We start from the raw sequence: 118,362 nt of genomic DNA on the forward strand, positions 1-118,362 counted from the left end.
AGATGACTTATATATTTATAAATATATAAATAGTTAATATATTATTACAAATTTTACACATACCTACATATGCACACATACTCCTTTGTTCAGTGCCCAAGACAAAGTAATTGTTCAATAAATAGTTGCTCTTGTTAAAAAAAAAAAAAGGATTTTTTTTTTTTTTTTCCTCTGACTTTGAAGATTTTAGCAAGGTGCAAAATAGTTTTAAAATATCAAATTTTCTCCTGTGGGTTGGAAATCTCAATATAAAAACAAACAAACAAACTGAAATAACTTGGAGAATGAATAACCTCCTTAGCCTCAGTTTCCAATATAATTAACCCACAGAATTAAAAAGTTTTCCTTTAAATTGTCTGAAAAATTTGGCCAGAAAAGAAAGTGGCTCTCTTATTATGTATCTGAAACCCTGGTGGTCAATTTTTTTTTTTTAATAAACAATCTAGAGCCTGAAGTCCTATCAGTTAAACTAAAAACATGCCATAAAACTATAAAGTTACTGCCTCAAAATAACTTAAACAAGGATAATTGTGGCTATTAAAAATGTATGCCCATTCAGTTGGGAACGTTTAAAAGCAAACCCCACAAGCAACGTATGCCAACAGCTTTGATAAAAAACAGCAAGGCTATAAATGCTGAGGAAGTCTCAAGGTCATCCAATCTAGATGCCTATAGGACGTGACCGTTCCCTTACATTCACTGTTGTAACACAGCATCTGCCTGTCCCACAAGTCTGATCCTAAGGTGTGGCCAACCAGAGACAGTTTTGGAGGGCTCAGACTTTCCAAGTTCTTGTTACTCAGATGCTGAAGCTTGTAATTAACCTGAAGAAACAGAAGTTGGCCCCCAAGTATCCCTGTTACAGTCCAGGAAGGTGAAGTCCCCTGAGACTTCAGGTGAGAATTTTGTGTTCCCTTAGAAATGAGCGTTTGTGAGAGACCAGTGAGGTACTTTAGATTTATGGACCACTAAAACTAAATCTGGATTGTAAATGTGGGTAGAGGAGGTAGCATATGTCATTGGGTGAAAACATTATTATACAGAATTTAAAAAAAGGAGTCATGGTCTGAAAAGTGGCTTAATCTTTCAAAGCCATAAGGGTGGCAAGTCATTACTGAACCGACATTATGTGGGGTTTAAGTGTGTAGCTGAGAACAGAGAGGTCAGGAAGAGGCAGCAAAACAAGTCTTTATAGGGGTCCACACTTGGTAACAGTGAGCTAATCCTTATGAAGCGAGGTGAGAGCCAGAAGACTGCAGACAAGCTTTTGCCACACCCTAACCTTTTTGCCAAGGCCCTGGACATAAACTGGCTATGCTTTCTTTCAGCCAGACTTGATGGACAGGGTGGATATATGGGCTGAAAGTTTGAATGCTTCCATGCAGCTACCGTGGGATTTTCTGAAGCAGCATTTACATGGTGACTTCTGAAGAAAGAGGATTGAGGCCTGCCAGAGTCAGCCTCTGTTTTGTTAAAGAAGGAATCGAGTCATGCTGGGCAGTGAAATCCTCTCCAGGAGAAAGAACAGGAGCTTGCTGTCTCCCCATTTTTCCCCTAAAATCTCTTCAATACTGGCTGGATCTGTTCTCATTCTTACCTATCTCTGGGCCCCACTGGAAACCTAGCTAAGTGCTGCTAGAGCTGAAACAGCCTGGGCTTCGGAGTTAGACAGCTTGGATCCAAATCCTGGCATTTCCTTCTCTGATTACTTTCAAGTCTTTCTTATTCACCCCTCCCCCCAACTTTCCTCTGACCTTGTGTTCTCCTCCAGTTGCATCATATCATGTATTTTCTTCCAAACTACACTGTGTACAAGTGTTCAATCTGCCATCTTATCAGAAATATGTTTTTGTGTTGGACTTGAACCTCTTGGAGTGCTCTTGGCATGTTTTTGTTCCTCTATCAGTTCAATGACATTAGGACACTTGTTTTCCTGGGTTCTGTTTGCTCTTCTGTCTAGCTGCTGGTGCCCTTCTGGCAGCCACTATCCTAAGAGTGGGGCAGGCTCTGTGTGGATTAGGGTGTGAGACACTGGCCAGTTGAGAATCCTTTAATAGGCCCTGAGTTGCAAAGGCTAGTAAAATCTGGAGCATCTCCTGCTGAGGACCAGAAATACCCCCACCCCCAGCCCCACCCCCCAGCTCTTCCAGCAACTCTGACACGGAAGCCACAGTCCTGCCCCTGTGTGGCCACGGAATCAGCCAACCTGACTCTTGAGCTACCTGTGTTCCTTCTCTTTCCTGCCCCAAGACTCTGATGCTTGTGGCCGGATCTCCTTGCACAGAGGAGTAAAATTCCTGCACCAGGTCCATGTTTTAGGGCCCTAACTGAGCCATGGCATTGCCCATGCCCTTGGAGCCTCAGCAGCTGATTGTTTTAGGAGAATACAGTAGCTGGATGGGGGCTGGGTCGTGAAGCATCATGGATTCTACAGAATAAACTGCCGTGTTTTTCAGAAGCTTCCTCACCTTTCCCTCCCATCTAGAACTTTTAAGATTTTATGTTTTAATATTTTAATATTTGATTCCTCTGGAATTTATCTTGATGTTTAGGGGAAAGCCTTATGGAACTGAGACCCAGAATAATGAGCCTAATTCTGAGAATGTGGAAAGAGGCAGGACATTGGAACTAACTGATGTAAGAAACATTTAAGTATTGTGGATACTTAACTTTATTTTTAGGTATTTCCTCCCTAATTCATTGCTAATATAGATGAGTTCTTCCCCCCCATTATATTTTCTCCTGGTTACTGTTTGTATGAATTGATTTTTGTATGTTAATTTCATAACAAACTTCTTTGTTGAATTCTTCTTTTTTTTTAAAAAAAAAAATTGCTTTTCAATTGATTTTCCTGTTTTGTCCAGGTATAAAATTACTAGTATTCCATACTTTCTTCTATTTTCATTTCATATTTCTTTTTGTTCTTTAATTCAATGGTTGGTATTTCCAAAACAATTTTGATTTACTGATTCAAAACAATTTTGATTTACTGATTCATCGTTAGGCATGATGCAGACTCTTTTTAATTAGAGACATAGAGTTAATTTTGTTGAAAAAGGACACACCCATTCCTATTTTATTAGAAGTTTTCTAAAACTCAGAAATTGATTTTGAGCTTTTTCAAATAATTTTGGGAAATCTATTGAAATGATCACTTTTTTCCTCCCTTGACCTATGAATGTGGTGAATTATTCCAGTAGCTATCCTTAAATTGTTCCACCTTTACGTTTTTGAAGTAAACCCATTTGCATATGGTATATTATTCTTTTAATGTGTTGCTGAATTCCATTATATGTGTACACACATACATACATTCATATATAAGTGAAATGAGTCTCTGGTTTTCTTCTTTGTACTTCCTTTGTCATGTTTTTCACGTTTTGGCCTCAATGTTATGCTAGTTTGGTTAAAGGAATTTGGAAGATATCTTTCTCACTGTATGCTCTGCAATAATTTAAACAGAATTAAAATCTTTTATCCCCTGAATATTTAATAATATTCATCTGTGAATCTATCTGGGCCTGTAACATCTTAAAGTGATAACTCTGACAATTTCTCAACTTCTTTTTAGGTGATTAGTGTTTTGGGGTTGTCTTTTTTATGGTTAATCAGGTAATTTATTTTTTTCTTAGAATATATTTTTTCCCTGAGATTCTCAAATTTATTTCTGAGAGTGGAGCAAAAATATTCTTATAAAATTTCTGATTTTCTTGGCACCAGTGGTATGGATCCTACTTGAGTTGGATGGTGCCTCTGAATTGGGGACCCCCTGGGGGATGGAGGTGAAGGTCAGTCTGAGCAGGTAGAACCCTACTTCTTCCACCATCTCCTGCCACCATTCTGCCCCCACCCCTGCCCTGCTTCCAGCAGAGCAGATCCACTTTGTCTTTGGAGTTTCAGCTTAAAGATTTCATTGGGGATTTGGTCATTAGAATAAAACCCCAAAAAATCACTGAACCAGAACTGTGAAGTTGAAATAATACATTTGTTTGAATAAGTGTAAAAACATGACCGTATTCCTGCCCCCCCCCCCAAAGAGTTTATCCATTCTGATCATGTTCATTTGGGGGATTTTAGGAATGGGTTCTCATATTGTATGGATAGCAATAGTTTTCCAGAAAGACTGATGACCTAGGTCAATGAAAAATTTCCTCAGACTTGCCTCTTCTTGTTCCTTTCAGTGTAGCTTGTTCTTGTTGAAAGCATAAGCCAGGAGAAACGTGACTGACTTTGAAGGGGAAGGAATGTGAAGTTTGGCAGGTGGGAGTGGAGGTAGCTATTGTTTCTAGAGAAAACAATTTATGTAATTTTTAATTTAACAATTAAATTAGGATCATGTAATTTGTAATATAAAAGGATGTGGCTGCCATTACTCAGAGGGAAAAAACGTGAGCAGAGGACAGCCTATCAAGGAGGTGGGCTTGTTCAGAGGCGTTTCTCTATACCAGTCTGATCTTAGTTACTTGGGGAAATAGAGTTAGCTTAGCAATCTCGTTGTTCTTCCTAAGGTATTTTTAGAAACAACACATTCTTCCTATTGCTGAAATAAACTAGATAATGCTCTAGACACAGTTCAGTACCTGCCAGTTGGATAATGTTGGGTGATTTTAGCTCAGGGGGAAGGACTGGGTCTGTTTAGGCTGGAGGGGAATAGACTCAAGCGACCAGAAGAACTATCTTCATATATCAGAAAGAAGGAGAAGAGGTGCATTTTATGTAGAGGGACAAAGCTGACTTAGAACTGGGAGGTAAAGTTATGGCAGGGTATATTTTAGCATAATTCAAGGAAGAATTTGCTAATTGGGTTGAATGAAACAGCTAGAATCTGGAAGTATTGAATTCTTTGTCATTGGAGGTGTCCAAGCAGATGCTGAATGACTATGGTCAGGGATACTGGAGAGGAACTCTTGTGTCCTGCAGATAGGGTTGAAGGAGACCTGGGAAGCCTCTTCTAAGGTAACAACGATATGCGTGGTTCTGTAAGTGTGTGAAGTTTGCTTGAATGCCCGCTAGATGTCACTCTTGTGTGTTTGCGATAGCAAAATTGTTTCTTTACTGGTGCAAAGTAGAAATCAGGAACGTGACTAACACAAGAAGGTGAAATTTTATTAACAAAATGTACATCCTTATCTTATGTAATTCACTTTTAATAAATATAAGAAAATCTAAATATCACTTGAAGCAAAAATTTTCAAGATCTATTCTCAAAATTGGATTCACTTTCTAAATTCCGTTTTTAAACAAGTCTTCCAATAGTCTCAGAATATAACTTGCCATAAAACTGCTTCTGTCCAACCACTGCCATCTCTGAATCGCTCATCTGTCTTCCGTGTCTATTGTTCTAGACAGGAACTATGTCTCGTTTTTTCGACGTGGCACATTGCGCTGTGCAGCACTCCTACTACTGCTACTACGAATAGCTTGCATTTCTATTGTCCTTACCATTTAAAAACACTTATTTATAGTATCTTACCTAATGTAAAATCAAGTGGTTAGGTTTTAAAATGTGAAGAAATAGACTGAGAGAGCTTAAGCCACTTGCTCAGGGTCATAGGTAAGAAAATGCTTCCCAATTTTTATTGGGGTGATCTATGGAGGTTCAGGAAATGCTACAGACTTTGTAGCTCTTGAACATTCACAGTGCACTTTAGCATGTTAAGGGCTCTGAGAATTCCTGGAGCAAGAAACCTGTCAAACTTCAGCTCCCAAAGTCTTCAAACAGACATAGCCGTCTTCTCTTCCCTTCTCTTCTCATCTGTCCTCTCCCCTCCCCTCCCCTCCCCTCCCCCCCTCCCCTCCCCTCCCCTTCTCTTATCCATCCTCCTCCCCCTCCTTCTTCTCTCTCTCTCTTTCTCTCACACTCTCTCTCTGTTTCTCTCTCTCTCTACCCCATCTTTCCCCTCTCCCTCTCTCTCTCCTTCCCTCTCTTCCTCCGTCCCTCCCTCCCTCCCTCCCTCCCTCCTTCCTTCCTTCCTACCTCCTTCCCTCCCTTCCTTCTTTCCTTCCTTTCATCTTTCCTATCATCTGTTTTTTTCTTTTCAGAATGTAAGTTATTAGCTAACAGAATACCAGCTTTTCTATTGGGAGCCGCTATAAGTGATGAATATCAATTTCAAACTATACCCCTTCTTGAATTTAATTTACTAGCAGTGTTTCATAATATGCAATGCATTAAGAAAAAGTAACTTCAATTTTCTCATAGCTAAAAAGAAATTCAGTTTATCAAAATAGATTCTTCTCACCCAAAACTCTCTACGTGGAGAACTTGTCCTTGTTTCTTCTTAGCACTCTGGGCAAACTGAATTAAATAAACAAAAGCCCAAAATGAAAGTTTCTTTTGTGTTCCTCAGACTCTCCTGGAGAGTCCAATAGAGGTGGCAAAGTTAGTGTGAGAGCTGTCTCACTTCCCTGAGCTTAGACACAATACGGGATGTTTAACTTTCTCTAATGGTTCCTGTCGCCTTGATTTTGGCATGTGTTCAGAATGTCTTCATACATTCAATTAGGGTATTATTGTCTGGTATCTGTTGAAGCTGTCAGACATATGGCCAAAGTTCAGTATATACACTCTGAAAAGTTAAACATTCCCTGAAAACAGACTTAGGGGTGACAGACCATTCCAGTTAACTTGGCTTGGCTATTGAATGGAAGCTATAATGATTGAAAGTCATTTTTTCCATCGGGGTGAGAACAACAGAGGACCCTTCCTACATCACTGGTTGAAGTGTATCTGAGCCACAAGTTTCCTCACAGCAGCTTTTGCATCCTTGTTCCTCAGGCTATAGATGATGGGGTTGAGCATGAGGGTTACCACCCCACAGAAGAGGAGGATGAGCTTCCCTGAAAAGTCCTGTTTGTCTGTCTCCATGGGGTCCTTAGGCTTGGGCTTCCCATACATGAAAAATAAAGTTCCGTAGAAGATGACAACACCTGTAAGGTGGGCAGAGCAGGTGAAAAAGGCCTTTTCCCTCCCCTCAGCTGAGCAATGATGAACACATAGGAGAAAGAGATGAACAGAACTGGGATGCCCAGGAAGATCACATTGGCCACCGCCATACTGATCACATTGATGGAGATGTCAGCACAGGCCAACTTCAGGACAGCCAGGATCTCACAGGTGAAGTGGTTGATGACGTTGTCACCACAGAAGGGCAGCTGAATTGTCATGGATGTGTATACCACAGAAGCAGCACCACCAATAGCCCAGGAGCTGGCAGCCATGGGCACATAGGCAGCCTTTGACCACAGGGTACCTAATGGGATTGCAAATGGCCACATAGCGATCAAATGCCCTCACACTCAGGAGCACACACTCTATCCTTGCCATGGGAAAAGAGGAACATTTGTTTTCTCAGGCTGAGAAGGAGATGGTTTTCCTGGGGGTCAGGAAGCTCTCAAGAACGAGGGGGACTGAGGAGGTTGTGTAGCAGATGAAGGAGAGGTTCCCCAGGAAGAAGTACATGGGCGTGTGCAGGCGGGAGTCAAGGATGGTCACCAGGATGAGGACCCCGTTTCCCAGCAGGATCACCAGGTACTTCAGCAGGATGAGCACAAAGAAGGTTTTCTCCAGCTTCAGTTGGGCAGAGAGACCCAGGAGAATGAACCCCACTCTGGGGAGGTCTGATTGGCTTTTTCCATATGATCTCCCCTCTGTCACCAACAAAGTACAAATGAGCACATCAGCCTTTCTTGAGAAACGTGCCAGGCCTTTGGTTTACAGTCAAGTCCCTGCTACATAGTAAGAGAGCATATGTGTCTGTAAGAGAAAAATAACTGAAAAAGACAGTAGAGGTGTCATTAAGTCTTAGAGCAGAGATGGTCGGAGCTGGAACAGAGCTTACAAAGATAGGCCTTGAACACAGCAGAGCTCATCCGCTGTCAGGGAGGGCATTTCCTCTGCATTATGATGAACACCTGGAAAATGCTATGAATTATTTCTCTTTAATGCAATTGTATAGACATTTTATTTAATTTGAGCTTTCTTAGAGAGGTAAATCCCCAAGCCAATTCAACTCTTTAGAGCTAGCAAATTTTCAAGCCTCTTTAAATTTTGATTACATTTGGAAGGAATTTGTATAAAAGTGTTAATCCACATCCAGACAGAAATAAGCCTTGAAAAATGTTCAGTCATGAAGAGGATTACTTCTTCAGTCTGCCTGCCATCAGACACGCAGACTCGACCATCGTCAGAACTGGAATCTGCCTCTTTTAGATATGGATTGATAGCAATATATGGGGAGGTCCCCATGTGGGGATGAACTTTATGAAATCAATACAAGGATTAATTGGAGTGACTGAACCCACTGTGATGACAACTATGCAGCTTACTGACCAGTTAACTCAATTATTAATAACCACACTAACCACAATTATAAAATAGTAGGGTATATGGCATTAACTTTTAATTCATCTCATTAAGATATTGGTGAAACTCTTAGCCAAGGGTGACTAAGGAATGTTTTTTTCTTTGTCCTTTTATATTTATATTTTATTCTTGTGTAGTGTTCTGGCTCTCTGACCCCATTCTTGTGTTCCACACAAGTGGCTAGATTAGAGGAAGATCTATATGCCTTTGTGTAGAGGATTTCTAGTCTCTTACCTGCAATTGCTCAGACTCTAAATTCTGAGTCCTCATTGATAATATTTCTATAGCTCCTTCTTAACTGTGGTGGTGCTGGTGGTGCTGGTGTGTGTGTGTGTGTGTGTGTGTGTGTGTGTGTGTGTAGGAGTGGGTGGATGATGTAAGATGAGGGGTTGATATTAATGAGCATCTACTCTGTGCCATAATTTTTGAAACACCCCATGGAAAAGTTACTCTTGTTCAAGTTTTATAGATGAAGTAACCAAAACTCAGAGGAGCTAATGATTTTGCTATGTGGGATTGAATGGTAAAGCTGGGGTTGGATTGCAAGCCCCCATTTGGACTTTTTTCCATTAAATAACTGCCTATTGTGGTGCACAAGTCTTTAAAAGATTTTGTCTCTCCATATCAGCTCAATGTGTGTGTATTCTCTGACTTGTCTCATTGTCTGTCCAGTACACGCTGACTTCACTCATTTATGTCAGATGTGTTGTCAGGCACTGTAGCTCCTGCCCTCAATTGAATTCAAGGTTTCTCAACCTTGGCACTGTTAACGTTTTGGGCTGCAGAATTCTTTGTTGTGTGGGGCTGTCCTCTGCATTGTAGGATATTTAGCAGCATCCCTGGCCTTTGCCCACCAGCTGCCACGAGCACCTTCTCCCTGAGTTGTAACAAAAAAAAATGTCTCCACACACTGCTAAATGTTTCTAGGAAGAAAAGGGAGGTGCAAAATTGTGCCCAGCAGAGAACGATTGATCTAACCCAGGAGAGGTCTCCCCATTATGCAGTCAGGGGTTCATTGTATCACCCTCATGTACTGTGTCCCTCAATACAGCACATGGGGGTGTTCCTGTCTGCTCAGTGCAGGCCCACTCTGGGTGCTCCCCTGTGAACTTCTGCCCCAGCTTATCTCACATTCCTCCCAGTGGCTTTCCCAGCTTCTCCAGAAAATGAAAAGAAAACATTACAGTCAATATCACAAAAAAGACTCAATAGTGACTGTTAGAGAAGCCATCCTGTCCACTCCTATCAGATAAATCCGTGTACAAAGAAGCTTCTGCCCATGAACAGTGTGGTGTATGAGTATGTGCATTGGATTTGACCCACATGAGAGGTGCATCCATGGAAGTCTCACTGCCGACAGTGTAAAAGTTACTGAATAAAAAAGTTGGTTCAATTAGAATGAACTGAACAGCCAGGAAGACGGTGCAGCGTCCAGGCCTGTGAGACAGGCCCCAGCCTGTGACATGTCTATTCTGTGTAACTTGAGCAAGTCCCTTCTCCTCCCTAGGTCTCAGTTTCCCCGCATGCATCACAAGAAGGCTGAATCAGGTGCTTCCCAGGGCATCCCAACTCTGTCACGGATGCCATGGTGCTGTCCCAGCAGTCACGGAGCAGACCTTGGTGAAGGTGGCAGCCCACTCGTTTGGGGGGGGGGTGTGTTGGAGAGATCTGAATTCTTGGTTTCCCATCAAGGAATGGTCAGCAGGAAAGAGGCTGTGTCTCTAGAGAGGACTCAGCATGGGCGAAAACAAAGAGCCAGGGAAAACAAAAGGAGGAAGGGACGCCAGGTACGTCACCTTGGCTTGTCACAAGGGCCAGGCCTTGCTTGTGGTCTCATCCCTACCTTCTAGAGCCAGCAGGCAACTGATAAATGGAACACAGTGTAGTCAAAAGAGCCCCACACACTCTAAAACAGCCTTTCTGGAGAGCAGCTTACCTAGAAAAAGGAAAACCCCAAAAACCTGCATAACCATTGACTCACAAGTTTCAACTCTGGGAAAAAATTCTAAAGAATCAAGGAGAGTAGAGGGCCAATAATTCTTTGTGAAGGCATTCATCACAGCAATATTTGTGGGTGAAAATAGGAAACAAAATAACTGTCTAATAATTGTCTAAATAAATGATGCCATTTCATATAATGGGATATTAGGCAGACATTAAAGTTACATTTATAATTTCTGCACTATATTAATATACTACTATGATAAATGAAAAAGAATACAAAACTGTACACACAGTTATGATCTCAGTTAGGTAAATGATATACTATATGTGGATAAAAGTGACTGGGAAGATATAGCAAAATCAATAGGGGAGGGATTCTTTTCTGTACTTCTTTAGTAGTATCAAACTTTCTCATACAATGGGCACAAATTACTTTGTATTCAGGGGGGGAAAGCTTAACCTTTATGGAAGGAAAGTAAGAAAAACTTCCACAGACTAGGAATTAGACGGACAGGGCTTGAGTCTGCTCACCCCCTGACTCTGACCCTAAGGAAGGCCCATTCTTATGAGAATGTTCTGCAGGATGGGGTGGAAATCCTGCCTAGGCTCTGGAATGTGTGTTTCGTGAGAGGATGGAGCAGCAAGGTCAGGGCAGGGCCTTGGTGGATGGCGAGCCCTGGAGCTTACTGTCAGCTGCTCCTCCCTGCTCCAGGACCAGCTGCAGGAGCACAGGTGGGGTAAGGAGGAAAGCCCATCTTCAGGAATTGCTCTGCAGAAGGCATGGCCACAGCCCAGCTCTCCCCACCCACATTCTGCTTGTGGCCACTTCTCTGAGACCCTTGATCCCAGACATGATTCTCAACGTCTCACTGAGCCCCAAACCAGAATCTGGATGCCAGAGGAAGGCCCGGACACTCCCCTGCCTGACTTCTTTTTACCTTGGGGACCCTCTTCTTTTTCCTCCTAAATCCTTATGGGAAGAGCCTCTTGTAGGCCTTTCTCTCATGTCCCTCCTTCCGGCTGTGTCAGCTGAGCCCTGGGTATCTCAGCTACAGACTCTTCATGTAGGGAACCTGTCATCATGGTCTGAGGCCCAGAAGTCCCAAGGGTACATTTTTCCCCAGCAGTGAAGGGAGTCCTCAAGCAGCAGCGACAGATGCCAACAGAGACTCTGCCAATCCCAGAAGAAATGTAATGTCTGGAATGTGAAGTGTGCACGGGATGCAGGCCCTCGGTATAGCTGGCGGCTCCAGGGATCACATTGCTTCCTCCCAACGACAGGCAGTGACTGGGACTTGGCTGAATGGAGGAGAGGAGGAGTGCACAGCAGATGTCGGTTTCCTCCTGAGCTTTCCTTGGGGTCTCGGAGAAGCCAGTGCTCACTTCAGGGGCAGAGCAATTGTCCTAAGTTGAAGTCCTAGATTTCCAGAGTTGGGAGGCAGGACAGATGTCTATGACAGTAGCAGAATTAGCTGCGTTCACTGAGCTGCCCCCATGTGCCAGTCACTGCAACAAACACTGACACAAGTTCAATGAAATCCCGCAATGCATGTGTATTGACTAGCTACTGGGTGATTGTATTGTTTTCTCTCTATTTTTGTATTTGAGGTAACCGACTTTCAAAACTTAAGCAATTTACCAAAAACCACTTGTTTTGTGAATGGCAGAGCTGGGATTTCAGTCTCAACACATCTGACTCTCTCTGTCATCATCATCACTATTATAATCATCATCATCATTAGTAGCAGGTATTACACTTGGATCAAAATTTAAAAGGTATAGATGAGAATATAATAAAAATTAAGTCTCTATTTCCAGTCACTCAGTAATTCTCCCTTGAGGCAAACAATGTTAGCAATTTCTTGTCTGCTATTTTTTTCCCCCAGAGATGTTCTATGCGTATACTAGCAAGTATTTTGGAGACAAATTTAACACAAATACACGCTGTTTCAATATCTCGCCTTCGTCACTTAATGTACCTTAGAAAGTTTTTTTGGAAAAAAATATAGTGCTGCCTGATTCTTTTAAATGGCTGCATATACATATTCCATTGTAAGGATGTACCATCATTTAATTAACTGATCTGATATTGATGGACATTTACATTTTACAATCCTATGCTATCACAATCAATGCTACAACAAATACCCTTGCATACTTATGATTTAGCGCATGTGGTAAAATGTATGTGTTTTATGTACATTTGTAATTTTGATTGATACTGACAAATTTACACATTCCTGTTATTACTGTTTGAGAAGGTCTGTTTTCCCACACTCTGCCAACACAGTATGTTGGTCCAAAGACTTTTTGGTCTTTGCCAATCTGATAGGTAGAAAGTGACATTGCATTGTTGTATTTAAAACTTGATACTGAAAGTCATTTAAAATGTGAAATATAGTATGCATACATATAAATGCATATCAAAGTATATAAAACACATATTAATATTTTGAATTTAAAGAATAATAAAGTAATTATCACCTAATTTCAGAAACAGAACAATCCAAGTATGTTTGAGGCTTCCTGGGTATTCATTCCTACTTCTAGTCCCCTCTCTCTCCTCCCAGAGATTATCGCACTCCTGATTTAAGTTATAATTATTTCCTTGCTTTTCTTGAATTTTATCACCTATGAAACATTTTTGCATCCTTAAACAGTATAGTTTAGGTTTCCCTCTTTGGAAACTCTGTAAATCACGTCATTTGTAAATGTTTTTTTTTGACTTGTTTCTTCATTCAACATCGTGTTGGTGACATTTATTCATGTTTATGAGTGTAGCTAAATTCATTAATTTGTATTGCTAAATTCCGTTATATGATGTAGCACAGTTTATTTACACATTCTGTTTTGATGAATAATTAGGTTGCTTTCCAGCTCAGTGCTGCTATAAATATTTTTATACATTCCTCCTGCTACACACATACGTATTCCCGATTGTCCTACGGTAGTTGTGTTTTCAACCTATCCTTTTTCCGCCGATCTGCTATTCCATCTCTGTCATATGTCAAGTCTCTAAACATGAATGGGTCTATTTCTGAGATCTCCATTCTTTTCTATTATTTTTTCTTTTTTGTCTATTCCTGTGTCAATGCTATACCGCCCTAATTAATGTTGCTTTATATTATGTTTTGGTTCCTTATAGGGTAAATCTGTTTATCCCTGTCCAATACTTCTTCAAATATGTCATGGCTGTTCTTGATCTTTTGTTCTTTCACATGAATTATTAAACCAGCTTCTTAAATTCTACAATAATTCTTTTTGGGATTTAACAGTTGGGATTACATTGAATCTATAGATCAATTCGGGACTTCCCAAGAACTTTTATATCTCTGTAATATTGAGTTCTCCAACCCATGAATGGGAAATATTTTTCTCTTTATTATTCATTTTTTAATTTATAATTTTATGCATAAAGATCTTGGAGTTCTTTTTGCGAGATTTAACCCTGTATGGTGGTATTTATATTGTATATAAATACATATTTATATTTCTCAGTATCTTTAAAAATATCTCATAATCTGTTGCTGGGATATAAAAATACAATAGTTTTTTTGTATATTGATTTAGTGTCTAGGGAACTTGCTAAACTCCTTTTAATACTTATATTTCTAAATTATTTTAGATTTTCTACATAGTAGACAATAATAACATCTGTGAATAATGACAGTTTTCTTCTTCTTTCAAAAATATTAGACTTGCTGTCTCTTTTTCTTGCCCTACTGCACGGCTGGGACCTCCAATTCAATGCTGAAAATTTTTATCATGAATGGATGCTTTTCCTGCTTCACTTGATGTGAAGTCTATTAATAAACTTCCCTTGATGCCTATTAATATAGTAGATTGCATTGACTGATCCTTGAATATTGAACCAGCTTTAAGGCATTCAACCTCCCAGTTTGATGAAGTCATCTACAATTGTAACTGGAGTTATACCATTGCTTTGTTGTCACTGTGTACCTCTATGAGTTTTCTAATAATTCCTCTATGAATTAATCGTTGCAAATTTGGTATCCAGAATTATTATAATTAGAATGTATTGGTCTTAGATGCATTTCATTATTCTCTACTGCCTCTTACATACCATGTGTATCACATTCTTTCAATTATTTACTTGTGCAGAGAACTTTCTAAATAAAATTTCTTTTCCAGAAAGAGATTATAGGGGTGTGTGATTTCTCTGCTTTCACATGACAGTGAGTGTTTTTTTAACCCTCATGTCTGTGCAATAGTCAGCTGTGTGTAGAATTCCGGATTCACAAGCCATTTGTCAGCACTCTGTAAACCTTGTTCCAATGACTTCTACATTTAGGGCTGCAAAGAAGCAGGACAATGGCAGTCAGGTTCTCATTCCCTGTCAGGTGATCTGCTTTTCTTCTGTGGAAAAGTCTATAGAATTGTTTTAGCATATATCAAAACTCATCCTTGGATCTCCATAGGTAGGTCTTCTGCCACAGTTCTTACCAGGTGATTGATGAAACTTTTATGAACAAAATATCTAAAACACATGTTCAGTGAAATGAATGTTTTTTCCTGTTTATTATTTTTCTTTCATATGCTCTGTTCCCCCCACCCCATGATTTCCATAATGGATCTCCCTGCTGTATCTTCTATGACTCTCATCTTTTCTAAATGACTTAAATCTTGTTGTGTTTTTTTCTCTGAAGTCTAGGAGAGCAATTTAAGCTATTTTCAATTTTAAAATTCAATTTTAGGATTTGCCTTACCTACTTTTAAATATTTTTACCGAAATTTATCTGATTAATAATACAGTTTTTTTCCCTAAGAAAATGTTATCGTCTAGTCATCTTTTCTCCTAACCGCTTTTTGTAGAGAATGTCCTTGTTTTACTGATTCAATAGCCTCTTGAATTTCATTGAGACAATTACTGAGAATTTTCTTTAACATTTTTACCATCTTCCTGCAATAACTCTTTTCCAGCAAAGGCTGTTTATTTTTGTTGGTAGTTTGTTTTCTCTCTATTGGATTAAAAGTTCATATCAAATATCAGAGATTTTTCATCCTGCTCATTCTTTTCCCTGAACTTTTAGATTGATTACTATTGAGAGCTGGCTTGGAATTCCTCACCAGTCATGTGAGTGATTCTTAGATGTCTCCTGGTGAATATTACCTCCTCCTTCTGATCTCTGTGTGGCTTTGGGGATTCTTAGGTAGAAAGCAAGTGATAGTCAGTCGCCACTTGGTGGCATGCTTGGTCAAAAAAAGTCAGGTGGTTAATAGAATTTATTTGATCTTTGTTGAAACATATCAGTTTTCACATTACTTTGATGACCCACAGGAGGCCAGTGTACCTAGGGACAGAATCCAGAGATGAATAATGTTTCAAAATGGAAAAGACAAGAAGCTGAGCCTTTGACCCTTTAAGCAGTTTTGCCACATCTTACTCACTTCTTTCTATGCTCCAATAGTGTGAATAATGTTCTGGTGGGGACCTTGATTAAGAAAGGAAAGGGATTAAGATATAGGGAGAGAACGATTCAGGGAACAGTTTTAAGAATTAATGTGACAATATGGAGAAAGAAACAATGAGGATAAAGATATAAATATTACTATTATTTAACATGGAGAAGGAAGAGTTGAAAGGTAACATAAAAGTAAAGATCCATTCAAATATATTCAAAGGAAGAAGCCAAGGAGAAATTGAATTACAGATCTACAGACTAGAGCTTTTCATATTAAAAAATAAAACTTGAACAGTTACTTCTCCTTGACATCAGTTTGTTTCATATGCATCACAGAGATAGAAAACTATAAGGCTTTACCAACAGAAATATGCTTTTGTAGAACTGCTTGTAGACTGAGATGAAAAAATCCCATTAAATGTTTCCTGTTCACACAGAGCCTTTCTCTGTAATCAGATTTACCTACGTAAATTTTGATGAAGTTGGCCCTTCATCTTATCCTCTAAGATTCTCAGGTGAGAGCAACCAGGGAGCAGAGAACCATCAGGACTCTTCCACCATCACTGGGTGAAGTGTTTCTGACTCACCAGGTTCCTCACAGCGGCCTGCACGTCCTTGTTCCTCAGGCTGTAGATGATGGGGTTGAGCATGGGGGTCACCACCCCATAGAAAAGGGAAATGAGCTGGTCTGAAAGGTCCTCTTTGTCTGCCCCTTGTGGGTCCTTGGATTTGGGTTTCCCATACATGAAGAGGATGGTCCCATAGAAGACGACCACGACCGTGAGGTGGGCAGAGCAGGTAGAGAAGGCCTTTTTCCTCCCCTCAGCTGAGGGGATCCTCAGGATGGTAGCAATGATGAACACATAGGAGAAAGAGATGAACAGAACTGGGATGCCCAGGAAGATCACATTGGCCGCCGCCATACTGATCACATTGATGGAGATGTCAGCACAGGCCAACTTCAGGACAGCCAGGATCTCACAGGTGAAGTGGTTGATGACGTTGTCCCCACAGAAGGGCAGCCTCATGGCCTGGGATGTCTGAACTACAGAGTTGGTGATGCCAGCTGCCCAGGAGCTGGCAGCCATGGGCACATAGGCAGCCTTGCTCATGACCACAGGGTACCTAAGGGGATTGCAGATGGCCACATAGCGATCAAATGCCATCATGCTCAGGAGCACACACTCTGTGGCTCCCATGGCAAAGGAGAGAAACATCTGCACAGCACAGGCTGAGAAGGAGATGGTTTTCCTGGGGGTCAGGAAGCTGTCAAGAATGAGGGGGACTGAGGAGGTTGTGTAGCAGATGTCCAGGAAGGAGAGGTTCCCCAGGAAGAAGTACATGGGCTTGTGCAGGCGGGAGTCAAGGATGGTCACCAGGAGGAGGACCCCGTTTCCCAGCAGGATCACCAGGTACATCAGCAGGATGAGCACAAAGAAGGTTTTCTCCAGCTTCGGTTGGGCAGAGAGACCCAGGAGAATGAACCCCATCATAGGGGTGGTCCGATTGGACCTGTCCATGGTGTATATGTTCTGTCACCTGCGGAACTCAGGAAGCCAGCTGCATGCTTCTCTGATGCCTGATGTGACCAGAAAGCCAGTGAGAAAATTCATCTCACTGGACAACTAGAGAATAGTTTTGGAAATGTGTGTGATTCTCTGTGTTGTTCTAAGTAAAACACAGAGAATTTGATCAAAATCTACTTGTGATAGTTGGCCACCCCATAGAGATATTTAAAATGTCACCCGATTGGATTTAGTATTCTTAATCACATTCAAGATGGGCATCACACATTTAATTCAGGTTATACCATGTGTGACTGATTCATTTTAATCAGTTTTGTGAGAACTGTTATACTCCATTTGTACGTTTGTTTTTTTCCCTTTGGGGCATAGGTCTGGTGGAAGTAACTGGTTTTCTTCATCATCAATTCCCAACCATTCCCCTCTCCATGCACTTTTGTATATGACTTTCTTCCTCTTTCATAGTTTTGTCTGACATTCTACAGGCCCCTGAGCCATTCATTCATTCGTTCCCTTACTTGCCTGCTGGACTCCTTCAGAGCACTTACTACCGGAAGAACGGGCCTTTGCCCATCACTCAATGTGTGGGAATTGTTAAGTCCCATTTCCTCTCTGGGCCTCATTTCCCTAATACTCACTTCGGAATAGATTCTTTTTAGAGGCATTCCATGCTAGGGACTAAATGATCTCATGAACTTCTCATTCTTGGACTTTCTGTCATACCATTGAAATGTCCTTTTCTGGTTCCTTCACGTTCCCCCCATGCCATTTACTCACAAGAGATGAAGCCATCAACGGGGCTGGGACCACAAGAGTGTACACATTCTTTTAAAAGTGTTCTCTTACCTTTTTGGTAAACAAGTTGATAAAGAAAATCACTTCTCTGTGGTCTGGGAATAGTCCAGAGGCTGAAAATAGCCAATCTAGTGTGAAGTAGCAGCCAGAGAAGTTACAGCCTGAAAGCTAAGTTTTCTTGTCTTTGTTCTGTGTTTGGGTACAATCCACAAAGGACCATCCATTGCATATATGAAGCCATTTAAATCCCACCCAGCTATTGGGATTATACTAGTCCCGGAAGCAATTTAAAGTTTATAAATTGAAGTGACAAAGTTTAGATACGTTATACATCTGGGAGTATGTCCCCAAGATCCAATTATTCTAAAGTCCCTCCAGAAATAATTCCTTCCCCCTCCATCCCTTTGTACCCATTCTGCTGAGTAATTGAAAGCACCAGTGAAGAAGGGTCATTCTGTTCTTGCCAGAATTCACATCAACTCCCAATCAATGAGATCTCTCACCCAGAGCCCATGGTAGACCTACTAGATTGTGAAACCCACTACACTGCGCAAATCCTTGTAGCTCATTACCCTCGGCCATTTCCAAATTCAGGATCTTAGGGTTGGAAAGAAGCAAGTGACCTAGATGGTCCCCCCTTGTCTGGATCCCACCAAATAGATTCTGAGCTCCTACCACAGGCCAACCCATACAAGGGCATTGGGAGGGCATGAGTCTGGTCTGGGCTCCTGCCAGGAAAGTTTCAATGCAGCATTGGACTTGAAAAAGGCCTGTTGATCACAGAATCGATGTCCTATTAGAAGTCTTCCGTGTGTGTGTGTGTGTGTGTGTGTGTGTGTGTGTGTGTGTGTATGAATATCTTTTATCTGTGCTTCTGTGAAAGCATGGCTGGTTTACCATTGGCATCTGGTAACCTCCACTTCCAGGATCCAAACTGAGAGCTGTGACCACCCAGGCAGCACGGAAACATCTTAACCCAGGACCACTGTTTTCTGAATGCTATAGTTTCTTAACCACATTCTAGTTTCCCCTTCTCATTACTAAGCCTAGGGTTGACGGGTGGCACATATGTTGATATCTTATTCCACAGATGTTCTTGGTGTCCAAGAGGAGCCTGCCTAGTGTCAGGAAAATAAGACTTGGGTGATTCCTCCCACTCCCTTCAGACATGTCTACCATGTGCATTGGCTTCTAAAAATCTTAGAATCAAATATATGCCACATTCGTGGTCGTAAGTCATTATGCCTTGCATTGATTCTTTTCTTTCTGTGATATATACATATAGAAATATGTAAAAAGTATGTGTGTAATATTTAAGGGAAAGTAATACATATACACCATGTACCACAACGGGTTAAGAATTAGAATGTTCCAGTACCTTAGAATCTCCTTTATTTCTCACCTCAATTATAGTCCCTTCTTCCCTCTCTTCCAGAAGTGACCACTATTCTGACTTTCATGGAAGTCATTTTATTCTAGGAAGAACTTAGCGATCCCCATCTCACCCCATGTCCCTGTGCTCAGGTGATTCAGTCAAACACTAACCTAGGTGCTGCCATGAAGGGATTTTATCAATATAATTAAAGTCCCAAGTCAGTTGGGCCAGACCCAATCAGGTTAGCTGTTTAAAAGCAGAGTGTTTTCCCTGACTAGTAGCAAAAGAAGTCAGATTCAAAAATGGGAAGTATTCCACATGTCATTTCTGAAATTAAGGATGGAGGGAACCACAGCAAGGACCAGAAAACTGCCACAAGAAGCTGAGAATGACCCCTGCCAATAGCCAGCAAGGAAACCAGAACCTTAGTCTGCCAACAACTCCCCCCCAACCAAAAACAAACAAACAAACAAACAAACAAACAAACAAACTGAATCATGCTAACAATCTAAATAAGCTCAGAAGTGGATTTTTTCTCCGAGCCCACCCAGACTTCTCACTTACAGAACTGTTAGGTAATAATCAGATGTTATTTAAAGCTAATTTTGTGGTAGTTTGTTATGCAGCAATAGAAAGCAAATATACATTCTCTTGATTTCCCTCATAGTTTTACCATTTACAAATGTATCAGTGTACAATGCATGTTCTGTTTTGTAAAATTGAATAACAATTACAAATCTAGCTTTTTTATTTTTATTTTTATTTATTTATTTATTTTTTAAGATTTTATTGGGGAAGGGGAACAGGACTTTATTGGGGAACAGTGTGTACTTCCAGGCCTTTTTTTTTTCCAAGTCAAGTTGTTGTCCTTTCAATCTTAGTTGTGGAGGGTGCCGTTCAGCTTCAAGTTGTTGTCCTTTCAGTCTTAGTTGTGGAGGGCGCAGCTCAGCTCCAGGTCCAGTTCCCGTTTTCTAGTTGCAGGGGGCACAGCCCACCATTCCTTGTGGGAGTCGAACGGGCAACCTTGTGGTTGAGAGGACAGGCTCCAACCAACTGAGCCATCCGGGAGCTCAGCGGCAGCTCAGCTCAAGGTGCCTTGTTCAATCTTAGATGCAGGGGGCAGAGCCCACAATCCCTTGCAGGACTTGAGGAGTTGAACAGGCAACCTTGTGGTTGAGAGCCCACTGGCCCATGTGGGAATCGAACCAGCAGCCTTCGGAGTTAGGAGCATGGAGCTCTAACCGCCTGAGCCACCCGGCCGGCCCCAAAATCTAGCTTTTTTTATGTAAAGGGAAAAATGGCCACTCTCTGGTGGAAGACTCACTTGAGAATGTAAGCAGACAGTTTTAGCCCTTCTGGAGAAGCCAGGTGCAGCTGTACTGTGGCCAGGAACCAGGTATCTGGCACAAATACCACCAGAGGAAATGGGTTGCTTTATGTTTTCTGCTAAGCTCTCACTATGGCCCATTTCCCACGCTTAGGAACAGGTCAGAGTAGAATATTAATGTGAGGTGAAATGAGTGTCCTCAGCTAACCCAAACAGCAAGGCATGGAGAGAGAAGAGGGAATTTTATCAGTGTATGGTCAAGATAAGGCAAGTACAGGGAAGAATGTCAGGGAGAAAACCAATGTCCCAGCTCAAAGGTAGGCAGGAGAAAGGAGTTCTTTTTTTAGGCCTTCAGCTGATTGGATAAGGTCCACCCACATTGGGGAGGGCAATCTGTTTTACTCAATCGACCAGTTTATGTGTTCATCTCATCGGGAAACACCCTCACAGACACACCCTGAATAGCGTCCTGAGCAAATATCTGGCCATCCTATGGCCCAGTCAAGTTGACACATAAAATTAACCTTCACAGTGTGGTAGGTACTTATTGGAAATCATCTTCCTTCAGAATTTGTGCTGCTGACTCAAAGCTGCTGGCTCTCTAATTCTCGATCCTTTGTAATGATAGTTGTTTTCCTCCCTGGAAGCATACAATGCCCATGCTCTCAACTGTGCCTGTTGTTCCTCAGTCCAGGGAGCCATTATTTTATCCTCTGCAGAGAATAAACCTCTTGTTGGGGTAGGTAAGGGACAGTTGACCAACATCATGAGGGATGCGGTGTAGGGATTGCGTTTTTTAATATACTTTCACCTAATCCTCCTTCTTGTAGCAGCATCCCTCTCTACCCTGGTCTCAGAGGGACCGAATACAGTGAGTTCTTCTGTGCTGGAAATCTGGTGTTGCTCAGCTTTCCTAGTTTCTGCCTTAGGATTTGTTACTATCAGATCTGCTATGGAAATGACCACTAGTCCAGCCTTCAAAACATTATCACTCTGATGTCTCCCTTCTTCTCCTTAACCCCTTGGATTTTCACATGGGTATAGTTCTCTTTAGGCATTTGATTTGTCATCTCTCTGTGGACAACTTTTCTCTGTCTTACAAGGCACATGGCCACATTAGTCCTGGATTTATGTGGCCTCTCTGTTTAAGAGCCCTATGCCAACTAACAAGGGTCTCTACATCCAGATTTCAAATTCCTTGGAGAGAAAATAAGATGAATACAGTTTTTGTCAAGAGTCTAATCATCTGTGGCCAGGAGAAGAGGTATCACTGTCCTCTCAGCAGGTGCTAAGGGACGAGACACTCTTTCTAGCTAGTATGCTACAGGCTCCAGATATGCCAAGCTCAGAGTCCCTCAGGGATCACTAAGGAGGACAGGCAGTGAACTAAGCCCCCAGGTGAATGACTTCATCCATTAGTGGACTCATTCAGGGTGCCATACAAATCCCATTATTTTCTATGAGTTTCATGGTAAGAAAAAGATTGATAAACATTGAACTAGGGAGGTGGGCTGGGTGGGGTTGATAGGCAGATTTCAGAGAAATTCTCTAGAGTGTAAAACAAACTAAGTTTACAACCATGATAAATAGGGGAGCTGGAATCTAACCAAGGTCTGGTTCCAAAGCTTCTGATGCTAACACAACACGATAGTGCCTCACTCAGCTATTCTGCATGACTTTTGCTAAGTATAGCCATAGTCCACAGTTTATGAAAATAGAACACATGTGTTACTTGAGCATTGGCGTTTGCATGGTGTCACAGTTTGAGTATGCTGAGAAGCAGCCTCTGAGATGGAGATTGGGGTGCAGGAGGGCTCTTAGGGAGGGCTCTTGAGATCAACACTGGGAGATCAATACTGGGATCAATACTGGAAGGGAGGATAGGAAGCAGGATTGAGCAGAGGGAGATGTTGGGCTGTGATGCAATCTCAACAAAGGTGTCAGTCAACCCCACGGGGAACTCTGGCACTAGGATAGCCCTTCAGAATTGTCTGTAGTGGGGGCAAGATGTTTATATCTCTTCACCAATCAGTTATTGGATATGGGCTGCCCTGAGGAAGGGGGTGTGATGTTGGGTCAGTCAGCTCTCTTTAGCTAATAGCCCTCTTTAGCTAATTCCTGAAGATGACTGACAGCTGAAGGCTGTCTGCCGGCAGTACTTTCAGCAACTGGAGGAACACCTCCTTCAGTCCTGTAGAAAGATCTGAGTGGGAACGAGGTACAGTTCTCCAAGTCAAAACTAGTGAAATGAAGTATGTCCAAAACGAATTTTTCTCTGCGGGTGTGTTTCATTTTTAAGTCAATTCTTGACTTGTAAAGGTTAGAATTTATTCCTGAGTTAATGTCATACTCTCTATAGTGAGCTAAACAGGGCATAGGTGGGCTCCATGCTCAAAAGAGAAAGGTAAATTGACATCAGGGTGGGACAGATACGACTGTCTTCGAGATGTTGAACATACCCCATGTGCTCGCTTGTATAGCCTGAGACAACTTAAGGGTTACACAGGCAGTGACCAGTATCATTTCTGCTCGGTATGGGCAGGGGCGTGCTGTGGGGCCAAAGAGAGTTGCTGACCATGTCTCAGGCAGGAGGAACCCAGGACACTCAACAAGGCATGCAGAGAGCATTTGTTTTCATTGGAAAGTTTTGATTCTCAGGAAAAAATGGACATCTAATTGCCTCAAGGGAAAAGAGACATTCAAAGTTCTCTCCCTGACAATATCTTTGCCCTTTTTTGTGTCTCTACTGACAGAGATCCTCACACGTTTTACCTCTGGACCTCTTGTTAGGTACGTGGTGAACTGGCTCCGCCTTTCAGTTTTCTCAGTCCACTTCTCCTCAGTCAGCCACCTCGCTCCACCTTCTGCTGGTCTCGTCTCCCCATTCTGACTTGGGCTTCTTTCAGGCTGCGGTAGCACCCTGTTCTGCTCTCCCCCAGTAGGTCCACCCTTCAACTTTTGAGACTATAGGGCCAGACTGTGTCTTTAAAGAATACTTACTGAGGGCAGGAAAATGAAACTTAAAACCAGATGGAATTAATGAATTCCAGATATGAATGCTCCCAGGCTAAGATCCTCTACACATGTGGTACAGGATCCAGCTTAATTGCCCTCAAATGAAATGCCCTACATGGAATCTACATCATCCCAAATCCTCTGAGTTTCAGGGAAAGGATAAAAGCCAACTTCATTCTCATCTCCAGTCTCGGCCCTGCCTCCAAGAAAAATAAAATCTGACGATGTGCCATTTAATCTACAACAAACGTAATTATCTATAATGTTCGGTCATAAAGTGTTGCCCCACACTGTCTTCAGTGTCTCCTTTTCAGAGTAGGATTTTGGATCTTTCTGTAACACAAAGGTATACTAAGCTGTTTTTCCCAAAACAAAGAAGCAACCTGCTCACAAAGGTGAATTCAGGCTTGCCCGATAGAGAATCACAAAAATCATGAATTGTGTTTTCAGCAGCATTCCACTTCCATCCCCTCAAGTCATGCTCCCATCAGGTTTTACACTTTATTGTTTTGTTTGTTTGTTTTAAATAGGTCCAGTAACAGGTAAATTCTCTATTACATGTATATTTCGATTTTCTGGTCATCATTCTTCACATGTATCTTTGGAGGACACATTCTTCTGAGATTTGTGAGTGAAAGCAGCCAAGAAGCACAGAACTCTAGGGACATCTATCTTCCAAACATCACTGGGTGAAGTGTTCGTGACTCACCAGGTTCCTCACAGCGGCCTGCACGTCCTTGTTCCTCAGGCTGTAGAGGATGGGGTTGAGCATGGGGGTCACCACCCCATAGAAAAGGGAAATGAGCTTGTCTGAAAGGTCCTCTTTGTCTGCCCCTCGTGGGTCCTTGGATTTGGGTTTCCCATACATGAAGAGGATGGTCCCATAGAAGACGACCACGACCGTGAGGTGGGCAGAGCAGGTAGAGAAGGCCTTTTTCCTCCCCTCAGCTGAGGGGATCCTCAGGATGGTAGCAATGATGAACACATAGGAGAAAGAGATGAACAGAACCGGGATGCCCAGGTAGATCACATTGGCCGCCTCCATACTGATCACATTGATGGAGATGTCAGCACAGGCCAACTTCAGGACAGCCAGGATCTCACAGGTGAAGTGGTTGATGACGTTGTCCCCACAGAAGGGCAGCCTCATGGCCAGGGATGTCTGAACTACAGAGTTGGTGATGCCAGCTGCCCAGGAGCTGGCAGCCATGGGCACATAGGCAGCCTTGCTCATGACCACAGGGTACCTAAGGGGATTGCAGATGGCCACATAGCGATCAAACGCCATCATGCTCAGGAGCACACACTCCCATGGCAAAGGAGAGAAACATCTGCACAGCACAGGCTGAGAAGGAGATGGTTTTCCTGGGGGTCAGGAAGCTGTCAAGAATAAGGGGGACTGAGGAGGTTGTGTAGCAGATGTCCAGGAAGGAGAGGTTCCCCAGGAAGAAGTACATGGGCTTGTGCAGGTGGGAGTCAAGGATGGTCACCAGGATGAGGACCCCGTTTCCCAGCAGGATCACCAGGTACATTGACACATTGACACCAGGTACATCAGCACAAAGAACGTTTCCTCTAGTTTTGAATGGGCAGAGAGGCCCAGTAGGCAAATTCTATCACAGTAGTTTGGTTGAATTCTTCCATTTCAAACTCTCTCTTTCTTCTGTAGGAATACTGAAGGCAGAAAATACATCTTTGTTTGTATTTTAATACAACGGGATCATAGTATGATATCCCTAAAATTGTAAATAAACTCACCCTATGGGATTCAACTATAAAAACAAATTATCTAAAGCCAGGCTGTGTATCAGTCAAAACCATGAAGAAGAGACTCTGGAAACCTACTGAAACTTAAAGAAATGAAGGACATTTATGTCTAATTAATAATATTAATATACCTGAAGCAAAATTGTATGTCTCTATATGCTGTGTGTCTCCAGCACTTCCCAGGGAAGCAGGGGTCTCTGAGTAACTCTGTCATATAATTGGGAACCTCAGACTATCACAGCTCAGTGACCCTGGCCGTGAAGATCATGTGGCCCATTGCTCTGGATCTAGTTCCTCCTTGTCTAGCAAGTTTCTATTATAACTTTGGCTTCCCTTGCAGACAGTATTAGAGAGGGAGAATGTGCTGGCTTGAAAACATGAACTTTCTCATCTCTTTAATAATTTTATTTCTTATACAGCATCTGGTTTCCACTTCAGTGTTTTGTGAGTTTAGTTAATGTGGATCAGATCATTGGATTTTGACCCTTTTCTCTAAATTACCTGAACAAACTGAATTTCTGGAGCCTGTAACACGGAGTGCCCAACAAAATCTCCAGAAATCTGTTCTGCAGAGCAGGGCTTGTGTGTTGCTTCCTGTAACCTCCCCTGACCTGTCTGCATCTCTGCCACTTTGGGATTTGGCCCAGGGAATAAAATATGACCTGATAGTCAGAGTCCACTCATAATTCACATCCCCAGCTTGGGTTGAGTGGCACCTTGAATCATATGCCATCCACTGTCATTTAGATGCTTTGCAGACATCATCACATGTAAATCTACTCAGCCTCCCAGAATACCCAAAGCTACACTCTAGATCCTCATAGTTTTCCTGCCAAAGAGATAGGAACACCAGATGTCACCGGACCCTGAAGGGAGCCCAAAACATCAGGGAGCTGGCTATCTATTATAATGCAATGTTAGGATGCTGCAAAAGTAACAGCAGTTTAAAAGGTTAAAAATAATTGCAAAAACCACAATTACTTTTGTATCAACCTAGCTATCCGAGTTCTGGTTAAAAATACAGATTTCTGGGTCCTTCTTTGTAGATGGTTTGGATAATCAGTTTTTTTGCTTTGTTTTTTAAATAAGTGCTCCCCATGTACTTCCAATGTACCCCAGTCTTTGAAATCAAACTGAGGTCAGGAGAGAGGTTTGTGAATTTCACATGGCACTGAAGAAGGGGTGATTTTTACTAATTGGTAATGATACAATGTCCAAAAGAGGTTATCTCGTAATATCACAATTAAGGGATAGGTAGTAATTTTTAGAGAAAGTCTCCTTTGTTATCAAGGAGCACATAATTTGAGGCTTGGCAGAATCTTTAGGTATTAAAGCCAGCCCCCTTCTCTAACCCACCTGTTACAGGGATCCTCTCTTCACGAAATTATTTCTTGGCCTCTGCTTGAACATTTTGAACAATGTGGGGGCTCATGGCCTCTCATGTTGTTGACAGGAAGCCTGGGCTGTTAGAGTTCTTCAGGGACCTGATATCCGCCTTTTCTAATGTCTCCCTTCCTCCTGGGCTCATGTAAAATAGGCCTGAAATGGCACAGATTGCAAAGGCGATGGTTTTCCTAAGGGTCAGGAAGCTGTCAAGAATGAGAGGAACGAAATCTTTTGACCAGGGTTGACAGACCTTGTGAATTCCCAGTGGTGTCATGTTCACCTTTGTCCTCGGGAAGCCATAGTAAACACATGCCACCCAGGAAATTCTAGTGTTGTTGGGGTTCAGACTACCTCTTTGGTCAGTCCCACTCATCTGCGACAAACTCACATGTACACACAAAGTCACACACATGGAATAAGGAGATTTCTGATACACAAGCTCCGTCTTGGCCAATTAAAACCCAGATATCCCCTGGCTGGTCTGTCTGATGCGTTGGTAGGCAGTGAGGAGAAATAAGGAGAAACATTTTCAGAAACATTTGAAATCTCAATGACCTGAGACCCCACGCACTAAGTTAATAAGACATCTAGCCCAATGCTATTCAAGTGTGACCGACAGAGAGGCAGAATTGACATCACCTGGGAAAGTGTTAATAATGCAGATTCCTGGGCTCCTCCCTGGACCTACTGAATCAGATCTGTGTGTGTGTGTGTGTGTGTGTGTGTGTGTGTGTGTGTGTTCAATTTGTGTTTTAATAAGCCCTCCAGATGATTCTGATGCAGAAGCATCAAGTCTATCTAGACTTTTCCTAGGATTGGGGTGCCAGTTATTCCTTTTAAGGAATCTAAGAGGAAGGAGGGTGTTTTCTATGCTCAGAGCAGCTGCCTATAATTCCCCTGCTTTGGAGTGGGCTACTCGTTCAGTCCTTGCTTGCGCTAACCCCTGATCCTTGACCCTTGGCTGTCCACACCCCTACTGACATCCCCTGGGTCACCGGTGTCTGGGGGCTTTCTCTCCTGCCAGCAGTAAACCTCCTCGCTGTCCTCAGGACCCACTTTCTCAGAGGATTATCCTAACAGAGCAGATGAGCCCCTAGAGACCCAGACCTCAAGGAAACCCTGTAGATATTACGAATTTGCATTGCGGGGGGTCTCCAGCAATCTCCCCGGGTAGTACAGTTAGAGTTGTGTCTAGAGAGAGCAGAGCAGTGCCAGCGTCTCCAGGGCTCCAGCCACTCTCCCTCAGCGATGGACAAGTCGATGAGTCTCCTGCTAAGACATCTCCCGTCGTTACCTGGATGTTCCTCACACACACTCTGCCCCAAACAGAATTCACCTTCTCCCCTCAAACCAACAACTTGGTCAGTGTTCTCTCCTTTGGTGGTGTCGCCATCATCCACCCGTCATCTGAGCTACAAATACTGATTTAACTCTCTTTCCTGGCTGCCATATCCAACCAAATGCTCATAGTTGTATTTTGTGTCTGCCAAATGCTTCTTGAATCTCCCTGTCTTCACCACCCCTCCATCACTTCCCCAGTTAATGTCCTTATCTTCACTTGTGGGCAATGTTTCCCTATCTCTTTAGTTCTTATCTTCGTGTCCCCAATCTTCCCTCTACATTGTGCCGAGAAGGATGAAAATTTGATTTTGTCAGACCTTTACTTAAAACCCCAACGAGCCTCCTTATCCCCTGTAGGAGAAAGTCCTAACTCCTCAGGATGCCTAGAAAGACCAACCACAGGTCTGACCCCTGCCTACCTCCACATCAGCAGCAGCTGTCCCTTTATGCTCCAGCAACTGCTCCGCTGGTCATCCCTCACCCCTGGAATCTTTCTCATTTCTGTGCCTTTGCCCCCTTCTGCCTGGGGTACTTCCCCACTCCCCTTCATCAGGCATATTGCCACTCATCCGTGCCAGTGGTACGCTGGTAAATGTTTAACAATTGGATCTCCAGGTCAAACACAGCTCTGATCTGGAGCATTTACCAATATCTATGATATAAACACTCCCACAATGTCCAATTTAAAGCTACAAATGAAGTCACTGAATGGGAGCTGGAAGGAGATGTACCCAATTGTGGAGCCTGCTCCAGCTCACCACTGACCTTGGATCACCTCCTCCAGGAAGTCTGGCCTCTGCCTCTCTCTGGGCTTTCACAGCAGGTGGGCATTCTCCTTGTTCTGCGCTTCCTACCTTGTTTGGTAATTTTCTTTGCTTGTGCCCCTCTCTTGTCACTAGAGGGTGCATTCCAGAAGCCAGAGACTTGTTACTGTGCACATTTCTGCCTTCTACATAATACACAATAATCATTTGCCGAATAAAGGAATGTACCCATTCTCTGGACCCATTCCTGTTCTGAGTCACATTCTGTCAGTGACTCCCATGAGGTCTCGGAGTGAATGCAAGATGACAGGACGCTGAAAAGACGATGCCAAGTAAAGACTAAGGAAGAACACAAGGGGCCTAATTCAACAAGTTGAACATTTCGAGGGAGAGCAAAAACCACTGGATAAGCACAGATTTAGTGGGATGGGGCTTGGCCACAACACAAGAGAAAAGACTTGGAGATTGGAATGAGTCATGTAATCAGTGACCAGAAGGCTGCTGGACTCTGTTAATGGGGTATGGTGTTCAGAAAGAAATAAGGGAGGGAGAAAAAGAAGGAAGAAAAGGAGGCAGGGTGAAGGGGAGGAGGGAAGGAAGGAAGAAGTAGGCAGCAAACTTCCTCCTGTGGCTTCAGCATAATTGGATCTTGGGGATGTTATCCCAGAAGAATATAAAGTTTCTAAACTGCGTACAACTCATTTTCCAAACTTTAAATGACTTCAGGGACTAAAATGGTCCCGAAGAACAAAGTGGAATATAAGTTATCTTCTAAGGGCGATGGCCAGTCCTTTGGAGACTATGCCCTGAGCACACAAGGGAAGTGGAGGGGAGAAGACTGGCTGGACCCTTCACCTGTCACATTCTGAATCCTCCCTCTGGCACTTTAGACCCAGTGTCACTACTTCTGACATGTGGCCTCTTCCCAACCCTTAGGAAACAGATCACTGTTGCTCATCATTTTTCTGGTTAAGAGTAAGTACAGATTTTGATCAACCAAAGTTATCATTAGCACACAGCTGCATTTGTGCCATCAGGCTTGATTGTCATGGAATAGGGGCTTGAGAAGGGGAGACAGGATGCCCTTTCATTGGTTTGATGTTATTTTCACGGAGTCAAATAGACCCATCAAACTACAAGAGTCTCTAAGATCATCTGGCCTCACCTCACGTTGTGCAGAGGGGAAAGTGCTTGCCCAGCACAAAGCTTCTTGCCTCCTTCTCACAGTTGTCCCTTCTTGATTAAAACTAAGGGCTCTTTCTCCTTTCCTACTTAAGAATCCAAAGTCCAGCAGTTATAATCAGCCATGTTGCTGGATCCGGTGGTGATGATGCGGGGGGAATATTTTTCTTACATGATCCAGGTTCTTGGGAGAGGCTGGATAGTTGGCAGACATGGAGTGAAAACCCAGCCTGGGTCTGATTTACTATCTCAGCACACACACCGCAGAAAGCAGTGTGTCCTGGGCACCTAAGCCATACTCAAGCTAGAGGCCTTTCTCAATACTGACTAGCTTTTGTAGTCAATTCCTGGATGGTACATTTGCCTCTAAGAGATAGATTGATTTTTTTTCTTAAGGCCCTGGGAGAAAAAAGGGAGACTGACTCCTGTTTATGCTGAAGCTGAGCTATTTCTGAACATTTAGAGTGCTGTCTGTGGAAGAGGGATCGAAGTGGCACAGGAGCAGATTTTAGCTCAGTATCAAAGGGGAACTCCTTCAAAGTGAAATGAACCTCTCCAGGAGGTTCCTGGTAGCACCCCACATTACTCAGGGCATCAGGCCAGGCTGGAGGACTGTGAGGAACGCAGTGAGGGGCTTTCGACATTGAAAAGAGAGCAGATTGCTAAATAGACCCTATGGCCTATTGTCTGTAGCTTTAGAGTAACTATTATAGTCGATGATGCTGCTGCTGATGTAATTACTTATATAATCAATTATGGTAATCACCACGCCCCACCCCTGCTGGATTTGGAGCTCTTTGAGGTCAGGGGCTATGCCTTTCATTGCTGTGATCCTGGCACCTAGAATTACACCTGGCCCAGAGCAGATGCTCAATAAATATCTGTCGGCCTGATGAAATTATTATGGCACTGACTTGGTAACAGTTATAACGCGAAACACCTACAGAGAGGTGTCTCACAGTTCTACAGGCAGGAATCACCCCGTAGACTGAGCAAGGAGCTGGGTTACTGACAGTATGGAGAGAGAGATATCTGGGAAGTTCACGAGTATTTTAGATATAGAGCAAATATAACCGAATGCCCAACATGCTCAATGTTGCCTACAAGATTTTCACTGGTTCAGAATAAATCCCGGTTTAGGGAGCACTTAGAAGTACGATGGGAGAGTCCAGCTTTCCAGAAGGAAGAGCCGACAGAACAGGACTCAGGGCTCTGTGAACAGTCTCAGGCAGAAGCCAGTGCCTCTGGTGCCGGCAGATGGAGAATGACAAGAAGTCCTGTTCAGTCAGAACTCTCCTTCAACTTGGCCACGGTGCTCACGAGGCCCCCCGGAGGCCCCAAATGTATTATACGAAAGGATCGACAGGATATTCAGACCTTGGCACTGCGGTCTGGGCTAGTTCTCTCAGCAGGTGACACGAGAGCCGGGGAACTCTTGGCTCCCACTGGCCCCAAGGAAAGGGACACTGGACTTTCTGTTTTTTCCTGTTGGTTTTCATTTATGTTGTCTTGTCTCCTGTATGCCTTATTCTCTTTTTCAAAGGTGTGCCAGATGTTGTATTGGCAAAATTATTTGTGGAAATAATTTGGAGACTGCAGTGATGTTACCTTCCGTCAGAGTGGATTTGTTGGCTTCTGTTACATATTTGGAAACACTGAAAATCTGGGAGCACCTCAGTCCCATTACAAGGCTTGACAAGATTTGAAGTTAAGCTACAGCCCCTGTAAATATGTGTTTTCTTCTGATTCACTCTTATTCCTATGGTGCCGCCCTTTGGGGTCTCCTCCCAACAGGAGGAAATTTAGTTAGGAACAACTTCATCGTGGGCCTTGCACTTCCAAACCTGTTCCCCGTCAGTACCGCTCTGGCCTCGCAGTAGCCACCTCCAGAAGCTGCAATCGCCCCAGTTGAAACATAGCCTCAAATGCTCGTCTTCTCTGAGTTCCTATTTTATCCCAGAATTATGAGCCTATGATTTCTTGTGTTATTAGCTTGCCAATGCTTTACACAGATGTTTTAGACAGTTTGTCCAGTTTTTCTAATTGCCATACGCAGGAGAGTTAGTCCAAATGAACTCATTCGTTCTTACTGGAAGCAGAAGTTAAATGTTGATCTCTACTACATTTTCCTTAGAATCTTGTAGAGATGACTGAATTGTCAGAGTTATTCTCCAGTTGCTCAGCAGGGTGGGGATTTTTGCCTGGCTGCCCAGGCACCTTTGGAGTCAGAGAGTGCTGAAGTTGACCTTCTGAGTTCCTGCAGGTGACAGAGTGGATGCAACATGGATAGTTCCAATGGAAACTCCACTGTGGTGGGCTTCATTCTCCTGGGTCTCTCAGCCCAACCGAAGCTGGAGAAAACCTTCTTTGTGCTCATCCTGCTGATGTACCTGGTGATCCTGCTGGGAAACGGGGTCCTCATCCTGGTGACCATCCTTGACTCCCGCCTGCACAAGCCCATGTACTTCTTCCTGGGGAACCTCTCCTTCCTGGACATCTGCTACACAACCTCCTCAGTCCCCCTCGTTCTTGACAATTTCCTGACCCCCAGGAAAACCATCTCTTTCTCAGCCTGTGCTGTGCAGATGTTTCTCTCCTTTGCCATGGGAGCCACAGAGTGTGTGCTCCTGAGCATGATGGCGTTTGATCGCTATGTGGCCATCTGCAATCCCCTTAGGTACCCTGTGGTCATGAGCAAGGCTGCCTATGTGCCCATGGCTGCCAGCTCCTGGGCAGCTGGCATCACCAACTCTGTAGTTCAGACATCCCAGGCCATGAGGCTGCCCTTCTGTGGGGACAACGTCATCAACCACTTCACCTGTGAGATCCTGGCTGTCCTGAAGTTGGCCTGTGCTGACATCTCCATCAATGTGATCAGTATGGCGGCAGCCAATGTGATCTTCCTGGGCATCCCGGTTCTGTTCATCTCTTTCTCCTATGTGTTCATCATTGCTACCATCCTGAGGATCCCCTCAGCTGAGGGGAGGAAAAAGGCCTTCTCTACCTGCTCTGCCCACCTCACGGTCGTGGTCGTCTTCTATGGGACCATCCTCTTTATGTATGGGAAACCCAAATCCAAGGACCCACGAGGGGCAGACAAAGAGGACCTTTCAGACAAGCTCATTTCCCTTTTCTACGGGGTAGTGACCCCCATGCTCAACCCCATCATCTACAGCCTGAGGAACAAGGACGTGAAGGCCGCTGTGAAGAGCCTGGTACATCAGAAATACCTAACTGAATGACTGTCACAGATTCCCAGACTACCAGATGCAAGACCTCTAAACTCCTCACTGTGCTTATGGGAAAATGGTAACCCCGGGAGGTCCTTGGGCTATCAGTGGGAAGAGCCTTTTCATTTCTGGCACTACTGATGAGTTTATTGGCTTCACACAAGCCGTACTGTATTATATCATAGCTATATTTTGCTGCCCAAGTCTTAAATCTTCCGATAGCAGAATTTGATGAATATCTATACAAAGTTATAAATGTGGTCAAAAGAGACAGACAAAAATTTTAGTGGTACTGCGACCTCAGAGTGTATTGTATGTCCCTGTGTAGAACTGCTGCTTACTCTGTTCTGCTTTGGTCTCATCCTAGAGACTTTTGCTCTATCTGATATAGGGATCAATTGGAAAATGTCATCTGCCTCAACATGTAATAGTGATCATTAGCACCATGGTAGGAATTCCACTCACACGTTAGCATTGGAAATAGCAGGATTTATCTTGAGCAGCTGCTTTGTTTTGATCTAATGGACACTGAGCATCTTGTCATTCACCATGTTCTCCACTTTATTGTCACTGCAGGGAAACTCAGAGGCCAACATGCCACCCCACTGCAGTAGTAGTAGAATGCTGCATGATTGGGTGCTAGCAGCTCCCGAACTTTTGTCCATGCAACTGACATGGCACATGAATGGCTGTTACACCCAGCACACACTCCATGAATATCCACATTCTGATGAAACTTCAGAAAGATTGTGGGGAAGCAAATGTAAAAATCGTCCTCAATTCCACAACTAAGAGGCCAGCAGTAACAGGTACTCCCCTCCATCGGCACACAGGTAGGATTGGCCATAGGACCCGTGTGGCTCCCAGAGCTCCAAGTCCACGACTTTCTCCTACGCTCAAGGAACATATGGAAATAGGAGTGAAATGTACTGTATTACAGCAATTATTTTTAATCCACTTAAATTTATATTTGTAAAAGTCAGTAATTACCAAACTTGTCTGTTAACGATTATTAGTAAATAGCAGGTTGTTTTCTCAGTTTCTTTCCTCCCTCTTTCTTCTTTATTCCCATGTTAAATCAGCTCCCTTCCCTTACTGGTTGATAGTTGCCTCCAAAGTTGAATTCATTTTCTATTGCTGTATAAAATGTATATATTCAGAACTTATTTGAATTGGAATAAAATAGAAGTTTGGAATCCATATGTAATTGCATTATGTACAATATCAGAAAAAATCTTCATACCTGAAAATGACACCTCTTTTAAGAATGGTGTATATACCGGGGGTGCCAAAAAAATTGCATACACATTTTAACTTAAAATGTGCAGTTGGCACCCTATGTATGTATGTGCACGTATGCGTGTCTGTGTGTGTTTTAATAATTGATGGGAAAAGATTAATAACAATGCATTGATTGATGGCTGTCCGATTTAAGCTTTCTCCTACACTTTACTAACATAACTAATTTATTTCCTGTACACAGACCTTTATTCTAGTCAGTCATTTCCCACAATTTTTTACTTCCCACTTGAAAAAGAATACACAAATAAAGCAAAAGCTCTAGCAACCATGTTTGATAGACTAGTGTCCAAAAATGTGTTCAAATATTTCCTCTTTACAAAAAGAGCCCAGTGGCACCACACTGCATATTAACCACTATTATAACTAAGAAAAAGATTTTGAATTGCCCCCATTTTTTACCCCAATACATTTGTGTAACCCTTCACTAAGTAATCTGAGGAAGTGTTTTTTTGTTTTTGTTTTGTTTTTTGTTTTTGTTTTTTAGGAAATCTTCCTATTTTTATTTTATTTTATTTTTTATTATTAGTTTCAGGTATACAAAAACAATGTAATAGACATTTTACCCCTCACAAAATGATAACCCCCCTCTCGCAATCTGTTGCCCCTCTGACATCGTATATATCTATTACAGTTCCATTGACTCTATTCCTTTTGCTGTACTCCTTAACCCGTGACTACATATACATTAAATTATAGTTGACTAATCTGAGGAAGTTTTAATCCGGTTTTGATTAGTCAAAGATTACAATTAGACCATTAGCATCAGCATTATCAGTTATAGCTGTCAGAATCAGAAGTCGCTGATGTGAGGCCATTGTCTTTATCCCTTGTTCTTCACCCAGCCAACTCCAACCTCCTTCTTCCACTGGCATAAACATTGTTAGAGAAAGGCCAATAGTCATACTCCATCTTTCATTCTGTACGTGTTACCAGTCTTGTTTGTTACTCGCATCCCACATATACCTTTTCTTTGACACTATACTTAATGCAGAATCTACATAGTTCACATCACAGTCATAGGTTCATCCAGCTTTTCCTTTGGTTGTCCACACTCAGAAAGTTCTCCTCTTGTACTACTTTGTATACATTTATCACTTATACCATGACGTTTTGGAAACATGCGCTTGAAAGAGCATTCAAGTTCCCTATACTTTTCTTGAGTTAATCAAAATACTGTTTCTAGTATCACCGGAGATCGTCTGTTGCCCAATACAGCCAATATCCTCCCACACACCTTTTCGTACTGCTTTTGCTGCATCCCATAAATTCTGGTATATTGTGTTTTGTTATTGTTTGTCTTAAGGTATTTTCTAATTTCCTTTTGATTTCTTCTTTGATCCAATGGTTGTTCATGAGTGTGTTGTTTAATTTCCACATATTTGTGGCTTTTCCAGTTTTCCTACTGCTATTGATTTCTAGTTTCACTCCACTGTGGTCAGAAAAGATACTTGGTATGATTTCATTCATACTTAAATTTGTTAAGACTTGTTTTGTGACCTAACATGTGACCTATCCTGGAGAAAGTTCCATGTGTGCTTGAAAGAATGTATATTCTGCTGCTTTTGGGTGGAATGCTCTATATTGCACAAAAGTTATGGAGGTCCTGACTCTGGGAAATCCCTAGGAGGGTAGAATGACCCTTAGTGATTGAGACAGAATATTACCATTATCCAGGTCAGATGGAGGCTTCATGTCAGACTTAATTTGATTAAAGAATAAATACATGAATATTTCTTGAGTTTTCCTACTAGACTCAAACCAGCTCTGGATGTGTTGTATCACATCGTAACTCTGCAGCTGAGATTGTCTGCATTTTGAGGTGAATCTTACTCCTCTCTGGCTTTGTCATTTTGCAATTTTTCTACTTTTAATTTCCCTTTGCCCCATTTCCTCACCTAATTTTAATTTATTGACCTCGGATGTATTTTTGGGTTATCTCAAATCTTTTGTGGGATGATGCCAGGCATAAATTAAAAAATCAAACAAGCAAACAAACAAATGAACTAATGACAAAACATGGTAGTAGGAGGCCAGGGGGCTGGCTGTTGGTGGCTGCGGCCCCGCACAGCTCCTTTCTCTGGGGCCTTGCCGTCTCTCTCCCGTTATAAGTTATTTTAGGACTGAATGGCTTTGAGGTTCTTTGAAGACCGAACTTCCAAGGCCTCAAGCTTGGTATGAAACCAGGAAGGAGAAATGGAACTATGTAAAAGTCACCTTCCAGTATCATGGTCTCTTGGGCATCCTTGCTCTGTGCTGCCCTCTCAACAGCCAGTCCCCTGGATTTATTACATGTGTTACGTGACATGTACAGGAGACAGTGATTATACTTATTCCCACATACATACTTAGATTTACCTAAATACAAACCTCTGTGAGCAGATCTCAGGTCCTTAATCATGGTCACCCCCAAAGGTATGTCTGTACTGTCTGGCATTTGCAGACATGAGGAGGAGTCTCCTCATTCCCAGATTCTGGATGGTGGCAGAGGTTCCTTTTCACATAGGATTGCTTATAAAATACCAAACTACATGCAAAGATGAGGACTGCTGTGGAATTTCTAGGAGGAGAGGGGAAAGAGAAAACCAAACTTTCCTGAATTTTTCTTTGGGCTTGGGGATGGTGAGAGGGGATCTGATGGAGCTTTCTCCCTGAAAATCTCTAAAATGAGGCTCCTGTTCCTATTGAATTGACCACAGCCCTAACCTCCTTACTACCCAGAGGTGGGTGGGGCCTCTGCTGAGAAGAAGAAAGTGGTTGTACCCTAGGAGGAGATGAGCAAGGGGACATAGGGAGGGTCTGAGGTTCTTTGTTGGGGTCTCTGTTTCTCTCATTCTCTGTGCTGTCTCTGTGTTTACCTTTGTTTTGTGGTCTCCACGTCATCTGACTTGCTGTGTAAATAATGTGGTTAGAACAAGTCTTATGAATGGTTAATAACAGGGGTGGAAATGAGAATTACTATTGCCCTTTGCTTCCCTCAAAATATTTTAAAACTTTCCTTACAGTCTGGGAAAATATAGTTCAGGCTCAATTAACCTCAATTCTATGAAGACTTCAGTTCTTGAATTCAATGTGATTTTCCTAATCAATGCAAATGAATTCTTACTTAGGGAAAAAATAAGAAAAATTCTACTTGAGCTTACCCAAGTGAACTCTTCATTCTTATAATGAAAAGAGCAAAACTAAATAGGTTGGGATGAAAATTGATGGAAGAGTCAGTGGCTCACAGCTGGTACTGGCCATGGACTCAGGGACTATTAAGATTTCCAGGGGAATCTTCTGGGGACCACAGCTGGTCCTGTTTGATCCCAGTTACACCTGATGCTTTGTTCCCTCAGGGGTTAAGTCTAGGACCCTGAGTGTTGTGGAAAGCCCATTAACATTCCAAATTGAATTATTACAGCAGCTGCTTCTAGCACTCTCAAAGAAAATAAGGTAGCTGTTCAAAGAGCAACCGGGTGGGGGAGGGTCGGGAGCGGGGTAGGCAGGCCTCTCAGGTCAGCAGAGACCGGTGCTGAACCACCCTGCCCTGTCCCTCTAGAGGTGCTCTCAGCCCAGGCCTGGCAACCAGAGACCTGCCTTCCAATTTTGCCACCAACACCATCTTCAACTGCTGAGTACTTGGCTAGGTTTCTTTCTCTCTCTGGGCCTCAATTTCCTTGTCTGGAAAATGAGAGCGTATTGCCCCATCCCTCTCACTGGACAATGCATGTGAAAATACCTGGGGAAAACCCAGAGAGGGAGAATTCACGGCTCACGTGCCATATCCTGCCACTCATCGATGAGGGGGTCTCCTCTGGGCTCGCTTTCCTATTCACTCCTTCCACAGTGTGTGGGCAATGGCCCCAAACTTCTAACACCACTTAGGGCACAGTTTGAAGGAGCCTTGGGTGGTTGACTGTGGCTCTGGCTACTGAGGCGTGCTGCAAACCCGCCATCTGGTGGACGTTTCTGCAAGCTCCTGAGATCAGAGCTTCTTGAACTTGAATGTGTTCATGAGTCACCTGGGGATGTTGTGAAAATGCAGATTCTATGACTCTGAGGTAGGGTCCAATCTAGTCTCTGACAAGTTCTGCAGGCCCCACTTGGAACAGCAGGCCCTAGAAGATTTGGTACCAGGGCTAAGGGGCAGGAGAAAGAAGCAGGGAAGCAACTCCTGGGTGGAAGAATCCTGCCTTAAGCCAAGTCTTCTGGTATCAGGCTGGTCTCTCCAAGGTGGGAGCAGCAGTTTGCCCTGTGACCTCACTTCCCTATGGATCTAAGAAGAATTGTTGATTTATCGGCGTGTTCACCTTTTTACCTGCTAACACAATGTTGACTTTCAAGATTCTTATGTGCCAGACCAGAAATCGTGCATTCTTATATCAAATAGCTCTACAATGCACAAGTGCAAATAGATATAAAAATGTGGTCAAGTGCAAAATAAGAGGCATAAATATAAGAGAGGAAGAAATACATGTCAAATTTTGCAGAAAACACAATTCTTGTAGTTCTAAAAATTAACCAGTAGTAATAAGAGTTCAGAAAAGGAGACAGAAATAACTTCTCAAAAAACAATTGTATTTCTATGCACCATCAATATAAAGAAAAAAACAGGAATAATAGCCTTACAGTAGTAACAAGTATCAAACAACTGGGAACAAATATAATTCAAGACATGACATACCGAGTCAAGAAAAAAGTTAAAAGTGTTATGGGAGTATAAAAAAAGTCAGAGTGATTGATCAGGGGATTGGGAGAAGAAATATTATTATAAAAATGATCTCAATTTCTAAGGTGGAAGAGCACTCAAACTGTAACAAACAGAAGAACTTCTTTAATATGCATACTCCTGGGCTTTACCCCCAAAGATTTGAATTTCACTATTTCTGAAGTAAGGCCAATAGGAAACCTGGGCTTAAAAACATAATTATTTAGGGTTTTAAATTCCCCCAAAGACTGCTGAACTACACAAATTGCTGGTAAAGAACAATTGAACAATACAAGGAACTTTTGAAGGTAACAGTGTTAGATTCTTCCTACCAGATTTGAACTTATTATGAAATAACAATTACTGAACTATATGCCACCGATTTTTTAAAGTTTTGTAAAATCAATGGTATCAGAGATACCAGAAAATTAATTCCAACTATAAGAATTTAATACATATATGTCAGATCAAAATGAATAGCACGAAGAACAAACCACCTTTTAATAAATAGTGTGACAGCAACAACATTCAAATGAATGAAAGTTTGCCTTTGATCCATGCACCACACCATACACTAGCATACACTTCAGATGGATTAGAATTAAACATAAAATACCATCATAATTACAAAAAGCCAAAAAAAAGAATAGAGTGACATCTTTATTCCAGCTGTGGAAGACAGTGTGATTCATTATTTTGGAAAAGAAAGAGGGTATCTATCAGAATTCAAACAGACGTGTTCAAACATACATTGTACAAAACTCTTGAATACTACAATCTGATTGAACAAGAATCAAACTGCTCCCAAATGGAGGTTTCTCAGGTTCTGCAAGTATTTGAGTTTCTTGACTATACATATTGTAAATAACGTTTAATATGTAGTTAGACAACAGACATATGCAAACTTGTGTCTTGACTTTTGACACTCTGGAGGCCATTACCACATTGCCATGTGTGCTGTTGAATCGACTGCCTTTTGAATAGATCTTGGAATAAATCTTTCCTGCCATCTCCGTGCATTTATTTTATCTTCTTTAAATGTATCCTTGATTAGAAAAAGTGTAGTTCTGCGCTGCTTTTTTCTTTAATCCAAGCCTATGCGCATCTGCTTATGTATAATTATACCAGGAAGTACGCAGGTGCACTGTTCTCATTAAGTGTCGGGCAAGGCTCAGAATCATCGGCTTGGTCCATGTCTCATCATGGTGTCATAACCAACTGCACAATTAACAAGTGAACACGTAACTAGGCACACAGTAATAATGTCACATTATCAATGGTGTTGGGATTAACCAGAAATATGGGGTGCTGGTTCTCTAACTTCACATTTAGGATAAGGAATTTGAGCAGTTAAGCAACCTTATTATTGAGTAAAGATTTTTTCTGATTTTTAATGTCTCACTGGCATTTTTAAATTAATAAACTTAGTTTTTTTAAGAGCAGTTTTAAATTGACAGCAAAGTTGAGCAGAAAGTACAGAGATGTTCCATATACCCCTGTCCTCACGCCCCCACGCACACGCACAACCTCTCCCACGATCAGTATCCCACACCAGAGTGTTACCTTTGTTACAATTAGTGAACCTACATTGACACATCACAGAGTTCATAGTTTATATTAAGGTTCACTCTTGGTGTTGTACATTCTATGGGTTTGGAAAAATGTATAATGACATGTGTCCACCATTATAGTATACAATTCATGGCCCTAAAAATCCTCTGTGCTCGGCCTCTTCATCCCTCCCTTCCCCCAGCTCCTGGCAACCACTGATCTTTTTATTGTCGCCACAATTTTGCCTTTTCCAGAAATGTCATACAATTGAAGTTATACAGTATGTAACCTTTTCAGATTGGCTTCTTTCACTTAGTAATATGCTTTTTAAGTTTCTTCCGTGTCTTTTCATGGCTTGATAGCTCATTTCTTTTTAGCGCTGAGTAATATTCCGTAGTCTGGATGTACCACAGTTTATCCACTTACCTACTGAAGGACACCTTGGTGGCTTCCATGTTTTGGCAGATTATGAATAAAGCTGCTATGAACAGTCATGTAGAGGTTTCAGTATGGACATAAGTATTCATAAGTTAATATTGACAAAAAATTTCTCATTATTTCTTTTTAAAGGTACCATCTTAATTTAAACAAAGAGTAGTCTGAGATTTTCAAGGTGAGCTATTTAAAAAACCACGATCCTGCAACCTACTCATTTGCATGAAGCAGGATTTTCTCTACAGCAGGCAACCACATCAAAATACTGAAATAAATTGGAAGTGACCACAATTATCATCCATAATTCCAGATTTCAAGTTTTTGTGTTCATCAAAATCTCATTATTATCTATGAACCAAGTAATTGTTATAAATTTGAACTTAAGTCAATGTAGCAGTAAAACACGGCTTCCTTCTATTTTATATATTGGGACTCTGTAAGATTTTGTTGGAAAATAATTCCACTGCTGAAAAATAAACTTACTTTTTTTAAGTTTGAAAATTACAGAAATAAACAGGCAAGGAGAGTAGAGAATGGGGACAATGTCATACTCATAGGCTTGTGTCTTTAGAGGGCTCCTTGGAGGCTGGCGGGATATTGTACCAGCATCTCAGGTTGAGGGTCATATGCTAAATTTTATAATCCGTTGGTGTTGGTTGCCTTGGTGGGGCTTCTTGTCCTCCTGTAAGATCTAAATATAGAGGCCAATGGGGATGTCAAATGCATCCATTCTGCTCCAAGGCACACTAATACTTTGCTCTCCAAGGCCGTATTCGAGTCATTGAATTAACAGTGAACATGACAGCAGTTAGAGAGTGTTTTCTCTGGCAGGGCAGCTGCTTCCAAGCAACAAGTTCTAAAAGGGTTACACAAAGCTTTGATAGACAGCTAGTGGTCTCTACAAGTGCCCTTCTTCCTGAATGACTAAAATGTAATCTCAGTCAATTCAGGGGGCTCTCAGCTGAGTAAAGGCCTCTTCCCAAATACCTCCCTAGTTTTAAGAGGAATATATAGAGCCAAACACACCAACTGAGACTGGGGAAGAAGGCAGGACATCTGGTCCTCAGTTGTCATCATTATTCCCTATTGGCACCTGCATTTTCATCTGGTATCCAGTTGTATAGACCATGCAAATAACAGCTACAGCCTCCTCATTCTGCTCTTGAGACCTCTTCAGGCACTCAGTTCTAGCTCAGCTCTTGCCTTGCACCTCTTGAATGGCATAGAAAACACTCAGCTATTCTTCTGTGGCACTCTAGGAGGGAAGCAAGGAATGGGACATATTCACAGCCATTTCTACTCTGCACTTACATCATGCTGAGAACAGGGGAATTTTATGAGATGTGTCACTTCCCTGAGCTCTATGGGAAAAGAGGCTCAGATTCCCTCTTATCTCATATTTCTGGGGTTCTATGTCTCACCCCACTGCATCCCCACACAAGGGACCCCTTCTCCAGTGGCTCTCCTCCTTCCCCATTAGAACGAGTCGTTGTCAGGAACTGATGGGGTTAAGAGGGAGTGTATCTGAGTGATTACAGTATTCTTCCAAGTATATTGTTCATACAAGTATTTTATGCCCTGAGCCTTTCAGGTTAGGTTCTGATATCTCAAAAACTTTTACTCTTAAAACCACTGCCTGGAATTTCAAATGTCTATTTTTAAAACCAAGAAGCTAGAAGTTTTCCTCTTTGTCTACTTTTCTACTCTAATAATCATCCCTGAAGAAATGCACGCCTTACCCTCATGTTTTAGTTCTAGTGAAGGAATTACTGGGAATAAAAAATATATTAATATTTCAAAAAATTGGCCCACTGTATACATAGGAGGCCAAATATCATAAAATTTTAATTACAGAATTAAGAATGGAAAAGAATTTAATACTAGTTAATTGAAATAAACAAAACCTGCCATGTTCTTATTCAAAGTTTCTCTTCCTTTGGATACCAGAAAGAAGTTTGGATCTACATAAAGGAATGAAGAGCCTCAGAAATGCTTAAGATGTGGAGAAATACAAACGACATTATTTCTCATTCTGTAACCTCTTATTTAAATAATTGACTATTTAAAGCAAAATAATAACTGTGTGAAAGCAAAATGTATGAGAACATTAGCACATAGATGGGAGGGGGGAAAATGGTATACTGTTGTCATGTTCTTACATTTTACATGAAGTGGTAATTATTATCTGAAGATAGATTGTAATAAGTTAAAATGTATACTATAAACCCTAGAGCACCTACTGAAAAATAAAGCAAAGAGGAAGAGCTAAGAAGCCCATAGAGGAAATAAATGAAATCATGCAAACAACACTTTTATTCCAGAAGATAGAAAAAGAAAGAAAAGTGAAAAAATGGAAAAAAAGAACAAATGGAACAAATAGAAAACAAGTAGCAAGATAACAGATTTAACTCAACCATAGCAATAATTATATTAAATCTGACCTAAACACTCCAATTAAAAGGTAGATAGTATCAGATTAAATTTTTAAAAAGCAACCAAGTATATGATTTCCACAAGAAACCTATTTTAAATATAAAAAAAGATAGGTTAAAAGTAAAACGATAGGGAAACTATACCACAAAAACAGAAATCAAAAGGTTTGATGGGTTTTATTTATCTAAAATACAGAAAGATGTTTTGAGCTCAGGACAAAAACACTGATGAGTACATTTTTAAAGTGCCATACTGGTCTCTAAGCATTAACCTTTGTTTAGAATGAAAGATAATTGTTAATAGAACTATGTAAGCCCCAAACTGGACCACGTATGTAATTTAAAATTTTCTAATAGCTATATTTCACAAAAGTAAAAAGAATAATGGTGGATACATGTCATCGTAATTTGTCAAAACCTGTAGAATGGAAATAAAGTCATTTCTGATTCTATACCTAAGAGATCTCCAAGTATTCAAAGCAGTCTCTTTGTGCATAAGACCTCACGTATCACCTCTGTGAGTCAACAGCGGTGAGCTCAACCACTCCTGTTATTGTGGGACTTAGAATCTTAGAACTACAACTGGCCAGTCCTTTATCCTTTTCCTCCTTCTTCAGCCTCTCTTTCAGAGTCAACGATTTCTGAGGGGGTGGGTGGGTGGTCTTTCCTTTAGGGACTGCTATGGATTGAATTGCGTGGTCCCCGACACTCCCCTGCCCCCAACCAATTCATATGTTGAAGTCCTAACCCCCAGTACCTCAGAATGTAACCCTATTTAGAAATAGGGATTATTGCAGATGTAATTAATTAAGATGAGGTCATACTGGAGTAGGGTGGGCCCCTAAATCCATATGACGAGTGTCCTTAAAGAATGGGAAAATTTGGGGACACACACAAGGAGAATTCTGTATGAAGATAAAGGCAGAGATCAAGATGATGTGTCTACACACCAAGGAGTGCCAAAGATAGCCAGCAAGCCAGCAGAAGCTAAGAGAGAGGCATGAATCAGATTCTCCCTCGCAGCTCTCAAAAGGAACCAACACTGCCAACACTTTGATCTCAGACTTCTGGCTTCAAGAACTCTGAGACAATAAATTCCTGTTGTTTAAACCACTCAATTTGTGGTTCTTTGTTACAGAATCCTAGGAAACTAATACATGGAGCCCGATCCATGTCCATGGCTTATAACAATCAGTCCACGTATTGAATTACCTTGGGAGTGTTATCTATTACCTGTATGACCCAATTTTTCCATGTGGAAACCCCCTTACAGGCCTCTCTCATGACATTTGCTGAATTGCATTGAGCTAAGGAGACCAACTGTCCCATTTTGTTTGGGATTAATGATGTTCCTGAGACACGGGGCTTTCAATTTTAAAACCAGGACAGTCCCAGGTAAAGCAAGATGTGTTGGTCACCTTACATAGAGCCCTCTTTCTGGTCAGGTCCTTCCAGGGCACACTTGGGCAGCCATCTTAGTTCTCTCAGGGGAGCGGGCTTACCACAAGAATTGGTGAATTATGGGCAGAGGAGCTACATGTTGTGACAGAAGGGTGACAGCAACTGAGGTCTAGAACATGGTAAGAGGTTCTGAAAGGATGGTGGCAGGTGTGCAGGGAGGGTATGGAGGGGAAGCTGGAAAAGGTGACTGGGTCCAATTGCTAAGAACTTCTGACACCATGTTAAGTACAAGTAAGTGGACGGCATCATTCTATCCTGTGAGAAAAGAGGTGGCCTCTCAGAGTACGAAGCAAGGGAGCTATTGTCAGAGCAGATGTTTTAGAAGGATTAGCATAACTGATTCATGTTTTCCTTTTGTACACTTAACAGAGAGAAAAGAGACCTCAAAGACATACAAACCAACTTTGAAACTTGAAAAACTGTAAAAATAAATTATGAGACAATAAGAGAAATGTAAACACTTACTGCACTGCATATATAGTGATACTAAGGAGTTTAAAAATGTTAAGTGTAGTTGTGATTTTTTTAAAAGGGAGGGAGAGGAAAAACATTAATTCAGTAACAGAGGGATGGGGAGGGGAAAGAAAGAAAGGGAGAGAGAGGGAGGTGGGATAGAGAGAGAGAGAATATGAATGAGAACACACAAGAGCATAAGAGCGCTTTAGTAACCAAACCTTCCCCTTAAAACATTCCCCCACAGTAGTTGCGGTGTGGGGGGTGTAGTGGGGGACAGGGAGGGGGGAAACCCACCTTCAAATTGTCCCTTAAAGTCTAAACTCAACCTGACATTCAAGGCGCTCCATATGTAAATACACAAGCATTCCCCCACCCTTTTCCTGATGGGAGATTAGGTCCTTAATAGTACATCAAAAACACGTTGAGGCTACAAGTGTCAAAGAGCTTTGGGGGCTAATCCGTGCCTCCGGCCGTTGTCAGGGGACGCTGTCTGAGGCAGAGCCCCTCAGATTGTAGGGGAGGCCAAGTCGTCCCGGGTGACAAGCCTTCTTTGGTCATCGAGGGTACGCGAAAGGGAAAAGTTCCTTTGGTTCAGCCTTGGACTTTGTCCTAGGTCTCAGACGAACTTGTGGTGTGATCTTGGGCAGGTCAGTCCCCTCAGGGACCCCCTGTGCAAACCTCGGGAGGTGGTAGAGGTGTTCTAAGGGCCCTTCAGCTCGGGTATCCTCTGACTTCCCTCTTGGAGAATGCAGGCTGAGGGGTCTCGGCTGCAGAAGCGGACAAACAGCTGGGCCTTAACAAAGAGCCAGGGTCGCGGGCACGTTCCCGCCCCCAGCAGGTTTTGGAAACGCCTCGCGGTCGAGGGGCGGGGCTTGAGCGCGCCGCAGCCAACCACTAAAGGTCCAGGGCGCCGGGGCGGGGCCTCGGCGAGCAGCGGCGGCGGCCAGGCTGGGTCCGAGCATCCCACGGCTCCGGACCGCCCGGCCCGGACATGGCGACTGTCCGGGCCTCCCCGCGAGTTGTGCTGCTGCTTCTCCTGGCCGTGGCGCGAGTCGCGGAGGTGGCAGGGGTCTTGGCCCCGGGCAGTGCGGGTGAGTAACTGCTGGAGCAGCGGTTCGGGGCGGTCCAGAGCGGCCGTCTCGGCGCTCCAAGATGGCGCGGAGCAGGGGGCGGGGGTGCGCAAGACCCCCCAGACCCGGCCCACGTCCGGTGACCCAAGGACCGGAGGTCCCAGCAGGCGGGAGGAGGTGCCGTGGCGGGACGAGCGAGAACCCATCTCCGCCCTTGCTCTCCCTGCACCGAAGATCTGCTGAACTGGGAGCGGTGACCCGGGTTCGAGGCCTTGCTCTGTCATCCGCGGGACAGGAGACCCCAGCTCTGTCCTTACCGCCTCACCAGGCTTGGGTATCTGTCAGAAAAGGGTGTTATGCCTTCGCCCTGGATCGTCGCGAGTTTTGGATGGGATTTCGGAAGTGCAGCCACCCCACCGCCGCCCTGACCAGTTATTGTTATTTGACCCTCAACTGGGTTCAGAAAGGCCGACCTCGGGCGGCGAGCATTGATGGGCCCCACCGCCTGCCAGGTTCAAGTCTCAGAAGAGAATGGGCCCAAGCCTTCTAAATCCGATTCTGCTGCCGTTCGCTGTGGGTGCACTGTGTGTCCGAGACAGCGCTGGGCTCTGGCGAGAGACAGATTAAAAATCAGTGAACCCCGCTCTCTGGGGGCTGGTAGGCTTGAGGAGTTTTGTTCTTGCTCTGGAGGAATTAAACCAAGAGTGGATAGGAAAGTGTTCAGTGCTCGTTGTCATCGCTGTGCTGGGCTTTAGCAGTTGATGCGAGCTCCTGCCCTCCAGAGCTCTCTGGCTAGGAGGTCGGGTACCTACCGCAGGATACAAGCAGCTGGAATCCAAGGCAGAAGTGTGGAGAGGAGATGAAGGGCTGAGGGGACGGGTGGGAGGAAAACTTGAGTGATTCCCCCAACTGCACTAGACATTAAAAGATAGCTAAGGTTTATACATGCAAAAGTGGTGGAGCAGTGCATTGCTTACAGAACGAGCTTCCACCTAGAAATGGAAAAATCAGCCTCAGCAAGGTTCTAAGGCAGTTTACAATGTTAATTTTTTTTTTTTTTTTTTTTTTTTTAACGCAAGAAAGTACTTAAAGGGAGAGAATTGTGTCAGGAACCTGGGGTTAGTTAATTGCAGTTGGGTTCCAAATTTAGCTGTCCATTAGATGGACATCAAAGGACAGGGAGAGAATGGTGTGTATTCCTGGCTAACTCAGCTTATTACCTTTCTGGGTCCCGTTTGTGCCATTAAGTTAAAGGGATTGAACTAAAGCATTTCCAGAGCTACGGTCCATAGAATACTAGTTGTCTATTCTCATCTCACAACTAGTAGATTCTGTGGACGATAGTAGAGTGGAGTAGTTAAGAATACTTGGACAAGTTACTTAGTCTTTTTGTGCTTTACTATCCACATTTATTATATATAGTACCTTCTCATAGATTTTTATTGTGAGAATTGAGGTAATACACGTATAGTATTTAGAATATTGTCTACCGGTAGTAAGTACTGAACTGTTAACTATTAAATAAGTTTGGGAAACACTGCACATTGTACCCCTTTCTTATAAATTCACAAAACATGTGAGATTCCCAGTAAAAAGTCCAAGGATTCCTGTGGTAAAGAAACTCGTTTGGTGGGGGAACCGGGAAATGTCTGCTAATGGGTGTGGGGTTTCTTTTTAGGGTGATGAAAATGTTCTTAAGTTAGATAGTGGTGATGGTTGCACAACTTCATGAATATACCAAAAACAACTGAATTGTACATTTTAAAAGGATGAATTTTATAGTATGTGATTGTTAGTCTATAAACTGCGGCATATTAAAAAAATTAAGAGTTTATTTGAGCAAAAATCGATTCAAATGGGAAGTGACAGGAGCTAGGGGAAAGACTTGCATAGAGAAGAGGTGGAAGCAAAGCAAAGAAGTTATTTGATTGGCTATAGCTTAAATGGCTGTCTTATTTAAGAAAGACTAGGTGGCTGTTTGTGATTGGTTGTTCTTCAGTTTTGATTTCTTTGCCTTAAGGTATTATAGGCTTAGGTTTTGGTTTGCTTAAGTAGGCAATTAAGGCAGTAAAGCCACCTGAGTCTAATGGCCTCCTTGTTTAATTAATTTAACATGATTTATATCAATAAAATTATTATTGAAAGATAGAAACTTGTTTGCCTATAGAACTCTTTTTCTTCATAACACCTAAAGCACACTTTAGAAAACGCTGCGCTAGATGATTTCTAAAGGCTCTTCCACTTCTAAAAGTCCATGGCAGCATTGATTAAAAAAAAAATTTCAAGTTTGACCTAAAAGTGAGATTTGTCCCTTGTACTAAATTCAGCGAGGCACTGTTTCTTTACATAAAGGACAGTAAGTAATACAATGGACAAAAGCTTCCACTGTGAATTTGTAGAAAGTATGGAAAATGTTCCTCAAGCCTAAACAAAAATTGGGAACACAGTATTAAATTGTATTTCATTAAAGGCTTAGCTTGTATTCATGCTGAGACAGTCTTTTCCCCCCCTCTCCTTACCCCATCCAAGGTTGGGTACTCCTGTCTCCTCTGGTATAAGGCTTTACAAGTCTTATCTGTTCCCACTTAGAGATTATCATTCCCAGTCCTCGCAGGTGGAGGTGAGGGAGTGATGTTACTTGCTCAGTGATGATCATCTCTTGAGAAGTTTGGCCACACCCTCTGCATTGGAGCAATGCCACACTTCTATTTCAGTGTGCTTTCCAAGCCCACCCTGTCTGTGCCACCCCCCCCCCCCCCAAACACACACACTTCTAGTGTTCCCTTTGAAGGATAGGGTGGGACCTTGTGCTGTAGTCTCAGGATCTGTGTGTCATGGCACCTGACAGTAGCTCTGTTTCTGTTTAAGATGTTTTGTAATAGTACAAAAGAGGGAAAGATGTAACATTAAAGGCTAGGTTTCAATAAGTTGACATTTAAGAAATTATGTAATAGTCAGCTTAGAATCCTGAAAAAGAATGTAATAAATTTTAAATTAGAAAAAGCAAATGCCTATCTGGATGAAAGTAATCAGAAGCAGATTTTTCTTTTCAAAGAAATATCTTGGCCCACAAACTGTAGAAAGAGCTAGGATTGGTGATAGACCAGATATGACAGTTCATTCTGGTATGCTGCTAAAAGTTCCAGTCTTAAATTCATAGATTTAAGCAACCTTTCATTAATCATACTTTTCACTCTGTGCCACTTCTAGAAGAAAGTGGGGTGATGTCAAGAGGTGGCTTTTATATATTAAAAATGTGAGATTTAGAAGAGCAATACTACAGATGTTTATTCAAAAAATATTTATTGAATGCTTGTTATCTGTCAGGCACTGTTCTAGGTGTAGGACTGATGCTGTCCCGGAGCTTACATTCTAGTGGAGGAGAGATGGACAATAAACAGATAAATAAAATGAAGGAAACTAGATGATAACAGAGAATTGTGCGAGTAGAGGAGGGGTAAGTGGTTCTTTACATAGTGATGTCATGAGAGGCCTCTTTTAGAAAGTCAAATTCAGAGCCAAGATCTGAAGATACGAAGGTGCTGTCCTTAGAAAATATGGGTAGGGACCAGAAAGTGCAGAGGCCCTAAGCCAAGAAGGAGCAGAAGGTCAATATGGTGGCAACAAAATGAGCAAGAGAGCAGTCTAGGGCGGAGTGGTGTTGAGCCTTGCAAAAAGCCACATAAGGATGGTGGATTTTATTCCACGTACAGATAGAAACCAGTAGACTTTTAAGTAAGAGATGTGTACTTTGATTTATATTTTAGATCACGCTGCTGAATTAAAAAAAACACACACACACCAAAACCATTGTAGTGTGGTAGGAGTAAAAGTAGGGTGACTAGAGAAGCCCATTGCAGTAGTCGGATCAGGAGAGAATGGTGACTTAAGTGGTTGTGGAGATAAAAGAAGAGAAATTCAAGATACATTGCTGATGGATTGGACGTGCGAAGTGAGGGAAGGAGGAATTAAAGATTCCTCATCGATTTTTACCTTGAGCAACCAAGTAAAAACCAATGCCATTTGCTGAGGCTGGGAAGATGGGGAGGAGCAGATTGGAGGAGGTGGCAGGTGAGCCAGCAAGAGAATCAAAAGTTCCATTTTCGTATATGTTTAAGATGGATATGGGGAATAACTACCCTGGGCCCATTGATTATTAAGCTCAATTTCGTACCTGTCAGTAATCCATTCAGCAAATATTAAGCTCTTATTAGTGCCAGACAGCATGATAAGCGTTAGATATAAAGTGGTAGGTGAAAATAGACATGGTCACTGTTTTCATGGGATTTATGATTTAGTGGGAAATTCAGACATGAAATATCACCAAAAATATATAATGTCTACATTGCTAATATTTGGTGGTTATATTAGTACACTTCCATTTATATTCTAACTCTGAAGAATATAATTGAGGAAAAAGCATGTGATTTAGTCAGGTAGATTGCACACAATATGGATGATGTGAAGCACACAGATAACATGAAGAAAAGGGTAGGATTAAGATAAACATTCTGACCATGGAATATACCATTGGAAGCGAGACAGTCCCACTCACATTTATTTGTTTGTTTGCATGCACACTTTTAGATCTCCTGTTTTGTAAATGGGAAGATTGCAGCAAGAGTGGAAAAGGGAATTATCCAAGAATACTGGCTGTTAGTATCTGGGGGAGGATCTCAAGAGAGTCATTTGCTTGAGTTGTTTCGTAATGTTGAATGTCTGGGTTAAGGCTCTTTTGACCCCCAAAGGAACAGAAACCAAGGTGGCTCAGGAATAGGGGCCTAGTTAGCATCTATGTAACACCTATGTAGCATCTAACAGGGAGCACATAGAAATACAAGGGTAGGAAATTTAGCATGGCACAACCTCGGACTGTTGTGGGAACTGGAAAGCTGCTAGGAACCAGACTACTTGTGGAGCCAGTCTTTCTACCTTACGTTTCTTCTTTCTGTTCATCTCTTGCATTTCCCAGTCTCCACCAAACAGCTCAAGGTGGCGGCACCACCATAAAACTTCAATTTCCCCAGCCCCAACTCTTCTTGACCTATTAGCTGCAGAGCCCACCAGCAACTGGCTGCATATCTCTATGCCTGAGTATATGATTGGGTTCAATTTATCTTAGACCTGATTCCGTGCTAAGGTCCGGCTGCCTACTGCTTAAAAGTTAAAAATTGAGACACAAGATAAGTGGGGAAAAGAGCAGGTTTATTCAGAATGCTGATATCCTGCGAGGATGGCAGACTCCTGTCCAAAGGCCACCTTCCTGTTTCTAGACCCAGTTAGAAGGTTTTATAGGTACACAAGAAGAAAAACAAAGCAAAGGTGGGGTCAGTCAGGCAGGCAGGTCTGAGGGCTGATATCGCTTCCTGGGGTCTGGTCTGTTTTAAGATAATGTTATCTCCTTGGGACTCGGCCAGGCCACCACAGCCTGGGACTTTATGTGTCACCAGGAAAAACTGCAAGGGAGTTGCAAAAAGGATCCGGGTGTCCGGTCGCCTGAGGATTAAGAAATTGCCCTTTCCAGATCGGGATTCTACTGATTAACTAGATTAATGAGGTATGTGTAGATGTAGGAAATGTGACAAAACAGAGTTTTTAAGTCAATTAGTGAGGGGAGAAACAGAGAAAACAGCTGAATATCAGTGTAGATCTAACTGCAAACTAGCAAAGTCTAACTACAAGTGGCTAGATAGCAAGCTATGCAGTGAGACAAACTGCAAACTACCTAAGTCTAATTATGTTATTCATTTACTGAAGTTCACCCTTACAGACCTAGGCCAAAAACTCATACGATGTTTGCTAAATTATGGGTTGATCACTATATGAAATGTACTGAAGTGGTACAGTGAGGGGAATAAAACTTTTTGTACTAAAGGCATTGTATAACTAGGAAATTATTACTTATTAATCAGTAAAATTTTTTGAGCTGAGCACTGTGCTAAATGGGTGCAAAAAGTTTAGTCAGTCTGGGAATACCATTAGTACAGACATGAAATGATGAGAAAAGAGGTAAGTGTTCAAGTGTCCAGTTCTGACTAGAATAGTAGGGCCCTAAATAAGCAAAGAAACCAACATGGCTTGGCGTTGTTGGAGAATAAAGGCTTACTAAGCAGTTGAGGTGGGATTTAAGCCTTGAAAGATGTTTGGAATTTAGATCCGCATTTCAGGTAGAAAGCTGTGTTCAAGATAAATGTAGGCTTTCCTTGTTAAAAAATAATAGGTCAGGGAAGGGGAAGTTACAAGACTTGGAGAATTTAGAATAGCAGGAAGCCATTGTAGACCCTTGATTAGAAGAATGACATCATGAAAGCTCTATTCAAAAAATTAATCTGGCAGTCATATTAGTAATAGAATCAAATGAATGTAATTGGCAGTTGCAGCAGTGCAGTCTGAGGCAAGTAGTAGAGAAGGATACCTGTCACTTGCAAATGACTCAGGAAAATAAATAAATAAGTACAAATAAATGTCTGTCCAGACAGATAGATAAAGCAGTCTGACAGATGTGAGCAATATTGAATCCAGGCTGGGTTTATGGGTAATCATTTTACTGTTTGGCTCTCCCTTGGCTGATGATATATCCCCTGTCCTCCCCCCCTCTACACACACACAGTTTTTAGGAGATAAATGTGACAGTTGCAAGAATGCAGTTATAAGTTAAAGTTGCAGTTGTCATTTAAACGTTTGTAAAGTGATTGTTGATTTCCAGGCTGTTTTGAAAATAAAAATTTGATTAAAAGTAAGATCAGATTTTAAAAAATTAACATACCTTTTTTATTTAGAATGACCTTTTCCCAGTATCAGCTCAGATTTAGTTTTTTTCCCCCTCTGTAGTTTGGGATATGTATGTTCTGTTTTAGTCATTCCTTAGGAAGACATTAGTTAGAGGGGAATCTGTATTTCCTTTAGAAAAGAAAACAAGAATGGCTTTTTATTAACCAAATTGAATTATAGCTTTTGGGAGGCTTCTGTGGCAAATCCCTTTTAACTTCAAAAATCCTGTAATTCTATGAATATTTTAGTTTTAGATTAGGGTGTGTATTTGTTTTTCTAAGTGCTGGTTGGTCTTAGAAGTTGCGTTTTCCCTTTGTGGCTGGAGCCTGCTTCCTGCTTACTTGCCTATCTTTAGTACAACACGTGGCCAAACCAGCAGCCAAAACTTGGTGTTTCTAATTATTAAATAATTCTGCTTGTATATGTCTACGTTACACTAATACCTTCCGAAACCCAACATAGGTGGCCTTTAATAATCAGTTTTTGGTATTTATTTTATAATTACAGACTCCTTGAATAATAATGCAAATAGGACACCCACCCTTATGTCTTTAATGAGGATAACATGTATGCTTTTTATTTTCATCTTGTCAATATCATGTTTTATTTTGAACTAATTTGCCTTTATCTGTTCAATTCCATTTTATGAGAATAAGCAGAGTTTTAGACTGTTTTTCTTGAAGAGCAAGTTAAATTAGAATCAAATTATGAAAACAAATTTCTAAAATTCGTTGCCTTCTTGTATAAAACAATAGGCTTTGGAGAGTTTTTTGCACTATAATAGTTGACTGACCCAATTAATCCATTTTAGTAGCTCTAAAAAAGACAAAGACCTTAATTGCCACATTAATTGCATTAGAATCCTTTCCCCTCCCCCCGTTCTTAATGAAAGCATATGAATTGATGTCTATTTGTAGACATTTATTTCTTGAAAAATATGCAGTGTTAAAGATTCTAATAAATTTTTATCGTTTCAAAAGAAGAAAAATGTGTACCAATATAATAATACTTAAAGTTAAGAAGAGAGTGTGGAAAATGTGACGGAGCATAGGGCACCTAGCTTGTTCAAGGGAGAGTGGCAGTTTTCTCGAGAGGAAATGTACTATTACAGAAGAATGCTTGGTTGGGAGGGGGGAGGGAGTTATTGCCAGAGGACTGCAGGCTGCCCTCTTTAATCCCTTTTTGTCAGTAATGTCAGGCTTTTGGAAAGACTAGAAGGAAATATGTCAAAATTCAGCATAGGTTCTGGCAGAACAGTGGGAGTATAGATCATCTTTCTTTTTCTTTTCCAAATTTGGGTTTTCTTAATAAAAAAAGAATTATTTAAAAAATTGAAAATTTTACCTTCACCATTAAATAGGGGAAAATAGGCTTTTCCTATTTACATTTACATCTTTAATAAAACCTTCCATTGTTATTGGCATTTTAATTATAACACATTTTATGTTTCTGTTCTAAATAGACTTTTGCTCCAAGAAACTGTTTTTCAAAAATCTCTAGACCCAAATCCGACTCTTATCTGCCTGGTTGTTTACTTTTTGCTAAGCCTGTGCTTATTAGGACCATATGTTATCCTGGGTTATCTTTGCTCATGATCAGCTGGATTTTTTACCCTCAGATGACTTTTGTGTTAGAGGATAGTAGAGAGTTGCAACTTCTAGAACACAACAATATCAGGAGAGCTTTTTTTTTTTCTGCCTGCCTCTCCATTCTAATGAGGCTGGGCACATAGAATCTTAAAAGATGGGGATAGTACTACTGTATGGCAGGGGAGAAAGGGTGTTGTGAGAAAACCTCATGAGTGATTCTTGGGCCCTCCTTTGAATTAACTTCTAAGAAAGTAGCTACAGCCATAAAAAGTAAGGAACTTTTTTTTCTTCTGAAACTTAGTGACATTTTGATATGTTCTTCAGAATTTTTAAGTCAAATGTTTAGAACTTCAAGACACCTTTTCCCGTAGAAGTAGTATTAGAAAGCCAGCCCTACAATAGTCTTTAATGAAACCAAACTATAGTATTATGCCAGTGATATGATATAGATCCTGTCATTGCTTTGTTGATGAAAGAACATCCAGCCTAAGAAAAAGCCTTATAGGAGTTTATTTGAGCCAAACTGACAATTGCTGGGAAGCCAAATCTCAAGGGATGGAGAAATCGCCCCCAGAGGATGGCAGTTTTACAGCTTATTTTATACATTGGAATCAAAGGAGACATAAAGGGGGATTACAGGAAATTCATTAGTGGTAGGTTAAGGGGGTGGGAGAATGCAAAGCAGGGAAATCTCTGCAATTGGATAAAAAGTAAAATGGAGGGGCAAACACATCTTTTACATTGGTAGGTACAGGATAGTTAACATTTACAACATGTAGAGATGGTTTTGGACAAGATAACAATGTGATGTCATACTCTGGTGCCCACGGTTATGCCTTCCAGGGCTCTGGAAAAGATTACTTCGACATTTCAAAGGTATGTTACCTTGATGCACGAAGACAATAGATAATTTCAAAGTTAAAGATTGACCTTTGTTAAGGAATCTACAGGTCTAGGACTGCCCACGATGACCTGCTTTTAGTTAGGAATTTTTAAGTTCACACCACCCTGTGTGGTTGCTTTTGTCTCTGGGTTTTACTTTGGGCCTCCCCTGAGCTTGTCAGGTTTAATATGTGGCCCGTTTTTCATCCACAACTTTACGGAGAAACAATTTCTAGTTTTAAACTTAGAAGGCTGTTGGTAAGATCTAAAGACGACTTTATAGGTTTATTCATTCACTTCTCCTCAATACCAATCCTACCTCAATCAAACAAGCTCTGTTTTCATCTAATTTGTATATCGAAATTGTATAGGTTTCATTTGAAGAGATTATATTCCAAATATATATTTTAAAGCATTGTATCAGATCTAGCTGCTTGAAATAGGTTTTCATTTTCTCTCTTTTGAGTTGCCAGTCTAGACAGCTCCTGAGTGATCAACCCAGCTGTATGTTCTTTCCAGTCAGCTACACTCTAGAATAGTAACATGTCCCTGCTGATTAGAAGGAGTTTATGAATTTCTCTGGGCTTGGCAACATTTTTCCTTTTCTCTAGTTTGATATTTCTCAAACCGGCAGTCTGAAATGTTAAGTGGCATGAAAAAGTGTTCTGTGCTGTGAGAAATCTACTTAAATCCCCTTTTAAGAGATTAATAATGAATATTAGCATATTAAAGTCTTCATGAAGTCCTGCAGTAAGAATTCTGTAACTTTTTTTTTTTTTTTTAAGATTTTCTTTTTTTAATTGGGGAAGGGGAACAGGACTTGATTGGGGAACAGTGTGTACTTCCAGGACTTTTTTCCAAGTCAAGTTGTTGTCCTTTCAGTCTTAGTTGTGGAGGGCGCAGCTCAGCTCCAGGTCCAGTTGCCGTTTTCTAGTTGCAGGGGGCACAGCCCACCATCCCTTGCGGGAGTCGAACCAGCAACCTTGTGGTTGAGAGGACGTGCTCCAACCAACAGCCATCCGGGAGCTCAGCGGCAACTCAGCTCAAGGTGCCGTGTTCAATCTTAGTTGCAGGGGGCGCTGTCCACCATCCCTTGTGGGACTCGAGGAGTTGAACCGGCAGCCTTGTCATGCGGGAGACCCTGCTCGTTGTGCCATTTGTCGTGCGGGGTGGCCTGGGGGGGGTCTCTGCTCCCGCTCCCCACACAAGAACGCAGGATATGGTGAGGCCAAAAAGGAACACCCACGGAGCCATAGGTAGGGGAGTCATACCACTATGGTCTCACTGGAGGCTGGGTTCGCTGGACGTGCGACCTGCTGTCCGTTTTTCTGCCAACCAACCGACGACTCTCCTCTACTCTCCTCGGCAATCCTCGGCTCTCCTCCGTAGCCGCAGCAGTTATACCAGCGGCCAATTGGCCAAACAGCCACAGCCCACGGCCATCCACCACCCGAGCCAGCACCCCTCCATGCGAGGCTGAGAGCCTGTAAACTACTTTCTGGGGCTCTGTCCCCACAGCCTTGTGGTTGAGAGCCCACTGGCCCATGTGGGAATCGAACCGGCAGCCTTTGGAGTTAGGAGCATGGAGCTCTAACCACCTGAGCCACCGGGCCGGCCCCCTGTAACTTTTTGTAATCCTTCATTTCCAAATTTATTTGAACATGAAACATTTTCTCTTGAGGGATAGATATTAACAACTAACGAAACAGTGTCTCATAGTACACAAGTTTGAGAAATATCCCTACAGCTGCCTCCTTTCTCTGTTCTTCAAAGTCACTATTACAGGCCTCTTCAGTTTTATCCCAAGCCCCCAACCCCATCTCAGCCCTTTTTGTTTTCAGACTTAATCTCAATTTCACTGAGAAAATAGAGGCTGTCAATTTTCCTCTTAATTTATGTGTGTCCTTATATCCTTTCCTCTTGTCTAGTAGATTTTGTTGAACCTCTTATTCTACCATCAGACTGTAACCTGGATGAAGTCAGAGAGCATGACATTTCTTCACTGTTGTAGCCCTAGCCCCAAACACGATGCCTCTTCTTGAGCCATATCCCATATTCTGTTTCAACCACAAGTGGGTGTACAGCAATTCAATTCTGGCACCAACCACCCAGAGTTAGAAAAGATCCCACAAGTTAAGCGGCATTTGGGTTCTTGGGTTTCCAAGATAGAAATCCAGAGGAAACTTCACAAAAACTTCCAGACAAATTTTATTAAGCTTATGCTAGAGCATGAGGGAGGCAACAGAGGAGAGGAAGGTCCTTCAGATGGACTTGGGGGCCGGCTCAGCTTGGATGCTTTTATATAAGCTGGGCTTGTGCGAAAAGGTGAGCTTTTTGAAAGTGGTGGGCTTTTTTAAAAAGGCAGGCTTTCTTTACAGGCTACGTTGTCTGGTAACTATGTTTGTGCCTACACTGTGGGGGCAAGATGGCGGACTGCTCGTTATTGCCACCCCAGGAAGGTCATATAGTGGTCAAACCTTGATCAACTATATATGCAGAACAGTGATTTCCACATGTGCAAGGGAGTAAGCAGTTAGAAGGGAAGCACTTTTGTGCAGGGAGTGAGGGTTGGTGGCATTCTTGTGGTCAGCTTACCCAGCATTCCTGTGGGCCCTGGGCACAAGTCCCTGTGCTGTCTCAGGCCCTGGCAAGCCTGCCCTCACTCCAAACACCAGCCACACCTTGGGAGTCCCCAGGCCACCCACACTTCTGACCAACTGGCTATAAATCCAGGCTTCCCTGACCCCTCGGAATCCATAATTAACTGGAAGGACTCATAGACATCAGGGAAGCAATATAGTTATAATTACAGTTTTATTATAAAGGATACAAATCAGGAGGACCAGCCAAACGAAGAGACAACACAGGGTGAGGTCTGGAAGGAAGTGCAGGACCTGCGTGCCCTTTTCTCGTGGCAGCAGTGCATCGGCCGCCTCCTGCCACCTCAGTGTCCACCAGCCAGGAAAAGCCACTGAGCTTTGCTATCTAGAGTGTTTATTGAGATTTTGTCACTTAGACATGATTGATTGAATTATTGGCCATGTGGTTGAACTCAATCTCCAGTTCCTGTGTCCCACTGGAGGTTGGGAGATTGGGAGGCCCTGGTAGTTATCATGCGGCTCAGAGCCCCAACCCTCTGATCACATGGCTGATATAGATATATATATATATATATATTTTATTTTATTTATTTTTTTAACAAGAAGGCCTTTGGCTTCTCTAAATACTTTTTAAAAAATTTTATTTAAGTGTGTTTTTCCAGGACCCATCAGCTCTAAGTCAGGTAGTTGTTTCAATCTAGTTGTGGAGGGTGCAGCTCACAGTGGCCCATTTGGGGATCGAACCGGCTACTTTGTTAACAGCACCTCGGGTCCGATAGTTCACATGGCTGATCTTGCTGGTTTGGCCAGTCCCCTGGTTGAAGCTATCTAGGTGAGGCTTGGGGCCACTTCATTAACATAACAAAGACACTCCTATGGCTCAGGAAATTCTAGGGATTTAGAGTCTCCCTCCCAGGAACCAGGGACAAAGGCCACTAAAAAAAAACAAAACAAAAAAACAGGAAAATCTTCCCTTGGTCTTGCATCCTTCTGTAACTACCCCTTTTCCCCTCCCGTCAGTGCTAGACTTCTTGAAAGCCTATATTGGTTGTTTATACTTTGTGTCTCCTCTAGTTTACTGCTTAACAGTCACTACTACCAATTCCACAGAAAGTACCTTGTGAAGGCCACTAAGTGGCCTCCTAATTCATAAATCCATTTCCTTTCTTAGTCTTCAATCTAAACTGACTGTTCTGGTACCTGACACTAACTACGCCCTCTTCTGTGATGCTATATTCTGGTACTTGACCTACCACCCCTCACTCTTCCCTCTCAATCTGTTTCTTTGTTTCTTCCCATGTCTTATTTGTTGCTGTTCTTTAGAATTTGGTGCTGGGTTCACTTCTCACTAGAAACACTCCCTGGGCAATGTCATTCATTTCCATATACCTTCTTTATGCCGGTGACTTCCAGACTTGGATCTTTAGGCTTGGGTTTACCTGCTATCCAACTGGGATTTCTGACTTTACTGGCTGTCTTTTGCTTCTAATAGATACATAGTAAAGGTTTGTTGAATTAAACTTAATAATAATCTTTTGAATAAATGGTTTGTGTAACCATCTGAATTAGTCTAACCATCTTGTTTATTTAAAGTGATCAACATCGGGTGTTTATTTTTTCTTCCTAGGTGCCTTGTGTTGTAATCATTCAAAGGATAACCAAATGTGCCGTGATGTATGTGAACAGGTAAGCTTACATCATAGTTCTAGAGGGTATTAGTTATATAACAGTTTATTGAGTATAATTTTTTGGAGAAATCTGTTGGACAGCACCGTAGCCAAGTTCACATCACCAATGCTGGAACAAATGAATGTGTCTGCTGACATGGTGCGCTGAAAAGGAGCACAGTATCTCATGTAGAATTCCTGCCAAAAATGCATAACCTGATCTTGAGGAAACAATAAAGCAAGCCTGGATTGAGGGATATTCCTCAAGACAACCTGTACTCTTCAAAAAGGTATCAGTGTTATAAAAACAAAGGCTATAAGAAGTTTCCAGATTAAAGGAAACTAAAGAGACATGACAAGTAAATGCAGCGTGTGATCCTGGAATAAAAAAGATTACTGTAAAGGACATTATTGGGATAAATTTTAGTGAATGTGAATACAGGCTGTAACAATGTTGTATCAGTGCATTGATCCCGAATTTGGTGATACACTGTGGTTGGCTAGGATGGTGTCCTTGCTAGTATATAGGAATTGAATGATCAGCGATCATGTCTGTAGTGAATTCTAAAATGTTTCATCAACATAAGACTAATAATAATGTGTTTATGTAGAGTTAAAGTGGGTGTTGCAAAATGTTTATAGTGGGCAAATCTAGATGAAGGCTGGGAGTGTTCATTGTACTGCCTTTGAAACTTTTCTGTAGGTTTGAATTTTTTTGGTTGTGCCTTTTTAGGCAAGATCCACTGAGAATACCTGTTCACAAAATCTTAACCTTTCTTTCATCATCTTGGTTGTGTAGTTCTAGCCTTAGCACTTGAGAATTAATGGCCTCAATCAACTTTTCAAGTAATAACCTGGATTTTGTCACTTCCTGAAACTGAGAGAGCTATTTAACTGGAATTAAAAGATCTCTCAAACAGTATTATGAATTTAGAAAGATTTTGCTAGGTGCTTTCTAGTTATAAAACAAGACAGTGACTCAGCTCATCTAAATGGCTGCTAGAGATTCACGTTAAAACACTATATAGCAAATTAAGTTTTCTGTAAGTTTATTGCCAGAAAAATACCTTTTAGAAGCAAAAATGGCCCCTTGATGGCATCACTGTAAGGGAGCTTTTAAAGTAGCCTTGCTACTTTTGGAAGCATTGCTTTCCTGACTTTTTGCTTGGTTTCCTCTGGTTTTTTTCCACTGGTGTTCCATAGGGTGAATGATTTTTATGAGGCACCTGCAGCCTAATTTCTTAAAATTAAGGCAAGGTCTAATTTCTTAAAATCAGAAATGTTAGAAATTCTGTAACTTAGCAAATTAAGTGAATACTATAGTTACCCCAATAAAGAACATTCTTCTCTTAGTTCTTAACTAATTGAGAAATAGGCAAAGGAATAAGGCAGATAGGACCCCAAATATTACTCTTATTGCTATTTATACAAATGTTGAATATAGCTTTTGTCTCCAAATACACACTAAACTACAGAATTAGATTTACTCCCCGAGGAGGAGAGGTAAGAGCTGGGTTACATATGTTCACTTTCTCCCGCCTAACTCAGCAGTTGGGTAAGTCAGTCATTCCAGTCACGGGAGGAGTGAGTGCACAGTGGAGAGAGTAGAGGCCAGGCTGCTGCACCTAGCAGCGCTCATTCAAAATGAAAGGAAATGCCGGAGTGAGGAATAATTATTTCTTCAACCAGTAGGGAATGAAGAAAGGGTGGAGTCTGATGCTGTTTAGGTTTTGAGTTGGAGTGAATAATAGAACCCTGATGGCTTTGGGAGGTTGGGAAAAAGACTTGGTTTAAGGGGAAGGTGAATTGCTAAGTTATTGGTGAAAACGACTCTGTGAAGACAGTTGGAGATTCGGAATTAAAACTTTTAGAATTTGAATTAGATAAGAAATCAGGGATAGTGTTTTATAATAGTCAACAAAATAAGGTGTCAGATGCCAAATAAAAGTCCAGGAGTTTGCTATCTGAGAAAAGGCCTTAGTTTTAAAAAGAAAACTGTTAGGGGAGATATTCTAGAGCAGGGACTTCGTTTGCTTTGTTTATGCTGAATCCCTCAGTGCTTAGAATAGTGCCTGACATACAAAACTCCATAAATACTTCTAGATTGACTGGAGTGGTGGGACTAAAAGTTAGACTTTTAGCAGAAATTTAAAACATTTTTTTGAAAAATTTAAATCTATGTAATATTTCAAACTTGCAAAAATGTATTCAGTTCTTATCTATATCTTATTTTCCCAACTATATGATACATTTTTTATATAGAGATCGTGTCATTCATCTTGTACTCATGCCCTTGCTTATGGAAGCTGGTCAGTGAAGGTTTGTGAGTTTGGTGAAGAAATGGATGCAATGAAAGGAAAAAGTGGAATATTAGAGAAGTCAGTAAGTCGGTGCAGGAAATGAAGACTTGCTTCAAGACGAGAGGCCTTTGCTTGTTTGAAGACAAAGGGAAATGAGTTATGACAGAAGGAGGAGATAGTATGAGTTAAAAAAAAAAAAAACGGCTCTCAAGATCAGGATTGTAAGCCTTGTGATCTGTTCGTTTCTGCTTTGAATGGGGTACAGGTTTGGTCATTAAATTTTTTGCTCTGAGATGATTTGTACAATATAGTATATATTCTAATATGTATTCTGAGTAAGCATTCATCTTTCTTTTTAGGTGTGATTATCAGTTGTTTAGTGAGAAAAGTAACTGCTTATGTTCAAGTCTACCTTACTATCTGAAAACATATACATGCTGCCTTCTTTCAGCTAAATTAGTTATTTAGCTTATTTATATTCCTAATATTATTAGTTATTTATATTCGTAAGTTATTTATGTTCCTAATAAGTGTTTCTCAGTTTGATTCATTCTACTTTATAGCATCATGATTTTAGAGACAGAAGGGACCTGAGTATCTAACTTCTTAATTTTGCTTGTTAGGTATTAAAAAACCTGGAACCTCGGGAGCAAATTTTTATTGTATTTTTTCTTATGTGCCAGGCATTACATGCATTATTTCATTTAATTCTCACACTAAGTCCTTGAGGAAGCTGATGTGATTATCTGCATTTTATAGGTGAGGAAATTGAGGTACAGAAAAGTTAAATAATTTGCTAAGTAAGGTCCCTAAGGCATTAACTGAAGAGCAGGGGCTCAAACCCAAATGTGTTTGATTACCAAGTCCATGCTCTTTGTCACCAGGCTCAGTAAGGCTAAGCAGCTTGCTCAGTTCATATTTCTTTCCACTGTTCTAAACTGTTTCAAGTATTGTGGGTTTTTTGCCTTTTTTTTTCTTTTCTGTTTTGTGAGGAGATAAAGTTGAGGGAAATGGGGATGGATGAATGGAAGCATAGCTTTCTCTGTGCTTCTTTCCAATCCACTGCTAATGTCATGTGCTACTCCTCTCTGTCTCTTCTTTATTCTTTCTTTTCCTTGTTGTCTTTCTTTTTCCATTTATTTTTCTTTTCTTCTTTTTCTCTTTTTATAATGGGAATTTTCAGATATATACAAAGGTAAAGAAAAGTATAATAACCCCCATATTCAGCTTCAACATTATTAAGTCAAGGCCAGTTGTGTTTCCTTTACTCCTCCATCTACCCCTCCCCCATTGTACTGAGACAAGTTTATATTGAAGCTCCCAGTTGTCATATCATTTTATCCATAATTTTTCAGTTTTTATCTATAATTTATAAGTACTCATTAAAGTCTTATAAAAATACCATTATCACTTCTTTTTAAATGTAATATTCAAATATCTATTTTTCAAATTTCTTCATAGTTTCATAAGGTTTTTTTTTTTTTTTTTTAAGTTTGAATCAGGATCCAAGTGAGATAAATGCATTGCAATTGGTTATGTCTTTTAAATACCTTTTGAACTATAGGTTTCTTCTTGTATTTTTTTGATGAATAAATCTGGTCATTTATCCTTAGAGTTTCCCTTAGGCTGAATTATGCTGTTCGCATCCCTGTGGTATCATTTAGTATGTTTCTTTTTCCTCTGTAGTTTTTAGTAATTGGTAGGTAGATTTAGAGCAGAGCTGTCCAATAGAACTTTCTACAGTAGCGAGAGTATTCTATAGCTGTGTGATCCAAAACAGTAGCCACTAGTCACCTGTGCCAAGTGAACACTTGAAATGAAAGAGATTGAGAAACTGAATTTTAAATTTTATTTAATTTTAATTGATTTAAATAGCCACCTATGCCTAGCAGCTGTCTTATGAAATGGATCCAAAGGCATGATCAGATTCAGGCTAGGTTTTGTTTTTGTTTTGTTTGTTTGTTACATCTTCCTCATAAGGCTATTGTGTCTGTTTGTCTCTTCTTGTAATGTTAATAGTCTTTGTTGATAATTGCCTAAATGCATTAATTCACTAGGGGTTACAAAATTGTGATATTCTAGTTCTCTTGCCTTATTAATTATAGTTGGTAGTTTGGGAGAAAAATGGCTACTAAAACTAACTGGCGATAAACCCTTTTTCATTGTCCTTAGCATTCATGGATTTTAGTCTTGACTGTTTGCAGGTAACTATGAAGTTCTGTCTGACATATGTAATGATTTATAATTTACTGAGACATCAAATTGTAATTGTATTAATTAAAGTCCTGTTTGGAAGTGAGCCAATTAGCCTGGTGAATGAACTTGACAGCTCCTCAGCATCTGTATTAAAAAAATGGCTTTGTCTCTATTTTATGGCATTTTGTGGAGAAGTTTATTTTGTAATGCTATTCATAAATTTGTTCTTCACCAATATCGATGGTGTAACATATGTAGTCTATTTTTCGTTGTGGTCAGTTGACTAAAAGCAGTTTGTAGAACAGTTTAGAATAAATTTATCATTTTTTTCTTTCTTTTTCTCCCGTCTTCTGACAGGTTAGTAGCCTGGTTTTCTACATTTTTGGTCATTAGAAAATAGGTCTAGACTTGCTGTATTTGGACTCTCTTGATTATTTGACAAACTAACCAACCTTTTAAGAAATGTTACCTCAGTTTAATTTAGATCTTTCCAAAGGTTTTCCATTTATGAAAGGAAGTTGGAAAATATTCTAGATACTTGAATATTTATCTAGATACCTCTAGATTTCTAGAGGATAATAAATTTACTTATTATTTCTTATAAAAATACCACAAAAACTTTTTTTTTGTCAAATAGATATTCTCCTCAAAAAGTGAATCTCGACTAAAACATCTGTTGCAGCGAGCCCCAGATTATTGCCCTGAAACAATGGTAGGTCTTGTTTAACTTAACTGTGGAAGCTTTTGTTTAAATGAAGCCATCTAATGAGTTACTTTGATTTAGCAAAATTTTCAATGTGAACGGGGTTTGGGGTCAAAGTAAAATGATGGATTTAACTAGATACTTTAAAAAGATCTTCACACAAATTGTTAGATAGAATATTGTCTTTCATTTTTATTGTTTATTCTATGATGTAAGTAAAAACAATGTTAAATACAAATTTACTGCAATCTTCAAATTTCATTATAGTTTGTTTATCTGGAATTTGGAATTTTACATATTATTATATTTTGACAACTTTATGAAAACGATTAGGTTGGTGCAAAAGTAATTGCGGTTTAAAAGTTTTAAAATAATTGCAAAAACCACAACTACTTTTGCACCAACCTAATATAATGACTACATTTTATATTTTCTTTGATTTTGAAAAGTTGTATTTGGGATAAGGGAAAATGTGTGACTTAATATTCCAATCTTCCCATTTTCTTGTGTATGATAGATGTATTGCTTGCCTGCCTGAATCATGTAGCTTAAAATGTCTCTAATGCTTGGGCCATCCTCAGTGTTTGGATGCTCATGGACCAGGTTAAGAAAGTCTGAGCTTGCCACGAGATGGCCTGTTTAGATATGGTAGCTTACATTATGTGAGGCATGGGCGGGGGGGAGGGGTGGAGATAATGATCAAACAGTCTGGCTGATGATACATTTTCCTGTAGTCATTCTACAGACACTTTTGTCTTTGTGCTTGGAAACACCGATTCTGGTAATCGTCCTGAGTAACCAGCCTAATCTTCAGTGCTCGTAGATGGGAAGATGGGAAAAGAGCAAGCAGTACTTTGCATCTGTTTTAATTTTTTCCCCCTAAATAGCTGGTTGATACTCATATAGTCCTAGAATATTGACTGTATAGACACAAGCATAATCAAATCATCCATACATGATTTCTGTAGAAGTTAAGTGTCATATTTAGGAACTGGTTATCTACATAAAAGCCTTTTGGTGATTACAATTTTAGGTTGAAATTTGGAGTTGTATGAATTCATCTTTGCCAGGTAAGCAATAGAAATGTAACTTTCAGCACTTTGTTTTAAAAAACTTACTGTGATTGTAAAATCTATGTCATAGTCCTATAACCTAATATGTACCCTTGAGTTGCTATCTTCTCCTTTCCATAGGCACCCACATTTTCAAACGTATAACTTATTCTCATTCACTCAGTACTTTGTACTCTTGTCTCCACTTCTAATGAAACTGGTCTTTTGAAAGATCCCCAGGATCTCTTTGGTTCCCACGTCTTACAGCTTTTTCTCAGTACTTAATCTTCTGTGACTTCCCTGTGACTTGATATTACTGACCACTACCTTCTTGTGACTGCACCTTGCTCTCTCTTACCTTTCTCCTCTTACCCCACCTCACCCCTCCACAAGGACCTGGTTATTCCTGTGTGCGGTCCTTTTCCCTTCTCTCTCCACACTCACTCTGGTAACTTACCAGCTCTGGGAAGGTAACTTGCAAATCCAAGTCATTGTTTGTGACTTCTAGACATCTTTACTTAGATCTCTGCGTCCAGGTGGTATCTGAAATGCAAATCCAAAACCAAACTCATCCCATAATTGCCTTCCCTTGTGAATGACACTGGATTGGAAACCAAGTTATCTGTGACTGCTTTTTCTTTTTAGCTCCATTGATTTTCCCCTTGTAAAATTGTGTATCTGTCCTTTCTACTCCTAGTTCAAGCCTTTATTATTACATTCTTGGGGTAGAATATTATAAGTGACTGGTTTTTAACACATCATAGCTTTCCTCCTAACCCTTCAAAAAAATACCCCTGAGGGGATATCCATTTCCTTTGGAATGAAGCCCAAACTCCCTGTCCTGGCATTCACAGTCTCCTAGGATTAAAGCTTATTTTTCAGTCCTGGTTAAAGCCAGAGTCTCGGAAAAAGGGAGTATATCTTATGTATCTCTGAGCTTTAAAGGCTGTCATACAGTTTGAAGTTTGCATTTCAAACAATTTGGACTGTTTGCCTTCCTTTAATCATCCTTGCCTGTTTTCCTAATTCTTTCCTGTTCTACCTAATGTTCTAGAATTTACACACACATACACACAGAGTTTTTACCAAACTGTCATCTCCATAATGGGAGAAATCATGTTTTATCTATTTCGCAGCCCACAGAATACCTGATAGAATGCCTTGTACATAGTAGAGGCTCAGTAAATGTAAATGCTTGTTGAACAATTTAATATTTTCTAAGAGGGCACAGGGTATGTGGAAACAGCAATATATTGCATTATGCTGTAGAAGTTCACAGAGTTTATGACCTACATTGATTCCTTTCAAAATTATATCTAAAATGTGAGTGCTTCTGAATAGCAAGCAGCAAAGATTTAGAGGAAATTATACGAGGCAACAGCGCTAGATGGGAGTCTGTTGCCCTTTGGGCTCTTAAAACATGTAGGGATACAGAAGCTTATGATATGCAGCATTTTTAACTAGTTGTAATAACTGAGGTGGTTTATAATTATTAGGTTGGTGCAAAAGTAATTGTGGTTTAAAAGGTTAAAAATAATTGCAAAAACCACAATTACTTTTGCACCAAACTAATATATTTGGAAAGTTTTGTTTGTATTTGTGAGTATTGTTTACTTTTGTTTGTTTTGTTTCTTAGCAGAATGCTTCTATTTGTATTAAGTCCTAGTTTTATTTGGAGAACTATGTTACCTATTGCCTTGAATCACTAACATTTTTTTTCAAATGTAAATAATAATCTAATTTAATATATGCGTTGATTTGAAGATCTATGTATTACATGGAAGCAGCATACAGCATTTTTTTAATGGCAATGAGGAGGAATTTGCAGGATCCCTACAAGCATAAATCTTTTTTCTCTTTTCATAATTATTATATCTCCGAACTTTATTCTAGGAGCCATTCATTGACATTTATGATTGCAAAAAGGGATCTTAAAAATACATTAGGATACTTCTTATAAAAAGTGGTACTGTGATACCCCACAGTGATTTAGCTGGAGAGATAGCTGCTGTGCATAAACTGAACCAGAAGAGTCATTTTACCCAGTGATGAAGTGCGCCCATCAAAGCCAGTCCTGGCTCACAGGAGATGCTCCTATCTGTTTACTAAGTATCAGTTTTTAAACAGTATCATGGGTTTTACACTATTCTAGGTATTTAATATTTTTGAATTCAGTAATACTTGTCCTCTTTTTTGTGAAGTTAAATTGGAATCTTTGCCTCTGCTTCACAGTCTAATGGTGAGGAAGGCCTCTCCTTGCTTTCCTTAACCTGTGTGCCCTGTAGAGATGCTACCTATCCAAGAGTGAGAATGACGTGGAGTTTTGGGTGGGCAGGGAGACTAATAATTTTGCTGTAAGGGACCCTGAGAAGACTGATAGCATTGGGAATAGGTGGGGAGGAGGAGCTTAATATTTTTGAGGCCCTTCTGTCAGATTTCCTGTGGACGCCTGCTTTCATTTTTAGTGGTATCTATGAACCAATTTGGCATGCTGTTTGTGTTTGTCACTACTTATAATCAAAACATTTGAACATTTTGTTTTTAAGGTGTGTTTAAGAAGTCTGATGGCTGGGTTGGCTTAGGCTGCTGCGAACTGGCTATTACCTTGGAGTGTCGACAGGCATGCAAGCAGGTAACACTGGACAGGCAGGGTCTTTAGCAGCATGGAGTGCAGTTTGGGTATTAGCTGTGCATATGTCTTGAACCCTGCCCACCTCACACCTTTGGAGATGTGACTCATAAAAGCTGCAAATTTCGCATTTCTTGCATAGACCACTTCTTTTTAGACTTGCTGCTTTTTCGATTATGACTGCTGCACGTAGGACTCTCAGTCCTCTCTTATTCTTTCTTAACTTCACTCTGCCACACAAAGAAAGAATATTCTAGGAATTGAGGCCTTTTGTACTTTGCTTATGGTCATGCTTAATCAATGCTGACTGACCAAATGGTCGTGTGAATTTTGGGTATGCCTAGATGGGAGCCGTTGATACATTTCATCTTGCCTTCTGTCTTTCATCATCATGGGTGGACCCTGAGCATGTTCTTATACCCCTCTCTGTTCCTCGGTGAACATGATTCCTATAGTGAACTAGTAATATAACTTCTCTTTGATTTAATCTCTCTGGTCCGGTTCAAGTGAGGCCCCTGAGTTTTTCCTCACTGTGTATATTTTCATAATGGTTCCTGAGACAGTTGTGGGAAAACTGGTCTCCTAGTTCTTCATACTCCAAGTGGTGGGAGTAGACTTACCTGGGAAATTTAGAAACCACAGCTGGAAAGTCTTCTTGCATTCTCTTTTTGTAGTGACTGTCTGTGGACAGGAGTATGTAAGACACCGTGTCACCTTCACTTTCACGTACACCATTGCAGCCCTCTTCAGGCAGCACACAGCCTAGCTACGTATCTGCTGCTCTCCTCCAGGCTCTGAGATGAAGCTGAGTAGTGGAGGATTGGAACTATAATCCGTCTCGTGGGGCATAAAACAGTTGCCAGTCCATTGTGCTTCTTGCTCTCCTCATCCTCACCTACTGGCCTATTCAAAATTGCACGAGCTTAGGTGATAGACAGGAGGGAATAGAATAAGGGACCAGAGCCCCTGGCTCGGAAACTACATCTCTAAATATGGGCTGATACCATATGGAAGAATTAGCACCCTTCAGATTTGTTGTAGCTTGTTTTATATACAAAGTACAAGCTTAAATGTGGTAAATAACTTGCTCTTTCTTTGATCCTCTGTCTTCATCTGTAGAGGCGATGCCATCTCTTCATAAACTTGTTAAGAGAATTACATAAAAATAACTTTTGTTGATTGCCAGGCATAGCCTTTCCCTCTTCAATTGCCCCCTCTTATACGTGGATCTTTTCTGAGGAAATGTCAGTATGAGAACTTGCAGTATGAAGGGTTAAAGAAAAAGCAAAATATAAACATCCTGGCAGAGCTTCACAAGAAAATTTGCAACAGAGTGGAATTCAGTTAAAAAAAAGAAAATTCAGATTTACATTTCCTTCAAAGTCATCTAGTTCCTGAAATAACAAAAGGACTGTGTTAATATGTGAGAAAAAGCCATAAAAGTTAGAGTGAGGTTCTAGCGTATCATGTAGATTCTGAGGCTGACGTTTGTTTTAAAGAAATTGCGTGAAATGTGTTTGTTGTATTTTAGGCACTTTCAAATATTTGAACATAAGGTTTTCCTTGATGAAATAAAGAATACTATACCGGCAATTAACTTATATTAATTTGTGTTCTTTTTTTGTCTTGTGCTGAATAGCATGTGTAATAAATTAATGGAGAAAATTTTTTTATCTTTTAGGCATCTTCAAAAAATGATATTTCCAAAGTTTGCAGAAAAGAATATGAGGTATGCATTTTATTTAACAAATTTCATTAGACTGTTCAGATGCCATCAGAATTGATAAAATCACTTAAATTTTAAAATGAATTCATTCTTACGTAGATTGCCTTTTACTTTACAAAAAATAATAGCCTTGATAAAAAGGTCATTTACCTTGTTTAGAAATGTTATGACTTTAATTGACTTTTGTTGAAATTAATTTTAAAGAAATGCCTAAATCGCATATGCAGAGGATTTCACCTATAATGTTCTCATAACAAAGCAACTGGTTGTACCCAAAGTTGTAAAATAGTTTTTCTTATGTTCTCTGTCCTCTTTTGTCCCATTTCCTATGCCTTGACCCATCCAGTTATCCATTTTTATAAACCACCTCTAACTGAAGAAACAGAATCATATTGCTAGTGTGAATAGCTTCAGACTTTTCTAGGGTCTTGTATTTGGGGAGAAAGGGGAAGTGTTAAATTATAAATACTGTATTAAATCTGAAGGACGCTTGTCTCCCGTCTCCCAATAGTGGTATTTCAAGCACTGTGGTATCTAGATGGGGGAGTTACTAAAACAGGGTGGAGGAGGTGTTTTATATCATGCAATATGAACAGAAGATTGTCCCTGATGTGAAAAGCCTTATTGGGAATACTTTGTTCTGTTTATAGATCTCCATGGTTAAATGAGACAGTATTTTTGCTTTTCATAGTATAAGACCATATAATTGAGGGTACTTAAGTGCATATGCCACATTCATCATTTTTATATGTAAACATTGGAATTCCATTGCTTTTAATAGTTGGTTCTCTTGGAAAAGAAAGATAGAACGACTCTCTTAACTGCTTCCAGATTATAGTTCTGATATATTTTTTCTTTTCTCAAAGCCTATAATTATATCTCTTAATTAATATTTTTAAATTGGACAATCATATTTATCTTTTGTCCCTTTGTACTGTTTGCTAAGTTATATCTATTCCTCTGAAGACAAATTTCCAAATTAACTGAAACTCTCCTCTATTCTTATTGAAAGGAGCCTTGCTACAAAGAAGTAAAATATCTTTTTTTTCTTCTCTCTACCTTTAAAATAACTAGTTGTAGTTTGTCTTGAATAAAGTGGCTAACTATGATAATTCCTTCTTTTCTCCCGCATGATGTCTGACACTGTCCATCTCCTGTAGCCTGTCCTCCATTATTTTAGTGTGCTTCCTTCTCTTGTCTGGATTTCTGCATTGCCCTAGGAAGTCTGCCAGTATGTGTTGATGAAGGACGGGACAGGAAAGGTAAGAGAGCTAAACACTGTCCTCTGAGAGAAATACTAAGAGTAGTTTACTTTTCCCAGTCTATCTTCCCTTATTTGGCCTAGAATTAAGAAACTATTTTCCAAAAAGCTACATGCTAAGAGAGTTCTTTTATATATAACGTTAAACCTATAAGTTATTCAAGGTAATTTAAGACTTGATTTGATTTCTTACATGTTATTTAGAAGTAAAAAGAGAGACAAGAGTATTTTAATACAGAAAAAGGGGTTCTGCATTATAAGCCCAAATAACAGTTGGGTTCTTGTTGAAGTGTAGTCTAGAGATAATGGTTATTTGTTATAAAGTGAATGGGTAAGTTTGGTGTAGTGTAACCTATTTTAAATGGATTGGTTGTTTATCAACATTAGAATAATTTCTAAAACTAGGCTTTTAGGTTTTTTTGTTTTTGTGTTTTTTTTAACACTAGTGTGGTCCCTGGGGTGAACTTCTAGATGTGTAAGCTGTTCCTTTAGGCTTACAACTTTAGGGGTTAACATTTACCCTGAAAGATAGTTTTGTATTGTTTGATTAGAGAGTGAGTGATTATATTTGAAAGAGCTAAATAATGTTTATCTTCACTGATAAGCTGCGGCAGAATCCCTTTTGAGGGGATATCTTAAACATGAATAAAGTTTAAATTTTTTAATGCCATTTAATATTCTGTTTTGTTCCAAGCATGCTAAGATAAATCAGTTAAATGTAAAACATCATTATTTCTGATTTAACAGCATCTGATTTCGTATGCAAATTAACAAATATTTATTGAATACTGAGAGGCAGTTTTATATGTTTGAAAAAGCATAAAAACTAAAGAGTTGTATCTAATTGAGTGAAGATAACTGAAATATATACTGCTCACAGAAGGGCTCAGGGAATCAGAAAGTAGAGTGAGCATGTTGGGAGTGATCAGGGAAAATTTTGCAAAAGAGAGAGGCCTGAAAGGATAGGTTTAATAAGACTGGATCCAAAGAATGTTAGCAAAAATGAGTATAGTTTGTTTGTACAGGGTGCAAAAAGAAAATAGGCCTATTTGGGGCTGATAATCTGTGGTTATGTCGGCAAAGTCAAACCAGGTCCTGGAAAGATGATATTTTAGGGTTTAATTTTTTATTAAGTAGAGACAGATAATGAAGATTCTGTAATAGGAGACCAACATAACAAATAATAAGTTTGATATTTTATAAAGCTTAAAATCTTAGTTGTGTGCAGGCTGAGTTTTAGATCTCCAAAACCCTATAAGTTAGCTAAAAACAGATAAGGCCCAAAAGTAGGATGATAACAGTAGAGTCGCGTATTCAGGAATAACTAAGATTTGAAGGCAGAATCGATCAAAAGGATTTTTATCATGGATTGAATATAGGAGATTATGTTCAGGGAAATATGAAAAACAGTTATTAGTGAATTGGGAGATAGAATTGAAGAAATTATGTGGAATAGCACATAAGGATAAGCTGAAAGAGTTTAAGGGAAATGGAGGATAGAGAAAGTCTTCTAATTGGAATACTATAAGAAGAAAGAAGCAGAGTCAGTGTTTAAAGAATGTTTAAATGCTTAAATGTTTAAATCCCCAGCAGGATTTTAAAAAAATCCATACATTACAGACACACCTCATAGGCAAAGATCTTAAAAGCAGAAAAAAAGACACTGCCTTCAAAGGAGACTAACAGCTGATTTCTTAATAGCAACAGAGGAAGCCAGAGACAGTGGAATGATACCAAAAATGTTCTGAAAGAAAATAACAATCAATCTAGAATTCCATGTCCAGCCAAAAAATTTTTTCAAGACAGAGGGCAACATTAAGGTATTTCCTAACGACAGAAACAGAGAATTGCCATTACTAGACCCTTTGTAGAAGTCCTTCTCCAAAGGAAGGCCTAAAATAGCTACAATTATTTGAAATGCAAAAGAAAAAGAGAATGATAACAATACAAAGTGGGTAAGTTAAAGCACACAAGATTAATTAAAACAATAATAATATAGTGAGTATTTTTTTTAAAAAAATACACAGCAACAATAGCAAATAGGTTTTGAGGGGAATTTAAAGAAGTTTTGGAGTATATTGAGTGTTAGGTCTTTTTAAATGTAAAGGCCCATATGTCAGAGGTAGTTAGGAATCCAGGACTAAAGAGGAGGGGACTATCATGCCCAAAGTCAACTGCGAAGTGACCCTTGAACCTCGAGAGTGGAAGAAAACGCTATGGAAGAAAAGCATAGAGAAAAGTAGGAAGCTGGGTTTTGAAAATTGCTTCTTTAGGGAATCAGAAGAGAAGGAGCCAAATACTGATCTGACATTTCAGTAGGAAAGGACCCTGCCTGTGTTCAAAATGGAATGAGTTATTCCAAGAAACAAGGAACTTCCTGTCACTGGAAATGTTCAAGCAAAGCCTTATTGGATTCACATGTTATGGAGCAAATTTCTGTAGTGGACAGGCAATTTGACCAATGATCTCCCAACTCTGCAGTTCTCTTATTCCGACCAATACCTAAGAAAGAATACTTCAGTACTTAAGAATGCTTCTTTCAGAATCACACCTGTTTGGTTGGAGCCACCAAATCAACCAGTGGCTTGATTACTCTGACATGGACATGTCATAGGCTTGTGCGTTTCTAAGTTCTCCATGTATTTTCATAGGCCTGGTCCTTGGCCCACCTACATGTATTAGTCAGGCCACCTGGGTTCATGGATGTGTGATGCTAGAATCAGGGATGATACTGAAAATATTCAACAACTGGAATTACATAGGCAACAACAATCAGAATAGATGCTGGCTATAAACTATCAGTATAGCCATCCTCATGCACACTGGCTGATTAGAACTAAAGTGCAAACGAATGTTTTCTGTGAGGTCTGAGACATGGAGTGTAATTCTTTAAAACAGACAAACAAACAAACCGGCCACTTGATAGTTATTTTCTTTCTTGAACGTCAGAATAAACATCAAGGTGATGTGAGGCTGGTGAGTTTCCAGAGACCTGGCAATGACTGATGAGACAAATTTTAGTTTCAGGTTTATAAATCCATTTCATACGTGCCATTCTCTTAACATAATGTCCGTAAATATAATAAATACCTTTCCATATGCTGCATGAGCTACTGAAGTACAATGCTACAAATTTGTCATCGGACTTAGATTTTCACTTGTTTCTTCTTTCAGATTCTTCTCTATGCTTTCCTTTATATTCTTTTCATAAATGTGATTTTCATTTCTCTTTCTTTCCTAGCTTTTTTCAGTCCAGTTATTTGATGTTATCTCATTAAGGAAAATGAGACACTATGAAGGAAAATCAGTAGGAGATATTTTTGTGAGGACTGTCTTTTTTTAAATCTTAAGGCATTTAAGTTTTAAACTTAACAGTTGAGTTGGTAAAGAATTCTAAAATAATGCCCTGTCCTGGGGCTCCGATTCTGTGAGAATGCCAGATAAATTGAAGACTGAGGATGTTAACAAAAGAGGCTGTAGGAACCGCAGCAACAAAGATGGTTGGCCTCGTAAGCTTTAGGCTCAGTTCTGTCAGCAGCCTCCCAATCAACACATGGCTGAGTACATGCGAGCAGAGTGCAGGTCTGTGCTAAATTTTATTTTTTGGTTATTTACATGGTTCAAAATTCAAAATGGTATAAAATAAAGTCTCTTTCCCACGTCTTATACTGCAGCCACCTAACTCCTTAAGTCACCAGAGGTATTTTATGCATATAAGTAAATATGTATGTATACTCCTCCTCTACTCCCCGGTAACACAAACCGTAGCTTGCCATACACTTGGTCCTCCCCGTGGATGCCAGCTTTTGGTGCATATTTATGTGTGCCTGCCCAGGCTGTATAGTGTATCCTCAGGAAATGTCAAAATTAAATCCTTTAGCTCAAAGACTTCTATGTATTAATTTTATTTTGCTTCATTTTTCTCTCAAATTAACCGTGACTCTGGATTTACTACCAGAAGCATGAAAAGGGATGAAAACTAGCCCCATTTAGAGATAAGTGTACAGGGATGTGGGGACCAGCAGGATTCCCTGGAGAGCTAGAGATCTCTTACACCTCAGTGTGATTGGATCTGTGCTGCAGTGGTTCTCAGAATAGAGGTGACAGTTTTGGGGGGTTTTAGCAAAAGAATCATGGGGTACTTTACCCCAGCAAAGCCTTCAGGACCTAACTGAAAAGCTTCTTTTAGTTAATGCTAAGGAAACTCTGAGAGTTGTCAGGATATAATAAATAGAAGGCTGAATGGGAGGCCTGGTAAAGTAAAATGCTGTAGCGGTGTAGTGACTGTGTCCGAGTAGAGTTGAGCCGTTACCTGCAGCTGATGAGCTCCAAAAAGAGCGAAACCTGTTAGGTCCTGCAGTACTGGCTTCAGATAGTATAAAAACTTGATTATGTTCTATTTGTCTATTGTTTTGTTTTGTCATATTTTGTATTATAGTTTGGGGAAGGGAATAACTCCTATTTAGTCTCCTTGTACTAGTGGGTTTCCTCTCTAGTCCATTCTTCTCAGAAGTCACCTGAATGAGATCATCCCAATAGGGAAATCTGACCAGTCAGATTAGATTATGACCTGATCTAATCTAAATGTCCAGGTTTCCCCCTCTAGGCAATTTCATCTACTCTCACAGCTTTAATTGCCCCTATATGATGACAACTCCAGAATCTTCTTTGCTAGCCTCTTTTATGCACTCCTGAATCACTCCTGGATATGTGTACTTTCGATGTTTAGCGGGCATTTCAAATCAGCAAAACTGATTGTTACCCTCCCTACTTGCCTTACCTCCCCTCCTTCTGCCCTTCTGCTATACAACACCACACACATGCACACACACATCCCAAAACAAAAACTTATTTTCTTACATTCCTTGCGTGGTTATTCCAGCACAGTGCTCCCAGACACATAAACTAAAAACCTAAGAGATGCTGTCTACTCTTTCCTCTTTCTCACCATCTCCCACAAATTACTGGCTATCAAGCCCTAAAGATTTACCTCTAAAATATATCTTAAATCAGTCTCCTTTCCAGGTCCTCAATTACTGTCTTAGCTCAGGCCTTTATACCACTTCTGGACTATTGCAACAGCTACCCAACTAGCTTTGCTGTCTAATTTCTCCTCTTAGTGGATCTACTATCTCCACTTCTCCTAGAATGGTCTCCTTAAAGACCAAATATGATGTCTCTTCCTTCCTTAAAACGGTCAGTGGTTCTCCTATAGGATTACGTTCAAGTCCCTCAGCCTGTTACACTAAGCTTTTCTCCATCTAGCCTCTGGCTCTGCCTTCCTTTACAATTCAGCAGCATGCAACTTGTAATTTCCCAGATTGACCATGTGTTTTATTTATTAATTGTAACTGTATAACCTATCCGTTCTACCTGGAAGTCCCTCTCCTAGAATCCATCCTATCACACCCCGTCCAGTAGTATGCTGGAGCTGGCTTCTACCACTAGGGAGAACTAATTGTTAAATATTCAGGAATTTTGCAAACTACGTTTTTAATTTGAAAGCAACCATGATGGGGGTAGTTATGCTGCAAACATCAGCAAATACTGCAAATTGGGGTTCCTTCCAGCCCCATCCCTAAGAAAACTGGTCCCAGCACACCATGACCCCTATCCAACTGGCAACCTTTGCCTCAAATTCTGACTTACATGGTTCCTCTCTAAAACCTTTCCTGCCCAGCCCTCTTCCCCTCCACACACATGTAGTTGATTGCTACTTCTAAACCCTTTGCATGCTTTAGTATTATAGCATTTGTCATAGCGTAACTCTATTCACATATCACTCTTTAATACTACACTCTGAGTTCCTGGGGGCAGAATCTCTATCTCAGTTGTCTTTGCATCTGTCATTCATTTATTCACTCAGTATTCATTGAACTGATACACACCAAACCGATAGACTTAATTTGTGTCAGGTACTGTTCTCAGGGTACAAAGGTAAAAGGATTTAGCCACTATCTGCAAGAAGCTCATAGTCTAGTCCGTGAGAAGAGAGAAATTCAAATAGTCTATTATAGTACAGTGAGACGAGGACATTGCTAGAAGTCTGTACAAGACACACTGGAACTGGAGGAAAAACCCCTGCCCAGGGTAATGGGGAAGTCACCACAGAGCAGGTAAGACTTAAAGGATGAACAAAAATTTGTTGTCTGTAAAAAGGTGCTCAAATTCGTATTTTTATAGATAGAATTTGTTTCCACTCTGGACAGTTGAATTACAGAGGTTCTTTGTTTCAGAATAAATAGAAGTTTTATGTGAAAACCCTGTGTGAATGTCTATGAATTAGGCATTCTTTGAATGGGTATAGTCTTTCACTGAATATACCACATCCTCAAATAATGTCATTTTGTTCAAGATCATTTTGTAATAACGTTGATGAAATGCCGTAAGAACTTAACCCTTGTTTGTATCAATTAGCCTGTGGTAAAAGTGATTTCTTTACACGTTGTTTTTCCTTGAGTCACAGAACCTATCGACAGTGTTAAGTAAGGACTTACTGTATTGTATCTGTTATCACAATAATGTCCAGCTATATAGTGAATGCTTGTAGATTTGAAAATTTCTCGTGACCCTGTCAACTCCAGTACACCGACGTGTTCTTTGGGTCTCTCAGGTTGTAGTAGATCCTCACCTCAGTAACACTAACTTTGGTCTATTCTAGAGTAAGATGAGTGGGATGAGGGAGCTGTTATAGGAAGGCACATTTAGTATATAGTATTGGTGGCAGAAGGTCAAGGGGCTCCATACAAGTATAAACCCTCAGTTACCTCCTGCTTTTGCCACCAGGTGGCGATCAGATATTTGAAAGACTTAAGAATTGACTTTAAGACTCCAGGCTCTTAAGAAATGAAGAAACTATTAGTTAATGCTGTAACTCATTATGTGTATGTCTTAAGCCCTGTCAAACTAATCAGCAATAGTTTAAGCAGTGAAAGGCAGAGTTGCCTATAATTTATACCTTAGGTATAGTTACCTAAGATATAGTTTATACCTAGGTATAGTTATATAAGGTTAGAAATCTTTTATCAAAGAGGGTGATAGGATTAGAGTCTATGAAATCATGATGAACGTAAAGTAAGCAACAGAATTGATGAATTCATCAAATACTTGAATAAAGGATCTTGAATAAAGATATACTTGAATAAAGGATCATTCTTTTAAACCTTGAAATTTGTAAAGATAAAGATAGAGATAAAGAAACAGTTTTATTGGGCCGGCCCGGTGGCTCAGGTGGTTGGAGCCCGGGGACCGATTGCCTCAGCCGTGGGTAGTGCAAGGCTCAATACCAGCATGAACCAGGGAGCTGTGTCCTACACAATTAGACTGAGAAACAACAGCTTGAACCCGAGTGGGAGAGGGGGAGTAGAGTGATGGGGAGGTGGGGGGGTGGGGGGTGGAAGAAGGGAGAAAAAAAGAAACAGTGTTTATTAACACGAGGTACTGCCATGTGGAAGTATAAAAGCTTTTGGTTCAGCAAGTTAGGGTAAACCTGTGCATGAAGGGCCTGTCAATGAACATGACGAGAAATGACAGATACTTAGGGAACATCTTTGAACTCTGTAAGTGACATCAAGGGAGACAGCTGTGCCCTTCTATTTCGGGGTTGGCAAACTTTTTCTATAAAGGGTCTGACAGCAAATATTTTAGGCTTTCAGGCTGCAGGGTCTCTTTCTATTCAACTCCACTATCTTAGCATGGGTGAAAGCTAGGGTCCAAAAGTATTTCTCTTTTCTAGGCCTCAGTCTCTGGCTTCTGTCAAAGAAGGAGTTAGAGTAGATGATCTCTGACATTTTTCAGGTTTTGTGCTCTTTAGTACCTCTCTGAAGCTAAGTGATCCACAGGATGACCCATAGTTATATTTCTTTTCTTTGGAAGGTCAAATTTTTAAAAATTCAGCTTTAACAAATTTGTAAGTCTCTAGAACAGGGTTTCTCAACCTTGGCGCTATTGACATTTTGGGCTGGATAATCCTTTGCTGTGGGTGAGCTGTCCTGTGCATTGAAGGATGTTTCACAGCATCTCTGGTCTCCTCTACCCACTAGATGCCAGTAGCACACATACTCCTTACTGTCCCCAGTAGTGACAACCAAAAGTGTTTCCAGACATGGCCACATGTCCCCTAGAAAGCAAAGTCAACCCCAGCTGAGAACCACTGCTCTAGAAACTTTAAGAATAATTAGAAGAGGGGGCGGCCAGATGGCTCAGTTGGTTAGAGCATGAGCTCTGAACAACACGGTTGCCAGTTCGATTCCCACATGGGCCAGTGAGCTGCGCCCTCCACAACTAGATTGAAGACAACGAGTTGCTGCTGAACTTCCAGAGGGGCAGCCGGATGGGTCAGTTGGTTAGAGTGGGAGCTCTCAACAACAAGGTTACTGATTCAATTCCCTCATGGGATGGTGGGCTGTGCCCCCCTGCAACTAAGATTGAAAAGGACAACTGGACTTGGAGCTGAGCTGCGCCCTCCACAACTAGATTGAAGGTCAACGACTGATGGGTCCTGGAGAAACACACTGTTGCCCAATATTCCCCAATTAAAAAAAAAAAAAAAAAAAGAATAACTAGAGGAATACCAAAAATGGAAATCAGGTTGTGCAACCCAGGATGTCCACCAAGATAATAAACACATTTCTTCAGATGCAAGGTCAAAAGAGTCAAAACCGAAAGGAACAACCAGCTTATAGAAGGAGAAGGGCAATGAGAATTGTATTCACTCAATCAAAGGGGCTGGAAAACTAGTAGCAGATTGCTTTTTCGTATTGATTTAGATCACTTTATGGAAAGTGTACCTGAAACCAGTGATCCCCAAACCAGTGTTTCTTTAAAACACCAAAAATACTTGTTTTTCACTACTCTTATGTTGTTTGATGAGATCTCTAGCAGAAAGAATGTATACTGGGTGAATTCATCAGCCCTCATCTATGATGCCTTGGTGTTTTGTTTTGCTTTAAATGAATAAGTCAAGTGTAATTTGTTCCTACAGTAGAATATTATTTATTGGAAAAAATGAATGCCCTACAGCTTCATACAACTACGCAGATGGATTTTTGAAGCTAGGATTTTTTGTTTTCTTTTTTAAGATTTTATTGGGGAAGGGGAACAGGACTTTATTGGGGAACAGTGTGTACTTCCAGGCCTTTTTTTCCAAGTCAAGTTGTTGCCCTTTCGGGGCCGGCCCAGTGGCTCAGGCGGTTAGAGCTCCATGCTCCTAACTCCGAAAGCTACCGGTTCGATTCCCACATGGGCCAGTGGGCTCTCAACCACAAGGTTGCCAGTTCAACTCCTCAAGTTCCTCAAGGGATGGTGGGCAGCGCCCCCTGCAACTAAGATTGAACACGGCACCTTGAGCTGAGCTGCTGCTGAGCTCCTGGATGGCTCAGTTGGTTGGAGCGCATCCTCTCAACAACAAGGTTACTGATTCAACTCCCTCATGGGATGGTGGGCTGTGCCCCCTGCAACTAGAAAACAGCAACTGGACTTGGAGCTGAGCTGCCCTCCACAACTAGATTGAAGGTCAACGACTGATGGGTCCTGGAGAAACACACTGTTGCCCAATATTCCCCAATTAAAAAAAAAAAAAAAAAAAAAGAATAACTAGAGGAATACCAAAAATGGAAATCAGGTTGTGCAACCCAGGATGTCCACCAAGATAATAAACACATTTCTTCAGATGCAAGGTCAAAAGAGTCAAAACCGAAAGGAACAACCAGCTTATAGAAGGAGAAGGGCAATGAGAATTGTATTCACTCAATCAAAGGGGCTGGAAAACTAGTAGCAGATTGCTTTTTCGTATTGATTTAGATCACTTTATGGAAAGTGTACCTGAAACCAGTGATCCCCAAACCAGTGTTTCTTTAAAACACCAAAAATACTTGTTTTTCACTACTCTTATGTTGTTTGATGAGATCTCTAGCAGAAAGAATGTATACTGGGTGAATTCATCAGCCCTCATCTATGATGCCTTGGTGTTTTGTTTTGCTTTAAATGAATAAGTCAAGTGTAATTTGTTCCTACAGTAGAATATTATTTATTGGAAAAAATGAATGCCCTACAGCTTCATACAACTACGCAGATGGATTTTTGAAGCTAGGATTTTTTGTTTTCTTTTTTAAGATTTTATTGGGGAAGGGGAACAGGACTTTATTGGGGAACAGTGTGTACTTCCAGGCCTTTTTTTCCAAGTCAAGTTGTTGCCCTTTCGGGGCCGGCCCAGTGGCTCAGGCGGTTAGAGCTCCATGCTCCTAACTCCGAAAGCTACCGGTTCGATTCCCACATGGGCCAGTGGGCTCTCAACCACAAGGTTGCCAGTTCAACTCCTCAAGTTCCTCAAGGGATGGTGGGCAGCGCCCCCTGCAACTAAGATTGAACACGGCACCTTGAGCTGAGCTGCTGCTGAGCTCCTGGATGGCTCAGTTGGTTGGAGCGCATCCTCTCAACCACAAGGTTGCCAGTGCGACTCCCGCAAGAGATGGTGGGTTGTGCCCCCTGCAACTAGAAAACAGCAACTGGACCTGGAGCTGAGCTGCGCCCTCCACAACTAAGACTGAAAGGACAACAAGTTGAAGCTGAACGGCACCCTCCACAACTAAGATTGAAAGGACAACAACTTGACTTGGAAAAAACAGGCCTGGAAGTACACACTCTTCCCCAATAAAGTCCTGTTCGCCTTCCCTAATAAAATCTTAAAAAAAAAAAAAAAAAAAATTGTTGTCCTTTCAGTCTTAGCTGTGGAGGATGCCCGTTCAGCTTCAACTTGTTGTGCTTTCAGTCTTAGTTGTGGAGGGCGCAGCTCAGCTCCAGGTCCAGTTGCCGTTTTCTAGTTGCAGGGGGCGCAGCCTACCATCCCTTGCGGGAGTCGAGGAGTTGAACCAGCAACTTTGTGGTTGAGACCCCACTGGCCCATGTGGGAATCGAACCGGCAGCCTTCGGAGTTAGGAGTATGGAGCTCTAACCGCCTGAGCCGCCTGAAGCTAGGTTTTAAATATCAGTAAAGCTGATTCTTTAACAAGTCCAGATCACATAGCCAGCTTGTGAATTAGCTAAATTTAAAAGTCAAAATCATCTCTATTCAACAATAAGGGTGCATTTGATTTCTGTCTACCTTTTATTTGTGCCCATATTATTTCTTTTAATAATTCATTCTCTTTCAATTTTGAGTGCTATGAATCATAGCTAACAAGCCCTGACTGTCCAAATGGCCTTATACAGGCATTTTTTGTTTTTGTCTTGTTCTCCTTGTTTCCCTTACAGTGACTTTTGTGATGTTTTCTAAACAGTGATCTAAGAGCTCAGTAAACACTAATTCTAGTCTCAGGCTCTGCTTTTGTCTTTCTTTGTGACCTGGGACAGTTTCTCCCCTGCTGAGGAAACAGTTTCTTCATCTGTAAAATGGTAGGGAGATTCCCCAACTCTGTCCCCAGGATGGCTGCATAAGAAGCCTTGTTTAAAATTTAGGTTTCTGGGCTTTCCTCCCAGATTCTGTTTCTGTAGTCTAGGGCAAGACCTAGGAAGCCCACATGACTCGACTGCATGGCCAAGTTTGAGAACAATTAGAAATGACCTCTAAGATCCTTTCAGCTCTCAAATGTAGTGGTTATATGAAATACGTATTTCCCTAAAGGTCTGTTACTATATCATTTTCTGGAAGCTTTTCTGTATACCTGCAAGAAATAATTGAGATTAACACATTGTAGGTTCCCCCACATACCCACGTTAGTACAGCTTTACATAAATTTGGTTTGCTATAATGTGGTCAACTTATGGCTCTAGTGAAAATTCTTGATCCCCGGTATGTGCTAGAAGATGGTTTCCCTTTTCACCAGGAGGCCATCTCTAGCTTCTTTGTTTTCAGCCTTGGATTTAGAGAAGAATTAAATCGTTTGATACCCTGGTTTTCATATAACCATAAAGTGGAATAAAATTAGAAATTCTGTGTGGTTGTTGTTAATTTCTGTTTGTTTTTCTTTAATTTACAGAATGCTCTTTTCAGTTGCATTAGCAGAAATGAAAGTAAGTATATGTTGATGATTATACACGCATCCAAAGAGCAAAACACAGTTTACAGCATATGATGTAGCTGTTATAAATATTGCCAAGACCCTGACACTGTAACTTTGGCAGTTTGTAAACCATCTGAAGGAATGTGCCGAGTAGGATTCTGATAGGCTCTTTCCTCTGGCTGTTCAGGCCATTCATGAGTTGTGACAGTCCCGGTGTCCTAATTGCAGACTGCCGTAGCAGATACTAGTGCTACATGTATTAGAGGAAGATCATGCCCCACTTGAATACATAGGATCACTTCCGGGAGTGAAGCATTCCCATGTGATACAGTGTAGCCCTTGTGGAGGACGGCCTCTCAGTTCATTCAGCAGACACTCATTGACGCTCGCTCTGTGCAGGGCACACGCACATCTGTAGGGTACGCAACCTGTACACAAAGAACTCTGGGACATGGTGGATATGGGAGAGTCACTGATAAAAGTTCTGCAGGAGTTTAGAGGGAGGAGGGATCACGTCCTGCAGGGGTGCTTAAAGGTGACCATGGAATTGGTGGCTGAGCAGGGCCTTGAAGGATGGACAAGATGGGAACAGTGGAGACTGGAGGAAGGGCATTCCTTATGAAGGGAATAGTGAGAGCAGTTAGAGATGGGAAACACGTCTGAGGAATGAAGGGTTGTTTAGATGAACTTGGCAGAAGGGTGTATCAAACTATAATAAGAAATATTAGCTGTCTATGTTTTCTACCTTTCTTACTGGGGCTCAGTTCAAGAATTCCCAGATGTCTCTGGCCTGTAATCAATCTTCTGTCCTCCCACGCTGGTGAGGAAGCCAGCGTAATGGAGAATCAGAAGATGGGCGTCCGTGTCCTATTCTCACTTGTCTCTTCTGTACTCAGCAGCCCCGCAACCCTCCACATTATCCTCATTGAGTTGAACAGTATTAAATGTGGCCATTAGTAATTGTTCTTTGTGCTAAAAATGAATGATTCAGCAATGAACACAGTAAGTTTGGTAGTAATTAAAAATCGAAAACTTAGGTGGCACAATAGATATGGAACAGTTTCATTGTGATTATTTCTTGAACTTGCCTGAATTCCCTGCTCATTCCCCGGTCTGTGGAATTTACCAGAAATCTGATTCTGATTCCTCCATAACCGTCTCTGATAGTTATCAGAGATTCCCTACCTGCCTTTCTCTTAACCTTTTCCTGCCATACTTTTACCTTGGCTCCCTTCAGCTTCCCATCGACCCCTTAGCCTCTCCTGTGAATGTCTCTTGTTCTACTCATTACAAATCCCACATCTGCACCTCTAGCCACTCATCTGGCTCTCCCCAGATACCTTAAATGGTCCCCCTTGATTTTTAAAAGTAGATAAATCCAGAACATATGTATTTCAAATGTGGGTTTTACTTTTCAGAATTAAAGCCGATCATATCAGTTGTGAGGCAAAGACTTTCAATTTAGGCATATTCTTGCAGATATTCAAAAAGTATAGAACTTCTGGGATTTGGTTTCAAGACACAGTTACATAATTGTCAAATTTATGAAATGATCCTGATATCTCTTAGTTTTCACTGGTCCTGTTTTATAAATGTGAGGCATTTGGGGTTTTATTTCAGTTTTGTTTGTTTTGTTTTTGCTTTGCTTTATTAATAAATTTCCACAAATCTTATGCGGAAAGAAGCTATTCCAGTAGCTCTCAACATGGGCGCTATTGACATTTTGGGAGATGGATTTGGTTGTGTGAGACTGTGCTGTACATGGCAGAGCATGTAACAGCCCTGACCCCTATGCAGTAAATGCCAGCAGTAGTCCCCCAGTCACCCTGAAAACCGGGAACACTCATAGGCACTCAGCTTCTCCCAGGGGGGGCGGTATTGGTCCTGCTGAGAACAACTGGACTGTAGCCAAATAGTTGCCAAATAGTGACTTCCTTACACCGGTGAGCACCTGACTGTCCCCAGGGCTGTGCCTGCAGTAGTGCTGATTTTAAGTTCTTGTCTTCTATGGCATGGTTTTATGTCTCAAATTCAAAAAGACACATATTGTTCTATCATTACTATGATGATTTAATGTTAACAAATAGCTGTTTCCCTTTCAATGTCATCTTTGTTGTTTTTCCCCTCTAGTGGGCTCAGTTTGTTGCAGTTATGCTGGCCACCACACAAACTGCCGAGAATACTGTCAAGCCATTTTTCGAACAGACTCTTCTCCTGGTCCATCTCAGATCAAAGCAGTGGAAAATTATTGTGCCTCTATTAGTCCACAGTTAATACACTGTGTGAACAATTATACCCAATCTTATCCAATGAGGAACCCAACAGATAGTAAGTAAAAGGGACCTATTCCTCTCATTTCAATCTTTGATAAAATAATTTGTAAAAAGGAAGTAAAATCTTTGTAAATATCTGCAGTCTGGGGCATGTAATTTAAATTGTATTATATAAATTACAACTTAGATTGATTAACTTGCACAGATATATAAAAGCTTTATATACCAAAATGTGATGAAATAATGGTGTTTGTGGTTATTGCTATTAAAATTAGTCATCTCTCTCTCATGTCCAGATATAATCCCTTTTAAGCAATCATTTCTTGCATGAAATAATTCCTGTTTGATCCCTTTTCCAGAGATATAAAATACATTGCATGTAAAGACTTCTTAGGTATAAGATGACTTTTCATTTATGTAGGAATGGGTTAGAGATCCCGTGATTGGGCCAGTAGTGAATTCTGGTAATAGATACTGAGTCTATAGGTTTCCCTAGAAATACCTTTATTTATTATACCACAAAGTAATGGAGAGAGAATTTGGTAGGCTCTGTATACTGCAGATATTGACATATGACTCAGAGAAGTGATGGTTTCCAGTACACCACCGTGTTCCTCCGTCCTGAGCAGTACATGACATAAAACTAGCTAATTAAGCCACTTATATTCTGAAAATATAGGTTTATATTGCTGTGACAGAGCTGAAGACCACGCCTGCCAAAATGCTTGCAAGAGAATTCTGATGTCTAAGAAAACAGAAATGGAGATTGTCGATGGCCTCATTGAGGGTTGTAAGACCCAGCCCTTGCCTCAGGATCCTCTCTGGCAGTGTTTTCTCGAAAGCTCACAGTCTGTTCACCCTGGAGTCACTCTACACCCTCCTCCCTCTACAGGCCTTGATGGGGCTAAATTGCATTGTTGTTCTAAAGCAAACACTTCAACATGTAGGTCAGTATTCTCATTTTCCTTATTAAAACCAGTAGAAAATAGCATTTTAATTGATGATTTTAAGTCTAGCAAATGTATGTTATATTTTTGCATTATGTAACGAGTTTAGAATATATGAAATCTTTCATTCTTTCATCCAGCAAATATTTATTGAGTATCATGTATACAGTAGTCCCCATCCCCCACCCCCATCTGCAGTTTTGCTTTCTGTGATTTCAGTTACTCTGGGTGAACTGTGCATGGTCCGAAAATATTACAAAAATGTACAAATATTATAATTAAACATTAAATTTAGCACTGAGCTTTATAGCAACCACGGCAAAAGGGAAAGATGGATGATAAAAGAAGGCTAACTTTTTCATGGAAGATATCACTTTTTCTGGCTCTAAATTCTAGGAGCTAGATCTTAGTCTTTCGTTTTTATACTTTTTTTTCCTCACATATATTCCAAAGTGTAGTTCAGAGCTCAAATTTTATGCAAATCAAATATTTATTCATTTGGCTCATCTGTATGTTTCTGTATTTGTGCTTTTGTTTCAGGGAACTGTGCACTAAACTTTATAGCATGAGCTGGGGCAATACACAGAGTTGGCAAGAGTTTGATCGCTTTTGTGAATATAATCCAGTGGAAGTGTCCATGTTGACCTGTTTAGCAGATGTTCGAGAACCTTGCCAGTTGGGCTGTAGGAATCTTACTTACTGTACTAATTTTAACAACAGGTGGGAGCAAATTGTACATAGAATGGAAATATTTTATCATTGATTATCTTGTTTTTAAATAAGTGAAAAGACTACTATAATTTGATTTTGTTTTTGCTAAGTTAAAAGGAAATAGTCTTTCTTTATGCTTTCATCTTTAAATGCTGTATTCCATCTGGTAAATCACCTCTGGGAAAGGAAGCACTATAGCAAACTTCCTTCTAATCTAGGCATACTTCAAGCTTCTAGAATTCAGTATCCTCTGCCTTCAGTCTCCCATTCTTGCCCTCTACCACCAGTGCAAACAATGCATTGCAAGAGAAATCATTGTGAACAATTTGGTCATCCAAATGTCCTCTTGTGGACAGTTTACTTAGAAGGACCTTCAGACTGGGTGAGGTTCCCACTCAGTGAGTCCCCTATTTTATGTAAAAATATTTTCTTTACAGAAGCAATTCAAATAGGTATTTTCCTGAGGTATCAAATATGGTAAGAAAAATCAGGGCCAAGAACTGAATTAATGGTTGAAGAAGCAGTAAAGAAAACAGAAAAAGGGCATCCAAAAGTATAAAGAAAGGGAGAGGGAGAGTTTCTAAAGAAGAGACTGGTTTTGTGAGCTGCAGCCCAGAGATCAGGAGGGCAAAAAGAATCATTCATTTGGGCCAGACGGACGTTCAGAGGATGTTTACCTCAAGCTAACTCACATCCTGTCCTCTTAAAAATATTCAGATTACCATGTTGAATAAGAAAATTGAGATATCTTTACAACTGGTGATAGAGTGTCAGCCAATAAGGACCTGCTTAGAGATTGAACAAATGTGAAATCTATGAAATGTTTGAAGTTAAACTTGAACACAAGTTCTAGCTTCTGGTAATGGTGGAGTAGTTTGTATCAGACTAACACTCCTGCCAATACCAATTATGAACTCTGTGTAAAGTATTTTAAAAGGCTTTTTTTGGAAGTGACCAAAAGCAGGAGGGGCTACATCTCATGAAAGAAACTGCACTGAGTGAGAGCCACATGTATCCAGTTTTTCCTTCTTGGGCACTTTCAGTTCCTTCCATGGTTTATAGAATTCAACCAAAAAGCAGCAGTCTTGGGCTGAGGAGTTAGAGATCAGAGGTTGGGGGTGCCAGAGTGGCTAGATACGGAAGAACAAAATCCCAGAAAGGAGGGAACCACAAAAGGAGATGCCCCATAATCTGCATGCAAACTCCCCTTAAACCCTTGAATTTAACAAAACCATAGGCTACAAGGTTAACATATAAAAGCTAGTTGTATTTCTGTATATTAGCAACACATAATCTTTAGATTCAGTGTAATCCCAACAAGCTTTTTAAAATAGCAATTGCCAAGCTAATTCTAAAATTCATATGAAAACACAAAGGACCTGGAAAGCTAAAACAAGTTTTTAAAAGACTAAATTTGGAAAACTTACAGTAACTTATTTCAAGACTTATTATAGGTTTTTCATGGCTTCTCTCTGTTGTTTTGCATAGATGATTAATTTCATCTTAAGCATTCTTTCCTTCTGATATCTGAACTACTGCATTTTCTGGTTTTCTTCTTTCTGAACCACTATTTTTTTTGTTTTCTTTGTACTTTTTTCACTACAGTTTTGGTTGTTGTTGTCTTATATACCCTCAATATTCCAACTATGTATAATTTTCAAAATTCAGGTGTAAATAGTATAGATTTGTAGCTAAAGAGGAAGAACCATGTAACCAGACTGCTAAGGTTTAAATTTCACCTATACCACTTCTTAGCTTTGTGAGTATGGGCAAGTTAACGGTTTAGGTTTGCTTCCTTATCTGTAAAATTAGTTAATAAAAGTATACCTACCTCAAAAAAATATTTATTATAAAGCAACGGAAATTAAAACAATGTATTAATAGTATTAGCATAAGTTTGGACAAATAGATCAATAGAACAAAATACAGAGGCTAGAATAGACCCACACAGAGTAAATTGATTTTCAACAACGGCAGCAAAGTTCAATGCAAAAATAAACATCTTTTCAACAAATGATGCTGGAACAATTGAATATCTTGTGGGGGGAAAAAAGAACCTCAACCTCTGTCTCACACCATACACAACAATTAATTCAAGATAGGTCATAGAACTAAACATAAAGCTAAAAATATAAAGCTTCTAGAAGAAAACATAGGAAAATATCTTAACCTTGGTGTAGGCAAAGATTTTGTATACAGGCTACCAAATGCACTAATTATAAAAGAAAAAAATTATTGAATTAGATTTGAACAGTAAACACTTTGCTAACCAAAAGATACCATTTAAAAGCTGAAAAGGCAAGCCACAGTCTGAGAGAAAATATTCAATATGTCACATGTGCCACACACACACGTAACACACACGCACATTTGACAAAGGACTTATATCCAGAATATATAAGTAACTCCTACAACCTCATGATAAAAGTCAAACAACCAAATAAAAAAACAGACAAAAAATTTTCAAGGACCCTTTGCCAAAAGAGACATCACAATAGCAATTTAAGTATATGAAAAAAGTTCATTATTATTAATCATGCAAAATGCAAATTAAACCCTTATGAGATGCTTCCTCACACACACTAGAATGGCTGAAATTAAGACTGATAGCATGTGAAGCACGTGGAACTCACATACTTTGCTGCTGGGAGTATAAGATGGTTTAAGCACTTTGAAGAGTTTTCTTTCAGTTTCGTAAAAAGTTAAGTCTATGACCTAGCAATTTCACTCTGAAGCATTTATCAAAGAGACATGAAAACATGTCCAAAAAAAGACTTACATTGCACACTTATTTATAAAAATCCAAAATTGAGGGGAAAAAAATAAAACATTCATCAAGAGGGGAATGAAAGAACATATTGCATTGTATCCAAACAATACAATGGTACACAGCAAGGAAAAAAAAAGCATGAAGAGGTGTTCACCATAATTAGTCATCAGTGAAATTCAAATTAGAACCAGTAAGATACCACTACACACTAATAGAATGGCTACAAGTAAAAAGACTGACAAGTATGAAAAACACCTGGAACTTTCACACATTGCTGATGAGAGCGTAAAATGGTATAACGACTTTAGAGAACAGTTTGGTGATTTCTTAGAAAGTTAGGACCCAACAATGCCACTCATAGCCATTAAACGACACGTAAACTGGAAACAACCTTAATGTCTATAAACAGGAGAATGAATAAGCCATGAATAAACCAGTGTTTCTCAAAGTGTGGTCCATGGTCTCTCAAACCCCATGAGCTCAAAAGTGTTATAACAATACTAAGATGTTATTTGCTTTTTTTGCTCTCATTCTCCCAAGAGTGAATCATGGAGTCTTCCAGATGCTACAGGACATGTGATATAGCAACAGATTGAATGCAGGAGCAAATATAAAAATCCAGTTATCTCCTATTAAGCCAGACATTAAAGAGATTTTCAAAACTGTAAACCAGTCCTACCTTTCTCACTAACTTTCGTTTTTAAAAATACGTTTTTCATAAAAATATTATTTATATCAACATGTAATGGGATTATTGTCATTTAAAGTGAATTAATAACTAAAAATCTCAGTTTTGATTTACAATGTGATAAATATTGGTGGATAAAACCCACATAAACGTTTTTTGAGAGCCCAATCATTTTAAGAGTGCAGTGGGTCCCGAGATCAAAGTTTGAGAACCATGAGGATAAACAAACTGGTACATTTATTAATGGAATACTACTCAACAATAAAAAGGAATAAACAATTTATATACACAACAGTGTGGGTAAATCTCAAAAAGATTGTTTAGCGAAAGGCACTAGACCCATAAGAGTACCTACAATATGAACCAACTTATGTGAAGTTCTAGAACAGCAGAATTAATCTCTGGTGATACAAGTACAAATGGTGGTGGCCTCGGGTGCAGTCAGCAGGGAGGGTGCTGACCGAACAGGGATACAGGGAACTTTCTGATGAGAGAGAAATGCTCCTTAATTGGTTTGGGTATGCTTATATGGATGTACACATTTGTCAAATCACATAAAACTGTACCCATAATATCTGTGCATCTTATTTTTAAAATTGAGATACTACCTCAATTTTTAAAACTTGGGCTTATTTATTTTGTGAAATGGAATTAATGGACTCATAGAGATGCTAGTCCTGTCTACAGCATTTTGAAGTGTTTGTCTCACAAAAATCTATGTTGAAAAGAAAACACGCCATCAGAATTTTACTGATAGTGTCTACAATGAATCTTCATACACTCAATACTGATATTCTTTGATATGTTGTATGTACTTTCTTCTTTAAGAAAATCAGATTTTCCTGATTGTCAGTATGTCGGGATTTTACGCATTGCTTCTCTCTAGAACATAACTGCCTCTTGATTTCTTCTGGCCTTTTTCTCCTCAGGCCGACAGAACTTTTCAGGAGTTGTAATGCTCAGTCAGACCAAGGCGCCATGAATGACATGAAGCTATGGGAAAAAGGAAGCATAAAGATGCCATTTATCAACATACCTGTTCTTGACATTAAGAAGTGCCAGCCAGAAATGTGGAAAGCAATAGCTTGTGCGCTACAGATTAAACCTTGTCATAGTAAATCCCGGGGAAGTATTATTTGCAAGTAAGTTGTTTGCATCATAACAACTTGTCAGTTTTGGTTCAGACCCTCCATGATCTTCACCCACAGCCTATCGTTAGAATTTTCTCTCCCACTATTTCCCTTTGCCCATCATGACAAGTCAAATGCTTTCCCACTTTTTCCACCTCTGCTTGAAATACTCCTTCCCCCATCTCCAGTTGCCCACTCCCTATCCTTATCCTGTCTCAAATACCAGCCATTCCTGGGGAATCTTCCCATATTTCTCCAGCTGGTAGCAATTTATCCTTACCACAAATTTCTATAAACCTTTGTTTGTATTTCTCTTATGGTTCTTAGTTCAAGAAACATTATGGAGTACTGTCATTGCACAATTCTGTTTTTATATTTTAATTTGTGTACTTGTCTTATATTCTGTTAAATTTTGCTTGAGGAGCTTATTCTTCTTTTGTGCCTGTTCTTTTTTTTTTTTTTTTTTTTGTATCTTCTTTGCTCTTTCTCTGTTCTTTAGGGATTAGCATAATCCTGACACATAGTAGATATTCCATAAATGTTTGATGAGTGAAGGAGTTAGTGATATAGGCCTTAGGGACTGTTTGTAGTAAACATTTTGTGAATGGTTTCCTTAGGAGAGCTAGGATAAAGTAAAGATGAAAGCTGCTATGGTGGGTGAAACCGAAAGCATTAACTACATAGTAATCTATGTCAGCTGCTCTTTAAGCATCTCTTTTTTTCAAAAAGCTTTTCCAAAACCAAGTTATATCCAGCCCTTGAGTTGTTGGTGTTTGGCTCGGTGCTGCTTGCTCTTGATGACTGATTGCAGATTATTTCAAACTTGAACAGGGTCCATATCTATTCCCTGACATGACTTGGGGATGACATGAGTAGGGGAGAAATGAGAGGTACCTGTCGGATGACAAGAAAGAGGCAACAAGTGGGAAATTTATAGACCTTTGGCACAGAAAACTTATAGGAGTCATAGCTCTATTAAGACTGAGAAAATTTTAAAGTAGTGGACTTCCCAATTGTTACAAACCAAACACTTTAATGTTGATAACTAAAAAGATAATTTAAAAAGAGAAATGAAGGAAGCGAGGGAGGGAGGGGAAAGAAGAAAGTAAGAAGCAAGCAAGCGTGGTCCTGAGAGAAAGGATGTATGATTTTGCAAAGAACAAATCCAACTTAATTTCCTTTTAAAGAGTGAAAAGCCACGTTGATGGTAGTAACAGTAAATATGAGTATAGAATTTGAGCAAGGCCTTTGATCCCAGGTAAGAAACAGTTAGGGATGCTTTGACAGTGGAATACATTACTGTTTAACCTAAAGTAATGCCATGACTTCTGTTCTCTTTTGCCATATTTACACCTAACTTGTGACACATTGTGAAGTTATTAAAACTTACTTTCTGGAAAGTTTCAGAAACAGAATTGATATTGACTAGACAATGTGAGGAGGTTCTTTGAACCCTAAATTTGTGTCTGTTTTCCTTTTCAAGATCAGATTGTGTGGAGATTCTCAAGAAATGTGGGGACCAAAACAAGTTCCCTGAAGACCACACAGCTGAAAGTATTTGTGAGCTTCTATCACCTACAGATGACCTGGAGAATTGTATACCTTTGGATACGTACCTCAGTAAGTTCACTTCTTACTTCCACTTCTCCCTTCCACCTCTGCCCTTGATGTTTGCTTTGGATGATCATCTGTCTGTTGAGAGTATGTGGTTTAATGATACTATCTCAGTTGTAGACTTTTATCATATTTGTTTGGTCCTTTTGGCCCAGGAAATAATTGTCATCTTAAAATATGTAAGCAGAAGCAATTATAACAGGGAAGGTAGTGAACTGTTGTCAATCAGGAATTCTAAGCAATGAATCGGGCCAGCATCCTCAAATAACCAGCTCCATATCCTTTCTGTTTCTTTGCCATGATTTGACCAGGAAGTCTTTGGCTTTTTGTCATCAGATATTCAGTGGACCTGAGCCAGACATTGGCTTGGACTTAGCCACCAAATAGAGAGTAAAGAATGATGGTCTGGGTTAGTACATGAAAATGGAACTTTTTTCTCTGCCAAATACTTCTACCAAGAGCTAGAAGGATAAGTTAGTATCCCATTGAGGGATCTTGAATCTGAGCATCCTGGTGGAAGGTGGCTGTGTATGGTGGAAACCAGGGGAGAACACGTACAACTCCTGCATCCCAAGTAGTTTGGGTAAGGGGAGTGTTTAGGCTGCCACCAGGGGCAGTAGTGCCGTGACCTGGCTGGAAAGGCAGTGAATTCAGCTCCTACTTTGTTTTCCTGTGTCAGATAGGATTAAATTCTACTGCAAATAGTAGAACAATAGATAGAAGTAAAAGAAAGCCCAGAAATAAATAGTCCAGGGCTGTCTGTGATGGTGGCTCCATCATCAGAAGTCCAGGCTCCTTTTTCTTTCTCCACCATCCTTAGTGCTCGGCTTCTGTCGTCAAAATGACTTCATGTTCTTCACCATCACAACGTGGCTACTGGAATTCTAGCCGCCATACCCTAGTGTAAGGGAAAACCACCCCTAATTATAGGTAAACCGGGAAAGATTATCTTTTTAGATGTGGTCCCATTGCCATCCTAAATAAAATTGGAGTTCTAGTACTAAGCAGGAAAAGAAGATTGAATGCTAGATAGCAGCTACTAATATCTGCCATATTTCCTCAAGACCAGAAAACTATGTCCCTTAGCCCTTGTGGCCAGTACAGCAAAAAAAGAGAGCATTAGACTAGAATCATGGGCTTTGAGCAGATCACATCTTTGAGCCTCAGTTTCCCTATTTATAAAATAATCAGGTTGGGTGAGATAAGCTTCAAGAGCCCTTATACCTCTATTAACCTTAGAGTCTGAGTCTGGCCTAAAATCGAGTAAGGAAAATAAATGTACTCACAATCCTAGACTCTATTAGAGTAGGCGAATAACCAGGGTGCCAAAAATACGTATACACATGACTTGTATTCATCTTTTGTTATCCGTATATACTGAGTATTATAATTTTAATACAGTTTTTTCCTTTCTTAAAATGTGTATACATCTCTGTATATATGTGTAGAAGGAAACTATTTCAGTGGGAGGTAACTTAAAGAAATGCTTTTGTTTGAAATTTAATACTCTCTAAATATCACATATACTTTATATTGAGACACTACCTTGGTCATTACTTTATAAGTTAACAAATATAATCATGATATGGGGTCCACCTTACCATGATAAATTATCATTTATGGTATAATGTGCTAAATTATCCCTCCTGGACATAAGCATCTACTTGACCACCCTATCCAAAATATATGCACCACTTTCCATCTCCTGATACTACTTATTACTTATCACTATCTGACTTTTTATTTACAAACACACACACACACACACACACACACACACACACACACACACACACAATTTATTATCTGTTTCCCAACCAGCATGTAAACTCTGTTAGAGATTTGTCTGTTTTGTATCTCCAGGACCTAGAGCCTTGCCAGGTATATTGTATGTACCCAATAAATAAACACATGAATAAATGGATGTTTGTGCTAAATTCAGAAATGATCAGAGAATCTGAGTGTTTTAATAGTTTACCAGAATCAGGTCTCACTTTATGCTCATCAGCTGTCCATTTATTCCAGACGTAATTAATTCCAATAATTTACAGACCTTTGTTAACTCTTTTGGGTTGGTTAAACTGATGTGTTTTTTGTTTTTCAGGGCCAAGTACTTTAGGTAACATTGTAGAAGAGGTGACTCATCCCTGTAACCCCAATCCTTGCCCCGCTAATGAGCTCTGTGAGGTGAACCGGAAAGGCTGTCCATCTGGCGATCCCTGCCTTCCATACTCTTGTGTTCAAGGTAAGATGTAAGTGGGTATGGGTGTGGGATGAGGGTGGATATATGCTGCTGGTGTCTCGTTATAGGAGTTGTCTTTAGAATGAGATTCCAATGAACTTTATTTTCTAAATTATGTGTTTCTATAATGTTTGAGGTTTGCCCAATAAACATGTGTTATTTATGTAAGCAGGAAAGGACAAAGACAAATGTAATTTTCAGTAGTCAATTAGATTATAGACTAATATTAATCCAAAACCAGACTCCTATAATGAGTTATAGGGTTTTTTCTGTTTTTTTGTTTTTTTATTGGGGAATATTGGAGAGCAGTGTGTTTTTCCAGGACCCATCAGCTCAAAGTCAAGTTGTTGTCTTCAATCTAGTTGGGGGGGGGGGGGCAGCTCACTGGCCTGTGTGGGAATCGAACTGGCGACCTGGGTGTTATGAGCACACAGGTCTAATCAACTAAGCCAACTGACCGCCCCAAGTTATTGGGTTATTGACAACAAAAGAAAAAGAACTTTGGGCCATCTTTGTGTACTTTGTCTTCCATGTTGTAATGTATGAGACTATGTACTGCATGTTTTTGTTTTTTCTTATTTTCAGTATATGGAGAAAGGACATTCTCAATGAAATGTGTAGTTATCTCCATAAATTTAATGTTGTACTGAAATGCATAGGATTTTAAGGCTGAAAAATTTTTATGCACAGAGTTTTGGTAGCCTTTATCTCTTTGTGGGTCCCTTTAGAATACAGCTGTGGCAACATTCGTTTCCTTTTATTTATTTCCCAATTGAATATGTTTATCATGTTAGAATCAACATTTTTAAATATATATGAAATAAAAAGGAATAAAATATTAAATTAAATACACATGGTGTCTCAAGGGACCATCTGTAATATTTGTGTAATACCATAATATATCAGCTATAGAGTTATAAGAAATCTTATTATAATTGGGAATTAATGGGTGGTCCTTAAGCCCAATCAAGTGTTCAACTTTTTTAAAAAATTTAAGATATACTTATATCCATCACTAAAAGTTTTCTGACCAAAATTATTCTAAAAGTACTATCAGTTTTTATACTCCATTTTAAAAATATCCATGATTTTTAATAATCCCAAAGAAATAAAAAACTATTAGTTGGTGCAAAAGTAATTGCGGTTTTTGCAATGATTTTTAACCTTTTAAACCACAATTTTGCACCGACCTAATACGTATCCTATAGCATTTTTGTACAGAACTATAGCTAACTTTGGCATATAGGTCGTTAATCACCATCTCACAGAGCATGGAATTTTCATTTGAGAGGATATGTTTTTTACCAATGAACCCACACAAATTTCCTAGTTTGGTGAAAGTTCTCTTATATAGTCTTTAGTAGCCTCACAGTACCGATAAGACTTATGTAAAATGTGCCTAATGTATAAAACAACGTCATAAAACAGTGCCATCTCTCTTAGCTAATTTTTGTTTGTACAGGTTGCAAATTGGGAGAAGCCTCTGATTTCATTGTCCGTCAGGGAACACTAATCCAGGTGCCATCATCGGCAGGGGAAGTTGGTTGTTATAAAATTTGCTCCTGTGGACATAGTGGAATTTTAGAAAACTGCATGGAGATGCACTGTATAGACCTTCAGAAGTCTTGTATTGTTGGAGGAAAAAGAAAAAGTGAGTCCTGAACTGTATTTATTTGTTGTTGTTTTTTTGTGTTGTTTTGCTTTTAATATGAGGTTAGTTAGCTTTGTAGGAAGAACATTGATTGGATTCTTACCAGAGAGTAAAGTCTACAAATCTGATACGTAAGGGCAGTATTTTTCAAACTATACAAGGACAGTAGGACTTCTGAGGAACTTTCTTGAAATCTCAAGAAGGGACTAATAGCTAATAATAATTAATACTCATTGAACTCTTTAACTGTGTGCCAGGCACTGTGCTGAGTTTTATGTGTGAGATCTTATTTGATAGAAGAGTGCTCTTAGCCAAAAAGGGGCTTGCAAATTTCTGCCCTAAAGCCAAGTCAGGTGTTCATTTCTTAGTCCATACTCGACGTAGCTAAAATGTAAGGTAGGTACCTTATACCACAGAAAATATCCGACGATAAACAAATTCATTCCTTCTATAAACTTTCACTAGTTAATGCCTATTCTATACAAAAGAACATACCAGTGCTTTGTGGAGCTGAAACTGAGATGAGGGATTGGGGTCATGCTTTCCATGATAAGATGGAAGAGAATTTGAGCCACCAGAAGGAACAGACCAACTGCTCTTGAAAGAGCTAGTTATTCCTGCCACGGTATTGGGAGAGTCTGCGATCCAGAGGTGGCATCAGTGTTGGTCCTGGAGAGATGAGCCAAGTTCCGGGAGGAAAGGAGCATTTCCCAGAAGCACAACCAGAAACATTCTTTCTCACAGAATAGGGAGCAGTCTGGGGAGATCGGCGCATTAGGAGTTTGGAGGGATCTGGTGGGAGATAAATACAGACATATAAATGTCTCATATTTAACTCCCTAATTTTTATATTCAGAAGTCATTTTTCAAGAATTTCTCTTTTTAAACATTTTAAACTGTTAATTTTAAAATTGTATAAATGCATGATGTAGAACAACATTTTATTTCTCTCAGGTCATGGGACATCCTTTAATATTGACTGCAATGTCTGTTCTTGTTTTGCTGGCAATTTGGTGTGTTCTACCCGCCTGTGCCTCAGTGAGCACAGTTCCGATGATGACCGCCGCACCTTCACAGGTAACGGGGGTCACCCAGAAGCTGTCGTCAGCAGGCCATCATCCCTTTATACCCATTTTCCTTTCAGGGCAGCTTCTCTGGTCTTGCCTTAACTGTAGGTGTACACAGTAAGATAAATACATAGTCTGTATTTATGAGAGCAAGATACCCTCTCTGGATCTATTTCCTCCTCTATGAATTGAAGGCATTAAACTAAATGGTTTTTTAGGGCCCTCCTAGCACCAATACTCTAGAATTCCATACAAAAAAAACAGGGCCAGTGGGTGGGATGGTTTCAGTTAAATGGAACTTTTCTACCTGCTAAAATACCCCATTTACCCCTACTATGATGGTCTAAAATATCCCTGTATTATAATATTTTCTAAGTTTGTTTCTGTTCTAATGTTTTTCTCACCACTTTCTTCCTTGATCTACCTTAGCCTACTGATTCATATTGGTAGAAATCCATATAAACAAAGGTATAGGTAGGAAAAGTAAAGAATGTGTCTCCCAATATGGTGTATAAAATCTGAAATTTAGACGTTTGAAGTCTGGCTTAGGATTTCTGGAAAGTTAAAGGATGACACCTTTACACAAGGAGCAGAGGTTGTAAACTCCTCATGTAGGTTCCTTCCACTGTTATCTCCTTAGGGATTTCTCCAAGAATGTTACTTGGGAAATGATTGTAATTTTGAGACTTGAGAATTTTTCTGATCAATCAAGAATTTTTCTCGACTTTGCTATGCTTCCTGCTGCTGGTGTTATGTTCACACCAGCTACAGTAAGTAAAAGGGCTGGTGAGATGCGATGCTCTTTTCTTGAGAAGAAGCTACAGTTGTCAATAGCAACAGTACAGTCTGCTGGTATCTACTGGTCTCTGCTTTTTCCCAGATCTGAAATACCTTTGGTTCTGGGGAGAGAGGAACTTTGCCCTGTTTTACGCTGCTGTAGCAGCAACTTGATTCTTCTTTCCCTGGATTTATTTAGTATTATATATGGAGTGGGGTGGGTGAGAACAGAATAGGGATTTACCAAACATGTCTCCAGCCCATTGGAAATAAAAAGGAGGTCAGATATAAGAAGTAAAGAGCAGACTGACTCCACTCCATCCTGCATCCACCCTGATGAGTGCCAGCCTTCGCTGCTCGGTGGTTGGTGGTGGTTGTCCTTTATTATTGTCCTTTATCTGCTCTGCTCTGAGGAGGGCCATTCATTCTGCTTAGAGAAACCATAAGACTTCTGTGGGAATGAAGAGTGAACTAAAGATTTACCTGGAATTCTTTTCTTTATTTATTTGCTTACATCTAAGTGATTTTGGAAGATGAACGTTACAACTAGCCGGACACTTTTCCCTGCAGTGTGTCCTGGGATAAATTAAGTTAATGACCATTTAGCTAGCAGGCACTAAGGAGATTTTACTGGCCACAAAGTGTACCACATTTCTTGGGACCCAGATTGTGACCCAGTCCAAACATGACTCAGAGAGAGACGTTCATAAAAATTCCTAAGTCTAAACCACAAAAATTTCCCAAGTTACCTTGTTCTTCCCCTTCCCTAAGAAGATGGGAAGAACCTAAGTGAGGACTTTACAACCTTCACCCTTTGTCTTGTTTTGGGTATTATTTTATTAGTCCATACTCTACTTAGCTAAAATGTAAGGTTGATGTGTTCTAGAAATCCCCCAAGCCAGACTTCAAACTTCTAAATTCTAGATTTTATACACCAGATTGGGAGACATAGTCTTTACTTTTCTTACCTATAATTTTGTTTATAGGGGTCTCTACCCCTGGCATCAGGTCTGGAGGCCCTCAATTATCTGGCAATAAATGGAACAATGAAAAGCCATTTCCAGACAAATGGCTTTTCAGAATCTTACCACTTTTAAAAACACTCAGAGATTGGAGGGGTGTTTTTTCATTTTATTAATTTACAGTTCTATTTTAACATGAGACCCCCACATGATTGTTAATGGTTTGCCTTAATGAGGAAACATGAGGGAAAGGGAATATACAAGTACACGTTGTTGAGGCTGTTTCCTCCCTTCAGGTCTGCCCTGTAACTGTGCAGATCAGTTTGTCCCCGTGTGTGGGCAGAACGGACGCACTTACCCCAGTGCTTGCATTGCTCGCTGTGTGGGGCTCCAAGACCATCAGTTTGAGTTTGGATCGTGCATCTCAAAGAATCTGTGTAACCCTAACCCCTGTCCAAAAAACCAAAGGTAAGTCAAATGGCTCCTTATCTTTTTTCACCTGAAGACGAGCCCTTACTAAGCTCGTCTGCTGTGTACCAGAGAGTGAAAATACAAAGATGGCTAAGAAGGTCTCTGCCCTGAAGAGTTTGGTGTCTGGAGGGGAAGGGCCACATACAGCTGCTTGGTAACAGGTTGTGATTAGGGAACCTGGAGGGGAGCCATTGATGCAGTCTGGGGGAGGCCTGGGCCTGGGGGAGGATGTGACTCTCCGCTGCAAACATGGCTAGGAGATTGCAGGCAAGGTTTGCAGGGGAGGTGCTGGCAAAGGCCGAGAGACCAGGAGCAAAGATCTTGGTTGCTAGAAAAAAGGAGATAGTGTGGTGTATGCTGGAGCTACAGCAGTTTTGTAAGATTGAAACAGAAAGTACGAGGCAAGGAGGAGTAGCAGATGAGATGACAGAAATGGATATATTCTTATTATTAGCTCTTTATGCCTGTTAGTAATGGGAAATTTTCTTCTACTGGTCTACCTCCATTTTAGGGATTGGACATGAGAAATCTCTGGAAAATGAAACTTCAGTATTATTTGAAATTATTTGTGTAGGGGCTCCTTTCTCTGAAGTTTCGTCATGAACTCAGGGTATAGTTGACAGAGACTTAATGATGGATTTCTGTATGTGGTGGCCACAGGGCAAGTGTCCTGCTGACTCGCTTAGGTTTCAGCCTTTTAGAACTGGCGTTTTCACCGGCCGCCCGGGAGACCCGAGCAGGACACATCCCAGTGCCACAGTCCTTTCCTTATGTAGGACTCTGTGGAAATAAGCAATTGCCTCTCCATCCTTAAAACCTCGGTGCAGTATGGAGGGAAAGGAAGATTTTCTCATGTGTTAAAAGAAATGGCAAAGAGAATTGGTCACCCATCTGCAAAGTTTATACCACGGAAACTAAACCCCAAAAGTTCCTATGGAAAGAAGACAGGGTGATGTTAAAAAGAAAAATGGGTAAAGAAATAAGCCAAAGGGATAATATGGTTGTGTTGGGAGGTAGAATAGAGGGTTGTTTTGGTGTTCACTTGTTTGTTTTCATCTATTTGCTAACCTTTCTGAATAAGGTTGTCTTACTTTTATAATAAAACATAAAATCTCAAACTGGGAAATCCTTTCTGGATATAATATAAAACCAACATAAAAGAAGAAATTGAAAAATACAGCTACATTGAAATGAAAATTTCTGCATGGTAACAGACAAATGACAAACTGGGAAGAGTATCACAGAGAAGGGGCTGATGTTCTTATACTATAAAGAGCCACTACACATCAATATGAAAAAGATCAATAACCTGATAGAAAAATAGACCAAGGACCTAAACATAGAAAAAGAAATACAAATGATTCTTGAACACTTGAAAAGATATTTTTATTAGTTAGGGTGAGTAACTCTAGCTACTGTATACAAACTCAAAAAAATTAATACATCAAGGAAAGTTCAAATATGGTCGGTCCATTTGGGTGTTGAGGAAGTGGCTTTCCACACGGTGATTCAGAGACTTAGGATCCTGCCATCTAGTGACTCTGTCGGCTCCTACAGCCTCCTCGTCGTCCTCTACATCTTCGGCATCTGGCCAGCCGATAAGAGAAGGATGGGATGGAGGTTGCTCTGAGAAGCTTCCATGCGCCAGGTTTATAAGCGGCGTGCATCTCCACCTGCAGCCATATTCCATTCTCTACAACGCAGTGACTTGGCCGCAACTGACTGCCAGGGAGATTAGGAAATGTAATCTAGATGTGTGCCCAGGAAGAAAATTAAATGAATCTGATGAGCCTCTCGCTAATCTACCACAATGCTTAACCTTCCTCATATTAAGCAAAATGGAAATTAAACTAATTGTGTATTGTACCATTTTCCATCTACCAGATTGGCAAAGATAAAAAGTTTAATAACGTGATGTAGGGAAACAAGCACTCCCATCCAAGATGGGGTTGGAGGGAGGGTTGGTACATCCTCCATGGGTGGCAATTTGGCCAAGTCTACATTAATTTTAAATGTTCATACTCTTTGAATCAGCACTTATACATGCTTATACTTACGTAAACTGTCTCTGGAAGAATAAACAGGAAATTGGGGGAGAGTTCTGTGTAGGTGACTACGTGGGGTACTGGAAGAGTGGTGTACTCAGCGTGGACGCGCTGCGCCCTTTCCCCACGCTTTGCCCTCTGCATCTCTTCCATCTGGCTGTTCCTGAGTTACAGCCTTTTATAATAAACCTGTCATCTAGTAAGAAAAATAAATAAATTGGTAATAATGTTGGCCACTGGGGAAGGGAACTCAGTGGCTGGGACACAAGAACAGGAGAGAGACTTATTTTTCATTATATATCATTTTATACTTTTTCATTTTCACCATGGGCTTGTTCAAAAAATAATTGTTAAAAAATAAAAAGTTGTATTCATTCATCACGTATGTACTGATGTACCAAGCTGCTTTCCAGACACCAGGACACAACAGTAAGCAAGACAAATTCCCTGCCTTGATCATGTTTACTTTAACTTACCCCCCAGATTCTCAACCTTTCCTGTTGAGCCTCTTATTTCTATATATTCAGATTTATAAAGTGTTTCCTTCTAAAATTACCAAATTTCTTCTGATAGTCTTGTTTCTCATCCTTTCCATGTTAATAGATAATGAAGTTCTAAATCTGGTTTCCATTACTTCTCTTCAGATGTCTTATATTTCCATAAAACCATGACTACATGCGTTCTAAGCTTAAAGCCCATGAGAAAAGGCAACCATCCACAGTACAAGTGATGGTGATAGCGGTCATTTCAGTGCAGGAGGCTCGTCCCTAAAAAGAGTGGAAGCAGTTTCCTTTGAAATTAAAACAATGCTAGCTGCTATATTCTTCTTTTATTTTCCAGACTAATATTTGTAGATCCTGTTATTTCAAAGACCCAGTGAAATCCAAACATTTTAATAGGTCTTGTCTTCCTATAGAAAGTTGTAAGTATCGTTTATAGAAATGAGAGAAACAGAAAAGTCTAAAGAGGGAAAAAGCCACCCTCCCGAACCCCTCTGAAGAAGTTCAGAAACTGAGAATGAAGCAAGGTTCAGATATTATGAGGAAAACCCAGCTGCCTGGCGTGGCATTCTCTGGGTGATTCGCAACCAGCCACCAGCATTGGTCCTCAGCCTTGTAAGCACAGACACCTGAATTTTTCAGCACATATTGTGAAGCCTTCTCTTAAGAAAGACTCACATTAGCCAAGCTGAAAATTAAAACCCTGAAAATGCTTCGTTTATTATTGACTACAAGGCCTCCAGCATCAGACCCTCACCCACTCGATGGCCTCATATCACTGCTACCCCATGCATCCTATGCTCCTGCCCTTGGGGTCACCTGCCCTCCCCCAGCAGCATGGAGTCTCGAGCATCACACCTTTGCCATGCTGCCCCCTCAGCCTAGCAGGCCGGTGTAGCCCTCCTCCTCCAGGTTCCAGCCAGGACACCACCTCCTCCAGTGCTTTCTCCAGGCTCCTCAGGCATTTTGTGTGTAATTTTCTACTTGATAGCCTACTTTATGTGCATGCTTGACTCTCCAGCTCTCCATAAGCTCTTGGGGACAGAGACTATTCCCAATTTTTCTCTGGCTTTCTCCTCAACCTCCTGTGCCTCGTCAGTGCTTTGCCAGCCCCACCATAGTCCCTCCCGACTCATGGTGCCACATTTGTGTTTTTCAGATGCATACCCAAACCTCAAGTCTGCCTGACAACTTTTGATAAATTTGGATGCAGCCAATACGAGTGTTTGCCAAGACAGCTCACCTGTGATCAGGTCCGTGATCCTGTTTGTGACACAAACCACGTGGAGCACAACAATCTCTGCACTTTGTACCAGAGAGGGAAAAGCCTCTTATACAAAGGCCCTTGCCAGGTACAGTTGTTTAGCTGACAAACCCAAGTACAGGGAGCATAAAACTGGTGTATGGTCTTTTACAGATGAATCAGCAGTAAAACCACTTGAGGGTCTTGTGTGAATCCTGTCAAATCTAGAGAACTTAGCCGTCCACTAAAAATGAACCATTCTAAGACTAGCTTTTTCTCCTAACTCTGGAGGACTTGCTCGCTAGTATGTGTACATTTGCACATCTAGTGTGCAAGCAAGAAAAGAGAGTGGCTTCCTACACCCACTCCTAAGAGAAGACTTTCAAGTTTCATACTGCTGGCATGAACCAGCACTATTTCCATTTCCCACAGTTCTGTGGGCCTTCACTAGGAAACAAATCAGGAAGAAAGCGAGTTAAAACAGCCAAGAAAAGAGTTTTTTCTCCCCACTCTTCCCAATGAAGTCCGTATCGGAGTACTGAAAAGTAATCGAAAATTTCTCTACAACAGTGTCTTTTTAACATCAGTTTATCTTTAGATCTTTTAAGGTTGTGCAATCTGTAATCTTGTTAAAAAAGTAACCTCAGTGACACCCGCACTGAGGCTTCCCACATGCACCACTGATCTGTGTGCTTCCCCCTCCCCTGGGGGAATCCCATCTTTGAGCCCAGCACCCCCTGCCCACAACTAGCTAACATCTGACATGACCTTCTTATTTCCTGGCTTTTATTGTCCGAAAAATCCCTTCTTCAGCTTGTTTCTCTAGGCTTGTTCTCTCTCAGAGCTTATGTTCAATTGCATTGATATCTGCTGTTGTAAATTCCCAGTCTTCTCTTCCTAGCTACAATTTTTCTCTCACATATTCCTAACCTACCCAATAGATCTAGAGTCTGCCTGCCCCACCAATCTCTCCACTTTTCCTTTTCCTTATCCCTTACCCAGTGTGAAGTGATAAAGCCTCCATATCTGCATGAAGATTGATCTTGTTTTCTTCAAACGGGCACTTCTGGAATAATAGAAGTCTGAGGGAGGAGGGATTTACTCTCATATGGATTCACATGGAGTGAGCATCCAAGTCCCAGAAAGGCTGAGAAAAGTCTCTTCTGTTCATCTTGGGACAGCCCTCTTGCCCCCACCACCATGTTTAGCTCACCTTAGGAGCTTAATTAAGAGGGTCCTCAGAATTGAGACTTTTTTTCCTTGCTGAAAATAGGGAGCCCTACTGTGTACTCTTGGTTAGCAAAAGCGCACCATAGAGGTTTCCAGGCTAAGTGATTTATTTGCCCTCAGCCCTTCTGCAGAACCACAGAGCCCATCTGCGGGCATAACGGGGAGACCTACGGTAGCGTGTGCGCTGCCTACTCAGATCGTGTGGCCGTCGATTACTACGGGCCCTGCCAGGCCGTCGGGGTCCTCTCGGAGTACAGTTCTGTCGTGGAGTGTGCTGCTGTGAAGTGCCCTTCACTCGCCACCACTGAGTGCAAACCCATCATCCCACCCGGTAGGCTGGCAATATTTTGGGTGGGGCAGGGGTGGGATTGGGAAGACTTGCTTCTCTACCTCCAGAGAGTGAGTCAGTCACTGAGGAAAAGAGAGCTGACCAGTTTATTTAAATTTTTCAAAAAGTCTTAACCTGGGCCAGCCCGGTGGCTCAGGCGGTTAGAGCTCCGTGCTCCTAACTCCGAAGGCTGCCGGTTCGATTCCCATATGGGCCAGTGGGCTCTCAACCACAAGGTTGCCAGTTCAATTCCTCGAGTCCCGCAAGGGATGGTGGGCTCTGCCCTCTGCAACTAAAATTGAACACGGCACCTTGAGCTGAGCTGCCGCTGAGCTCCCGGATGGCTCAGTTGGTTGGAGCCTGTCCTCTCAACCACAAGGTTGTCGGTTCGACTCCCGCAAGGGATGGTGGGCTGTGCCCCCTGCAACTAGCAACAGCAACTGGACCTGGAGCTGAGCTGCGCCCTCCACAACTAAGACTGAAAGAACAACAACTTGAAGCTGAACAGAACCCTCCACAACTAAGATTCAAAGGACAACAATTTGACCATTGTACCCCAATAAAGTCCTGTTCCCCTTCCCCAGTAAAATCTTTAAAAAAAAAAAAAAAAAAAAAGTATTAACCTGAGCTGATTAGATGCATTACTCTGGATCAACCTTAAAAAACGGTGGATTACCTTAGCTATCATCTGGTCCAGCAGTTTTTAAACAATATGGCAGACTTTTTCCAAGCAAAATCTTACCCCAAACACCAATATGTAAACAGATAAAGCACTATTTAATTACTAAAATTATGGTTATTAGTTCAAATGCATAATGTTTACTTTAAAAAGTATGTGTCATCATAAAGTTAATGAATAAAGAATTAATAATTAATGAAATAATTGAAGTCATTTTGATGAACATAACATTTGAAATTGAGAGAAACAGAAGATAGTTGTCTTAGACTGGACTTAGCATCCAATTGTTTTAGTTGCATAAAATCAAGAAAGTCTTCTTCCATACAGACTGTTATAAGCAGTAACAGTTTTTCAGAACAGCTTACCTTACAGTCTCATGCTGTTCAGTTAAACAGAGGTGGCAGAGGAGACCTTACCCCTAGTCTGCACAGAACAGACCAGTCTGGAGTCTGACAAGTTCATTCTTCCATCTATGAATTCATCAAATGTTTATTGAGTTTCCACTGTCTGCCAGATACTCTTAGGCACTGGGGACACAGCAGTGAGCAAAACAAAGCCTCTTATCTCCTGGAGACCGTGTTCTGATATTTTGTTGTGTGGTGTTTTTTTTTAACAGTTTAAAATAATTTAAAAAAATTAAACACTCAATGGAATCCCTGAAACACCTACTCGTTTGTTTTGTAGGCAGAGATCAAAGGCCCAGGGACCACGTGCCCAGGGTCATACAGTGAGTGTTGAGGCAGGGCAGGGGCTAGGCACCATGTCTCTTGAAAGGCCAGCTCTCTCTGTGTTGTCTTACACGGTGCTGCCTCACCCTGAGAAGTGATAGAGGAAGAAAGCAGGGAGGGAAGAAGGATTTGGTAAATGTATAAATTGTAAGATCCAGGTTGATCAGGATACATATGTAGAGTGCAGGAAGGCCCCCTATAATTGTCCTAGAACAAAATGAAGGGTCAGTAATATCGCCAACTATTTTGTGTTCTCTTTGTTTCTAATTCTAATTCTAAACACATGAAATGGTTTCTGTTATACAGGTGCTTGTTGCCCATTATGTGCTGGGATGTTAAGAGTTTTATTTGACAAAGAAAAACTGGACACTATTGCTAAGGTAAATTGCTTCATATGCCAGGTGCTGTTGAAACCTTATTGATAAACTTCTCAGTAATTCGACATAGTAGAATGTGCTGTCCCATTTATAGATGAAGAAGCTGATGTGCAGAGAAGCAACTTGCCCAAAGCTCGTAGTGGTACAGCTCGTAGTAGTCGTGGTGGTAGTAATAGAGCAGGTTTGAATGCAGGCTGCCTGGCTCCCGCTCCTGTGCTCCTTTCCCCCACACCCTGGCTGTGTGGTGACCTTGCTCTCTACATCACAGTCTGGCCTGTTCTTAGAAAAGCTCCCCTCCTGGCACAGTAAGCAGAGTTAGGGCTAGAAGGCAACACCAGGCAGCCAGCGACTGGTGGATGCCCAGAGGGTGGCAGGGCCGCCTGCCCTCGGGTCCGCATTGCTCCAGGGACTGCTTCCAGAGCCAGCCACCATCCTGCGAGAGTTTTGCCCCTTTCCTTTTTCTGTTCCATAGCTTTTGCTGCTCACTATTGTGGAGACAAGGGCTCCTGACATGTAGCAGCCAATACTTGCCACTATCTTGAAAAATTACCCCCATTTTTATTAAAACACCTGTATTTTTATAGGAAGACTTTAATTATTTCCCTGTGGTCTCCATCTCAGAACAGTCACTTTTTAAAAAAGCTCTTCTGGTGAGTGTGTTTACTTGGCTACAAAGTTCCACGTCAGGCAAAACCCCATTGAAATGGACTTTGTGGAGCTTCAGAATTCAGCTGGCAGGGCCGCCTGGGCAGGGTAGCAAGGCAGCCCGGACAGGAATAAAGAATTCTGTTTTTTCTCTTTCTAGGTAACAAACAAAAAGCCAATAACAGTTCTGGAAATACTTCAGAAAATCCGCACACATGTGTCTGTCCCGCAGTGCGATGTGTTTGGATATTTCAGTATCGAATCAGAAATTGTGATCCTGATCGTTCCTGTTGATCATTATCCGAAAGCTTTGCAGGTGGGGTTCCACACACATTGTGCAGCCACCTGTCACTTTGAAGTTGGCGGGCCTGGGAGGGGGTGGGCCCAAACCAGGATGGGTTAGGGTCGGGTGGTGGGGGAATAGAGGCCTTGCGGTCGGGCAGGAGGGAGAAAAGCAGGCAGTCTCCGAGGCTCAGCGCTGCACCAGGTGAGCACTTTCCAAGGTGGCCGAGGCCTGCTACACATTTGACAGCAGAATGCTAAGGAGTGGGGGACGGAGAGGTTGAGAGCTGTGACTCAGAAGTATGCAGAGATGAGCTATCTGCTCATCATACAGACAGGCAGCTGAGGCCCAGCGGCAAGGCCGTGACACAGGTCAGGAGTGACAAAGCAGAAGAGACTCCTGACCCTTGAGGGCTGTGCTCCCACTGGGGAGGAGGAGCCCGCTGGAGCCGGCCTTGTGGGCCCTAGTTTTTTCCCTCAATAATCTCACTGTGAACCTCATTCATGTAGGTCCAAGTTTCAGCATCAAAATAGTAAGGGCTCAAGTGAAGGGGATGAATACAAGCGGCCTATCAACTGCCATCATTAGAAAGCTCATGAAGTCGCATTGCTTTCCTCCTGATGTGTAAATAGGCATTGAAAGTCCGTTCCATGTCTAACATGATTACGTCTAAGTGTGGGTAAGCGATGAAAGGATTGTGAGAAAAGAGAGGGCAGTGGCATTGTGGATCATTTCTTTTCCGATTTGATTTCCACTGGTGCTGTTATTATGCACTAAATTAAGACTATAATTAAATGTTACTTTGGCTGAGAAAAGGACAACACTTTGTTGGGACATATGTGAAATTTGACTTGACATTTTCACAGGTTCTGTGGTTTTATATTAAAAAGAATCTGATTTTCTTGTCCCAGATTGAGGCCTGCAATAAAGAAGCAGAGAAGATCGAATCCCTTATCAACTCCGACAGCCCTACTCTGGCGTCCCATGTCCCTCTCTCTGCTCTCATAATTTCCCAGGTACAGGTCTCCAGCAGCGTGCCATCGGCCGGCATCGGGGCCAGACCTCCCTGCCACTCTTGCCTCTTCCTCCTCAGCCTGGGCCTCGCCTCGCTCATGGTCTGGACACATAACTGACTGCCCAGGAAAAATGCAAAATGTTCCTCAATCGACTTTTTCTACCTTGTGAAAGACATACAGGACTGCTGGTTTGTAGTTGAATTGTGGCCAAATACAAGCACTTGTCATCTCTGCTCACCACACAGTATTGTTTTTAATCCGCTAATATTAGTAGGATTTTTATTTTGTTTTTACAAATGTTAAAATATAGTCTTCCAAATACTAATGAAAAGAGGATATTTCTTTCCGGTGGATTACTGCTTTACAAGTTACATTTTGCTCATCAGATGGGTCCCCCTTTAAGACATATTCAATGTCACCGATAAGTGAGATTTTATCGGTCACTTTTTAGAAAGATAACTCACTTTACCATGGGCTTTGTATCACAGAAACTTCATTTCAGAGTTCCTATAAGTATTAAGAGGCCCCTGGTGTGTGTGTTTACAGATAATCACTCTGTCTAGAAGCTGGGGGTCGTAGTGCAGAGCCACTGGCATTAGAGTATGAAGTAGAGATTGGAATTATCACGTGGATCATCAGAAACATTTAACTTACAGAAATTTAATTCAGGAACCCATCCATTGTGGTAAGCAAAAGCAAGCTAACTAAATGGCACTCTGATATACTGTAAATGACAGTCTCGTTGGTTATGAACGTGTGTCTGTGACTTTTGTGAAAGGGAGAAATTATATCGAATCAAAGCATCGTGCATTGTGCATCTTTATATTAACCAGATATATATTTTTTTCGGTATTCATCCGAGTTAAATTTAGAGTTTTTAAACATCAATCTTTAAACCAATTGCTGCTACTTATATAATTGCCAAAAAATGAAATAATTAGTAGTTCATGTAAATAATACATGATTTTTCTATTTTATTATGAAGGTGAATAGCCATATTTGTAAAGTGACAATCATGTGTGTTAACCCAATACTTTCCGTTCATGAAGACACATTTGCTTTTTGTGACATGCACAGTGTAGATAAGTGTTCTGTCTGACTTTTTGATATAGAATTATAAAGAGTTATGGTTTATATATTTAAAAATGTCAATCTAAGTATTAAAATGTTTGCATGTTGTCTAAGAAATTGAATACTTTGAATGTGTTTCACAGTTTGAAATAAGCTATTCAGTGTAATACTTCTTATTTGTATGCACCTAAACTTAGATTTTACATGAAGTATTTTTTTCAGTATTATATGTACCCTCTGAAATATATAAGAATATGCTCATTATACCAAAATGTTGTTTAAAAGTGGGCACTTAATCTTTCAGAATTCCTCAATGCTGATGTAGCATGTTTGTTGCAATTGCTTTTTTTATATAAATGTCTTTAATGCAATATACTGGAAAGCTTTTCTATTTTAATAAAAATAATTTTTATATGGTTATGTGTACTTCCAGGCAATGTAGACATTTAAAATGAAACCACTGGTCACTCTTGGGTGAGCTGTGTCCTTCATTCTGGATTAAGAAGTTATGGGAGTGTTATTATTCCAAGCCAGGGGCCCTGGGAAAGTGGGGCAGTTGGAACAGAACTGGTCAGACCAGACCCAGGCATGACCAGAGGGCAGGCAATAGCAGAACGTCAAGTACGAAGACCCCAGCTTTAGGCCTTCAGGACCGAGAAAGCTTCAAGCCCTCCAAGACTGAGGAACCCTGCGTTGGGCGTGATATTCCAGCTCCAGAGTACCTCCTGGGCGCTGAGAACTTAGGACTATGGAGACGGGCCTGTTGATCGGGGCCTGAGAGGTTCTGTCACTCAGCTGAGGCTAAGGCCCCAAAACCTCCATGGATGACAACAGCAGAGGCTCACATCTGGTTCCCACCACATGTCCACTGTGGGTCAGCTGCACTTCTCTACATCATCTTCATTCTAAGCTCCATTCCATGTCCTCGCAAAAGGGATGAAAGAGACACAGAGAACCACAACTGGCCCTGAGGTCTTTGCTCAAAAGTGTCACTGTCATTTCTGCCTACGCCCAAGCAAATCACATGGCCACCCCTGAGTTTGAAAGGTAGGGATGTATAATCTGGGGTGTGTGTGGTGTGGAGGGGAGAAGGTGGCAGGAAAAGAGCTGGGGGAGGGACCATGGGTATTTTGAACAATATGTAATACAGCCTACCACAGAGGTTCTTTCTCAGGATAGGAAAACAGCCAGGGCTGACTGAATTTTTCATTAGAAAAGCAGTAGAAATTTCATGGTCTGGGAAGGAAAGAAGAGAAATGAGAGAGATGCTTGGGTTTCGAGCAGAGGGTATATCGAGGGGGATAAAAATCTAAAGGTTGTCCTGCTCTGAGGACACAATCATGAGAACTCCAAAGACGGTTATGGGCAAAACGCCCAGGTCAGGTCAGGTCAAGGAAATCATGCTCCTCACTTGCCAGCGACTGTGGTGAGCACACCAGGCTGCCATGTGGACGATTGTGGGTGGCTTCCCAGCGTCAGAGCAGAATGTGGCCCCTGCTGCATGGCTCCCCAGCATTCTGCCCAAGGCCAAGTGAGTCAGCCTGGGAGAGGTCTTGAATCAAGATCCTGTGGGAGACGACTGGGGCTATGGGTTAGGGCAGGAGGGAGAAGCGAGGTTTCCATGCCCCTATAGTTTTTCCAGGGCCTGGAAATCCAGGAGACAGCAGTTCTGCAGGAGGAGGACAATTTAGAAGGTAAGGTAAGTGCATGAAAAGTGGGCTTCAGAGAAAGAGTCAGAAGGCCCCTACGATCATGGTTCATGAAACCAAGAAACTGGAAAACATGAAATAGCTCCCTGTCCAGTCCACAGACAGTTATTGGGCAGGAATAGTCCCCAAGATGGTCATAGGCCTGGCGTGGGTCACATACCCACATCTGTGACAGAGAAGGAAAGTTAGGGAGCTTCAGCCCCACCTAAACCAGGTAGAATGGATTTCTTACAGGAAATAACTCCGTTCCTAGAAGAAGCCTTCTGTCAGATGTATCCTCGAGGGAATGCACATCTCAAGCCAATTCAGCCTGTGCACCTAGCAGTGTCCCACCCTCAGGCTGGGCACATACCCAGAGGTATTGTACTCATCAACCCCCAGAGCCCTGTAACAACCAATGGAGTGCCTTATGTAACTGACCTATTAAAAGGGGGAATTTTTCAAGTTGACTGATAATAACTGTTATACCCAGAGCAACAGAGACGAGACTGTGATGAGTGCAGAAAATTTAAATCAGTACAAAAAGAAGCAGGCCAACTTTTGGAAGACCGTTTCCCTCCTGGATGCCTTGCTCCAGAGCCAGCTCTACCGGTGAGCTTCCCAAGGGCTCCAGGACAGAGGACCCAGCCTTAAGACTCGATTGTCACAGATGGTCTTTCCTAAGTCATTTTTCTGTCGACCAGGGACAGCAATGCATGTCATTTATGCCACCAAATCCTCATTGTGTGTCCATGGTAAAGCGACCACAGCTCTGTCCTCATGGTCTCCTGGAGGCTGTCTCAGCTCCAAGCTGAGCTTCAAGCACAGTGTTCTAAGCAAGCAAAGGGACGAGAGCCATACTGCCTTCTTTTGCAGCCAGTGCCTCTTAGGAGTAAGAAAAGTGTTTCTCAGAAATCCCCTTACCAGCCATCCCTTTCACCTCCTTGGCCAGAACCAGGTTGTATTCCCACCGCTGACCAATTACTGGCCAAGGGGAGCAGGCTGGCCGTAGCTGGCTAGTCCGGCACTGCACACACTGCTGCCCAAACCAAGTCAAGGTTCAGGAGGGCAAGTAAGAATGCTGAGGCCACCAACAGCACCTGCCATAAGAAAAAAACAGGTTTATTGCAGTCTCAGCTTGTTAGAGTAGAAATATGAAAACAGTTGTATTCTTCTATTAAATGCCCCCAGCTGTGCTAGATGGACCCTGTTTCCAGCTAGGTAGTGGAACCCCAGAGCCACATCTTTGGTTCCATAACTTTAGTACTTACCTCCAGTTACTTAAATAGCCTCATCTCATTTCATTTCTCAGGCCTCTTTCCTGGTTATTTTAAAATTTCAATTCCATATCCAACGCAAAGGCCTCCTGTGCCCCCTCCAGCTGAGGCTAGATGAGTGACTAGTAGCTGAGAGTGGACAGGGATGGGAGGTATGGTCTCTTTGCCCCAAACATAGGCAAGGCTCACTGCTCAGTGAATCTGAGCTTCATTCACATGGTGTCACTATGGCATCAGTCAGAGACAGTCATTAGGATGTCTGCAATACCAGCTGTGGGATATTCCTTTCTAGTAAGAAAGGGTGTCAACTAAGAGCTACAGAGTGCCATTGTCCTCCGTTAGGATTCGCCTGTACAAGATACTAGGAGTAAGTCACACAATGGCACAGACAACGTGCACGGAGGTGTAAGGAGGAAGGGAAGTCTTACAAGAAGACAGAGGCTTTTTAGGGTTTGATGTGAGCTGGGCCTGGTAGAAACAGGGAGGATGTGCCCGATGGCTTTGAGGAAAGGCATTCTGGGCAGAGGGTCCGGCCGGGCAAGAGTACAGGGCTGTCTGGGTCCTCACTGGTAGAACAGTGGCACTAACAAGTTGGAAGGGGTGGTGACAGGAGGTGTAAGGAAGATCGGACATGCCAGCCTAGAATGCCAGGCCAGAGTGGCATCTAAAACTCTGCCCTTGCCTGTCCATCTATACTGACTGACCTAGGTGGCCCTAGTTTACATGGAACTGTGTACATTAAATTTCAGTGTTGTAAGAAACCTTTGAGATCATTCATGGATCTCGTTACCAGGCTGTGCTTCCGTTCCCTCCATCCTGTGAACACCCTACACACGACTGAGGAAATATTAACTGAGCCAGGCTGGGTGCCAGGCTTCCCCTGGGCCTCGTCCTCTCAGGGGTCAGCCTGGGTCTGTTTCCACTCCACTGTGGAAAGAAAGTTACCTGCCAGCAACACTGATGACCTTGACAAAAAATCCAGAGAAAACATTGTATTTTCCTTTATATGATTGAATGATTTTCCTTCAGACCCCGGCTGGTGGGAGTCAACATACTCCCGCAGAGGACACTCCTATTTCTCAAAGGGACAGAAGTACCTGCTCCGGGAGCCTTCTCCCTCTCCCAGCTGCTGAAGGGGCTTGAGTTGTGTGCTTTGTCAGTGGAGGGAAAGGGAAAGCAGAGGGGTCATTCCTAGGGACATTTCTTTCCCCAATCCAGCGATCTTGGAGCTGGGAGGGGGTGGGTTCCACTCTGTACATAGAGGGAAACAGATCCACAGAGCAGAATTACTAGCCCAAGTTCCCACAGTAAGTCAGGGCAACGCCAAGGCCTGCAGCCAGGTCTGGACTTTCCCTGGCACAAGGCAGCTGGGCAGGATGAGTGCTTCTCGGGGATGGCACCAGCCATGTGGGAGTGCTCCACGAAGGTGAGTACCAGGGGTGGGCCGAGTGGAATAGGTTCAACATTAGGTCAGAATGACACGGCAGGTGCTGGGTGCCGTCTGACTATTAGACAGAACCAAAGAGCAATAGGAATCATAAAAGTAATGGACACATCTGCCTAGCACTTGCTATATTTTTTCATCTTGTTCTCTCCCTGGCCCAGAGGAAAATGGTGCACGGAGAGAACAAACGCAAATTCTAATATCAAGTTACGTTCTCAGGAAGTTAGGCTGGTGGGGGGTAAGGGTAAGGTGGAAGCCTTCACATGGGGAAGCATCTTAACACCCTTGCCACACAGCTCCACCCACTCTTTCTTTTTTCCCAAACTGTATTGTCTTCTCATTATAAAACTAACGGTTACATTTCCTCAAATACCTGGAAATATAAACAAAGGAAAAAGTCACCCAGAGTGCACCTTCCGCCCCCTGACTCTACCAGTGAGTGCAGAATCCTTCCAGAACCTTCTCTGTATCTAACTGGGGCAGGGTCCCTCCTCTGTCTACATGGAGGCCGAGGTGGTTACCTCAGTGCCCTGTGAGGGGAAGTTCAGGAACATGGTTTCGTATTTTGGGTGGTGTCTGCTGGTTGGCACTTCCCTTCCTGTTGGTTCACAGGTGGAAGCCCATCGTGGCCAGAACCCCATGAGTTAATCAGGCAAAGCACCACCTCACCTGTGCCCCAGACCAATCTCTCACTGAACTCTGCTGGAGATGTGAGCGGTTGCTTTAACTGAGAGGTAGAGTAAGCATTTGTGTTTGGTCAGGGCCCAGCAGGAAAATAGGTGGCCCACACAAATTAAGATAATTTGAGGAAGGCTTAATAAAGCGACTAAGTACATAGGTGTGAGCAGGTGTAAGAAACCACAGGAAGCATGCAGGGCGTGAGCTATAACATGGGGCTGCCAGCGCCTCTAAGTCCAAAGTGGTGAGGCGGGCTCCAGAACCTAAGGCAAGTGCTACAAGGAGCAGGCATGTCCTCCCTCCTTCCCTTGGGTCTCCTCCCGTTGCTGAACCCAGTTGGAAACCAGAGGACAAGGGAGCCTGTTGTGATAACTATGCAGGTCAGCCTTCCTGGCAGAGAGTAAGTTAAAGGAAGGAAGTGGAGCAAAAAGCAGATACCAGCACCACAGGCCAGGGCAAAGCCAAGTAAGAGAAGCAGGAGATGTGACCTGATCTGCTAGTCATTCCAGCACACTTCCCATGATGGGCAAGGCCTCTTGGTTTGAACTTTTGGAGGTGTTCCACTGAGCACCTCTTCCTTCCAGACATCACTCAGCCTCCTCAGTTCCTCTTCATCTTCTCTCCCAGCCCGTCCGCATGCCCACATTTTACAGACTCTCCCCCCAGCTCCCTGAGAACCCCCACCCCTCCCAACCTAGAAAGGAGCCCAGGCCCTCTGCCCCTTCTTGAGTCACACAAACATGGCCCTCAGGTTATAATGCTTTAGACTAGAGCAGAACTACAGGCTGAACTAGTTCAGGCTATGGCAGAAACTTCCTTCTGCCCAGGCTTTGCTGGCTCTGAAGTGGAAGACCAGACTCTGGCCGAAGAGTCTGGTCTAGTGAAGTAAGTCTATACTTGGGTGCTTTGAAAATGGGTTGTTGTTGTTGCTATTGTCAACATTTCCCCAATGATATATTCTAACTGATTATTGATGCTATGTAAAAAAAAGTTATTGATTTTTAAAAATATTTTTCTTGAACCTGGCTGTCATTAAATTTTTTTTACATTAATTTAACAGATTTTTCTTAGGTTTTTCCAGGGAGGAACCATAATGAAAACTCTGCTCTTCCTTTTCTAGTATTTATACTTCTTATCTCTTTTTGTTGTTCTGGAATTGGCTAAAACTCCCAGAGCAATGTTGAATAACAATGGTTATAGCCAGAAAACTTATTATGCTCTTAATTTTAATGGGAATGTCCCATTGTTGTATGTTAAGCATTACATGTTTTACTACATGTTTTACTGTCATGCTTTTATTCTGCTAAGGTAAAGTAAAAAAAAAAAATTTTTTTAACTCAATAATAGATATTGAATTCTAACATATTTTCAGCACTCACATTATATTGTCCTTTGACTTATTAACATTATAAGTTGTGAATATATTTCTTAATATTAAACCATCCTTGAAATAAATTTTATTTGGTTATGATCTATTATTCAAGTAATACACTGCTAGATTCAATATGTTGATATTTTATGTAGGATTTTGGTATTTATATTCATAAATGACGTTGCACTATGGTTTTTTTTGTATTTGCTATATTTTTCAGGTTTTGGAATCAGGATCATTGTAGCTTCA

At 41.0% G+C, this 118,362-nt stretch overlaps 5 protein-coding genes across 7 annotated transcripts; 2 read left to right on the forward strand and 3 right to left on the reverse strand.

Moving 5' to 3' along the window:
- Positions 1-6,712: 6,712 nt before the first annotated feature.
- On the reverse strand, positions 6,713-7,638 carry LOC109446152 (olfactory receptor 2S2). Its single transcript, XM_019729277.2, is given in 4 exon segments — positions 6,713-6,984; positions 6,987-7,243; positions 7,245-7,611; positions 7,614-7,638. Coding segments are annotated over 4 exon segments (921 nt in total).
- Positions 7,639-16,292: 8,654 nt separating this feature from the next.
- On the reverse strand, positions 16,293-17,252 carry LOC141571352 (olfactory receptor 13C7-like). The gene has a single exon (XM_074331584.1). The coding sequence runs from the start codon at positions 17,250-17,252 to the stop codon at positions 16,293-16,295; it is 960 nt and encodes a 319-aa protein (XP_074187685.1).
- A 7,197-nt stretch (positions 17,253-24,449) lies between these two features.
- Positions 24,450-25,411, reverse strand: LOC109446149 (olfactory receptor 13C7). Its single transcript, XM_019729274.2, is given in 4 exon segments — positions 24,450-25,074; positions 25,076-25,299; positions 25,302-25,375; positions 25,378-25,411. Coding segments are annotated over 4 exon segments (957 nt in total).
- Positions 25,412-32,489: 7,078 nt separating this feature from the next.
- Positions 32,490-33,564, forward strand: LOC109446148 (olfactory receptor 13C7). The gene has a single exon (XM_019729273.2). It carries the CDS (start codon positions 32,490-32,492, stop codon positions 33,447-33,449), a length of 960 nt encoding a protein of 319 aa, XP_019584832.2. The 3' UTR covers positions 33,450-33,564.
- A 13,110-nt stretch (positions 33,565-46,674) lies between these two features.
- RECK (reversion inducing cysteine rich protein with kazal motifs) lies at positions 46,675-112,072 on the forward strand. Of its 3 annotated transcripts, none has more exons than XM_019729088.2 (21): positions 46,675-46,852; positions 60,301-60,359; positions 65,474-65,548; positions 66,573-66,609; positions 69,138-69,223; positions 70,902-70,949; positions 84,183-84,216; positions 86,337-86,534; positions 87,159-87,426; positions 87,967-88,146; positions 92,525-92,737; positions 94,209-94,345; positions 96,444-96,584; positions 98,044-98,232; positions 99,187-99,309; positions 101,335-101,506; positions 105,214-105,406; positions 106,648-106,858; positions 108,569-108,642; positions 109,445-109,600; positions 110,479-112,072. In XM_019729088.2, the coding sequence occupies exons 1-21, from the start codon at positions 46,753-46,755 to the stop codon at positions 110,698-110,700; spliced, it is 2,916 nt and encodes a 971-aa protein (XP_019584647.2). In that variant the 5' UTR covers positions 46,675-46,752; the 3' UTR covers positions 110,701-112,072. The 3 variants fall into 3 exon arrangements, with proteins under 3 accessions (XP_019584647.2, XP_019584648.2, XP_074186807.1); XM_019729089.2 differs by lacking the exon at positions 46,675-46,852 and adding an exon at positions 64,813-64,844 and having other exon boundaries at positions 60,344-60,359; XM_074330706.1 differs by lacking the exons at positions 46,675-46,852; positions 60,301-60,359; positions 65,474-65,548; positions 66,573-66,609; positions 69,138-69,223 and adding an exon at positions 72,107-72,208 and having other exon boundaries at positions 70,900-70,949.
- Positions 112,073-118,362: the final 6,290 nt, after the last annotated feature.

Source organism: Rhinolophus sinicus, linkage group LG04, assembly GCF_036562045.2.
Source record: "Rhinolophus sinicus isolate RSC01 linkage group LG04, ASM3656204v1, whole genome shotgun sequence".
Lineage (NCBI taxonomy): Eukaryota > Metazoa > Chordata > Mammalia > Chiroptera > Rhinolophidae > Rhinolophus > Rhinolophus sinicus.

Coding starts and splice junctions, on each gene's coding strand:
- LOC141571352 (XM_074331584.1), bottom strand. CDS start 17,252: ATGGACAGGTCCAATCGGACCACCCCTATGATGGGGTTCATTCTCCTG.
- LOC109446148 (XM_019729273.2), top strand. CDS start 32,490: ATGGATAGTTCCAATGGAAACTCCACTGTGGTGGGCTTCATTCTCCTG.
- RECK (XM_019729088.2), top strand. CDS start 46,753: ATGGCGACTGTCCGGGCCTCCCCGCGAGTTGTGCTGCTGCTTCTCCTG. Junction 92,738..94,208: donor CGGGGAAGTATTATTTGCAA/GTAAGTTGTTTG, acceptor TTCCTTTTCAAG/ATCAGATTGTGTGGAGATTC. Junction 109,601..110,478: donor ATTATCCGAAAGCTTTGCAG/GTGGGGTTCCAC, acceptor TTCTTGTCCCAG/ATTGAGGCCTGCAATAAAGA.